The 144,179-nt window shown below is 43.6% G+C and overlaps 1 protein-coding gene and 10 non-coding genes across 11 annotated transcripts; 9 read left to right on the forward strand and 2 right to left on the reverse strand.

Annotated features, from left to right (window-relative positions):
* Positions 1-14,420: 14,420 nt before the first annotated feature.
* GUCY2D (guanylate cyclase 2D, retinal) lies at positions 14,421-80,416 on the reverse strand. Its single transcript, XM_073546816.1, has 18 exons — positions 79,734-80,416; positions 77,858-78,156; positions 77,404-77,755; positions 76,128-76,212; positions 74,099-74,192; positions 73,895-74,026; positions 69,098-69,178; positions 47,365-47,541; positions 24,112-24,268; positions 23,870-24,019; positions 23,632-23,780; positions 18,866-19,029; positions 18,562-18,754; positions 18,304-18,478; positions 17,222-17,320; positions 16,896-16,990; positions 16,726-16,811; positions 14,421-15,610 (listed from the first exon to the last, which is right to left on the reverse strand). The coding sequence occupies exons 1-18, from the start codon at positions 80,392-80,394 to the stop codon at positions 15,511-15,513; spliced, it is 3,249 nt and encodes a 1,082-aa protein (XP_073402917.1). The 5' UTR covers positions 80,395-80,416; the 3' UTR covers positions 14,421-15,510.
* Positions 80,417-87,311: 6,895 nt separating this feature from the next.
* Positions 87,312-87,393, forward strand: TRNAS-AGA (transfer RNA serine (anticodon AGA)). The gene has a single exon. It is a non-coding gene; the product is annotated as a tRNA-Ser (tRNA).
* A 7,453-nt stretch (positions 87,394-94,846) lies between these two features.
* TRNAI-AAU (transfer RNA isoleucine (anticodon AAU)) lies at positions 94,847-94,920 on the forward strand. Its single transcript has one exon. It is a non-coding gene; the product is annotated as a tRNA-Ile (tRNA).
* Positions 94,921-96,693: 1,773 nt separating this feature from the next.
* On the forward strand, positions 96,694-96,775 carry TRNAS-AGA (transfer RNA serine (anticodon AGA)). The gene has a single exon. It is a non-coding gene; the product is annotated as a tRNA-Ser (tRNA).
* Positions 96,776-113,044: 16,269 nt separating this feature from the next.
* On the reverse strand, positions 113,045-113,116 carry TRNAQ-CUG (transfer RNA glutamine (anticodon CUG)). Its single transcript has one exon. It is a non-coding gene; the product is annotated as a tRNA-Gln (tRNA).
* Positions 113,117-118,139: 5,023 nt separating this feature from the next.
* On the forward strand, positions 118,140-118,211 carry TRNAQ-CUG (transfer RNA glutamine (anticodon CUG)). The gene has a single exon. It is a non-coding gene; the product is annotated as a tRNA-Gln (tRNA).
* A 5,824-nt stretch (positions 118,212-124,035) lies between these two features.
* Positions 124,036-124,109, forward strand: TRNAI-AAU (transfer RNA isoleucine (anticodon AAU)). Its single transcript has one exon. It is a non-coding gene; the product is annotated as a tRNA-Ile (tRNA).
* Positions 124,110-126,631: 2,522 nt separating this feature from the next.
* TRNAS-AGA (transfer RNA serine (anticodon AGA)) lies at positions 126,632-126,713 on the forward strand. Its single transcript has one exon. It is a non-coding gene; the product is annotated as a tRNA-Ser (tRNA).
* A 3,459-nt stretch (positions 126,714-130,172) lies between these two features.
* Positions 130,173-130,244, forward strand: TRNAQ-UUG (transfer RNA glutamine (anticodon UUG)). Its single transcript has one exon. It is a non-coding gene; the product is annotated as a tRNA-Gln (tRNA).
* A 5,607-nt stretch (positions 130,245-135,851) lies between these two features.
* On the forward strand, positions 135,852-135,923 carry TRNAD-GUC (transfer RNA aspartic acid (anticodon GUC)). The gene has a single exon. It is a non-coding gene; the product is annotated as a tRNA-Asp (tRNA).
* A 431-nt stretch (positions 135,924-136,354) lies between these two features.
* TRNAD-GUC (transfer RNA aspartic acid (anticodon GUC)) lies at positions 136,355-136,426 on the forward strand. The gene has a single exon. It is a non-coding gene; the product is annotated as a tRNA-Asp (tRNA).
* The last annotated feature ends 7,753 nt before the right edge of the window (positions 136,427-144,179 follow it).

Here is a 144,179-nt window from a genome sequence, read left to right on the forward strand (position 1 = left end):
ACGCTGCTAGTAGAGGGAGCTGCAGAGCGTGGAATGGGCGCTTGATATAGCCTGAAGGGTCTGCGTTCTCTAACCGATTTCCGCGAGCGCTCCAAAAATCGGAGGTCTATGCGCGTAGCCAGGGCTATAAGGTCCTCCAGAGTGGTGGGGGTATCCCGACCGGCTAGCTCGTCTTTAATCTTGCTGGAAAGGCCTCTCCAGAAGGCACCCACAAGTGCCTCATTATTCCATCCGAGTTCTGACGACAACGTCCGAAAACGGATGGCGTACTGCCCCACAGTAAGCGACCCTTGGCGGAGATTAAAGAGAGCTTCTGTGGTAGAAGCCAAGCGGCCGGGTTCGTCAAACACCTTACGAAATGTTTCCAGGAAGTTCTGGATACTCGCTACGACGGGATCATCCCTCTCCCATAGAGGGTTCACCCAGGACAGGGCTTCTCCCTCGAGGTGGGATACTATGAACGCCACCTTGGCGCGATCCGTGGGATATTGTTGGGGCAACAGCTCGAAGTGCAGTCTGCACTGGTTTAAAAAGCCCCGACAAAGTTTAGGATCTCCACCATATCTGGGAGGCTTACCCAGGCGGGGGGGCGGGGAGGAGACGGCGTCCCTGGGAGGGTTAGAGACGACCGCAGCAGACTGCAAGGCAAGCAGTCGGTCATCGATGGACGCCATGTACCCCAAAATGTGGGACTGGGCATCGCGCTGCTGCGCGAGCTCCTGCTGCAGGCTGGCTAGGAGGGGAGCATGCCCGGGGTCAGAGGTCTGCATAGCGGACAAACGGGTGTCCATGGACTTCATGAAAGACATGATTCGGGCCTGATTTTCACGCAGGAACAACAGTTCCTTCTGCGTGGCAGCCGTGGCACCGGCGGGGTCCATGGCCTGAGAGTACTGTGACGTTTTTCAAAAATGGACGTCCGAGAGTGGACCCTCTGGGTCGCGGATCTGGAGCCCCGGGGGTCGAGCGCTCCAGATGAAGACCGACCCCTATACAGGGATCGTTTGGGGCAAAACTACCGAGGACAGAACCGCGACAGCCGGTACCAGGAGGGGTGGCTCAAGGACAAGAGGCGCCCGTAGGCAGGAGTACTGGACTGAGAGGTAGAGGACCTTAACAGGATTACAGGATGGGTAGACCGACAGGGAGCAGGTACTAGAGGGGAGAGGACCGGGAGGATGCACACAAGGAGGTACCAGGAGGGAGAACAGGGCAGTCATGCAGGGTGAGAGAACACTGGGAACAAGGAAGCAGAGCCGGGGGCTGGTAGCCACGGGGAAGACAGACAGGACACAGGCGGCACTATAGAAACCGGAAAGGGGCCAAAGCGCAGCGTGGCGAGCACACAGCAACTCTCAGGTGTCCTCTCAATAGAGAGCACGCCAGAAATACCCTAGGGTCCGGAAGCGGGCGGTACGTGCTGCCCCCGGTGCCACCCCCCGTAGGCAGAAGAGGGGACGCTGGTGCGCGCGCGCGCCCTAAGGAAGGAGCGCGGTGCCGTCACAGGAGGGGAGGCAGAGCGTGGGAGCGCGCCGCGGCGAGGACGCCGGTAGGAGGAGGTGGCGGCGGTTGCCGCTGGAGGAGGGGCGGGAGCGGGTGCAGCCGTGACCGCCGACATGACAGGTATTTCTCATAGTTGTGTTTTGTTAAACTGTAAAGCGCTGTGGAATATGTTGGCACTATATAAATAAAGATTATTATTATTATTATTACTACTATAGTGATCTTATTTAATTCCTGAAAATCGAGGCACAAGCGCAAATCACCATTTTTTTTCACTAAAAAGAATCCAGTTCCCACAGGGGAGACAGAGGGATGAATGTGGCCTTTGTGTAGGCTTTCAGAAATATACTCTGGGCCAGAGAGGTTCTACAGATGAGCCTTTAGCACCCGGCACCAGATTGATTACACAGTCAAAAGGGCGGTGTGGTGGTAAGACTTTGGCATCCTTTTCAGAAAAAACATCCTCAAAATCCTTCAGGTACTCTGGAATACCTTAAAGATTAATGGATGAGACAAGTGCAGTAGTAAGACAACCCTTAGCACAATTAAGACCCCACTTAACAATATCCCGAGATTCTCAGTCTATCGCAGGATTGTGTAACTGTAACTATGGGAACCCCAATACCAGTCTGGTAGGAAAATTGTCCAGAGCAAAACATGAAATACATTCCTGATGCAATGCCCCCAAATTGAAGAGAAACTCCTTTGAGAAAAATTTAATGACATTCTTAGCCAGTGGTGTTTTGTCAATGTGAACAGGAGTCTCCAGCCTAACTGTCCCTAACTTACACTTGGTCACCAAGTTAGAGTCAATAAAGTTCATGGATGACCCGCAATCCACGAAGGCAGAAATGAGCATGAAGCCACTCCCACAACAAAGTTCAACTTCTAACAAAATTTTAGAAAATGTGGAAAAAGGTACCTGAAAGTCTGGGTGATCTCTTCGGTAGTCACCCAGACTTGGCAGCTTATTAGACGAAGGGCTAGAGGGGCCGTTCACCTTCCAATTTCCCAGATCTCCGCAGCAGAAACACAGCTTTCCTTCACGTCGCCAACTCCTCTCTTTTTCCTTGAGGTTGGTGGCCCCTACTTTGATAGATTCAGACTGTGAAAAAACAACAGGAATAGCAGGGAGAAAATGAACCTCTCTCTGTGTAACACCTCTCTCCCTCAACCTCCGATCCATACGGATAGCCTGAGTCATGGCTTCCTCCAATGAGCTGGGTGGTGGATGGAGAGCCAGAGCATCCTTCACGTGATCTGACAGTCCTCTCCTGAACTGACATCTCAGTGCAGAGTTGTCAGTGGACCATCGCCGGAACTCAGAGCAATACCATTCGGCTGAGAGCTTACCCTGAAAGAGACTCATGATTGTTTCCTCTGCCACTCTGACCCGGTCAGGTTCATAAAAAATAAGTCCTAATGCTTCAAAGAACCTATCCACAGACACATGTTCAGGGGCAGAAGCAGGTAAAGAGAAAACCCACAATTGAGGTCCCTCCTGAAGTAAGGAAATGACTATCTTCACCCACTGACTGTCATTTCTAGAAGATTGGGGTCTAAGAGAAAACAATAGCTTGCAACTCTCCTTGAATGTATGGAACTTCTCCTTTTCCCCAGAGAAGGTATCTGGGAGCCTGACCGTAGGTTCAGGAGAGTGCAATTAAACATCTAGTGTCAGAGTGCTTACAGACAAAATGGGGAGAAGATTCCTGGAAAGATTTTACCATTTCTGAAAACTCCCTTTGCAGGTGGTTATGAGACACGGCCAAGGTCTTATGCTCCACAGACAGATCCTGCATCAGTTGTCTCAAAGTAGACATCTGATCCGCCATGGTACGAAGTGGATCTATAGAAAGCAGAGCAGAGAAAAAAAAACTGTACTTTGGGTCAGTTATAATATCATGCAGCTACAATGCAGGAATGTGCAGACTCCACTAGATGGCAATAGAGTGGAGGTAGGACTGCATACTCCCAGGGCAGGCCTGCAATGCAGCAGCGCAGGTTACCACTAGGAGGCAGCAGAATAGTCAGACAAGCCAAATCGGTAACAGACGAAGAGCACGGTACAAAATGAGAGGGGCAAAAGCGAATTCAGAGTCGATCGGGAGTGGGCAAGCCAAAGGCAAATGACAGAAGCAGGTCAGGTTACAAGCCAAGTCAAAACCAGGGAGTCAAACACACTTACAGGGAGAACACTGAGTCAGGATGGAAATAGGTGAAGCAGAGATACAGGTTCTGACTGTAAATGCAGCAGGACAAATCAGAGCAAACGGAGTCAGCTACAGCAGTCGTAGGCAAGACTATGTCTGACAAAGCCTTCTGGAAGTGGTGGCAATAAATAGCCAACCTGAACCCAGACAGAGGCTGAGAAAGGTTAACCCCTGACATGGCCAGACCGGGAAAAAGGAAAAACATGACTCAAAACCAAGTCTGGATCATGACAATACACTAAAAAAGCAAGTCCCCACTCAGGTCTGTCATCTGTTAACGGAAATATAGGGGCTTCCACGTTACTGGTTGCACAAAGGCTCTGAAAAATTAAAATGGCTCCTCGCCCCTCAAAAGAAATTCAGCAAATTTTGCGTTCCTAAATCCAAATATCTCAGTCCCTTCTGAACCCCAGTGTGTCTAAACCACATTTAGCGCCCACATGTTTGGCATTTCTGGAGTGATAAGAGCTCACTTAATTTGCGGGTGGGTGTCTCCAAAACATGAGCTGGGCACAACATACTGGTCACCACAACATACTGGTCACTACAGCGTATTGGTCATTGCAGCGGCAGTTTCCAATTTTCACTCAGCAACATCCACTACTGCTTGTTTCTGGGAAACACTCATGGAGTCAAAATTGTCACTACACCTGTAGATAAATTCCCAAAGGGGTATATCTTATGAATGGGCACCGAGGAGGATAGCAGGCCCAAGCTAAGCCACAGAAAACCAGAGAGGTTGGTAACTAAGAGGATGCAAACCCCTTATCCTGTCCACACAACTAGCAGTAGCCGTGGAGCGAGCTTACGATGATCCTAGATGCCTTGACACAGCCGGGGAGCTAATTAAGCCTAAAGCAAGAAAGGGGAAATCTAAACTGCCCCGGAGCAGACCCCAAAGGAATAGATAGCCCACAAACATATATTGTTGGTGAGACAAGATGAAAACACAAACGCAGGCAGAAAAATAGACTGAGCAAACAATGTGGCCCAAACTGACTAGACAGGACTGGAAAGGAAAGACACTGTCTGCAATCACGCAAAAAACCCTGCAAAAAGTCCAACACGTCTGATGCACAAAAAACACTGAAGTCGCATGACTTCACCCCCACTATATCAACACTCTGGTATATTCTGAAAGCAAAGCAAAAAGAGAGGAATATAACGGGACAAAACAAACTGGCTCCTGCAGTAACATATGGGCGGTGATTCAGCACTGCCCCAGATGGAGCTGGCTGACCCGCACAAAGCAGAGATAAACAAAACCATATCAAATGCAACAGAATAGCAAATGAACCACTTAGCTGAACCATGCAGGGAAAGAGCAGGAGACATCAGACCTCCGAAGGCTCAGGAAGAAAATCACCAGCAGGGATAGAGGGAGTCAGCTGTCTTAAATCCCAATCAGAAACCCCAGATCTCCAAGCGTCTTCCTCAGTATCAGGTGGCAAGCCTCTGTCAATCAGATCAGCTCCACTACCTCCAGTAACCAGGGAGACCAGAAAGAGAACTCGCAACCCCTCTGGCAATCTGACCAGCTCCACTACCTTCAGAAATCACCAGAGGGAAGCCAGAGAGAGAATTCACAATAGGTATAATTTCCAGTATGGGGTCGTTGAGGGGGGATACTGCTCTTCTAGCACTTATGGCCTATTCTAGGAAAATCTGCCCTCCAGGAGGAAAATAGTGCTCTGTCTCTCCATTTGGCTAAGCAGTTCTGTACATCCACATATGGGGTATCTCTACATTTAGCAAAAATTGTGGGACAAATTTTGGAGCCATTTTTACCCATTTCCCAATATGAAAATGTAAAATTTGAAGCTAACACACAATCGTGGTGGTAAAAATGTAAATTATTTTTTCTTCAGGGCCCAGTGGTATAAAAATCTGTGACACATCTGTGGTGTCAATAAAATCACTGCACCTGTCATGGGGTTACCGCAATGGAGCGGAGCCAGAAAACCGCAGTATCTGGTTTCTCCTACTATGCTGAGAAGCACTTCTCTAGTGTATTAAAAGTGTTTACTTCTTCCAGCAGAACAGGGATTAACCTTTTCACTATAAAATCTGGACTCGATTACCAATTCCTCGTCAGAGTTAAGGGCCCGTTACACATAGCGATTTCGCTAGCAATATCGCTGTAGCGTCACTGGTTTCATGACGTAGCAGCGATATTGCTAGCGATATCACTACATGTGATACTTACCTCCGACCGGCTCCCCCGCTGGCTATCGCTGATCGCGCGAGAACGTGCTGGACCATTTCTCGTCGGGCGCTTCCTGCTGGGCTTCCTGTGGCGCCGAAGAGCGATATGTGGACGCGGGCGGGAGGACGTCAGGATCGCTGCGTCTGACAGGTAAGTAGCGACCCCCGACCGCTGCTAGGTCACTGATGAGATCTGCCTGTGTGGCAGCTCACTAGCGACCACTTAGCGATGCACCAGCGATCCATATCGTTGTCGGGATCGCTGGTGCATCGCTTAGTGTATCGGTACCCTTAGCGTTTGGTGCATGATATTGGAGTGGGAGAAGTTGGTTTTCAGAAGAAGAGCTGGAGGAGTTTATTTGCAACTGTTGTCTGGTTTGCACACTTGTAAATTCCTTATCCTTCCCTGCTTTGCTTTCTTCCCCCTCCCTAAACACCTTGGTGAATACCTCTTGGTATACGTGAGTATATATTTTGTGTGTGTGGTTTACAGTTTAACATTGTCTATGTTACCCAACCTGTTGGCTTGGTGTACTGCGATGCACAGTAGTGCCTCTCTTCCCTGGGTGGGGGAAGGGGGCAGACGAAGGGTTGTTCTAAGAGATAGGGTAAGGGTGGAGGCCCTGGTGTCTTCGCCATCTGAAGTATCCTGGGGAACAGGGCGAGCTTGGGAGTCCCCTAGTGTTAGGGCCAGGAAAGGTGCCCCAGGTCACTCGACTGTCACAATTAATGTCCTGATTCAACTGGCCAGTGACCTGGGACCAGGGGCACAGGACCAGGAGCACTTTTCCTGGCCCTAACTCTAGGGGGACCCCCTAGCTGAATTTTTTAACAGCTGAGGAGGAGTTGAAAAAATAAAATTATACTTTTCTGTACTAGGCCCAGCCCTCAAATGTTCTACCACAGAAACTTCCCAGGTGATCCTCTGGTCCTCTTAACTTACTCCTCACTTGTTCTGTCACCGTAGCTCACTTCAGACTGATCTTTCCTTTGGTTTTCAGGTTGACTTTCTGTCCTGCTCTTCGATTGCTAACTAGGCATTTTTTCATCACATGGGACCTGACGCAAATCATTTTCATGCATCTTGTTTCACATGAGCAAGTGAAAAAATCCACACTGAAGACTGATCCAAAACACCAAAGAAAAGACAGATCCGAAGTGAGCTGCAGATGCTGGACAAGACCTAGGACTGGTAAGTATAATCGTTTAATATTTTTAACCCCTACCTGACCCACTGTTTATTTTTCTTTGGAGGCTGGAGAGACCGTAGAAGATATGACCAACCGGCTGAATCAAGCAAATCTTCCGGAAACAAGTTTGGGGAGATCCACTCCTCATTAGCTGTTAAGTTTAATCTTCGGACAGTTTATACTATTTAGGTTTAGTTATGGATTACATCTAGTGCCAGGGTTTGTTTTTTCTATAAAGTGATTCATTGTAGTTTGCCACTCGAGAAATTTAGTGGTTGTTATTTTATTAGAAAAAGAAGAAACTATATTATATAATACTAGCTTGGCCTGTGCGAAATTTTCGCACACTGGTCATCGGGGACGCAGGCAATTTCAGCAAAAGCAAGCTGGTCAAAACTAAATGTATTTCATGAGCTCATGAACACAGACAGGTACTGTATTTATATATGTAGATTGCTAATACAATAAATTGTTTTGATAATTAGAGGCCACAAAATGTTTTCTGGTTGAGTTGCCACCTGCAAGTCATTGTGTCTTTCTGCAGGTTTATGAAAATGAATGTTTAAACTGTATTTAGTGATAAAATCATGTATGTGTGGTTTGTTTGGCTGTTTTCTTGCTGAAGGGAGCAAGTTTACTTTTCAAATTGTGTATCATGTGTGTGGGGCGAAGTAATGAGCGAAAAAGCAGTGCATGTTTGTACCTGTGCTGGTTGTGTGCTTTGGAGTACTGTGGTGCCACCTACAGGACATTTTTCCTTACTGCTGGTTTATGAAAATTAATGTTTAAACTGTATTTTGTGATCAAATTGTGGATGTGTGGTTTGTTTGGCTCTTTTCTTGCTGAAGAGGTCAAGTTTAACTTTCAAAATGGTGCATCATTTGTGTGTGTGGGTGCAGTATGAATGGGGATACAAAGGAAATCACTGAAAAACAGTGTTTAGAAATAATAGAATAGATATTTGACCATAGAGAAATGTAGAATTTGGATCATAGAATCATAGAATCGTAGAGTTGGAAGGGACCTCCTGGGCCATCTGGTCCAACCCCCTGCTCAAAGCAGGATTCGCTAAATCATCCCAGTCAGATATCTGTCCAGCCTCTGTTTGAAGACTTCCATTGAAGGAGAACTCACCACTTCTCGTGGCAGCCTGTTCCACTCATTGATCACTCTGTCAAAAAGTTTTTTCTAATATCTAATCTGTGTCTCCTCCCATTCAGTTTCATCCCATTGCTTCTAGTCTTTCCTTGTGCAAATGAGAATAAAGTTGATCCTTCTACAATGTGACAGCCCTTTAGATATTTGTAGACAGCTATTAAGTCTCCTCTCAGTCTTCTCTTTTGCAAACTAAACATTCCCAAATCCTGCAACCTTTCCTCATAAGACAGGGTTTGCAGACCGGTCACCATTCTGGTCGCTCTTTTCTGAACTTGCTCCAGTTTGTTGATGTCTTTTTTAAAATGTGGTGCCCAAAACTGGACACAATATTCCAGATGAGGTCTGACCAAAGAGGAGTAGAGGGAAATAATGACTTCACGTGATCTAGACTGTATGCTTCTGTTAATACATCCTAGAATTGCATTTGCCTTTTTTGCTGCTGCATCACACTGTTGACTCATATTCAGTCTGTGATCTATTAGTATACCCAAGTCTTTTTCACATGTGCTGTCACTTAGCCCTATTCCTCCCATTCTATATATGCTTTTTTCATTTTTATTGCCCAGATGTAGTACTTTGCATTTCTCCCTGTTAAAAACCATTCTGTTAGTTGCTGCCCACTTCTCCAGTTTATTTAAATCTTTTTGAATCCTCTCTCTCTCTTCTCTAGTATTAGCTATCCCTCCTAGCTTTGTGTCATCAGCAAATTTAATCAGTTTACCCTCAATTCCTTCATCTAAATCATTGATAAAGATGTTGAACAATACAGGGCCCAGGACAGAGCCCTGTGGTACCCCTCTTGAGACATTCTTCCAACTGGATGTGCAGCCATTTACGACCACTCTTTGGGTCCTATCACTAAGCCAGTTATGAATCCACCTAACAGTTGCCTTGTCCATTCCATACTTAGTCATTTTTTCAATAAGGATTGTATGAGAGACTTTGTCAAATGCTTTGCTGAAGTCAAGATATACTATATCTACAGCATTTCCTTGATCCACCCAATCAGTGATACCGTCATAGAAGGAAATTAATTTAGTCTGACATGACTTATTAGTTACAAACCCATGCTGACTCTGTTTAATCACTTCATTCTTATCCAGGTATTGACATACATGTTGTTTAATAATTTGTTCAAAGATCTTTCCTGGTATAGAAGTCAGACTCACTGGCCTATAGTTGCCTGGGTCCACCTTCTTCCCCTTTTTGAAGATAGGAAAAACATTTGCTCTTCTCCAGTCTTCTGGCACTTCTCCTGTTCTCCAAGGATTTTCAAAGATTATGGAGAGGGGTTCAAAAATTTCTTCTGCTATCTCCTTCAGTACTCTGGGGTGTAATTCATCTGGACCTGGAGACTTGAATTCATTTAGGTTAGCTAAGTGTTTCCTCACTATCTTTCTGTTTATAGATATCCTGGATTCTTCTATTCCCTTAATAGGACAGTGAATAACAGTTGATGTTACATTTCCTTTCTGAGAGAAAACAGATGCAAAATAGGAATTTAAAAGTTCAGCCTTCTCAACATCCTGTCTTACCATTTCATCATTTTCATCCTGTAAAAATCCTATAGCATCTTTGACTTTTCTTTTACTTTTGACATATCCCCAAAATCCTTTATTATTGCTTTTGACATCTCTTGCAAGCCTCAATTCATTTTCAGCTTTAGCTAATCTGATTTGTGCCCTGCAGGTTCTGCAGACAGCATTATATTCTTCTTTAGATATGCCTCCCTCTTTCCATTTTATAAACATTTTTTTCTTCCTTTTTAGCATGTGCTTAAGTTCTGTGTTCATCCATCCTGGTTTCCTTAAATGCTTCCTTTTCTTCCCTCTTTTCGGAATTGTTAACAACTGTGCTTTGAGAATTTCATTTTTCAAGATTTCCCATCCTTCCTGGACATTTTTGTCTTTAAGGATATCCAGCCATTGGATCCCTCCAATTCTCTTTCTGAATCCCTTAAAATCTGCCTTTCTGAAATCTAACCTTGACGTCTGAGTCTTCACAGGTCTTCCGCCTCTAGTTATCCAAAATTCTAAAATAGCATGGTCGCTACCTCCTAGGGTCCCAGCCACTTTTACCTCCTCAACCATTTCCTCCCTGTTTATAAGGATTAGATCCAAGGTAGCAGTTCCCCTTGTTTTCTCCCCTACCTTTTGGACGATAAAGTTGTCAGCAAGAGAGGATAAGAATTTCCTTGACCTGTTAGTTTTGCCTGAGAGTGATTCCCAACAAATGTCTGGATAGTTGAAATCTCCCATGACAACTATGTCATATTTTTTGGAGAACTTGGCCATTTGATGCATAAAGAGTTCATCCATATCTTCAGCTTGCACAGGCGGCCTGTAGTAAATGCCTACAATGGTGTCCTTTCCATTGTTCTGTCCTTGTATTCTTACCCAAACAGTTTCCACAGAACTCCCAGTCTCTGAAGCTTCAATCTCTGTGCAGATATATGCGTTTCTAACATACAATGCGACACCCCCTCCTCGTTTATCAAGTCTGTTTCTTGCAAATAAGTTGTATCCTTCTAGTCTTGTATTCCAATCATGTGTATTGTCCCACCAAGTTTCAGTGATTCCAATGACATCATATTTCTTTTCCTGTGTTAGTAGTTCCAATTCTCCTTGTTTGTTGCCCATGCTTTGTGCATTAGTATAGAAACATTTTAGTTTGTGATTAGTTTCTCTTTCTCCAATATTTTTATTAATTAGATTCTTTCGTCTTTGTTCTTCCTTTCCACTTCTAATAGCAGAGTTCTCAATAGCATTTGTCAGGTGTCAGGCTTTTTCTGGTCTTTTGCTTCCCTTCCCATGTTGTTCTAGTTTAAAGCTCTCCTTACAAGTGTAGCAAGGCGACTTCCAAATACATGCTTTCCAGTCTTCGTAAGGTGCACCCCATCTCTAGCAAGTAGTCCATCATATAAGTAGTTCACTCCGTGATCCAGAAATCCAAATCGTTGCTGACGGCACCATCGACGTGGCCAGTTGTTCACCTGCAGAATCTTATTCCACCTCCTTGTTCCATGGCCATCCACTGGGAGGATGGAAGAGAAGACCACCTGCGCTCCCAGTTCTTTCACTTTCTTGCCTAAGTCTTCAAAGTCTCTGCAGATGGTTTCCAGTTCGTTTCTTGCGGTGTCATTTGTCCCCACATGTAGTAGCAGGAATGGGTAGTCATCTGTAGGTCTGAAGAGTCCTGATATCCTGTCAGACACATCTTTAATTTTTGCACCTGGAAGACAGCACATTTCTCTTGAAGTTATATCCGGTCTGCAGATAGCGGCCTCTGTTCCTCTCAACAGGGAATCCCCCATGACCACCACTCTCCGTTTCTTCTTCACAACATTTTTCTTTCTCCATCCAGGAGGACTCTGAAGGCGTACAAGGTTGCTGTTTGTTGGCAAAGTCTTATCCTGATGTATTTCTTCATCGTTTTCCTGCGTGAGAGCCTGGTACTGGTTTCTGAGCAGTATGGGTGCTGACTGCCTCCTGATCCTCCTGCTTCTCTGGGTCACATGTCTCCATTCCTCTGTTTCTTCAGGTGCACTTTGAATTTCTTCTCTTTCTGTAACATGAAGAGATAATTCTGCTCTGTCCAAGAACTTTTCACCTTCCTCAATGATCTTCAACGTAGCTAACCTCTCTTCGAGATTTTGCAACTTTTCCTCCAACAGGGACACAAGCTTGCATTTGTGGCATGTGAAGTTTGGCTTTTCCACTGGTAAATCTGTGAACATGTAGCAAGAAATGCAGCTCACCAAATGGCTCCTGGCCTCTTCCATCTTGAGATTTCTTAAAAACGATGAAAGATGAGGCAAAATTTTCCGATTTCCTCTTTTCAGCTGCAACGGCCAAAACCCAGTGATCGTTGAGCTTGCGGAGACTCTTCACTTATCCCAGAAGGCACTGGGAATATGCAAATGATCTCCTCAAGACTCTTCCCCTGGTTTTAGCAGTTAGTTACTGAAAACTTACTGCTAAAGAAAATAGTTTTGGGGTAGGTTAAAAATAAAAAAATAATAATAAAAATGGCGATGAAACAACCAAAAAATGTAATATACTGAATAAACTGTAGATATATATATTGTATGAATTTAGAGTTTTCAATCATTACCTGTGACAAAGAGTCAGATACTGAACATTATGCCCAACAAGGAATAGCACTGAAACAGTCCATGAACCAAGTTTTCCCATAGAACCTGAAGACACAATAGAGATGCTTACATTTTGAAAAATGTAACCCTTAAAAACAAAGAATGAAAACCACCTGATACTTATCATCTATCAGGGAAGAACCAGGAACCCCTCTATGCACCTGATGGTTGTCCAGTCAAATTTAGCAGGTGCAGATGACTTTAGTCTAAAGCGCAGTCTGATTGCTTTTCTTTCCGGTCCCCTATATATTTTATATTGGAATATTCCGATGTTATCTTTATTATACGATATGGTTTCCATCATTCTTTTAATTAAGGTGAAAAATTCTAATCACGTGATAGAAAATACAAATATGTTTGACCGTTCTACATTTCCTTCTACATACAGTGTGTATGGAAAGTATTCAGACCCCTTTAAATTTGTAACTCTTTGTTTCATTGCAGCCATTTGGTAGATTCAAAAAAGTTCATTTTTTTCTCATTAATGTACACTCTGCATCCCATCTTGACTGAGAAAAAAAACAGAAAGGCAGAATTTTTTTTGCAAATTTATTAAAAAAGAAAAACTGAAATATCACATGGTCATAAATATTCAGACCCTTTGCTCAGACACTCATATTTCAGTCACATGCTGTGATCCTTGTGATCCTTCTTGAGATGGTTCTACTCCTTCATTGGAGTCCAGCTGTGTGTAATTAAACTAATAGGACTGGATTTGTAAAGTCACACATCTGTCTATATAAGACCTCACAGCTCACAGTGCATGTCAGACCAAATGAGAATCATGAGGTCAAAGGAACTGGCCAAGGAGCTCAGAGACAGAATTGTGGCAAGGCACAGATCTGGCCAAGGTTAGAAAAGAATTTCTGCAGTACTCAATGTTCCCAAGAGCACAGTGGCCTCCATAATCCTTAAATGGAAGAAGTTTGGGACCACCAGAAGTCTTCTTAGACCTGGCCGTCCAGCCAAACTGAGCAATCGTGGGAGAAGAGCCTTGGTGAGAGAGGTAAAGAAGCACCCCAAGATCACTGTGGCTGAGCTCTACAGATGCAGTAGGGAGATGGAAGAAAGTTCCACAAAGTCAACTATCACTGCAGCCCTCCACCAGTTGAGCCTTTATGGCAGAGTGGCCTGACAGAAGCCTCTCCTCAGTGCAAAACATATGAAAGCCTGCACAGAGTTTGCTAAAAAAAGAAAACACATGAAGGACTCCCAGACTATGAGAAATAAGATTCTCTGGTCTTATGAGATGAAAGATAGAACTGTTTGGTGATAATTCTAAACGGTACGTGTGGAGAAAACCAGGCACTGCTCGTCACCTGCCCAATACAATCCCAATAGTAAAACACAGTGGTGGCAGCATCATGCTATGGGGTGTTTGTTAGCTGCAGGGACAGGGCAACTGGTTGCAATTGAAGGAAACATGAATGTGGTAAAATACAGAGATATCCTGGATGAAAACCTCTTCTGGAGTGCTCTGGACCTCAGACTTGGCAGAAGGTTCACCTTCCAACAAGACAATGACCCTAAGCACACAGCTAATGTAACAAAGTAGTGGCTTTGGAGCAACTCTGTGACCATTCTTGACCTAAACACAATTGTGAATCTCTGGAGAGACCTGAAAAAGGCTGTCCACCAACATTCACCATCCAGCCTGACAGAACTGGAGAGGATCTGCACGGAAGAATGGCACAGGATCCCCAAATCCAGGTGTGAAAAACTTGTTGCATAATTCCCAAGAAGACTTATAGCTGTACTAGCTCAAAAGGGTGCTTCTACTCAATACTGAGCAAAGGGTCTGAATACTTATGACCATGTGATATTTCAGTTCTTCTTTTTTAATACATTTACAAAAAATTCTACATTTCTGTTTTTTTTTCAGTCAAGATTAGTGTACATTAATGAGAAAAAAATTAACTTTTTTGAATTTACCAAATGGCTGCAATGAAACAAAGAGTGAAGAAATTAACGGAGTCTGAATACTTTCCATACCCACTGTAACTGCCGCTGGACAGGTTTATTTACAAAGTCACGTACAGAATAATCCGAGGACAACCTTTTAACAAACTTCCAGTTACATCCAAAAAGTCTCAAAATCTTAATAAAATACAATCACTTTGTGTCCTCCAGCTCACAATACTAATATAGTTATGTGCAAGTTACATAATACACCACTCATAGAAATATACGGGCCCGTAGTGTACGTCTAATATGGCTGTGATTTTTCTCTGGAGGCTGGGAACCATTTTATCTTTTTTAAGAAAGCAAAAATGAACCATGTTTCATCATACATCAACGTATTATGCAGATTTTGTCACCTAGAAGCTATGCTTCCGGAAGAGAATATCCCCTTAAATGTGTTGTCTCATCAAGGCAAGTACAGTCCATATGCCCAATTAAGACTTGAGATCCCCATTCCCCTCCTTGAGTCAAAACAGAGACTTCTGAAAAGGAGCAGTTCTTGTTGTGCTGGACCCAAGTCATGGATGGCCGTTCATCTCATGAATAAAGAAAATATGGTCATTGAAGTAATAGTGAACAATATTGAAGAAGTTTTCCACTTTGATTCAATTGCTATCTGTTTTATTAGATCCCCATGCATTATTTCAATGTACCCATTGTGGTCTCATAAACTCATCTTAAAAAGTCCTTCATTATTATGAAAGCTAAACTCAGTCCAGTGACTCCCCATACAGAATGCCGGGCGCTCAACGATCTTACAAAGAAATGTGCCTTAGATTATCTTCAAAGAGGAACATCTACATTGTTCTACTGAATGACTTCCATGTGGTGGGAAGGATGTCCTTCCTTTGAAGACATAGTCATTGGGCTTCTAAGAGCACCATCACATTTGATAGACAGTAGTGGAATGCAGTTCGGTAATCATGTTATCAGACAGGACTACTTGGGTCACATGTCTGGCAAAGTCAACTTTGGATTCATGACTTGTATTCGATCAAGTCAAAGCATATGAGAAGATGTCATTGTTATGGTTTCCATAAAAAAATAACTTTAACAAAGTCGCATTATGTTCATATGATTCTCCAAAGGCTTTTGTTGGTAGAGTCACGGACATAAGACAAGTCAATCACTTCATTTTTTGCTTGTTGACTATGTCTCTCTCCTTCTCAAGCTTCTTTCTCCTGTTCTCGGGAATTTCATCAAGGCTGATTCCATGATTACCCGCCCTGTGAGGGGTAGAAGTGAAAGAATAGCATCACTATGTATACAAGGAATTGACTTTATGAAAGCCATGAGACAAATATACCACTGGGCTTTTTAAATCTTTGCTTCAATGGAATAAATCAGGATGTTCTCAAGGCCATATACATAGTTAACATATAGCATCTAACATTTAAGCGCTCAAAGGTCTGATGGCTAAACTCGAGATTACAAAGTTTTTCCAAAATGTTGAAGACTAAGGTGCTGAGTACAAATGAGAGGATCAATTTGAAGAACTCCAATCCATCAACCAGGTCAGTAATTTGTGGCCACTGGAGGAGAAGCCTGCAAATCTACTTACCTCCTAGGATTCCTGGCTTCCCATCTGATTACCTGGGCTAGTGCAACATCATCATTGTGGTATGACACATAGACACAACATCGCGCCAACATGGCTAATCAAAAAGGGAGCTCTGAATGCTTAGACAGGAATGTAAGAAAATTTTCAGGCCTCCCAACCAGCAGTCAAAGATTATTGACCTAGTTGATGGATCGTAGTTCTGTGAAATTCCCTCTATAGTGCAGTGAGTTGGACTCGATATGGATGACCCATTTTAAGGAAAGTCCATCGAATGTTTGATCCTAGACTACTCCTATATGGTAAACTCACTTAAGGCCACTGTTTTACAGATCATATAGACTCGGCTGTGACTCATCAATTCTCACCTGTCACATTCTCCATACATTTTACTGAAGAGGTGAAGTATATGAGAGATACATATAGAGTCAAGCTTTGCTTTCTTAGCTCTTCCTGTACCTTTCACATCCCCTCGAATGAACGGAATTGGTTATTGAGGTTTAATAGATTATTAAAATTTGTGAGTATTCCTTAAGGGTGAGTTCACATATAGCATTTTTACTAAAACAGTATAAAATCACACATGTAAGAAATGACTAAAATGTCTAAAAAACGTCACCCAAGAGGCATCCTTTCAACAAATACTTGATATTCATTGAGTTTGCTTACAACCTCTCCCCACACCAATCCCCCAACAAGTCACAAAAAATTATATGAGAGGGAAACCTTACTCAGAAACCAGGTTGAGGAGGAAGACCAATACAACCATTGAGATATACTTACCCTGGCCCAACATCAGGAGGTTTGGGTATAGGTTTATCATATCCTTCTCTTCCTACTAGCCAAAACGTATCTTCTACACCTTTTCCCTACAAATCAAGCAAAGTTTAATGGTTAATCATATGAAAATAACATGTAAGGATTGAGCTACCTAGGGAAAAATAACCATTTACCTTGAGTTCAGTTTTACCCCGTGTTTCAAACTTGTATCCTTCTTTTAATGAATTCAAGATGTTGACAGTGCTGAGATTGACATGAATACGATATGCTAGAATGAATGGGACAGGAGTCAATATATTCTATCAAGTGCTCTACTGACATCACCTTTAACTTAAGATTTATTATTTGTTACATACTAAGGATTATAGACTGTTGTGAAGAATATAAGCATTTAATAAATTAGCTTGAATGCATAAATCTTTAATCCATTGATTGTCATAGCTGAAAAACAAAGGGTTAGAAAATCTTTATAGAAGAATATTTCAAGAGGAACACTCACGAAGCCCGGTAGATTCCATACGGGATGCAGTATTGACAGTATCACCAAAGAGGCAATATCTTGGCATTGTGAGCCCAACCACTCCAGCTACACATGGCCCTGTGAAAGAAACAATAATATTATTTCTATTATCGTTATTATTACTTTTTAGCGCCATCATACTCCACAGCCCTTTACAGACATTAATATCATTGTTCCCACAGGGTCTCACCATCTAAATTCTCTTTCAGTATGTCTTTTGAGATGGTGTAAGATTCAAAGTACGAGTTATAGACAACAGAAAGTCCCTATTTAAGCACTGAATTTATTCAAGTAAAATTGAATTCTACTCAAAAATCCGTATTCTCCAGAATTTGCTCCTTGCAAATTCAGTAAGAAGACAGCTGCTAGTTTGCTAAATCACAGAATGCCAGCAAAAGGTTAAAAGAAAAATAAAAAAAAACTAATTTTAACTTCACCACTGGCCGTCTGACTGCCTCCACTGCCTGCTGTCCCCCATATGTTTTTTGCCACCTATTCTTACTGGGCATTGAAACCACAGGCCTCTTTACGCTTGGTCAGAACTTAGGACTGCGACCAGGTCCGGGAAGTCTATTCATATGCGCATTGCAAAATCGCAGTGACATTGTTACATCAAAGCATCTGCCATGACTTTACGACAGACACATATTCTAGCTGAGGCTTCTGGCCAAAATTAGACTCAGGTTATGTCAGAGCATATGGAGGGACAATCCAGGCCTAATCAAGACCAGTAGTCCGAGCCTAGAATGAAGATGCTTAGGGTTTCAGTATGGAGTGATGGTAAAAAGAGATACTGAGGACCATAGGGTGGATAGTGAACAGTCGAGGTGAGCATTGAGGGATTGTTGTTTTTTTTATTTTGTTCTTATTTAAATCTTATATTTATTATAATGTGGGTTCCCTGTATCCCCATAATATGTTAAGGAACATTCAATTTGCAGAGAATACATTTGAGAGTATCAAATTTCCTGGTAAAATCTGGCAGTTTTAGCAAATTCAAATCTCGTCATATCCACATTTCTCTACTGCCCATGATTATAACATGTTGAATCTCTGCTCACCAGAATGGAGCCCGATGCGTATTTTGACTGGCACTTCAGGCATATGCCTCATTTTAAATGACCCTACAGAGCTTAGGATATCCAGAGACATGTTGGAAATTTCAGCTGCATGACGTGTCCCATTTCTTTTAGGCAATCCAGATGCCACCATGTAGGCATCGCCAATGGTCTCCACCTTTTACAAGAGGGAGACAGAAATGACAATCCTAGAAATGCCTCTTTACCATATAATAAAAAAAGCTGAATCTTCCACCCCACCTTGTAGACATCATGAGATCCAATGATGGCATCAAATAATGTGTATAGATCATTGAGAAGGTCCACAACTTCAATGGGATCACTCAAGGAGGAGATGGTTGTGAAACCTACAATGTCACTAAAGTAAATAGTGACTTGGTCAAAGTACTCTGGTTCTACAGGAGCACCTGTCTTCAGAGCTTCAGCTACAGATCTGAAAAAAGAAAAGTGCACCACAAAAGTAAAACACTGGATATTACATCAATAACATCATGTCAAATAGTTCATCTGTAATTGTTTTGCATATTACATCAGTAACACTTACGGGGGAAGCATCTGAGTGAGAAGTTTGTCTGTTTTCTGTTTTTCTACCTCCAGTTCTTCCGTTCTTTCTCGGATTAGGTCCTCCAAGTTACTCGAGTACTGCTCTAGCATTCGAAGCATTGAGTCAATGATGTTTGTTTTGCGTCCACGGTTTATCGTCTTAAACTAAACATGGTGACCCAAACAGGAAAGTTTGAGAATAAAAGAAAACAGAGCAAATAAGACATTTGCCTAAACAAAGGTTAATTCAATATTGGATAGAATGAGCTTATTTGAACATTTTAAGGGTTTCAATTCTAATTTGTTTTACTTAAATTTTGCACATATCACAAATAATAAAGAAAAAACAGGAATGTACCATAAATAGTGATGAGCAAATCTGGAATTAGGAGATTTGATTGTCATGAAACTTGTCAAACATGTCTTATTATGCTCTATGGTCTCTCCTGATCTTAGTGTGAGTTAACTGTAAGGAGAAAATAATAAAATAAATCAATACTCACCTCTTCCCAGCCATCACATTGGCTGCACAGCTTCCCACTTGGTCCTTGAGTGTTCAGTCTTCATTTACATCCAACTGTTCTTCTTCACCAGAGTTTGTGGCTTCATGCCATTGTGGCCAAATGAGTGTCATCATGTTAAGTGAAGCCTAGTCAGTCTAGGCCTTATGTGACATCATGGCTGATCTTCCTGCCATGGCTACCGCAGGTCTTCAACACCCAATAGATCTTTGTGACATCGTAGACCAACTCACATCAAGATGTGGCATGAAGCCTAGACTGACTTGGTCCATGAGACATTGTTGATATTTGTCAGGCAATAACATCATGATGTTAACCCCTTAACGACCAGGGGTATTTTTGGTTTTACATTTTCATTTTTCCCTCCCCTTCTTTCCAGAGCCATAACTTTTTTATTTTTCCGTTTATATGGCCATGTGAGGGCTAATTTTTTGTGGGACGAGTTGTACTTTTAAATTACATCATTGGTTTTACCATATTGTGTACTCGAAAATGGGAAAAAAATTCCAAGTGCGGTGAAATTGCAAAAAAAGTGCAATCCCACACTTGTTTTTTGCTTGGCTTTTTTGTTAGGTTCACTAGATGCTAAATCTGACCTGCCACTATGATTCTCCAGGTCATTACGAGTTCATAGACACCAAACATGTCTATGTCCTCTTTTATCTAAGTGGTGAAAAAAAATTCCAAAGTTTGCTAAAGAAAAAAAAAAAATTTGCGCAATTTTCCGAGACCCGTAGCGTCTCCATTTTTCATGATCTGGGGTCGGGTAAGGGCTTATTTTTTCCATGCCGGACTGACGTTTTTAATGATACCACTTCTGTGCAGATACGTTCTTTTGATCGCCCGTTATTGCATTTTAATGCAATGTCTTGGTGACCAAAAAAACGTAATTCTGGCGTTTTGAATTTTTTTCTCGCTACGCCGTTTAGCGATCGGGTTAATGCTTTTTTTTATTGATAGATCGGGCGATTCTGAACATGGCGATACCTAATATGTGTATGCGGGATTTTTTTTTTACTGTTTTATTTTGATTGGGGCGAAAGGGGGGTGATTTGAACTTTTAGGTTTTTTTAATTTTTTTTATTTTTAAACATTTTTTTTTTTTTACTTTTGGCATGCTTCAATAGCCTCCATAGGAGGCTAGAAGCTTGCACAACCCGATCGGCTCTGCTACATATGGGCGATGAGAAGATCGCCCATATGTAGCAGATTTACTGCTGTGCTTTCAGTGCCGACCACCGGGTGGCGCTGAAAGCCATATGCCTGGAACAACCATAGAGGTCTCATAGAGACCTCTGGTTGTCCAGGCAACATGACGCCGACCCCCGATCACGTGACGGGGGTTGGCGATGAGGTCATTTCCGGCCCGGCGGCCGGAAATGCTATTTAAATGCCCACTGTCAGCTTTGACAGCGGCATTTAACTAGTTAATAGGCGCGGGCGGACGGCGATTCCGCTCGCGCCTATTGCGGGCACATGTCAGCTGTTCAGCTGTCCGTCATTGGACATTAAGGGGTTAAAAGGCGTTGTGGGTGCTAGAAGCAACAAAGACTCAACAGGACCTTTGGCTCAACGAAAACCGGCAGCCTATGAATAAAGATTGAAGTGGAATGACCAAGTGGAGGACAGGTAAGGGCCGACGAAATATAATTATTATTTTTCATAACTCCTTCACAACTATCTTAAATTTAGCAAAATGGTTGCCAATTACTATTTTTATGGATGTAAGTGAATTGTAAAAAATAATTTGTTTCTGGTAATTCCAAATATTTGTTGAAATTGTATTATCTTTGACGTGATTTGCTCATCTCTATCCACAAACCTGAACCTACTGGTTGACAAACTGGTATTGAGGAGAAAGTATTCTGCCTGCGGAAACATATATTTTATGTTGAAAAAGTAAGTGTGGGTGAATGTTTTTCAACACAACAAGTTAATTGGAAAAATAGTTGATTTCTGGTTTCATTCAAGGGTTTAGATTGTTGTAGAGAGTCTCATTTGGACAATAAATTTCAGAACATGGAGGAAAAACCTGATTAAGTGAGGACCAGAGATTAAATATGAGGAGATATCAGAAGATTAGGGCAGAGATGTATGAAGAGTACAGGTTAGGGAGTGGAGACTGCACATGTGCTGACACTGGTTAAAAGGAAGGCTATATAAGGGGAATAGATTTGTCAACCAGAGAGTAGTAGGAAAGCATCAGAAGATTATCACAGAGATGAACAGAGGATGCAGGTTTTAGATAGTCTGCTTGGCATTCGGTAGCCTGTGAAGGAACTGGTAGAAAAGAGATGCAGAAGAGCAACAAAGGGAGAGCTTAAGTTGACTTGAGTGGGGTAAGAATGTTAGAAACAAGGCCACAAAATGGATGTTGTAGTGTGGATGGGAGATAATGATAGCAGATACAAGTATGTTTGATGACTCAAAGTAAATTAAAGATTTAAGAAAATGTTAGAAATGGATAAAGCAGGAAGGTTGAAGGTTTGTATGTGTTCTGAGCTACAGGCAGAATAAAGGTTATCCTGAAAAAGGAAACGTATGAAACAGAAGAAAGTGTGGAGTCATCTACAGTGCTAATTACTATATTTTTCAAAATTATAAGATGAACTTTATTTCCCCAAAATTTAGGGAGGAAATGGGGGTGCATCTTATAATCTAAATGTAGCTTACTGGCTGGGGGAGAGAGGAGTCCCAGGGTCGCTGCTTCAGGAAGCTTCTGCCAGCGGCGACAGGAGTGGGGTGATGCTGTGGGTCCCAGGCTGATAGGAGGGGTGGTCAGAAGGTCACAGGCAAAAGACATTTTGTGAAATCCTGATGCCCCTACAATTTCCATGACTTTCAATGCTGTGGACTCAAGAAAACAGGCCGCAGGAGGGGGCGCAAGTTCAGATTAAGATCTCGGCACCGAGATCTCATCTACTGAGATCTCAATTGCGCATGCATCGGCTCCAGCTGCCATTTTTCTGGGGGCTTTGGGCTTACACAAAATGTACACTGCCACCTAAAATTCTTGGGCCGGCAGCATTGCTCCACTCCTACTTTCACCGAATACCATCTCATACCAGCCTCCCGTAAAAGCAGATTATTAGACACACCTCCATTTTATTTTTTTTTAAAAATCCTATTTTCCTCCCAAAATTTAGGGGGCATCTTATAGTCGGCTGCATTTTATAATCTGCAAAATACAGTATTTCTAGTAGCGCGATATAATGACATGGGAAAGATAATGAATTCAGTTTATATAAGAAGAATACTGTTGGGCATTTTGCAGTCCTGGATTGTAGATAGGCGATATCAAGGCTTGAGACACAAAAATTGAAGAGTTTGACTCTAGTAAACAGTATAAATTAATTTGTTTTAATTCAAATTTGGCCAGAAAATTTAATTCGCATTGAATTTATCCAATGTGAATAAAATGAGACTTATAATTCTATGACATCATAATAATAGTAATTGAAAGAAATGTTTTCAAAATAATACTGACCTCTCTACCACTGCAGTCACTATCTAGTCCCTCTGCACAGCTCCCTCTGGCCTAGCTTCAAGTTTTGAGTGGACCTCTAAAGTCATGAGAGCGCCACATCTGTCAAACTGTAAAGTTGGTGTCCAAGGGTGAGCTCAAAGAGACCAGAAATCTCCCGTGGGTAAGAAAAGCTATAGCCTGTTTTGTGGGGTGACTTTCAATAGATCATATTTCTCTGACAAAACCTCAAGAAAGAAGCAGGCTGTCTATGTATGATTTAAACTTTGGGTTTTAAGCAAAACTTGATCCCTGAATTTGTCTTCTAACACTGGCATTGCTGATTGACATGGAAAATGAGGAACTCAAGTGCCGTGGAGATGTAAAGAAGGGGCTGAAGGAAGCTGCAAAAAGGACTGGGTTCAGGTGGTGAGTATAAATTTTTCTTTTTTTTCAACCTCTCTGCCCTCTAAAAGTCAGTGAAATGGTGGCAAGACATCTAGGTTCTCATGAAGTGAACCATAAAAAAAATTAGATTTGGAAGATTTGCGCTTCTTTAATAAACAACATTATATCATATGTATATATCATAAGTCTATACATCAAGTGGAGGGTCTGAGGCTGTAAACCAAATCTTGCAACTAATAAAAAATGTTTTCCAGAAACAAGTGTCCAGAGGTGCTAGAAGGCCCTCATCAGGTGTCATTGTCCACAGTGAGATGTTTGTAGGCAGTATATAATCCAGTGATCTCATGGGTGTTCACATTTCTATTCAATCCTCACCTGATCAAAAATCTGATCTATGTTCGGTCTTCTATCTGGATGCTCGCTCCAACACTGTTTCATTAAATGAATACATTCAGGAGGGGCTTGGTCTAGAGATACCGATGGACGGCAAAGTGGAGGAGGGCGGCGTACCTTACGTATTATATCTGCAAGGAATATCGGAAAAAAATCTGTAAAAATTTTTGGAAAAGATTGATTTAAGAGAAGAAGAAATGCAATATATTAGTGTTCTTACCCTCTGCAGTAAGTTCCAGCATACAATAAGGAGTCCCTCGTATAATAACTTCCTGCATTATAATGGCAAAGCCATACACATCTCCACGATATGAACCTTTATGACATGCAACTGGGTCGCGTAAGAGTTCTGGGGCTGTCCAAAAAAGATCTAAAATGGTAACAAACTTTATGAAGTGATGAAAATATAAAACACTTGGTGCATTAGAAAATATAGGACACATTTACATCTCAGAGAGTTACCTTCAGGTCTGGATTCATTTCCAGTTAGTCTTTGAGCTTCATACAGTTCATTAACACCGTGATCTGTCACTTTAAGGACAAATCTACCATCTACTACACAGTTTCTAGACTTCAGACGTCCATGAGCAACTTCCCGGTGGTGAAGGAACTTCAAACCCTTCAGTATAAAATAACAAAACATATAATCTAAATGATATGTCTATTAAAGCAGAAAAAAACTCAAAGTACAGCCAGGTATGTATCAAGGGGCCTACAGGGAAAAAAAATCCTTTTCAAAATAACTGTGAAGATCCAAAATAATGTATAAGTGGTAGGGCTCTTTTCCAAAATTTTCTATGTGGCCCAGTATTTTCTAATTAAAGGCGTTGTCCACTACTAGGACAACCCTTCTAGAACTAAATGTTTGGTCCTCATAAAATAAAAAAACAATACTCACCTCACGTGCCGGCACATAATCAGCATCTATCAGACTCTCCTCTGGGACCCCCATTTCTCTAAAAAATAGATCCTGTCTCATATGTCCCCTTAACTCAAATATACTTCAGTATAGATAGCCATGTGTATGTTGTGGCAGGGCTAAGGGTCGTGTAATCGATGGGAGATATGTGGCTCATAAATGGCTCGTCTCCATAATGTAAGGCATAACAAATATTGCTGTATTATTATTGTTTTGAAGGACCTGTGGTGAGGCAACAGTCATGTGACCAGTCAGCTTCTGGGTTCGTGGGTGTGGCTACACCCTTATAATGTGGCCTGCTCATGAACAAGGCAGCTGTATGAGAGGGGGGTATACACCTCCTGTGTGCCTGAGGCTCGCGGACTGAGCCTGAAGGAAAGGACATTCGATGTTACTTTGTCTCCTGAACTGATGGCTGTTTATTTTGGTGACTTGCTGTTTGGTTTATGACGTCATAAACCGCATGAACTTTAAGGGAAACTGCCTCCTGACTGTCTCCCGTCGCACCTAAGCGAGTAGTATCCCTACAATTGGTGTTAGACGTGCGGGCAGGGTTCCCAGCAGAGACTTGAGACCGTTGCTGCATGTCCTGGGTAAAGTTTTCAGCGAGGCAGCAAGCTCTACCCGTTATAATGGAGGACCTCCTGAAACACCTGGTCCAGGCCCAGTCACAGCAACAGGAGGCCTACAGCTGTTCTTACAGCAGCTCCAGCAGAGCCAGCAGGAGCAATGGCAGCAGAGCCAGCAGTAGCAACGGCAGCTGATGCAGCTTCTGGTAACCGCCATCCAGGAGGGCAGGACGAGCGCCCCAACCCCAGGTCCGGCTGATGCCACCCACGTCACGAAGGCGGTAAGGCGCGCATTGCCAAAAATGACCCCTGAGGATGATGTGGAGGCCTTCCTGACGGTGTTTGAGAGGGTGGCTGAGAGGGAAAAACTTCAGCCAGAGCGGTGGGCAGAGGTACTGGCCCCATACCTAATGGGGGAGCCCAGAAGGCGTACTTTGACCTGACTGTACAAGACGCCAGAGAGTATCCCAAATTAAAAGCGTAAATTCTCGCACGCTTGGGGGTAACAATGACTACCAGGGCACAGCGAGTTCATCGCTGGGCCTATCACCGGGACAAACCGCCGCGCTCCCAAATGTTCGACCTTTTGCACCTGGTCCAGAAATGGCTGCAGCCAGAGTCGTCTTCCCCGGCACAGATGGTAGAGCGACTGGTCATGGATCGGTTTGTGCGTTCTCTGCCGAGACCCCTGCAGACATGGGTTGCCCAGGGTGATCCCCAAAATGCAGATGAATTGGTTGGGCTGGTCGAGAGATACCAGGGGATGGAAGGTTCCTTGGGGAAGCAGCCCATTCCATATTGGGAGTCCCAGCAGGGGGCGGAGTCCCAAAAAGGGGGGGCGCGTCCAAGGTCAAAAGGGGCAGGGGAGGCTGTGCACAAGGTCCCCACGGGTGATATTATTTGCTGGAAGTGCCACCGGCCTGGACATATAGCTGCCCATTGTTCCCAGTCCCCCGAGCAGATGGACTGCAGCATGGGACGCCGTAGTTCATACTACGCATATTCTGCTTGCAGTGTGAATTCACCACCTAACGAGGGGCCACAAGCGTGTCCCATGAAGGTGAATGGGCGAGCAGCAATGGCGCTTCTAGACTCCGGGAGCCTGGTGACCCTTGTGAGGGCCAGTTTTCCTCTCAACATACTCCCGGGTAAAAAGATTGGCGTTCGGTGCATACATGGCGATGCAAAGGACTACCCTATGGCCAGGGTGAACATTGAAACGGCGCATGGCACCGAGTCGCATGAAGTTGGCGTTGTTTGAGATTTGTTGCATCCTATAATTATTGGCCGGGATTTCTGTCTGTTTTGGCATCTGTGGGGGAAGGGTTCTGAGTGTGCTAACAAGAGCAGGGAACCAATCCACCATAATGAGGTATCGCCACCACCAGAGGCAGACGGGTTTCCTTTATGTGTCCTTGTTGGGGATGAAGAGGAAGGGTCCCCTGTACCTGACATCCCGGAGTTAGGGGTGGCCGGGGAGAATTTTGGGACTGCCCAACATAGGGACCCCACGCTGAGGGAAGCCTTTAACAATGTCACTGTCATTAATGGGGTTGCACAAAAGCCGGGAGCAGACACAAGGTTTCCCTATTTTATGTTGCGTGGGGAATTGTTGTACCGGGTCACAAAAATAAGGGAGGAGGTGGTAGAGCAGTTACTAGTACCAGGCCCCTATAGACGGAAGTGTTGGACATGGCCCATTCACACATCATGGGGGGACACCTGGGGGTGGAAAAAATGCAGGAACGGATTGTACAGAGGTTCTGTTGGCCTGGGTGTCACTGGGAAATAGCAAACTATTGCAGGTCCTGCCCGACATGTCAGTTAACTGCCCCCACATCTCATTTTCGGAACCCTCTTGTGCCCCGGCCCATTATTGAGGTGCCATTTGAGAGAATTGCCATGGACTTGGTCGGTCCCTTAGTTAAATCAGCTCTGGGCCATCAGTATATATTAGTCATCCTGGACTATGCCACACGCTATCCTGAGGCCATTCCCCTGAGAAACTCCTCCGCGAAGAGTATAGCCAGCGAGCTCGTCCATGTGTTTTCCCGGACGGGTTTGCCGAAGGAGATCCTGACCAACCAGGGGACACCTTTTATGAGCAAGGTGATGAGGGAATTGTGCAGAGTCTTGCAAATCTCCCAGTTGAGGACGTCAGTGTACCATCCGCAGTCAGATGGCCTTGTTGAGAGGTTTAACAAGACACTGAAGAGCATGCTGAAAAAAGTCATAGATTAAGATGGTAGAGACTGGGATTGTCTCTTACCGTATTTACTGTTTTCTATCCGTGAAGTTCCCCAGGCCTCCACGGGGTTCTCGCCCTTTGAGCTTCTGTACAGCCAGCATCCGCGAGGTCTCCTAGATATAGCCAAGGAAACCTGGGAAGCCGAAGTCACGCCCCACAGAAGCATCATTGAGCATGTGGCACTGAGGCAGCAGAGGGTTGCGAAGGTGATGCCCATTGTTAAAGAACATCTCCGCCAGGCACAAGAGGCTCAGGCCAGGGTCTACAACCGATCAGTCAGAGTGAGGCAGTTCAATCCAGGAGACCGAGTTCTTGTGCTAATCCTGACGGTGGAGAGTAAGTTCTTGGCCAAGTTGCAAGGGCCATATGAGGTGGTGGAGAAGCTGGGTGACATAAACTACAAGATCCACCAAGACAGAAGCCATTCCAGGTTTACCATGTCAACCTCATCAAGCCGTGGCGAGATAGAGAGCCAGCGGTAACTCCATGCTTGCTGGGCAACCTAGAAGGGGAGGTTGGAGCGGTTACCATAGTGGAGACACTATCGAAGGCCCAGAAACAGCAGTGCCGAGATTTACTCCAGAAAAACAGGGACCTGTTCTCAGAGTTGCAGGGGTGCACGAAGGTGGTGGAGCTTGAAGTTCTGACCGAGCCACATGTGCAGGTGAACGTGAAACCATATCGTATTCCTGAGGCCCGGGGAGAGGTAATCTCCAAGGAGGTGCAGCGTATGTTGAAACTCGGGGTCATTGAGGAATCCAAGAGCGGCTGGTTGAGCCCGATTGTCCTGGTCCCAAACCTGATGATGAATGGACGTTCTGCAACGATTACCAGAAGCTGAATGAGGTCTCCAAGTTCGACGCTTATCCCATGCCACGCGTTGATGAGCTCATTGAGAGACTTGGACCTGCCAGGTATATAACCACTTTGGATCTGACAAAGGGATACTGGCAGATCCCCATGGCACAGGAAGCCAAAGAGAATATGGCATTCTCCACACCAGACGGGTGCTTCCAGTATGTCTGGATGCCGTTTGGCCTGCAGGTAGCTCCGGCAACCTTCCAGATGGCTATGGATAGAATCCTTGCACCTCATAAGCTATACGCTGCTGCGTACCTGGATGATGTCGTCATCTTTACCACGGACTGGGAGTCTCACCTGGAAAAGGTCCAAGCAGTGTTTGACGCTCTAAGGGAGGCAGGGTTTACACTAAACCCGAAAAAGTGTGCCTTGGGTAAGGAGGAAGCCAAGTACCTTGGATATGTAGTGGGGCGTGGCGAGATCAAACCCCAAATCAATAAAGTGGAGGCAATTCAAACATGGCCGAGACCTCTGTCAAAGAAGCAAGTCAAAGCCTTCCTGGGGATTGTGGGATATTACAGGAGGTTCATCCCAAACTTCGCCACAATGGCTGCACCTCTAACTCATCTGCTTAAGGGGACAAAGTCAGTGATGGTCAGATGGTCCGATGTAGCAGAGTCAGCCTTCCAAGAAATGAAGGGAGCTCTTTGTAAGCAACCCATTTTGGTGGCCCCAGACTTTAAACGTGAATTTGTCCTCCAGACAGATGCCTCAGATGTTGGGGTAGAAGCAGTCCTTTCCCAAGAGATATGTAGGAAGTTGACTTCTTGTGAGCAAAATTACTCAGTTGCAGAGAGGGAGTGTTTGGCCATAAAATGGGCAGTGGATACATTACGGTACTACCTAGTGGGACGGAAGTTTAGATTAATATCCGTCCATGGCCCACTCAGGTGGATGAGGGAAACAAAGGGTAAGAATGCTACAGTCACCAGCTGGTTCTTAGCCCTACAAGACTTCAGCTACCATGTAGAGCATAGGGCCAGGAAGCTACATGGGAATGCCAATGCCCTCTCCAGAATCCCTTGCCTAGTTGGTGAAAGTGCCAAGCCCCACGGTTTTAGGCAGAGGGGGAGGTATGTGGCAGGGCTAAGGGTCGTGTAATCGATGGGAGATATGTGGCTCATAAATGGCTTGTCTCCATAATGTAAGGCATAACAAATATTGCTGTATTATTATTGTTTTGAAGGACCTGTGGTGAGGTCACAGTCATGTGACCAGTCAGCTGCTGGGTTCGTGGGTGTGGCTACACTCTTATAATGTGGCTTGCTCTTGAACCAAGCAGCTGTATGTGAGGGAGTATACACCTCCTGTGTGTGCTGAGGCTCGCAGACTGAGCCTGAAGGAAAGGACATTCGATGTTACTTTGTCTCCTGAACTGAAGGCTGTTTATTTTGGTGATGTGCTGTTTGGTTTATGACGTAATAAACCGCATGAACTTTAAGGGAACCTGCCTCCTGACTGTCTACCATCGCACCTAAGCGAGTAGAATCCCTACAATGTCCAACCAACCAGCTCTGTTGTGTTTCTGAAGGGTGTCACGTGGCTTGAGATTTTGGCCGGGCCCCACATCAGACTTAATCTTGCCTCACACATGAAAATACATGGCACTGGAACCCTACATGCTTTACAAAAGTCTACATAATCCTGATGCTACATAGAAGTCTACATCCTAATATTGCACAGTAACGTCATGAAGGACGTGCTTTGTTAGGGCAGAGGGGCAAATGCCCCCAGGGTCGGTCTCCTAGTAAATGTTCAGGGTCACCCAGTGCCTCAATAGACCTGTACCTCGCATGAAATCATATGCAATCACACCACAATCTGTAAGATGCTACTGTGATATGACTGCAGGGGATTACATGCAAGGTACATCACTGCTGATACTGGGCGGCACTTGGAGGCACTGTGTGGAACTGCTGGTGCTGTAAAATTAAATACATCTCTTCCTGCTTGTCGAAGAGGAGCAAAGGAAGGAACTGAGGGAGGCTGTGTATGTATGCAGGGCCTGAGGAGAATGAACTGCACATGAAGGCTGTATACATGGGGTGATGAGAATGTACTGCACATGAAGGCTGTACACAAAGTCTGAGGAGTGATGTCCTGCAGATGGAATATGTATTGCAGATGGAGGCTGTAAACAGGGGGCGAGGAGTAATGTACTGCAGATGAACGCTGTATGTATGGTCCAAGGAGTGATGTACTGCAGATGGAGGCGGTATATAGAGTCTGAGGAGTGATGTCCTGCAGAAGGAGGCTACAAATATATAGGCTAAGGACTATGTATTGCAGATGGAGGCTGTAAACAGGGGGTGAGGAGTGATGTACTGCAGATGGAGGCTGTGTCTAGAGAAGCCGAGAAGCACTGTTCTGCAGGGTGGGATTTTATATAGAGAGGACTGAGAGGAGTAAATCTACAGCCGCACTACATCAGAGTGACTAAGATGCAGTCAAGACCCCTCTTCATGCTTCCTGCTGGAGCCCTGCACTCGTGGCTGGGGAGAGGGCATTGCCCATGGTTGTGACACCAGGTCAGGCTGATCAGTCATACATTAGTCTTCAGCTTGATGAGCGCTGCTGTCTGATGGCCCCTGCTCTATGTGCATCTGGTTGTGTCAAACTGGTGGCAGCACTGTTCTGGTTATGTATGGAATGCCGCAATGTGGAGCAGCCGTGATCTGGGTCTTTTAGGATGGAGGATGTGCTGATAGATTTTGATGAAATGTGCATAATTATGCAAAATGGGTGCATGTGGGGGATGTTATTATAATCTATGGTGGGGGAGTGTTTAAACTCTTTAAGGTGGTTTGCACTTTTGCACGTTAATGACCAGGCCAATTTTTAGAATTCTGACCACTGTCACAATATAAGGCCATAACTCTTGAACGCTTCAATGGATCCCAGTGATTCTGAGATTGTTTTTATTTCATTACATATTGTATTTCATGATAGTGCTAAAATTTCTTCAATATGACTTGCGTTTATTTGTGAAAAAAAAACAAATTTGGTGAAAGTTTTGCAATTTTCAAATTTTGATTTGTTATGCTCTTAAATCAAAGAGATGTGTCACACAAAATACAGTGGGGAAAAAAAGAATTTGGTCAGCCACCAATTGTGCAAGTTCTCCCACTTAAAAAGATTAGAGAGGCCTGTAATTGACATCATAGATAGACCACAACTATGAGAGTCAAAATGAGAAAACACATGCAGAAAATCACCTTGTATGATCTGGCAAGGTTTATTTTTCAAATTATGGAGGAAAATAAGTATTTGGTCATTAACAAAAGTTAATCTCAATATTTTGTTATATATCCTTTGTTGACAATGACGGAGGTCAAACATTTTCTGTAAGTCTTCACAAGGTTGGCCCACACTGTTGGTGGTATGTTGGCCCATTCCTTCATACACATCTCCTCTAAAGCAGTGATGTTTTGGGCCTGTTGCTGGGCAACACAGACTTTCAAATCCCTCCAAAGGTTTTCTATGGGGTTGAGATCTGGAGACTGGCTAAGCCACTCCGGGACCTTCATATGCTTCTTACGAAGCCACTCCTTTGTTGCCCTGGTGGCTTGCTTGAGATCATTATCATGCTGAAAGACCCATCCACGTTTCATCTTCAATGCCCTTGCTGATAGAAGGAGGTTTGCACTCAAAATCTCACGATACATGGCCCATTCATTCTTTCATGTAAACAGATCAGTTGTCCTGGTCCCTTTGCAGAAAAACAGCCCCAAAGCATGATGTTGCCACTTCCATGCTTTACAGTAGGTACGGTGTACTTTTGATGCAACTCAGCATTCTCTCTCCTCCAAACACGTCAAGTTTTGTTTCTACCAAACTATTCTACTTTGGTTTCATCAGACCATATGACATTCTCCCAATGATCTTCTGGATAATCCAAATGCTCTCTAGCAAACTTCAGACGGGCCCGGACATGTACTGGTTTAAGCAGGGGGACACGTCTCGCACTGCAGGATCTGAGTCCCTGGTGGCATAGTGTGTTACTCATGGTAGCTTTTGATATGGTGGTCCCAGCTCTATACAGGTCGTTCACTAGGTCCCTCCATGTGGTTGTGGGATTTTTGCGTACTGGTCTTGTGATCATTTTGACCCACAGGGTGAGATTTTGCATGGAGCCCCAGATCGAGGGAGATTATCAGTGGTCTTGTATGTCTTCTATTTTCTTATTATTGCTCCCACAGTTGATTTCATCACACCAAGCTGCTTGCATATTGAGATTCAGTCTTCCCAGCCTGATACAGGGATACAATTTTGTTTCTGGTGTACACCGACAGCTCTTTGGTCTTCACCATAGTGGAGTTTGGAGTGTGACTGTTCGAGGTTGTGGACAGGTGTCTTTTATACTGATAACAAGTTCAAACAGGTGCCATTACTACAGGTAATGAGTAGAGGACAGATGAGCCTCTTAAAGAAGAAGTTACAGGTCTGTGAGAGCCAGAAATCTTACATGTTTTTAGGTGACCAAATACTTATTTTCCACCATAATGTGAAAAATAAATCTTGCCAAATCAGGCAAGGTGATTTTCTCAATTTGTTTTTTCATTTTGACTCTCATAGTTGTGGTCAACCTATGACATCAATTACAGGCCTCTCTCATCTTTTAAAGTTGGAGAACGTGCACAATTGGTGGCTGACTAAATACTTTTTTTCCCCACTGTAGTTACTAAATAACTTTTTCCACATGTCTACTTTACGTTACCACAATTTTTGAAACAATTTTTTTTAGTTAGGAAGCTATAAGGGTTAAAAGTTGACCAGCAGTTTATCCATTTCCAACAAAATTTACAAAACCATTTTTTTAGCGACCACCTCACATTTGAAATGACTTTGAGAGGTCTATATGATAGAAAATACTCAAAACTTATACCATTCTAAAAACTGCACCCCTTAAGGTTCTCAAAACCACATTCAAGAAGTTTATTAACCATTCAGGAGTTTTTGGAATGTGGGAAAAAAATGAACATTTAATTTTTTTCATTAAAAAATTAACTTTCGACCTCAATTTTTTTATTTTCACACAGTTAACAAAACAAAAAATAAAGTTGAGAATAAAAAAAAATCACATTTTCCCAACAGAAATGTTATTTTAGCACCAAAACTTTGCATTTCCATAAGGGTAGTAGGAGACATGTCAGCATACAATTTGTTGTGCTATTTCTTTTGAGTACACTGGTATCTCATATGTGGGAGAAAACTACTGTTTGGGCGCATTGCAGGGCTTGAAATTGGAAAGAGCGTTATTTGACTTTAAGAATGCAAAATTTGCTGGAATCATTAGCGGACACCATGTCCCATTTGAAGAGCCCCTGATGTTCCTAAACAATGGAAACCCCCCACAAGTGACCCTATTTTGGAAAATATACACCTCAAGGAATGTATTTATATGTGTGGTGAGTACCTTGAACCCCAAGGTGCATCACAGAAGTTTATAACATTGAACCGTGACAATAAAAAAAATCACATTTTCTCCACAATAATGCTGTTTTAGCCTCAATTTTTTTATTTTCACAAGGGTAACAGGAGAAATTGCACCATACAATTTGAACAATTTCTCCTGAGTATGCCAATACCCCATATGTTGGATAAAACTTTTGAGGCACAGTGCAAAGCTCAAAAGCTGCCATATTGGAGTTAAGATTTTGCTCGACTGGTTTGAGGGGGTCGTGTCACATCGGCAGAACCCCTAGGTGCCAAAACAACAGAAATCCCCCTTATGTGAATTCATTTTACAAACTGAACTCCCCAATGAATTCGTCTAGGGGTGCGGTGATCATATTGACACCACATGTGCCTCACAGAATTTTATACCACTGAGCGGTGAAGAAAGAATAAATTACATTTTTACCATTAGCCACAACTTTTTGATGTTTCTAAGGGCTAATAGGAATTTTTTTTACAACAAACTGGGGTCCATTTTTCCTGAGTGTGCTAATACCCTACATGTAATTGGGAAATATTTTTCAGGCACAGTGCAAAGCTCAGAAGGGAAGAGGAGCGTCATAATATAGTGCAGATTTCACTGTTATGGTTTGTGGGTGCCATGACCCAGTGGGAGAGCCAGAACAGCAGAATCCCCCAAAAGTGGCCCCATTTTATAAACTACACCTCTCAATGAATTCATCTAGGGATTCAGTGATCATATTGGCACCACTGGTGTGTCACAGACTTTTACACCATTAGGCAGTGAAGAAAAAATAAGTACATTTTTATCACCAAAATTTTGTTTTAGCCCCAGATTTTAAATTTTCACACAAGAAGTGGGTAAAACTGGCACCGATAATTTGTCCCACAATTTATCCTGAATGTGGCACTATTTAATATGTGGCTGTAAAGTACTGCTTAGCTGTACGGAGAAACTCGGGAGGTTAGGAGCGCTATTTGCCTCCTGGAGAGCAGATTTTTCTAGAATAGTTTGCAGACTCCATATACAGTGCCTCTAATTGTTAGAAGAGTAGAATTCCCCCTCAAGTGACCCCATTTTGGAAATTATACCTCTTTAGGAATTTATCTACAGATGTAGTGACAATTTTGACTCCATGGGTGTTTTCCAGAAACAAGCTGCAATGAATGCTGCCGAGTGAAATTTGCAAACTGCCATTGTAGTGACCAATACGTTGCAGTCACCAGTACGTTATGCCCAACTCATCCTTCTGGAGACACGCACCTGTAAGTTAGGCGGGCTCTTATCACTTTAGAAATGCCAAATATGTGGACGCTATATGTCGTTTAGGTACACTGTGGAGCTCAGAAGGGATGAAGCATTTGGATTTGGGAGCTCAGAATTTGCTGAATTTCTTTTGGTGGGTGAGGAGCCATTTTGCTTTTCCAGAGTCATTGTATTACCAGTAACATGGAAGCCCCCTATATTTTCACCAACAGATGACTGACCTGAGTGGGGGCTTGCTTTTTTTGTGGATTGATTTGAAGCTTTTATTGGGAATATTTTAAATAACATTTATGATCACAATTATCTGGTGCTCTACGCTGAGCACTTACTTTGGGGTTTCAATGTAAATCTCCAAGTGATGTGATTCAGAAAAAACCCCCAAGGGATCCATTTACTATAATGAGGCAGCAGAGTTACTCTGGACTCCACCTGACCTCTGTTCAGCATTGTCTTTCTTTTCAGAAGTGCACAAAACTGCGGCTGACGGCACTTTTATGCAATCCTAAAAAGATGGACACCGCCAGATCACAGGTCCTATGGCGTCCACAGTGCCTTAATCTACCTCATTATAGGGATTCCATCGGGGGTTGCATCTGAATCATGTAATTCAGAGATTTACACAAAAACCACTGTGCAAGCACTCAGCGCAGAGCGCAAGATAAATGTGAGCTGAGTTTTACTGCTATCATTGGGAGTCAGAATAAACAAAACAGCAGGTATAGAATTGTTTTTATTTATTTTTATACAGTACCTCGTGCAGTTTAAGTGCTTAAATGACGTTATCCTTCGGGTCGGTGCAATTACAGCGATGCCAGATTTATATCGCGTTTTTATGTTTGCCTACTGTCACAAACTTAAAGACAATTTATTTCAAAAACTAGTTTTCTGCATCACCATATTTTGAGAGCTATAATTTCTCCATAATTTGGCCCACAGAGTCATGTGAGGGCTTGTTTTTTGCAGAACGAGTTGACAATTTTATTGGTACCATTATTTTGGTATTATTGGTATCACTAATTTGTGCTTTGGTGCTTTTACACAATAAAAACTATTATATAGAAAAATAAATATTTTTGCAACACTTTAATCTGAGAGCTATAACTTTTTTATTTTTCTGCTGATGGTTGTATGATAGCTTGCTTTTTGCAGGAAAATAAGTCGTTTTCAGCGTTACCATTTTTATTTATATTTGTTTGATAGCGTGTTAGTCCACTTTTTGTATGATGATAAAGCATTGCTTTTTGCCTTGTATTTTTATCTACTTTTTTACCATGTTCATTAAAGGGGTTATCTAGTTGGACAGTTCCATAGGTCAGGTTGTTCCAGACGTGGCCATACCAAATATGTGCATTTTTATTGTTTAATTTTTTTATAAAAATATGTATTTATGTAACTTTACTAGCTTTGGTGACCCAGCAGATGTCGTCTCATGACATCAGGTCACCGTGGCAATGATTGGGACCCAGCGATGATGTTGCAGCGTCTCCAATCCAAGGGCAAAGGGGCTGTGTTCCCTCTGCCTGCTTCCGAAATGCTACAATCTAGTTCGATTTATTCACAAATTTGCCCATAAATTCAATATCACCGTAACCAACCTGGTGTGTACCATAACCATTTGTAATTTATTCACTAGTTGGATACACAAAAAATTATTTTTGACTCCACAATATGGTAAACAATATATTAAAAATATATATTAAAATTATGTGTAACAAGAGAGGTGTACATCCAAAGACGAGGACCTTACAAAGGCCATAGGTTTATCCAAAACACTGTCATAATACAAAGTATTACTCACTTATTAATATATGCCAATAGATCAATCTTGTGCAAACAAAGCAATCAATAGATCTGTAACAATATGAAACGAAATTAGCTAACAACTGTTGTGCAAAATAATGCAATGCTCAGAAAGCTAATTGTTATGCCCCCTTGATAGCCACTTTTTGCACATAAAGGAGGAAACACACTGAAAATATTAGTGTGTATATAAAGCTGTCATTACGGCATGCCACAGATAATAGAAGTATACCAGCGTGCAAATACCCCTAATTAAGCACCAATCACTAGGCTCAGTGCATTAGCAAAGAGTAAATAATGAAGTAATCATACCTAATGATGGCGTGTGGAGTCCCCCGGGCGTCCCTCGCGCCTCCCAAAGAAGCGGTAGCGAAACGCGCGTCGGGGCAGAGGGACGCCCGGGGGACTCCACATGCCATCATTAGGTAATTAGGTGTATTTGCACGCTGGTATACTTCTATTATCTGTGGCATGCCGTAGTGGCAGCTTTCTTTACACACTAACATTTCCAGCGTGTTTCCTCCTTTATGTGCACAAAGTGGCTATCAAGGGGGCATAACAATTAGCTTTCTGAGCATTGCATTATTTTGAACAACAGTTGTTAGCTAATTTCGTTTCATATTGTTACAGATCTATTGATTGCTTTGTTTGCACAATGTTGATCTATTTGCATATATTAATAAGTGAGTGATACTTTTTATTATGACAGTGTTTTGGATAAACCTATGGCCTTTGTAAGTTCCTTGTCTTTGGATGTACACCTCTCTTGTTACACATAATTTTAATATATATTTTTAATATATTGTTTAATAAAAGATGTATTTTTTAATACCATATTGTGGAGTCAAAAATAATTTTTTGTGTATCCAACTAGTGAATAAATCTAGTTCAATTGCAGCCTTTAGGGGATTAAAGTGCCGGGAGCGGGGTAGGACCACTCTTGGCACTGAGTGGCGGGGTGTCAGTTGTCAGAATTAGTTGACACCAAGCGGCGATCGCGTTCGCACCGCCCGTATTCGCGTTCGCACATGTCCCATGTCAATAAGGCCACAGGGACATAGGGATACGTCTCAGGTGGAAAAGGGGTTAAATGGATATTTTAATATTCATAGTATGTGAGACATCTTTCTGATCGCAGAGGGTCTGCCTATTAAGACCCACAGTAATCCCGAATGTGATGCTCTCCAGCTCTGTCCTGAATGTAGTGAATTTGTGCATGCTTGGCCACAGCTTCATGCTCATTTCAACAATCCAATAGGCAATGTCTGTAGCAGAGGCTGCGTATATGCACCTGCAATCTATTGAAGATGGGGGTTCCAGAGCCCCACCATGGTTGGACCCCCAGTAATCGGTACGTTATCGTCTGTCCTATAGATATGCGATAACTTCATTTTTTGGGAATAACCATTTTATTATTAAATACTCATGGAGAAAGGAATGATTATTGCAGGGGGGTAGGTTACATTTATGGGGGTTGATTAATTATTATGCAACAGGGATGTGTGGCTAAATTCCATAGTGATTATTGCCGGGTGGGGGCTTGATATAACCTGGATGGGGTGATCATAGCTAGAGGTCTTGAAATTATAATGAAATGTATTATTATACTATGGTTATTATTGCATGGATCTAGTACAAATTGCTTATTGTTAGTAGCTGCATTATTTTGCTGAAATTAACAATAATAAAGCATTTGTGATTAAAAGGGTTGTCCACTACTAAAACAACCCCTTCTTAAAATAAATAAACATGCCCAGCCCCCAGTCAACACTGGCATCACTGTCTCCGCCTCCTGTCGAAATGAACATGAAGAGGAACTCTGAAATCATTTGTAGCCCGGCTTTCCGCTTCATGTTCTATTTGTCCGAAGGGAGAGACAGTGATGCCAGTGCTGATTGGGGGCTGGACATCTCATGTCATTTCACTGCATCATAGCCCCGGGACTGCGAGTGCTGACACCACTGAAACGGAGCCGGCATGGGAGATGAGTATAGGTTTATTTGTTTTATCAGGTCCGAACATTTAGTTTAAGAAGGGATTGTCCTATTAATGGACAACCCCTTTAATCTCTAACCAAGTACTACATGACATACAATCCTAAAGATGAGCCACTAATGTACTTTGGGCTTGCGCCGCAAGCAAAAAATTGCCATCTAGACTCTGAATGTCATGACATAGATCCTAACATCTCCAACATGAATATTGTAGACAAGAACAGTTGCTTGTTGGGTGGTAAGTAGAGTTGAGCGAAACGGGTCGAAAAAATTCAAAAGTCGCCGACTTTTGGCAAAGTCGGGTTTCATGAAACGAAACCCGACCCTAGGATGAGGTCGGCCACGAGGTCGGCGACTTACACGCCAAAGTCGCGTTTCAAAAGTTTGTTTTGCACTCTTTTTCAGCCAATCAGGATCCACGGACACTGTGGGCAACGTGATGACATAGGCACGGGTCACCACCATCTTTCAGAAGGGCATGCAAGTGATTGGCTTGCTTTGGTGGGCGTCACAGGGGGTATAAAAGGGCGTGCACGCCGACCGCCATCTTACTTCTGCCGATCTTAGTATAGGAAGAGGTTGCTGCTGATTCTGTAGGGAGAGCGTTAGGCAGGGAAGAAGACAAAAAAACTGCTTCTGCTGCTAGCGATTTGGCCTGCACAACACACCAGTCACTGTGTGTGCAGTGCAAGGGGAGGCTATATAGTGGTGTATCAGTGGTGTTGGTTGTTGGGCTGCCTTCTAAGGCTTCCTGACATTCCTGCATTGCTGTTTACCCACTGCTCCGCAAACTGCTTTTTTAAAAGCAATCCAATCTCCCTTATCCTCTAGTCACTTTTGTCACAGCTGTGCCATCGAGCCTGTCACATAGCGCTCAGATATTCATTGGGCCTCACACAATCCAAAAGTGTCCAGTGTCCAAAAGTGTGTGCAGAGATTCAAAATCTCCCTTATCCTCTAGTCACTTTGGTCACAGCTGTGCCATCGAGCCTGTCACATAGCGCTCAGATATCAGTGGGCCTCACACAATCCAAAAGTGTCCATCCAGTGTCCAAAAGTGTGTGCAGAGATTCAAAATCTCCCTTATCCTCTAGTCACTTTGGTCACAGCTGTGCCATCGAGCCTGTCACATAGCGCTCAGATATCAGTGGGCCTCACACAATCCAAAAGTGTCCATCCAGTGTCCAAAAGTGTGTGCAGAGATTCAAAATCTCCCTTATCCTCTAGTCACTTTGGTCACAGCTGTGCCATCGAGCCTGTCACATAGCGATCAGATATCAGTGGGCCTCACACAATCCAAAAGTGTCCATCCAGTGTCCAAAAGTGTGTGCAGAGATTCAAAATCTCCCTTATCCTCTAGTCACTTTGGTCACAGCTGTGCCATCGAGCCTGTCACATAGCGCTCAGATATCAGTGGGCCTCACACAATCCAAAAGTGTCCATCCAGTGTCCAAAAGTGTGTGCAGAGATTCAAAATCTCCCTTATCCTCTAGTCACTTTGGTCACAGCTGTGCCATCGAGCCTGTCACATAGCGCTCAGATATCAGTGGGCCTCACACAATCCAAAAGTATCCATCCAGTGTCCAAAAGTGTGTGCAGAGATTCAAAATCTCCCTTATCCTCTAGTCACTTTGGTCACAGCTGTGCCATCGAGCCTGTCACATAGCGCTCAGATATCAGTGGGCCTCACACAATCCAAAAGTGTCCATCCAGTGTCCAAAAGTGTGTGCAGAGATTCAAAATCTCCCTTATCCTCTAGTCACTTTGGTCACAGCTGTGCCATCGAGCCTGTCACATAGCGCTCAGATATCAGTGGGCCTCACACAATCCAAAAGTGTCCAGTGTCCAAAAGTGTGTGCAGAGATTCAAAATCTCCCTTATCCTCTAGTCACTTTGGTCACAGCTGTGCCATCGAGCCTGTCACATAGCGCTCAGATATCAGTGGGCCTCACACAATCCAAAAGTGTCCATCCAGTGTCCAAAAGTGTGTGCAGAGATTCAAAATCTCCCTTATCCTCTAGTCACTTTGGTCACAGCTGTGCCATCGAGCCTGTCACATAGCGCTCAGATATCAGTGGGCCTCACACAATCCAAAAGTGTCCAGTGTCCAAAAGTGTGTGCAGAGATTCAAAATCTCCCTTATCCTCTAGTCACTTTGGTCACAGCTGTGCCATCGAGCCTGTCACATAGCGCTTAGATATCAGTGGGCCTCACACAATCCAAAAGTGTCCATCCAGTGTCCAAAAGTGTGTGCAGAGATTCAAAATCTCCCTTATCCTCTAGTCACTTTGGTCACAGCTGTGCCATCGAGCCTGTCACATAGCGCTCAGATATCAGTGGGCCTCACACAATCCAAAAGTGTCCAGTGTCCAAAAGTGTGTGCAGAGATTCAAAATCTCCCTTATCCTCTAGTCACTTTGGTCACAGCTGTGCCATCGAGCCTGTCACATAGCGCTCAGATATCAGTGGGCCTCACACAATCCAAAAGTGTCCAGTGTCCACAAGTGTCTGCAGAAATTCAAAATCTCCCCTGTCCTATAGACACCTTGTACCTTGTTTTACATTACTATATAGTTTGTTGGATTTTGTCTACATTTCTACCAAAAATGAGGAAGGCTGGTGGAAGAGGCCGTGGAATTGGGCGGGGGTTGGCAGCTGGTAATGATGGTGTTGGTGGTGGATCTGATGGTAGTGGCAAGAGCAAAATAGGACCGAATGCAGGAGGTGCTGACCCTGCGTCATCGTCTGGCTACATAAGGCCTCGAACGCTTAGTTTTCTAGGAGTTGGCAAACCGCTTTTAAAGCCAGAGCATCAGGAAAAAGTTTTGTCTTACATTGCTGACTCAGCCTCCAGCTCTATCGCCTCCTCTTCTTCAGTTGTAAAAAGTAAAAGCACTGAGTCGTCATTGGAGGCTCATGTTCATGAACCACACCTTTCCTTGTGTCCTTCACCCCAACCAAGATTGAAGGATGACGCAGGCCATACTACTGATTACTCCATGGAGCTGTTTTCACATACCATGCCTGGATTATCAAGTGAAATGGTGAATTACCCAGGCCAAGATGAATCTGACATGGAGTGCACTGATGCACAGCCGCTGATGGATGATTCTGCTGGTACATTCACTCAGAGCACTACATTGTCCTCGCAGTGTACAGAGCCAGATTCTGACCCAGATGAGACTCAGGTGCCCCTTCCCGCACACTATACCACCATACACAGTGACACAGAGGAAGGTGCACATAACATAGAAGAGGAGGTGATGGATGACCCAGTTGTTGACCCAGATTGGCATCCATTGGGGGAAGAGGGTGCTGCTTCCAATAGCTCAGATGAGGAGCATCCACAGCAGACATCGACATCGCAACAGCTGTTATCTGGCAGGCCCGGAGCACTCCAAAGACAGGTTCCAAACATCAAAAGAGTTGCTGGACAGCTTGTCCAGAGGGTCAAAAGATCACAGCGTGCTAGGCCGCAAAATGTCTGCCAAAGTAGGAAGAGTGCAGTGTGGCACTTTTTTGACCAAAATCCTCATGATCAGGCCAAGGTTATCTGTAAGAAGTGCGCAAAGACCTTTAGCCGAGGGAAAAATCTGAAAAATTTGAATACCAGTTGCATGCTTAGACATTTAACCAGCATGCACTTGCAAGCGTGGACACAACACCAAACCTCAAGTGCCACATGTGCAACTGATCACAACGAAGGTAGTCAGCAACGCTACATTGTTTCCCCCACTGTAAGCCCACCGGTTAGCACAGCAGCAAATGTTGAGGTGTCGTTGCAAGACCACAGCAGTCAGGGAATCCCACTGTTATATCAACGAAAGACTGATTCTAGGCCATCTGAAAGAACACCAACTCCATCACCATCATCAACCCTCTCTCAGTCCGCCCTGTCCACCGCTACTTCCACCATATGCAGCTCTCAAGTCCAGCTCACCCTCCCAGACACTATGAGTAGGTCAAGAAAGTACTCAGTCGATCATCCGCGTACACTGGGTTTGAACGCCCACATTGCCAAACTAATCTCATTTGAGATGATGCCCTTTCGGTTGGTGGAAAGCACAGCTTTCCGCGAACTCATGGCCTATGCAGTACCACGCTATGACCTACCCAGTCGCCACTTCTTCTCTCGCAAAGCCATCCCAGCCCTCCACCATCATGTGAAAGACCGCATCGTCCATGCACTCAAGCAGTCAGTGAGCGGAAAGGTGCACCTCACAGCTGATGCATGGTCCAGTCGGCATGGCCAGGGCCGTTACGTGTCCATCACTGCGCACTGGGTTAATGTGGTGGATGCAGGGTCCACAGGGGACAGCGGTGGTGGGACAGTGCTGCCTAGCCCACGGTATAGGAAACAGTTGGCTGTAGGCGTTCGACCCTCCTCCTCCTCCAGAAGCGAAAGCTCGTCCACAGAGCGCAGTCGTACGAGCACTCCATCTGCAGCTGCCACTGTTGCACACGGTGTGTCCCCCTATCGAGCAGCTAGTGGAAAGCGTCAGCGGGCTGTGTTGCAGATGATGTGTTTGGGCGACAGACACACCGCCGAGGTGCTGGCCGAGTACTTGAAGCGACAAACTGAGTCATGGCTGGGCAGTGTACATCTAGAGGCAGGCAAGGTAGTTAGTGATAACGGCCGTAATTTTGTGGCAGCCATAGCCCTTTCAAAACTCAGCCACATACCTTGCTTGGCTCACACCTTGAACCTGGTGGTGCAGTGCTTCCTCAAAAATTATCCGGAGTTAACAGCCCTGCTCCAGAAGGTGCGAAGACTGTGCGCGCACATCCGCCGGTCGCCTGTACACTCCGTTCGTATGCAGAAGCTGCAGCGATTGCGCCACCTTCCCAACCACCGCCTCATTATCGACATTGCAACAAGGTGGAACTCCACCCTGCACATGGTGGAGCGGCTGTGCGAGCAGAGGCAGGCCATAATGCATTTGTGGGAGGATACACGGCCAGGCACTTTGAGAGCAGACATGGAGTTGACAGGTGTGCAGTGGTCGAAGCTGAAAGACCTTTGTAAAGTCCTTCAGTGTTTTGAGGAATGCACACGGCTGGTAAGCGCAGACGACGCCATCCTAAGCATGAGCATCCCACTTATGCGTCTGCTCATGCAAACTTTGACGCACCTTAAGGAGCAGGCGTCTGCAGCCAATGTTGATGAGGAGGAAGAGGAGGAGGGAATCCTTGATGACATTCAGCCATTGTCTGCTCAGGGACCTCTCCTGGACGAGGTGGAGGAAGAAGAGGAGGAGGAGGATGATGATGGTTATGATTACTTAGGGGAGGAGGATGCATCTCGTGGGGCAAGTGAAAATGTTGGCGTGGCAAGGTCTGGTACAGGGTTTGTGCGTGACTGGAGGGATGTGGATTTGCCAGAAAGTGCTCCTCCACCCAGCACTCGCAGTGCATCATTGACACCGGGAACATTGGCCCACATGTCAGATTATGCCTTGCGGATCCTAAAAAGGGACCCCCGCATTGTCAAAATGATGAACGATGACGACTACTGGTTGGCCAGCATCCTGGATCCACGCTATGAAGGCAAATTACAAAACATCATGCCACAGGAGAACCTTGACCTAATATTGGCTAATAAACAAGCAACTCTGGTAAATCGGTTGCTTGAGGCATTCCCAGCACACAGCAGCGGTGATGGTTCTCACACGAGCCGTACGGGCCGGGGGCAGCTTGGCAGAGGTGTTCGTGGTGCACACAGCAGAAGTGGCGTTGGAGACAGTGGTTTCATGACAATGTTATGGACTGATTTTTCAAATACCGCTCACACAACTGGTAATACTGCATCGATGGAAAGTGACAGGAGACAGCAGTTGTCAACTATGGTTACAAACTACTTTTCCTCCCATATCGATGTTCTCCCACACAGGTCATTCCCCTTTGACTATTGGGCCGCTAAACTGGACACCTGGCCTGAATTGGCCCAATATGCCTTACAGGAGCTCGCTTGCCCAGCTGCAAGTGTGCTATCGGAAAGAGTCTTCAGTGCAGCTGGATCAATCCTGACAGAAAAAAGGACCCGTCTGTCAACCCAAAATGTGGATGATCTAACCTTCATTAAAATGAACCACGCATGGGTTTCCAAGGATTTTGTCCCACCTTCCCCTGATGACACATAGGGTGACAGAAAAATGGCTTGCTTTGGTCCACCTCTTCCTGGTACTTCACCTATTTCGCCTTTTGCATCAGCTGAATGTCCAACATCAACATATGCCACTTTCTAAAACTCCCTAACTGTGCTGCCTCCCCCCCCATGGCCGGGGTCACCACCTAGCGCACGACACCGTGCGAGTGCCGTTGCCCTGGACAGGTGCGTAGGCCGAGTCTTGGGCGCGGGCACTGGCACAGGGTCCCTCATAGTGCAATCAAGTGTCTCTGACGGTGGTGGTGCACACCCGCCGTCAGACACACCGCTGTACTATGAGGGGCCCAGTGCCATTACCGACGCCCACGAGTGGGCCCCCCTTGCTTGGGCAGGGCCCCAGCATTTGCAATCTTTACCTCTCCCTGCTCCTCCGCTGTGTAATCTGGGCCGTCAAATCCATACTGTGCCTGACACCGTCCGAGCCTGCCTCCTGATGTATAGACATATATTTTGAATGTGTACGCTATCCATACATGTTATCCGGGGAAAAGGGACCCTTTCTAACCTTTGTGCAATCACGTGCAATCCATACTGGGCCTAACACCGTCTGAGCCTGCCTCTTGAGACATATATTTTGAATGTGTACGCTATCCATACATGTTATCTGGGGATACGGTACCCTTTCTAACCTTTGTGCAATCACGTGCAATCCATACTGGGCCTAACACCGTCTGAGCCTGCCTCCTGAGACATATATTTTGAATGTGTACGCTATCCATACATGTTATCTGGAGATACGGTACCCTTTCTAACCTTTGTGCAATCACGTGCAATCCATACTGGGCCTAACACCGTCTGAGCCTGCCTCCTGAGACATATATTTTGAATGTGTACGCTATCCATACATGTTATCTGGTGATACGGTACCCTTTCTAACCTTTGTGCAATCACGTGCAATCCATACTGGGCCTAACACCGTCTGAGCCTGCCTCCTGAGACATATATTTTGAATGTGTACGCTATCCATACATGTTATCCAGGGATACGGTACCCTTTCTTACCTTTGTGCAATCACATGCAATCCATACTGGGCCTAACACCATCTGAGCCTGCCTCCTGAGACATATATTTTGAATGTGTACGCTATCCATACATGTTATCTGGGGATACGGTACCCTTTCTAACCTTTGTGCAATCACGTGCAATCCATACTGGACCTAACACCGTCTGAGCCTGCCTCCTGAGACATATATTTTGAATGTGTACGCTATCCATACATGTTATCTGGGGATACGGTACCCTTTCTAACCTTTGTGCAATCACGTGCAATCCATACTGGGCCTAACACCGTCTGAGCCTGCCTCCTGAGACATATATTTTGAATGTGTACGCTATCCATACATGTTATCTGGGGATACGGTACCCTTTCTAACCTTTGTGCAATCACGTGCAATCCATACTGGGCCTAACACCGTCTGAGCCTGCCTCCTGAGACATATATTTTGAATGTGTACGCTATCCATACATGTTATCTGGGGATACGGTACCCTTTCTAACCTTTGTGCAATCACGTGCAATCCATACTGGACCTAACACCGTCTGAGCCTGCCTCCTGATGTATAGACATATATTTTGAATGTGTACACTATCCATACATGTTATCTGGGGATACGGTACCCTTTCTCACCTTTGTGCAATCACGTGCAATCCATACTGGGCCTAACACCGTCTGAGAATGATAGATGGGGCCCACCATACACTGGAACATTCCAAAGGTGGACATCAGACACTGGAGCAGCATTTAGAGGGCCCATTATACACTAGAGCATTAGAAATGGGGCCCATTATGTTTGGAGCATTATTTGGGCCCATAAGACAGTAGAGCTTCATCCATGGGGACCAACATATACTGTAGCATTATGTGGAGCTCATCATGTACTGTTTCAAACATTATATGGGACCAATGATTCTGTATGGAGAAATAGATGGGCCTCGTCATGAGATGTAAAAAGTGAGGTATTTTTCATTGTACTATACCGCTATTTCTCTGCCGTATCGGAGCATGATGAGTTGTGGTATGTGTTAAAGGGGCGCTCTTTCGCCCAGGGCACATGAAAACCTGGAGCCAGCCCTCCCCCCCACAGTCTGTAGCCAAATAACCCCCATTTTTCAGTGCGTAACTTGTATTATGAAGTTAATTAAGGTTGACAAGCTTAAGTAAGAAGAATTGATGCTTTTGGCATTCAAATGGGCACTGTTGCTGTGTTTCCTGTCCTCCTCTCACTGCCGACTTTTATTCCCCATTGACTTACATTGGGTTTCGTGTTTCGGGACGACCCCGACTTTTCCCTATAATCGGACGATCTTGCTCGACCCGACTTTTGGAAAAGTCAGGTTTCACGAAACGAAACGCGACCCTAAAAAACCAAAAGTCGCTCAACTCTAGTGGTAAGTCCAGTTGACGCTTTGCATACTGATGCTCTAAGATTATCTAGCTTGAACACTCACAATAATTTCTTTGCTATGTCCCCACCTTGATAAGATCGAGAAGAAGTGAAGATTTGAACATCCAGTCAAGTTTCATATCATGGTTCTGGATGAGATCCTCCAGGCTTCCTCGAGAGCAATGTTCTGCCACTACTCCAAGGACTCCCATGTCATTAAAGATACCCAAATAGAGATTCACATTTTCATGTCGTAGTTCACGAAGCTGAAAATATAGAGGAAAAATTATTCAAAGGAAAATTAAATTACAGTTTTATTGGGTTTACTAGAGATAAATGAAACAATTCCAAACTGCTTATATTCCTTAACAATTTCCCCAAAAATTAAGGCAAATCCAAATTTTGGGAAATTTGCATCACGTGAATCCAACAAAACAGTGTATGGCCCTCTCCTGCCCAAAGGCACAGGCCCTCTCAATTCTCCCATCTTTAGCCCCTTCATGCTAACTAGATCTCAAAGCATTATGATATCACCAAAGTGAGTGACATCTTTACATTTTGGACCCTAGTCATGGAGCAAGGTCATGACATTTTGAGGGTTACTCAACATGGAGAGATCAAAGATGTCGCAATGCGGTAGGAGTACACGACTTAAGACCGCAGCAAAGGACATATGTTTTTAATGCTCTCAGTTCTCAGAGTATAATAAATTTCAATTTGCAGCTAATAAAGTGAATGCAAAATAAATTTGTGACCAAATTTGAGCGGATTTGTTCACCTCTAAAATATAGAGAATAAGGCCCAATTTATGCAAATTTTGCTTTCCAATGATAGCTCCACATTGACATTCAAAAACCTAACGTTGATACCCACCATTTCTGTTACTTTCACTGCTACTGGGAATTTTTATACATCAGAGCAAAACATTCCATGTTTCACAATGATAATGCAGGCTGCCAATCACCGGACAAATTAGCAAAATGCTCATACTTCAGGTTAAATTAGTTTTTGTGCTGCACAAAACATCATACACTGCTCAAAAAAATAAAAGGAACACTTAAACAACAGAATATAACTCCAAGTAAATCAAACTTCTGTGAAATCAAACTGTCCACTTAGGAAGCAACACTGATTGACAATCAATTTCACATGCTGTTTTGCAAATGGAATAGACAACAGAATGGAAATTATTGGCAATTATCAAGACACACTCAATAAAGGAGTGGTTCTGCAGGTGGGGACCACAGACTACATCTTAGTACCAATGCTTTCTGGCTGATGTTTTGGTCACTTTTGAATGTTGGTTGTGTTTTCACACTCGTGGTAGCATGAGACAAACTCAACAACCCACACAAGTGGCTCAGGTAGTGCAGCTCACCCAGGATGGCACATCAATATGGGCTGTGGCAAGAAGGTTTACTGTGTCTGTCAGCATAGTGTCCAGAGACTGGAGGTGCTACCTGGAGACAGGCCAGTACACCAGGAGGTGTGGAGGGGGCCGTAGGAGGGCAACAACCCCGCAGCAGGACCGCTACCTCAGCCTTTGTGCAAGAAGGAACAAGAGGAGCACTGCCAGAGACCTGCAAAACACCTCCAGCAGACCACAAATGTGCATGTGTCTACACAAACGATTAGAAACTGACTCCATGAGGATGGTCTGCGGGCCCGACTTCCACAGATGGGGGTTGTGCATTTGCCACAGAACACCAGGATTGGCAAATTCGCCACTGGTGCCCTGTGCTCTTCACAGATGAAAGCAGGTTCACACTGAGCACATGTGACAGACGTGACAGAGTCTGGAGATGTCGTGGAGAGTGATATGCTGCCTGCAACCTCCTTCAGCATGACTGGTTTGGCAGTGGTTCAGTAATGGTGTGGGGTGGCATTTCTTTGGAGGGCCGCACGGGATTGCAGATATCAAGGTATCATCATTTTATTTAACTTTCTATGACCTGCATGGCCATATAGACGGCTTAGTAGGGTTTATCGTACTTAAAGATTCCCTTTAACACATTTTCACCCCAATACTACAGTATATAGTATATGTATACAAGAGAAAGCTGGAGTCATCAAATCATTTCCGCACCACTGTTAGAAGTTTTTTTGCTTATAGCTACTCATTACTTGGCACATTTTTACACTTTGATGTACACATATCTACAGTGGTTTGTGAAAGTATTCACTCCCTTGGCTTCTACCTATTTTGTTACATTACAACTTGTGTTTAGTTATTTCAGAAATCCGATTTGTGTGTGATGCATCAGCATTAAATAGTCTCAGTCAGTGAAGTGAGAAATATTTAGCCAATAATTAAATTTGTGTAGTCAAATAATTAAAAATTGGCATGTCTATATGTATTGACCCCTTTTGCTATGAAGCCCCTAAACATTTTTGGTGTAATCAATTCCCATCATAAGTCTCATGCTTAGTAACAGGACATCCACCTGTGTGCAATCTAAGTGTCACATGTCTGTCAGTATATACACTTTATCTATCTGAAAGGTCACAGAGACTGCAACACCATTAACAAGTTAGGGACAAAGTTGTTGAGAAGTATAAGTCAGGGTTGGATTATAAAAAAAAACACCATCTTTGATGTTCCCTCGGTGCACCATCAAATTCATTATCATCAAATGGAAAGAAGATGATACCACAACAAACCAGCCAAGAAAGGGCCACGCAAGAAAACTCTCAGCCCGGGCACGGCGGGAATTAATCCGAGAGGAAAGACAGAGATCAAGGGTAACCCTGAAGGAGCTGCAGAGTTTCCAAGCAGAGACTTGAGTATCTGTCGATAAGACCACAACCAGCTGTACATTCCAAATTGGTGGCCTTTATGGAAGAGGGAGCAGAAAAATTAATTTATTTACAAAAATTGTTAGGCTTGTTTTGAGTTTGCCAAAATGCATGTGGGCAACTCCCCAAATGTATGGAGGAAGGCACTGTGGTCAGATGAAACCAAAATTTAACTTTTTGGTGCCAAGGTAAACGCTATGTCTTGTGCCAAAAAGCACAGCTCATCATCCCAAGAACACCATTCCCACAGTGAAGCATGCTGGTGGCAGAATCATGCATATAGGCGGTTGCTACTACTTCTTTTCTGACTCTGCACCACACCCATCAGCCCAAAGGTGTTTATAATTAACTCTGTTTCCTACCACTTACTTAAATGTGCAGGTTTGTAACCCAGGAGAGGCATGGTTGCCCATTCACACTGTAGACTTATAGCACAAGACAGGCATGTTTTAGATGATAGGACTCATCAGAGAAGTGTCACCTTGCTGCGGTTGATGGGCTCATATGAATTGGTCAATTTTTTGCTAAGAACCTTCACTTTTTTAAGTAATTTTTTTAAAAATGTTTTGCTTACTTTTCTAGTTACACTACTGTGAATTAGACTAGAATTCCATGATGCACTTACCCATTCATCACTGCTGTATTATCTTCATCCTCACCACCACCTGCATCATCTAATCGAGTTGTTTTGCCTACCCACAGGTATGCTCACTCATCCATTCAACTTTCCTGCCTTGTCTGTCTATATGAATTGCATATAATCCTACCCTGGTATGCTCACTCATCCATTCAACTTTCCTGCTTTGTCTGTCTATATGAATTGCATGTAATCCTACCCTGGTATGCTCACTCATCCATTCAACTTTCCTGCCTTGTCTGTCTATATGAATTGCATATAATCCTACCCTTGTATTGCACTGCTTTTGTATCCATAATGTATTCATTCCTCTTGTGTCTTCCATGCATACCTGAGTAGTCAATCCCTCCCCCTCCCTTTATCACCTCTCTTTGAGTCAGAACATGTGGTCTGAGCAATCATGCCCACCACCTCCTCACAGCTGTCCCATCTCAACTGCACATATATTCTGGGCCATGACCAGACGTGTCTGACCATACATCTTTCAAAATCCATCTTTCAAATAACAGCTTTCTAATTACACTACTGTGAATTAGACTAGAATTGGACTGGAATTTGACTGAAAGGTAACAGAATAGATAACCACAACAATGTTTCGGTTTCTTATCACTTTCGCCTCCATACTTCTCTACCTTGTCCGATCTCCTGTTATCCCCCCACCTAGTAAGGAACTAGTCATTTCCCCCTCCATCCTCCCCAGCCACCTACCCTTCTCCTCAGAACTGTTCCTCCACATACAATCCTTTTTCTCCAGACACACACGGCCACATCATGTCCTATTCTGCTCCCACCTTCTAACTCTCTGTCTGCTACTCCACATTGCTGGCGACGAATCCCCAAATCCTGGCCCTCCTCAACACATCCCCACACTCATTTCTAACATCCTGCCACGATCCTCTACACATTTTTGCAACCTTGATAACCTCATATGTATTCATCCAGCCCCCACTCCCCCGGTCCTCTTACCAGGCGCCTTATGGAATGCACGCTCTGTCTGCAACAAGCTGTCGTTTATCCATGACCTCTTTATCACCAACAAACTCTCCTTCCTTGCCATCACTGAAACCTGGCTCATTCCTTCTAACACAGCCTCTCCAGCTGCGCTTTCCTATGGCAGATTCCATCTCTCTCACACCCCTCGCCCCAGCAACAAACGTGGTGGAGGAGTTGGCTTGCTCCTGTCTGATACCTGCTCCTTTACCCCAATTCAACTTCCACCCTCCGCTACTCTTCCCTCGTTGGAGGTGCACTCCGTCTGCATCTATTCCCCCTCCAACCTCCAACAGGCTGTCATCTACCACCCCCCCCGAACTAGCCATCTCCACCTTTCTCGACCACTTCACCACCTGGCTACTCCATTTCCTCTCTGCTGACATCCCCACCATCATCATGGGCGACTTCGACATCCCCATTGACACTTCCACCTCAGCTGCCTCTAAACTTTTATCACTGACTGCTTCCTTTGGCCTCACTCAATGGTCCTCTGCAGCCACTCACAAAGATGGTCACACGCTGGACTTTATCATAACCCGTCTCTGTTCCCTCACTAATCTCACTAAATCACCCCTCCCCCTGTACGACCACAACCTACTGACATTCTCTTCCCTCTCCTCTCCGACTGCGCAACCCCCACTTCACAAACTTGCTCATCCTCGCAGAAATCTCAAACATCTCAATTTACAATCACTCTCTGAGTCCCTTCTCCCTCTTGCAGACATAGCTTCCATTCATGACACAGATGCTGCTACCACCTTTTATAACCACAATTAGAGTTGAGCGAAACGGGTCGAAAAAATTCAAAAGTCGCCGACTTTTGGCAAAGTCGGGTTTCATGAAACCCGACCCTAGGATGAGGTCGGCCACGAGGTCGGCGACTTACGCGCCAAAGTCGCGTTTCAAAAGTTTGTTTTGCGCTCTTTTTCAGCCAATCAGGATCCACGGACACTGTGGGAAACGTGATGACCTAGGCACGGGTCACCACCATCTTTCAGAAGGGCATGCAAGTGATTGGCTTGCTTTGGTGGGCGTCACAGGGGGTATAAAAGGGCGTGCACGCCGACCACCATCTTACTTCTGCCGATCTTAGTATAGGGAGAGGTTGCTGCTGATTCTGTAGGGAGAGCGTTAGGCAGGGAAGAAGACAAAAAAACTGCTTCTGCTGCTAGCGATTTGGCCTGCACAACACACAAGTCACTGTGTGTGCAGTGCAAGGGGAGGCTATATAGTGGTGTATCAGTGGTGTTGGTTGTTGGGCTGCCTTTTAAGGCTTCCTGACACACTGGCATTGCTGTTTACCCACTGCTCCGCAAACTGCTTTTTTAAAAGCAATCCAATCTCCCTTATCCTCTAGTCACTTTTGTCACAGCTATGCCATCGAGCGTGTCACATAGCGCTCAGATATCAGTGGGCCTCACACAATCCACAAGTGTCCAGTGTCCAAAAGTGTGCGCAGAGATTCAAAATCTCCATCATCCTCTCGTCACTTTGGTCACAGGCAGCTGTGCCATCGAACGTGTCACATAGCGCTCAGATATCAGTGGGCCGCACACAATCCACAAGTGTCCAGTGTCCAAAAGTGTGCGCAGAGATTCAAAATCTCCATTATCCTCTCGTCACTTTGGTCACAGGCAGCTGTGCCATCGAGCCTGTCACATAGCGCTCAGATATCAGTGGGCCTCACACAATCCACAAGTGTCCAGTGTCCAAAAGTGTGCGCAGAGATTCAAAATCTCCATTATCCTCTCGTCACTTTGGTCACAGGCAGCTGTGCCATCGAGCCTGTCACATAGCGCTCAGATATCAGTGGGCCTCACACAATCCACAAGTGTCCAGTGTCCAAAAGTGTGCGCAGAGATTCAAAATCTCCATTATCCTCTCGTCACTTTGGTCACAGGCAGCTGTGCCATCGAGCGTGTCACATAGCGCTCAGATATCAGTGGGCCTCACACAATCCACAAGTGTCCAGTGTCCAAAAGTGTGCGCAGAGATTCAAAATCTCCATTATCCTCTCGTCACTTTGGTCACAGGCAGCTGTGCCATCGAGCGTGTCACATAGCGCTCAGATATCAGTGGGCCTCACACAATCCAAAAGTGTCCAGTGTCCACAAGTGTGTGCAGAAATTCTAAATCTCCCATGTCCTATAGACACCTTGTACCTTGTTTTACATTACTATATAGTTTGTTGGATTTTGTCTACATTTCTACCAAAAATGAGGAAGGCTGGTGGAAGAGGCCGTGGAATTGGGCGGGGGTTGGCAGCTGGTAATGATGGTGTTGGTGGTGGATCTGATGGTAGTGGCAAGAGCAAAATAGGACCGAATGCAGGAGGTGCTGACCCTGCGTCATCGTCTGTCTACATAAGGCCTCGAACGCTTAGTTTTCTAGGAGTTGGCAAACCGCTTTTAAAGGCAGAGCATCAGGAAAAAGTTTTGTCTTACATTGCTGACTCAGCCTCCAGCTCTATCGCCTCCTCTTCTTCAGTTGTAAAAAGTAAAAGCACTGAGTCGTCATTGGAGGCCCATGTTCATGAACCACACCTTTCCTTGTGTCCTTCACCCCAACCAAGATTGAAGGATGATGCAGGCCATACTACTGATTACTCCATGGAGCTGTTTTCACATACCATGCCTGGATTATCAAGTCAAATGGTGAATTACCCAGGCCAAGATGAATCTGACATGGAGTGCACTGATGCACAGCCGCTGATGGATGATTCTGCTGGTACATTCACTCAGAGCACTACATTGTCCTCGCAGTGTACAGAGCCAGATTTTGACCCTGATGAGACTCAGGTGCCCCTTCCCGCACACTATACCAGCATACACGGTGACACAGAGAAAGGTGCACATGACATAGAAGAGGAGGTGATGGATGACCCAGTTGTTGACCCAGATTGGCATCCATTGGGGGAAGAGGGTGCTGCTTCCAATAGCTCAGATGAGGAGCATCCACAGCAGACATCGACATCGCAACAGCTGTTATCTGGCAGGCCCGGAGCACTCCAAAGACAGGTTCCAAACATCAAAAGAGTTGCTGGACAGCTTGTCCAGAGGGTCAAAAGATCACAGCGTTCTAGGCCGCAAAATGTCTGCCAAAGTAGGAAGAGTGCAGTGTGGCACTTTTTTGAACAAAATCCTCATGATCAGGCCAAGGTTATCTGTAAGAAGTGCGCAAAGACCTTTAGCCGAGGGAAAAATCTGAAAAATTTGAATACCAGTTGCATGCTTAGACATTTAACCAGCATGCACTTGCAAGCGTGGACACAACACCAAACCTCAAGTGCCACATGTGCAACTGATCACAACGAAGGTAGTCAGCAACGCTACATTGTTTCCCCCATTGTAAGCCCACCGGTTAGCACAGCAGCAAATGTTGAGGTGTCGTTGCAAGGCCACAGCAGTCAGGGAATCCCACTGTTATATCAACGAAAGACTGATTCTAGGCCATCTGAAAGAACACCAACTCCATCACCATCATCAACCCTCTCTCAGTCCGCCCTGTCCACCGCTACTTCCACCATATGCAGCTCTCAAGTCCAGCTCACCCTCCCAGACACTATGAGTAGGTCAAGAAAGTACTCAGTCTCTCATCCGCGTACACTGGGTTTGAACGCCCACATTGCCAAAATAATCTCGTTTGAGATGATGCCCTTTCGGTTGGTGGAAAGCACAGCTTTCCGCGAACTCATGGCCTATGCAGTACCACGCTATGACCTACCCAGTCGCCACTTCTTCTCTCGCAAAGCCATCCCAGCCCTCCACCATCATGTGAAAGACCGCATTGTCCATGCACTCAAGCAGTCAGTGAGCGGAAAGGTGCACCTCACAACTGATGCATGGTCCAGTCGGCATGGCCAGGGCCGTTACGTGTCCATCACTGCGCACTGGGTTAATGTGGTGGATGCAGGGTCCACAGGGGACAGCGGTGGTGGGACAGTGCTGCCTAGCCCACGGTATAGGAAACAGTTGGCTGTAGGCGTTCGACCCTCCTCCTCCTCCTCCTCCAGAAGCGAAAGCTCGTCCACAGAGCGCAGTCGTACGAGCACTCCATCTGCAGCTGCCACTGTTACACACGATGTGTCCCCCTATCGAGCAGCTAGTGGAAAGCGTCAGCAGGCTGTGTTGCAGATGATGTGTTTGGGCGACAGACACACCGCCGAGGTGCTGACCAAGTACTTGAAGCGACAAACTGAGTCATGGCTGGGCAGTGTACATCTTGAGGCAGGCAAGGTAGTTAGTGATAACGGGCGTAATTTTGTGGCAGCCATAGCCCTTTCAAAACTCAGCCACATACCTTGCTTGGCTCACACCTTGAACCTGGTGGTGCAGTGCTTCCTCAAAAATTATCCGGAGTTAACAGCCCTGCTCCAGAAGGTGCGAAGACTGTGCGCGCACATCCGCCGGTCGCCTGTACACTCCGTTCGTATGCAGAAGCTGCAGCGATTGCTCCACCTTCCCAACCACCGCCTCATTATCGACATTGCAACAAGGTGGAACTCCACCCTGCACATGGTGGAGCGGCTGTGCGAGCAGAGGCAGGCCATAATGCATTTGTGGGAGGATACACGGCCAGGCACTTTGAGAGCAGACATGGAATTGACAGGCGTGCAGTGGTCGAAGCTGAAAGACCTTTGTAAAGTCCTTCAGTGTTTTGAGGAATGCACACGGCTGGTAAGCGCAGACGACGCCATCCTAAGCATGAGCATCCCACTTATGCGTCTGCTCATGCAAACTTTGACGCACCTTAAGGAGCAGGCGTCTGCAGCCAATGTTGATGAGGAGGAAGAGGAGGAGGGAATCCTTGATGACATTCAGCCATTGTCTGCTCAGGGACCTCTCCTGGACGAGGTGGAGGAAGAAGAGGAGGAGGAGGAGGATGATGGGGATGATTACTTAGGGGAGGAGGATGCATCTCGTGGGGCAAGTGAAAATGTTGGCGTGGCAAGGTCTGGTACAGGGTTTGTGCGTGACTGGAGGGATGTGGATTTGCCAGAAAGTGCTCCTCCACCCAGCACTCGCAGTGCATCATTGACACCGGGAACATTGGCCCACATGTCAGATTATGCCTTGCGGATCCTAAAAAGGGACCCCCGCATTGCCAAAATGATGAATGATGACGACTACTGGTTGGCCAGCATCCTGGATCCACGCTATAAAGGCAAATTACAAAACATCATGCCACAGGAGAACCTTGACCTAATATTGGCTAATAAACAAGCAACTCTGGTAAATCGGTTGCTTGAGGCATTCCCAGCACACAGCAGCGGTGATGGTTCTCACACGAGCCGTACGGGCCGGGGGCAGCTTGGCAGAGGTGTTCGTGGTGCACACAGCAGAAGTGGCGTTGGAGACAGGGGTTTCATGACAATGTTGTGGACTGATTTTTCAAATACCGCTCACACAACTGGTAATACTGCATCGATGGAAAGTGACAGGAGACAGCAGTTGTCAACTATGGTTACAAACTACTTTTCCTCCCATATCGATGTTCTCCCACACAGGTCATTCCCCTTTGACTATTGGGCCGTTAAACTGGACACCTGGCCTGAATTGGCCCAATATGCCTTACAGGAGCTCGCTTGCCCAGCTGCAAGTGTGCTATCGGAAAGAGTCTTCAGTGCAGCTGGAATAATCCTGACAGAAAAAAGGACCCGTCTGTCAACTCAAAATGTGGATGATCTAACCTTCATTAAAATGAACCACGCATGGGTTTCCAAGGATTTTGTCCCACCTTCCCCTGATGACACATAGGGTGACAGAAAAATGGCTTGCTTTGGTCCACCTCTTCCTGGTACTTCACCTATTTCGCCTTTTGCATCAGCTGAATGTCCAACATCAACATATGCCACTTTCTAAAACTCCCTAACTGTGCTGCCTCCCCCCCCATGGCCGGGGTCACCACCTAGCGCACGACACCGTGCGAGTGCCGTTGCCCTGGACAGGTGGGTAGGCCGACTCTTGGGCGCGGGCACTGGCACAGGGTCCCTCATAGTGCAATCAAGTGTCTCTGACGGTGGTGGTGCACACCCGCCGTCAGACACACCGCTGTACTATGAGGGGCCCAGTGCCAGTACCGAAGCCCACGAGTGGGCCCCCCTTGCTTGGGCAGGGCCCCAGCATTTGCAATCTTTACCTCTCCCTGCTCCTCCGCTGTGTAATCTGGGCCGTCAAATCCATACTGTGCCTGACACCGTCTGAGCCTGCCTCCTGAGACATATATTTTGAATGTGTACGCTATCCATACATGTTATCCGGGGATACGGTACCCTTTCTAACCTTTGTGCAATCACGTGCAATCCATACTGGGCCTAACACCATCTGAGCCTGCCTCCTGAGACATATATTTTGAATGTGTACGCTATCCATACATGTTATCCGGGGATACGGTATCCTTTCTAACCTTTGTGCAATCACGTGCAGTCCATACTGGGCCTAACACCGTCTGAGCCTGCCTCCTGAGACATATATTTTGAATGTGTACGCTATCCATACATGTTATCCGGGGATACGGTACCCTTTCTAACCTTTGTGCAATCACATGCAATCCATACTGGGCCTAACACCGTCTGAGCCTGCCTCCTGAGACATATATTTTGAATGTGTACGCTATCCATACATGTTATCCAGGGATACGGTACCCTTTCTAACCTTTGTGCAATCACGTGCAATCCATACTGGGCGTGAGAACGGCTGGCGAGCAGTTAAGCAAGCTACAGCACCTGTCCAGACAAGTACAGGGATTCCCTAGCGAGGAGACTTATTTGATTGTTTTCAATGTTGGGACAGCAATTTTTGGGGAGCACTATACTCTGGAGAATGATAGATGGGGCCCACCATACACTGGAACATTCCAAAGGTGGACATCAGACACTGGAGCAGCATTTACAGGGCCCATTATACACTAGAGCATTAGAAGTGGGGCCCATTATGTTTGGAGCATTATTTGGGCCCATAAGACAGTGGAGCTTCATCCATGGGGACCAACATATACTGTAGCATTATGTGGAGCTCATCATATACTGTTTCAAACATTATATGGGACCAATGATTCTGTATGGAGAAATAGATGGGCCTCGTCATGAGATGTAAAAAGTGAGGTATTTTTCATTGTACTATACCGCTATTTATCTGCCGTATCGGAGCATGATGAGTTGTGGTATGTGTTAAAGGGGCGCTCTTTCGCCCAGGGCACATGAAAACCTGCAGCCAGCCCTCCCCCCCCACAACTTTAGCCAAATAACCCCCATTTTTCAGTGCGTAACTTGTATTATGAAGTTAATTAAGGTTGACAAGCTTAAGTAAGAAGAATTGATGCTTTTGGCATTCAAATGGGCACTGTAGGTGTGTTTCCTGTCCTCCTCTCACTGCCGACTTTTATTCCCCATTGACTTACATTGGGTTTCGTGTTTCGGGACGACCCCGACTTTTCCCTATAATCGGACGATCTTGCTCGACCCGACTTTTGGAAAAGTCGGGTTTCACGAAACGAAACGCGACCCTAAAAAAACAAAAGTCGCTCAACTCTAACCACAATAACAGCAGCACTTGATTTGGCCGCCCCCTCATGCAGAGCAAAACTCGTACAATCAACAGGCAGCCCTGGCTGACCAGCCTGACCAAAGAACTGAGACGGGTTTCCAGGGCCGCTGAGCGGAGATGGAAGAGAACCCTTTCTACCGAGTACTTCAATGCATACAAGCAGTTCCTTGCCAGCTTCAAGTACACGCTCTGCCGCAAAACAAACTTACTTTGCGTCCCTCATATCCTCACTGTCTCACAACCCTAAACAGCTTTACAACCCTTTCAATTCTCTACTCCGTCCCACAGCACTTCCTCCATCTCCTCTCATTTCTGCTGAAGATTTTGCCTCCTTCTTTAAGCAGAAGATCGATAAGATCAGAGAAAGCTTTGGCCCGCAGCCCCCAATGCCACTCTTAGCTGCTCAGCCCTGTTCTTCCAAAACCAGTTTCTCCACCATGACAGAAGATCAGCTCTCCACCCTCCTGTCAAGATTACACCTCACAATTTTGTGCGCTTGACCCGCTCCCATCCCACCTCATCCCAACTCTAACACACCTCTTCAACCTTTCACTTACAAATGGTGTCTTTCCCTCATCCTTCAAACATGCCTCAATCACACCCATCCTCAAAAAGCCCTCCCTCGACCCATCCTCTGTGTCTAACTATCGCCCGATATCTCTTCTCCCTTACGCCTCAAAACTACTGGAACAGCATGTATATCTTGAACTGTCCTCCCACCTCTCCTCCTGTTCCCTCTTTGGCCGGTTACAATCTGGCTTCCGACCGCATCACTCAACTGAAACTGCCCTGACTAAAGTCACTAATGACCTACTAACCACCAAGAGCAAGCGACACTACTCTGTCCTCCTTCTCCTGGACCTGTCTTCTGCCTTCAACACCGTGGACCATTCCCTCCTGCTCCAGATTCTCTCATCTCTTGGCATCACAGGCTTGGCCCTATCCTGGATTTCATCATACCTAACAGACTGAACATTTAGTGTCTCCCTCTCACACACCACCTCCTCACCTCGCCCCCTGTCTGTCGGTGTTCCTCAAGGCTCAGTCCTCGGACCCCTATTCTTCCCCAGCTACACCTTCAGCCTGGGACAGCTCATAAAATCCTACGGCTTGCAGTACCACCTCTACACCGATGACATGCAGATCTACCTATCTTGACCTGACCTCACCTCCTTACTGACCAAAATCCCACAATGTCTGTCTGCTATTTCAGCCTTGTTTTCTGCTCGCTTTCTCAAACTGAACATGGACAAAACAGAATTCATCATCTTTCCCCCATCTCACTCTACCGCTCTGCCAGACCTATCCATCAATGTCAATGGCTGCTCTCTTTCCCCAGTCCCGCATGCTCAGTGCCTTGGGGTGATCCTCGACTCTGCCCTCTCTTTCAAACCACATATCCAAGCCATTGTCTCCTCCTACCACCTCAAACTCAAAAATATTTCCCAGATCCGTGCATTCCTCAAGCATGAAACCACAAAAACACTAGTGCACGCCCTTATCATCTCCCGCCTCGACTACTGCAACCTCCTACTCTCTTGCCTCCCCTCCAGCACTCTGGCACCACTCCAGTCTATCCTACACTCTGCTGCCTGACTAATCCACCTGTCTCCCCGCTATTCCCCAGTCTCCCCCCTATGACAGGCCCTTCACTGGCTTCCTATTGCCCAGAGGCTCCAGCTCAAAACCCTAACCATGACATACAAAGCCATCCACAACCTGTCTCCTCCATACATCTGTGACATGGTCTCCCAATACCTACCCGCATGCAACCTTCGATCCTCCCAGGATCTCCTTCTCTACTCCCCCCTCATCTCTTCTTCCCACAACCGCATACAAGACTTCTCCCATGCTTCCCCCATACTCTAGAACTCTCTGCCACAACACATCAGACTCTCACCAACAATGGAAACCTTCAAGAAGAACCTGAAGACCCACCTGTTCCGACAAGCCTACAGCCTGCAATGATCCTCGGTCTACTGAACCACTGCACAACCAGCTCTACTCTCTCCTAGTGTATCCTCACCTATTCCTGTGGACTGAGAGCCTTCTTGGGCAGGGTCCTCTCTCCTTCTGTACTTGTGTGTCCCTTGTCTTGCACATGTTTATTGTACTTGTCTATATTTCCCCTTTTCCCTGTAAAGCGCCATGGAATAAATGGCACTATATAAATGTACAATAATAATAAATACTTTTTATTACAGTTTACTAAGCAATTATGATAGATTTTGTGTTTGCATATATATTGGTATCTACAGAATGCTTCTGCTTTACTCCTTTTTGCAAGTTATGGTGGCAGAATCATGCTGTGGGGATGTTTTTCAGCAGCAGGGACAGGGCAAATGGTTCGAGTTGAGGGGATGACGGATGGTGCGAAATATAGGGATATTTTCAGTCTGTCAGTGATTTAAGGCTGACACAGAGATTGACCTTCCAACAAGACAATGATGCAAAGCATACTGCTAAAGCAACACTCAAGTAGTTAAAGGGAAAACGTGGAAATGTTTTGGAGTGGTCTAGTCAAAGCCCAGACCTTAATACAATGGAGAATCTGTGGTCAGACTTGAAGTGCAAAGTGTGTGATCTGGTTTGGCTGTGTGAGGGACGCCTGACCAATATCCAAGAAGTATTGCTTTTCCTTGCAGAGATTAACATGTGGAGCATGCCAACAGCCCAACCATATCTCACACTTTGCACTGACAAGGGGCAGTACCCCGAAACACACTGTCTGCAAATTGAGATTCTGGTTTGGCTTTTATCCTATGTCATGTGACAAGGCTCGCTAAAGGGTCAACCTTGACTTTTTGGATTGCTACTTCCAATAGGTGGCATTAGAGTTCTAGTCCTCTTCCTCTTTGAAGAGACAATTTGCATATTTCCCAGAGAAGCATTGTGGCTTTAAGTCTTCTCATCTTGGCATGCTCAGCATGTCAATCTCCGCAAGGAGAAATTATACTTCTTGGTTATTGGTCAGACACCTCTCATACAGCCAAACTAGATCTCACACTTTGTACTGAAGAGGGGTAGTACCCCAAAACACAGTGTCTGCAAATTTAGATTCTGGTTTGGCTTTTATCCTAAATCACGAGGCAAGGCTCGTTAAAGGGTCAACATTGACTTTTAGGATTGCTACTTCCAATAGGTGGCACTAGAGTTCTAGTCCTCTTCTTCTCTGAAGAGACAATTTGCATATTTCCCAGAGGAGCATTGCGGCTTTAAGTCTCCTCATCTTGGCATGCTCAGCATGTCAATTTCCACAAGGAGAAATGATACTTCTTGCAAATCATGGGCAGCATGAATCATAGCCTTGCTGCCCAAACCAAGGGCAGGGTGGATTAGAGACTGGCTGCCCAAACCATGGACATCATGGATCACAGCCTGGCTGCCCAGGCCATGGGCAGAATGGATCAGAGCCTGGTTGTCTAAGCAATGGACAGAATGGATCAGAGCCTGTCTACCCAGGGGAAGAGTCTTGAGGAGATCATTTGCATATTTCCAGTGCCTTCTGGGATAAGTGAAGAGTCTCCGCGAGCTCAACGATCACTGGGTATTGGCCGTTGCAGCTGAAAAGAGGAAATCGGAAAACCAGGGGAAGAGTCTTGAGGAGATCATTTGCATATTTCCAGTGCCTTCTGGGATAAGTGAAGAGTCTCCGCGAGCTCAACGATCACTGGGTTTTGGCCGTTGCAGCTGAAAAGAGGAAATCGGAAAACCAGGGGAAGAGTCTTGAGGAGATCATTTGCATATTTCCAGTGCCTTCTGGGATAAGTGAAGAGTCTCCGCGAGCTCAACGATCACTGGGTTTTGGCCGTTGCAGCTGAAAAGAGGAAATCGGAAAACCAGGGGAAGAGTCTTGAGGAGATCATTTGCATATTTCCAGTGCCTTCTGGGATAAGTGAAGAGTCTCCGCGAGCTCAACGATCACTGGGTTTTGGCCGTTGCAGCTGAAAAGAGGAAATCGGAAAACCAGGGGAAGAGTCTTGAGGAGATCATTTGCATATTTCCAGTGCCTTCTGGGATAAGTGAAGAGTCTCCGCGAGCTCAACGATCACTGGGTTTTGGCCGTTGCAGCTGAAAAGAGGAAATCGGAAAACCAGGGGAAGAGTCTTTTTTGGCTCATCTTTCATCGTTTTTAAGAAATCTCAAGATGGAAGAGGCCAGGAGCCATTTGGTGAGCTGCATTTCTTGCTACGTGTTCACAGATTTACCAGTGGAAAAGCCAAACTTCACATGCCACAAATGCAAGCTTGTGTCCCTGTTGGAGGAAAAGTTGCAAAATCTCGAAGAGAGGTTAGCTACATTGAAGATCATTAAGGAAGGTGAAGAGTTCTTGGACAGAGCAAAATTATCTCTTCATGTTACAGAAAGAGAAGAAATTCGAAGTGCACCTGAAGAAACAGAGGAATGGAGACATGTGACCCAGAGAAGCAGGAGGATCAGGAGGCAGTCAGCACCCATACTGCTCAGAAACCAGTACCAGGCTCTCACGCAGGAAAACAATGAAGAAATACATCAGGATAAGACTATGCCAACAAACAGCAACCTTGTACGCCTTCAGAGTCCTCCTGGATGGAGAAAGAAAAATGTTGTGAAGAAGAAACGGAGAGTGGTGGTCATGGGGGATTCACTGTTGAGAGGAACAGAGGCCGCTATCTGCAGACCGGATATAACTTCAAGAGAAATGTGCTGTCTTCCAGGTGCAAAAATTAAAGATGTGTCTGACAGGATATCAGGACTCTTCAGACCTACAGATGACTTCCCATTCCTGCTACTACATGTGGGGACAAATGACACCGCAAGAAACGACCTGGAAACCATCTGCAGAGACTTTGAAGACTTAGGCAAGAAAGTGAAAGAACTGGGAGCGCAGGTGGTCTTCTCTTCCATCCTCCCAGTGGATGGCCATGGAACAAGGAGGTGGAATAAGATTCTGCAAGTGAACAACTGGCTACGTCGATGGTGCCGTCAGCAACGATTTGGATTTCTGGATCACGGAGTGAACTACTTATACGATGGACTACTTGCTAGAGATGGGGTGCACCTTACGAAGACTGGAAAGCATGTATTTGGAAGTCGCCTTGCTACACTTGTAAGGAGAGCTTTAAACTAGAACAACATGGGAAGGGAAGCAAAAGACCAGAAAAAGCCATACACCTGACAAATGCTATTGAGAACTCTGCTATTAGAAGTGGAAAGGAAGAACAAAGACGAAAGAATCTAATTAAAAAAAATATTGGAGAAAGAGAAACCAATCACAAACTAAAATGTTTCTATACTAATGCACAAAGCATGGGCAACAAACAAGGAGAATTGGAACTACTAACACAGGAAAAGAAATATGATGTCATTGGAATCACTGAAACTTGGTGGGACAATACACATGATTGGAATACAAGACTAGAAGGATACAACTTATTTGCAAGAAACAGACTTGATAAACGAGGAGGGGGTGTTGCATTGTATGTTAGAAACGCGTATATCTGCACAGAGATTGAAGCTTCAGAGACTGGGAGTTCTGTGGAAACTGTTTGGGTAAGAATACAAGGACAGAACAATGGAAAGGACACCATTGTAGGCATTTACTACAGGCCGCCTGTGCAAGCTGAAGATATGGATGAACTCTTTATGCATCAAATGGCCAAGTTCTCCAAAAAATATGACATAGTTGTCATGGGAGATTTCAACTATCCAGACATTTGTTGGGAATCTCTCTCAGGCAAAACTAACAGGTCAAGGAAATTCTTATCCTCTCTTGCTGACAACTTTATCTTCCAAAAGGTAGGGGAGAAAACAAGGGGAACTGCTACCTTGGATCTAATCCTTATAAACAGGGAGGAAATGGTTGAGGAGGTAAAAGTGGCTGGAACCCTAGGAAGGAGCGACCATGCTATTTTAGAATTTTGGATAACTAGAGGAGGAAGACCTGTGAAGACTCAGACGTCAAGGTTAGATTTCAGAAAGGCAGATTTTAAGGGATTCAGAAAGATAATTGGAGGGATCCAATGGCTGGATATCCTTAAAGACAAAAATGTCCAGGAAGGATGGGAAATCTTGAAAAATGAAATTCTCAAAGCACAGTTGTTAACAATTCCGAAAAGAGGGAAAAATAGGAAGCATTTAAGGAAACCAGGATGGGTGAATACAGAACTTAAGCATGCTAAAAAGGAAGAAAAAAATGTTTATAAAATGGAAAGAGGGAGGCATATCTAAAGAAGAATATAATGCTGTCTGCAGAACCTGCAGGGCACAAATCAGATTATCTAAAGCTGACAATGAATTGAGGCTTGCAAGAGATGTCAAAAGCAATAATAAAGGATTTTGGGGATATGTCAAAAGTAAAAGAAAAGTCAAAGATGCTATAGGATTTTTACAGGATGAAAATGATGAAATGGTAAGACAGGATGTTGAGAAGGCTGAACTTTTAAATTCCTATTTTGCATCTGTTTTCTCTCAGAAAGGAAATGTAACACCAACTGTTATTCACTGTCCTATTAAGGGAATAGAAGAATCCAGGATATCTATAAACAGAAAGATAGTGAGGAAACACTTAGCTAACCTAAATGAATTCAAGTCTCCAGGTCCAGATGAATTACACCCCAGAGTACTGAAGGAGATAGCAGAAGAAATTTTTGAACCCCTCTCCATAATCTTTGAAAATTCTTGGAGAACAGGAGAAGTGCCAGAAGACTGGAGAAGAGCAAATGTTGTTCCTATCTTCAAAAAGGGGAAGAAGGTGAACCCAGGCAACTATAGGCCGGTGAGTCTGACTTCTATACCAGGAAAGATCTTTGAACAAATTATTAAACAACATGTATGTCAATACCTGGATAAGAATGAAGTGATTAAACAGAGTCAGCATGGGTTTGTAACTAATAAGTCATGTCAGACTAACTTAATTTCCTTCTATGACGGTATCACTGATTGGGTGGATCAAGGAAATGCTGTAGATATAGTATATCTTGACTTCAGCAAAGCATTTGACAAAGTCTCTCATACAATCCTTATTGAAAAAATGACTAAGTATGGAATGGACAAGGCAACTGTTAGGTGGATTCATAACTGGCTTAGTGATCGGACCCAAAGAGTGGTCGTAAATGGCTGCACATCCAGTTGGAAGAATGTTTCAAGTGGGGTACCACAGGGCTCTGTCCTGGGCCCTGTATTGTTCAACATCTTTATCAACGATTTAGATGAAGGAATTGAGGGTAAACTGATTAAATTTGCTGATGACACAAAGCTAGGAGGGATAGCTAATACTAGAGAAGAGAGAGAGAGGATTCAAAAAGATTTAAATAAACTGGAGAAGTGGGCAGCAACTAACAGAATGGTTTTTAACAGGGAGAAATGCAAAGTACTACATCTGGGCAATAAAAATGAAAAAAGCATATATAGAATGGGAGGAATAGGGCTAAGTGACAGCACATGTGAAAAAGACTTGGGTATACTAATAGATCACAGACTGAATATGAGTCAACAGTGTGATGCAGCAGCAAAAAAGGCAAATGCAATTCTAGGATGTATTAACAGAAGCATACAGTCTAGATCACGTGAAGTCATTATTTCCCTCTACTCCTCTTTGGTCAGACCTCATCTGGAATATTGTGTCCAGTTTTGGGCACCACATTTTAAAAAAGACATCAACAAACTGGAGCAAGTTCAGAAAAGAGCGACCAGAATGGTGACCGGTCTGCAAACCCTGTCTTATGAGGAAAGGTTGCAGGATTTGGGAATGTTTAGTTTGCAAAAGAGAAGACTGAGAGGAGACTTAATAGCTGTCTACAAATATCTAAAGGGCTGTCACATTGTAGAAGGATCAACTTTATTCTCATTTGCACAAGGAAAGACTAGAAGCAATGGGATTAAACTGAATGGGAGGAGACACAGATTAGATATTAGAAAAAACTTTTTGACAGTTAGAGTGATCAATGAGTGGAACAGGCTGCCACGAGAAGTTGTGAGTTCTCCTTCAATGGAAGTCTTCAAACAGAGGCTGGACAGACATCTGACTGGGATGATTTAGCGAATCCTGCTTTGAGCAGGGGGTTGGACCAGATGGCCCAGGAGGTCCCTTCCAACTCTACGATTCTATGATTCTATGATTCTATACCCAAACTATGGGCAGCATGGATTAGAGCCTAACTGCCCAAATTATGACAGCATGGATCAGAGGCTGACTGCTAAGCCATGAGCAGTGTGGATCAGAGACTGGCTGTCCAAACCACTGGCATCATAGATCACAGCCTGGATGCCCAAAATATGGGCTGAATGGATCAGAGCCTTTCTGCCCAAACTATGGGCAACATGGATCAGAGCCTCAGTCAAGAACATAAAAATGATAAAGCATCACCACTGTGTTAAGATTGTTGGCTTTCAATAAGCTGACCCCCCAGCTGCCATTGCTGAATATCTGGAGGATCTTTGCCATGAGTGAGCAGAATTTGAGGACTTATAATCCCATTGAAGATCCAGAATTTGTCAAAATGACTACAAATAAAAAATAAACAGAATGGAAATATGTGCTGCTTGTAAGTCATTTTATAGAAGCTAAGGGTGGCAGAAGTGCACAAAGTCACGTTGCTGCCCCTATTTTATTCATAGGTAGGCACATTAATTAGAAATTAATTAATCGTGTTTGCCTCTGCAAAAAAATTAATTGAATAAAAGGCAAATTTAAAAGTCAAATGTACCCCAAAATGGCCCTGAAAAAAGAACACAAATCCTCACACAGCTCCATCAATGAAAATATAAAAATACAGCATTACAAACTATTTTTTTTGGGGGGGGAGTATTTTTTTTAATTTTTTTAAATAGTTAAAAATTATACAATTTTGTAATCACTATAATCATGCATATGCAGTAAAATTTACAGTCGGGTAACAATGGCATGATTATGGTTTTAGAGATTTACTCTGCACATTTTTATTCTAATTTTTCAGCACATTTTATGATAAAATAAATGGTAAAAATCAACACAACCAGTGTCCCTACAAAAATCAAGCACTAGGTCAAAGGAAAAAGAAAACAAATCTGTCTCTTCCATTCTAGAGATATAGGCATTTTAATTTAGTGATAATTCATTTGACTTTACAAGGGGGCGGTGCTCACAGGGTAATTATGCATAACAGATAAAATACACACCCCCAGAAAATCCTGAGAACCCATAAAACTTTGCACTAAATATTAAGGCCCATATCTCTGGAACCGTGTGGTGGATTTTAAGAAGAAAAAAGCTAAATGCTCATGAGAGTAGCTGGAATAAAATAGGAACAAAACTTGCCCTGTTTTGATTTTGTGACAGAACCTCTTTAAATAACCATTACAACCAAAACACAGGTCAGTTTAGAAATGTATTAAATGCAATGACATAAAGTTTCAGCAGACAGATATTGTGAGAAATGTGGAAAGTTTTCATGAATTGTACATTTCTAGGAGGATCCTATGGATTAGAGATGACCTAAAAGGGGGTCAAACTAATTGTCTTATGTCATAAAGATAGAATATTCAAATGTTCTTCTACCTATGACCACCCAAATTGATAAACCATATCTACTACTCTACCATACGTAATTAAGATGCCTCAAGGTATTTTTGCTGTGTTTGAAGAGACTGGATGACAACAAGGCCTACTTAGCAGAAGAGCCTAGCACAGGATTTAATGCTCTCAACCTTTCCACTCTAATTACTTTGGACTTATCTTCTGTCTTAGTAAAAGTCCTCATTCTAGGGTTAAAAACTCATCACAATATAAAGCTGTTCTCTTGTGGATGTAACACGTATTGAACAATATGATGGTCTTAAGAAAATGATTTCAAAATCATTGAAATTAGAAGATGTAACAGACCACTCATTTACCTTACAGAAAACATTCCTTGTGGCTGGCCTGATGTCTCCTTGCTTCTCACCAGGAAATCTTTTCAGCCATACCCAATCCCCCTGGAGAACAGTAACATAAGCTGTCACTGGAAAAATTAGTCACAAAACATGCCCACAAACAAGAACATTGAGTTGCAAGTATTGAGATCGTGAATGATAAAAGGAAGGTTCTAGAGAGCATACCAATACAGGCATGGTATAAGCTTTGGGTTCCACATCAATTCATCATACAATTTAAGCTCCCCTACATAATAGATAGCTGTTAGCCGAACAATAGCTTGGTAGACATATCTTTCCTGATTCCTCAATAAACAGTTGAGTCCCCTAGCGGCAGCTTATGTCAGAGAGGAGCAGCTGATCAGAAGACCAAACTTATCAGAAGTCCGAAACCCTTCTCTCTGAAAACATCATTTGAAGAGTCAGGAATCCACTATACAAATAAGATTGTTGGTTCATCCTATCTATACAGTTGTGGCCAAAAGTATTGACACCCCTGCAATTCTGTCAGATAATATTCAGTTTCTTCCTGAAAATGATTGCAAACAAATTCTTTGGTATTATTATCTTCATTTAATTTGTCTTAAATGAAAAAACACAAAAGAGAATGAAGCAAAAAGCAAAACATTGATCACTTCACACAAAACTCCAAAAATGGGCCAGACAAAAGTATTGGCACCCTCAGCCTAATACTTCGTTGCACAAACTTTAGCCAAAATAACTGCGACCAACCGCTTCCGGTAACCATCAATGAGTTTCTTACAATGCTCTGCTGGAATTTTAGACCATTCTTCTTTGGCAAACTGCTTCAGGTCTCTGATATTAGAAGGGTGCCTTCTCGAAACTGCCATTTTTAGATCTCTCCACAGGTGTTCTATGGGATTCAGGTCTGGACTCATTGCTGGCCACCTTAGAAGTCTCCAGTGCTTTCTCTCAAACCATTTTCTAGTGCTTTTTGAAGTGTGTTTTGGGTCATTGTCCTGCTGGAAGACCCATGACCTCGGAGGGAGACCCAGCTTTCTCACACTGGGCCCTACATTATGCTGCAAAATTTGTTGGTAGTCTTCAGCCTTCATAATGCCATGCATACGGTCAAGCAGTCCAGTGCCAATGGCAGCAAAGCAACCCCAAAACATAAGGGAACCTCAGCCATGTTTGACTGTAGGGACCGTGTTCTTTTCTTTGAATGCCTCTTTTTTCTCCTGTAAACTCTGTGTTGATGCCTTTGCCCAAAAAGCTCTACTTTTGTCTCATCTGACCAGAGAACATTCTTCCAAAAGGTTTTAGGCTTTTTCAGGTAAGTTTTGGCATACTCCAGCCTGGCTTTTTTATGTCTCGGGGTAAGAAGTGGGGTCTTCCTGGGTCTCCTACCATACAGTCCCTTTTCATTCAGACGCCAACGAATAGTATGGGTTGACACTGTTGTACCCTCGGACTGCAGGGCAGCTTGAACTTGTTTGGATGTTAGTCGAGGTTCTTTATCCAACATCCGCACAATCTTGCGTTGAAATCTCTTGTCAAATTTTCTTTTCCGTCCACATCTAGGGAGGTTAGCCACGGTGCCATGGGCTTTAAACTTCTTGATGACACTGCGCAGGGTAGACACAGGAACATTCTGGTCTTTGGAGATGGACTTGTAGCCTTGAGACTGCTCATGCTTCCTCACAATTTGTTTTCTCAAGTCCTCAGACAGTTCTTTGGTCTTCTTTCTTTTCTCCATGCTCAATGTGGTACACACAAGGACACAGGACAGAGGCTGAGTCAACTTTAAACCATGTCAACTGGCTGCAAGTGTGATTTAGTTATTGCCAACACCTGTTAAGTGCCACAGGTAAGTTACAGGTGCTGTTAATTACACAAATTAGAGAAGCATAACATGATTTTTCTAACAGTGCCAATACTTTTGTCCACCCTCTTTTTATGTTTGGTGTGGAATTATATCCAGTTTGGCTTTAGGACAATTCTTTTTGTGTTTTTTCATTTAAGACAAATTAAATGAAGATAGTACCAAAGAATTTGTGTTTGCAATCATTTTCAGGAAGAAACTGAGTACTATCTGACAGAATTGCAGGGGTGTCAATACTTTTGGCCACAACTGTATAGAATCCTATTGATTTCGGAAAATTTGTCCAACGTTTGTCTAATATATATGGGACATTTACACTGAAGAGCTGTCCAGTCATGGTTATGGAAGATCTTACCATACTTAGTCAATACCACTGAGTAACCTCAGGTTTCCCAATGCATATAGCATATAACAGTTATTAACTATTCAGTTTAATAAAAATACATCGATGAAACTTCAATTTTACCATTTTCTTTAGCCATCACCAAAATAAACCATGCTCAACTCTTCAAACCCCGGATAGAAAAAGAAACACAAAATTGTAATGTAGCCAAAAAATCCCTCCTCATAGGGTGCTTTTACATTGTGTTTAAGGACACGTTTGGTGGGCCCATTGGGGCATACGTCCAAACACCACACAAAACTGGATTCGAATATATGTGTCAATGTGGTCATAGATTGGAACGGTGCTCGCCCCATTACAATCTATGACCTCATTGACATATATGACTGAATACCGTTTTGTGGTGTGTTAGGGCATATTTCCCGATGGAGCCACTGAGCATGCCCCTAAACGCAATGTGAAAGCACCCTTACCCTTCTTTTATCATCTATCTAGTTCTTATATTTTTGCTTTAGGTGTAGGTAACACCTAAAGCTAAGTCATCCAATGTAAGAACAGTTTAATTGGAGCCTTTCATGCAATTGGCATAGTCATGAAGAACACATTAGGTACAGTATGTTTCTACAACATTGAGAAACCTTAGGGATCCCAAAGATTTTCAGTAGAAATTACATTATAATTGGAAATAACATATTAGTAAGTAAAAGTAAACTACTACATGATTCCATTTTGCAATTTTTCTAATTTTTCTTTTTTTCCCATGTATTCGTTTATCTGTACCAAATTATTACATACAGTGGGTACAGAAAATATTCAGACCCCTTTAAATTTTCACTATTTGTTTCATTGCAGCCATTTGGTAAATTCAAAAAAGTTCACTTTTTTTGCATTAATATACACTCTGCACCGCATCTTGAATGAAAAAAACAGAAATGTAGAAATTTTTGCAAATTTACTACAAAAGAAAAACAGAAATATCACATGGTCATAAGTATTCAAACCTTTTGCTCAGTATTGAGTAGAAGCACCCATTTGAGCTATAACAGACATGAGTCTTCTTGGGAATTATGCAACAAGTTTTTCACACCTGGATTTGGGGATCCTCTGCCATTCTTCCTTGCAGATCTTCTCCAGCTTCACCAGGTTGGATGGTGAACGTTGGTGGACAGCCATTTTCAAGTCTCCCCAGAGATATTCAATTGGGTTTAGGTCAGGGCTCTGGCTGGGCCAGTCAAGAATGGTCACAGAGTTGTTCTGAAGCCACTCCTTTGTTACTTTAGCTGTGTGCTTAGGTTCATTATCATGTTGGAAGGTGAAGCTTTGGCCAAGTCTGAGGTCCAGAGCACTCTGGAAGAAGTGTTCATCTAGGATATCTCTGCACTTGGCCACAATCATGTTTCCTTCAATTGCAACCAGTCATCCTGTTCCTGTAGCTGAAAAACACCCCCATAGCAAGATTCTGACACCACCATGTTTCACTAGTGGGGTTGTATTGGGCAGGTGATGAGCAGTTCCTGGTTTTCTCCACACATACCGCTTAAAATTATCACCAAAAAGTTCTATCTTCATCTCATCAAACCAGTGAATCTTATTTCTCATAGTCTGGGAGTCCTTCATGTGTTTTTTAGCAAACTCTATGCGGGCTTTCATATGTCTGGCACTGAGGAGAGGCTTCCATCAGGCCACTCTGCCATAAAGGCCCGACTGCGGGAGGGCTGCAGTGATAGTTGCCTATATGGAACTTTCTCCCATCTCTCTACCGCATCTGTTTAGCTCAGGCACAATGATCTTGGGGTTCTTATCAAAACACCTCTACCACGATTGCTCAGTTTGGCTGGGCAGCCAGGTCTAGGAAGACTTCTGGTGGTACCAAACTTCTTCCATTTAAGTATTATGGAGGCCACTGTGCTCATAGGAACCTTGAGTACTGCAGAAATTCTTTTGTAACCTTGGCCAGGTCTGTGACTTGCCACAATACTGTCTTTGAGCTCCTTGGCCAGTTCCTTTGACCTCATGATTCTCATTTGGTCTGACATACACTGTGAGCTGTGAGGTCTTATATAGACAGGTGTGTTCTTTTACAAATCAAGTCCTATCAGTTTAATTAATCACATCTGTACTCGAGTGAAGGAGTAGAACCATCTCATGGAGGATCACAAGGAAATGGACAGCATGTGATTTAAATAAGAGTGTCAGAGCAAAGGGTCTGAATACTTGTGACCGTGTGATATTTCAGTTTTTCTTTGTTAATAAATTTGCAAAATTTTCTACATTTCTGTTTTTTTCAGTCAAGATGGGGTCCAGAATGTACATTCATGAGAAAAAAAAATTTTTTTTGAATTTACCAAATGGCTGCAATGAAACAAAGAGTGAAGAATTTAATGGGGGTCTTAATACTTTCCGTACCCACTGTATACAATTATCCAAATTCACCAACCTTTCTCTTGCCCTGCCATATTATGTAGAATTTGAGAACCACAAACTGAGGAATAATAGTTCAATAAGAAGTCTAAAAATCCAAATAGATCAATGAGACAAAATTATTACAGGGTGCTTTAATGTAGGTTGTTCCATGATGGCCAATGCTTACCTCATAGACTGCCACATTCGTTGTATAAGGAGTAGCTGCTGCCACACTTTTCCCAGATATGGAATGACGTGGGGTCCTTATTTCACTGACACTTTTTCCCAGTAAACTGGACCTGCTGTCATCCCCTAACTTCTGTGAAGAAATAGGAAGTCTAGATTAAGATGTACTTTCTTCTTCTTCCCACCCTGATTCACTAAGTTATACCTTTTTGCTCTGGGTGTAGATAAAAACCACATCATCCATGGTAAGAATAATTTTATTAGGACCTTTCATGAGCTTGGCATGCTGAATCCTTTTCCTGCATAGACAAAAAAATTTTTTGGGATCAGGGCTACACTGCAACATTTATCAAGACTCTACGGAAAAACCTTCAGGTTATCCCAACTCTGAAATTAGGCAACATTGAGGAGTGGTATCTCTATCTACTTAATGTCATTCCATCATGCACACAAATAGTGGTCGTCCACTTTTCAAAAGGTAAAAAGAGTGAATTTTACATTTGAATACTTGACACAACCATGCATGACATCTCCACCATATATATTTTTTACAGCTGATTCAGAAGACTTTTTTTATTACATCTAAGGGTACCGTTACACCTAGCGATGCACCAGCGATCCCGACTAGCGATATGACGCAGTCAGGATCGCTGGTGCATCGCTAGGTGGTTGCTAGTGAGCTGCCACTCAGGCAGATCTCACCAGCGACATCGCTGGGGACGGGGATCGCTACTTACCTGTCAGACGCGGCGATCCTGCGTCCTCCCGCCCGGCTCCATTCGTCACTCGTCGTCACAGCAGGAAGCGCCGCAGGAAGTGACTGACGAGGAATGGTCCAGCAGCTTCTCGCGCGATCAGCGATAACCAGCGGAGGAGCCGGTCGGAGGTAAGTATCACATGCAGCGATATCGCTAGCAATATCGCTGCAACGTCACAAAAATAGGTGACTTTACAGCGATATTGCTAGGGATATCGCAGTGTGTAACGGGGGCTTTAGTCTTTCCATTTAAGTTAAACTCAAGGGCGGAATCTAACCGATAGACCTCCCTCTATGATTTACTAATAGACTTTATGGTCAAGAGTTGTAACTATGATAAAACACCTGTAAATAGCCATTCAGTCCTAGTCATCCACAGTACTATATTAATAAGATATCTTATTAATATCTTTGCTGGTTCCTTAACCAGGTCAACATCAGGCCAATTCCTCCCATTCCTGACCAAGCATAGTTTGGATTTCTTCACACATTCTTATTTGGATATTGAAATGATTTTTGAACCTTTTTACTTGATACTAGAAACTTATTTTTTCTGTCACTGTCACTCTCTTTTTTGATTTTTGTTGTGGTTTTGAGGAGATAACAGTGGGAAAATAAAGAAAATAATTGTTTTTTACTTTATTCTTTTTTTTTTATTACCACTAAAATACATTTAAAAATGTCTTACAATTCCTATAACAAATATTTTTATATTTTCAGATACACCTCTTTTACAACAGGGTGGAGCCGGTATCGGTGATTTGGCAGAGGCTTTTTATTTATTTACTTTTCTGCTTTTTATTTCCTTCCTTCTTTATTTATTTTTAATTTATTTCACATATTGTGTCCCTCAAAAGGTCATAAAAGACCTTTTGGGGAGGGATTTCAATATGTAAATCTCTTTTTAACCTGATTTCTCCTGTAACTGGGGCTGGTATATTAGTCCCAGGGGTATCATAGAATGTTAGAGTTGGAAGGGACTTCCAGGGTCATTGTGTCCAACTGCCTGCTCAAGCCAGGGGGTTGGTAGTGTAAATGCAGCCTCCTAGCTACATAGGAGAACTGACTGGGATTCCTATAACCCAGCAGCAACTGCTTACTCCTCCCCATTTTAGAACATCACTGCAGGGTAGAATGAGGGCCAGATGGTTTAAAGTCCAAGGGCGGTCTGGAAGTTATTAATTTGGGGGCAATAACACTGATAAAGGTATTACCTCCTCTCACTGAATATTTTGAACATATAACATAAAATAAATACCCAGTTGGTCAAACTGCCAGTGAGTACAGGGGAAAAAGGCATCAAGTTGTATAATGAGACTTTGAAGCTTCTAATCCCAAAACATTACACAATCCTTCTACATCCCCAAGGTCTTTACCATGAACACAAGTCACATAAAATTAATTGACCCTGAAAATATTAAAGTTTGCTAATATTGCAAAACCAAAAAAATAAGCAGAGGTATGAAGGTATTCTTACCTAATATAGCAAGCAAGTGAAGCTCCTACAAGCACGAAACACGTGATAAGTAGGAACATCAGCAGAACAAATGTAGGATCCACACCTGTAAATAAAAGGACAAATGAACCCTAAGAGAACTATTCACTGAAGCAATATTGGGGTAACCCAATCTGTAGCGAAAAGGCAGAGGAAACCTCAGCTCATTATGTGAATAATCAGTTGAATCTTTTCCTTGTTTGTTGGTCAAAAGTCCTGCTTGACAAAAGTCATTTGAGAATTTATGATTTAATAAAAAGTAAATGTTGCACTGTATAGTCCTACAGGCCCACCACAGAACCAGAGTAATCATTTGGCCACTTTGTGTGGGCCCCAATCAAATGCGTGCAAAACTTTGTGTCTGACGCCTTAACTATATGTGAGCAGCCATACCGACAAGTTGGGGGAAACAGTTTAGAACCTACCAAATATTAATGGCTCATAGACTAAGAGAATGGGGTTTCATGATCCTTTTTGCACTCAAGTGTTGGCGTTCAGTGCCTGTGGATCTCTCTTGGGCAGCTTACGGGGGATGTGAAATGCTAGGCAGTAAGCATAAAATAATATCTATTTTATATGTGAATACCTGACCTTTTCCTCATGAAGATACATTCACACCATTTTTTAAGAGGAGCTGGAAGGGGACTTTACCAGAAATACAGAAAGAAGTTGCTTCCTTCTGATTTTAACAGTTAATGTTCAAAATAACGTGCACTGTGTGCACAATAGGAGCTCTTTCTTCTTTCAAATCATATTCAACTTATTTAAAGTCTATCTGAAACGACTTTTGATGTGGATTACGGAGCATAGTCGATTTCAAAATTCTTGCCTAAAAGGAGGTGGGAGTCCCGTAAGCAGAATTTCCATCTATCAGACATTTATTATGTTTTTTCAATATGCCAAAATCGTGGCTCTTATGATTGGTCCAGTATGACAATGCAGCTGTTGGATTTATAAAATGTTGTGCACCCCTGCTCCAAAATAGTACACAACTACCATAATTACATATATTCCAGCAGAAGTCCCATTTGGAGCTCACTTTGGAGATCCCATTAGAGCTAACTTTTGAGAACACCAGTTACCACTAGGATCTATTCCTTATTAATTATTATATATAACCTAGACGTGTAACTATAGGGAGTGTAGAGTTGGCAGTCTTACCAAGGCCCCGATGCCTAAGGACACCAAACTGATAAGAAGAAACTATTTTTATGAGCATAGAAGATAAACATAAATAAAATGTAACACAAGGTCATACCTCCAATGCAAATTGAGCTACGATCAAACCAACAATCAGAGTCAGTGCCTGGATGATGATTGTATGGAAATTTAATTTTCTTAATGAAATGTAGGTCTCCTGTGACTGGATTAATATTGTATACAGGAGAAAGTATTCTGCTCTCTCCATCTGTATCCAAAATGACATATGGTGTCTGTGAGTCCCCATCTTCATCCAAGTTTAGTGGGTAACCAAAACCTTCCACTTGTAAATTTCCAACATGCCTTTCAATGGATGATGCTGTCACTTTCTGTCCTGCTCGATAAGTTCTTTCAATTAATCTGGCCATAAGGTAAACAGAGTTGTAGATGGTTGCAAAAAGTGGTGACACCTGAAAGGTGGGCAAACAAAACATAAAGGTAAATTAAAATGGGATAGCAGGGTTAAATCAAAGAAACTACTATTGAATGAGTGAGAAGCAAATATTAATTACCTCCATGGGATCGATATCTTGTGGAATATCATCATTGGCCTTCGCATCTTGAAAAGTATTGTAAAAGTTGCCATTTTCAGAGGTAATGGTGACTGTGAGGACAGCATCATATGCACGTCGTAGATTAGAATTGTTGGTGAAGACAGGGAAAGGACGGTCATATGGAAGACTGTACAAAAGGGTGTCATAGGGAATAAAAACTGTTGAACCATCTGTCATGCGAAGTTCATTAGCTATTTCTAGAATATGACGTTGCTCTTCTCCACCAATCAAGACGGAGTGCATGCACATGACCACCACTACGGAAGATAAAAGAGATTATGCTACTATTTTTTATATATTGACTTGTATAATTTTTTTAAGGTTTCACAAGGGTATTCTCCAATTTTTTGCTGATCTTTTAAAGCAGCTGGACACTAACTATAATAAACCTAAACTATATAAAAAATGTGGCTTGGACTGGTGCGAATATATTAAAAGTGGTGTAGTAAATAAAAAAAGGATGGAGAAGCAAATAAAAAGGAGTATACATATGCATGTATGTTAATACAGTACAGACTACATGTTGAATATGAGCTTCTAGAAACAGATATTGTAAAAATGATTGAGGATTCAAAGGTGGTCAACTAAATTGGTAAATATGATGGAGAAGCAAGAAAAAATAAAATTAGGTTTTCTCAGCTTGGAAAAAAGATACCTTAGAGGTGTGGACAATACAAATAATTGGCACACATATAATTTGTTCCTACTAAAGACTTTACAATAGAATTGTGGGACATTCAATATGTATCAATATGTATAGAGGAAAGGAATTAAATAAATCTACCATATTTTTCAGATTATAAGATGCTCTGGATTATAAGACGCACCCTAAATTTTTGAGGAGAAAAATAGGAAAAAAAATTTTTGGAAATAAAATGGTGGTGCTTCATATAATCCATGGGTCTTATTGCTTACCAGGGTGGTGTCTCCAGTGAAGCGGGGTCCCAGGGTCGCTGCTGGAGGAGACAGGAGTGGGGTGATACTGTAGGCCACAGGCTGGGATGAGGAGGTGTACAATGTGCAGTGCGTGCTATTGGTGTCCAGTGCTGCAGGGGGGTGGCAGTGCTGCAGGGGTCTCCGGTGCTGCTGTGGGGGGCTCTGCTGACATTTTGTGAAAGGCCAGAGCCCCCCTTCAGCTCCGTGGTTTCCTGTGCTGTGGACTCTGGGAAAATGGCCGCCAGGGGCGGCGCATGCGCAGATGGAGATCTAGGCATCAAGATCTCAGGAGATGAGATTTCAGCATCCCAAGATCTTGATGCCGAGATCTCCATCTGCGCGTGCAACACCCCCCAGCAGACGTTTTCCCAGAGTCCACCGCACAGGAAACCACAGAACTGTGGGGGGCTCTGGCCTTTCACAAAATATTGGCAGAGCCCCCAGCAGCAATGCCGGACACCCCAGCAGCAACGCAGAACACCCCAGCAGCGCCAGACACCCCAGCAGCACTGCTGGGCACCCCCTCATCCCAGCCTGCAGCAATGGTACTGTTAAGCTACATATGCATTAAAAGACACGCCCCCATTTCCCCCAAATTTGGAGAAAAAAGAGTGCGTCTTTGTATCAATATGTATAGAGGAAAGGATTTAAATAAATCTATATAGGAGAGGGTTGTTTACTGTTCAAGAAGTCAAACTAAAGAATATCCTACCCCAAGAGGTAGTATTGAGAGATAATATGTTAGCATTCAAAAAAGGACTAAATTCTGGTCTCAAAACAAATGGTTTAAAGTGTTATAGTAAATCTAATGATGAACATTCTAAAGCTGGCAAAGAACGGTTAAACTTGAAGATTGCTTCTTTTTTCAACTTATTACATATATAAAACCACAACTCACCTTTTACTCTTTTCCGTCTTTTAATCCTCTTTAATGCTTCCCTTGCCCCAATTGCCCCCTCTTCCATGGTAACAACTGGTCCAACAGGAAGGCCCCAGTTGCGGAGAGCATCAGCTAATTCCCTACCAGCATCAATCCAATGTTCTTGTGGGGCCATCACCACAGCTACTCCAGCCCAGTGAAAAAAACTTAACACAGCATAAATTATGTGAACTGGATGTGGAAGGGGGCTCAGAACTCCAAGGCAAGACCAAGATAACATTGGTTTGTTCCAACCTTTTGCAAGGAGGCTCGCAGCAGAACAGTAGGCAGGGTTGGCTGGTCCAACAAAAGCAGCCACTGAATGTTCCATAAGAGCAAAGGCTGCTAATGCACGAGGTGCAGAACATCCTTGGGTCAATAACACATGGTCAAACCAAATACCAGACACAAGTCTATGGTCTGAGTGTAAGTCAGAGATTGCTAGACGAGCTGCAACATCAGGAAGAGCCTTTGCAATCAGTGGGTCACATGTCCAAGGACCCGCTAAACCAATTCGAAAGGTGGCTGCTAAAATTGGGTTTGGTAAGATGATCAAAATTAACAAATATAAGACAGTTGAAGAAGATAAGGTCCACCTTGGGTGGTTTGACAGGAAAAGTAGAGATCTTAGATGAGGCATGATGTCAGCACAATCTCAAAGATGATTGGGAGTCATCGTAAAAAGTTGACACGTAGATTCTTTACTATTGGATTCATGATTTGACAGACGAGAGATCAAAGAGGAAGAGTCAAGAAGAATCAAAGAAAAGAAATAAAAATAAGAAGTTTTAGTACATTATAGTAGAAATCTTCAAGGATTAGTAGTTATGGCCCTAGAGAAGACTGCATGATGCTTAGATCCTGGGATTTTCCTTACAAAGGCCATTGAGAGGTCAAACGGGATTTGGACAACCTTATCATTGTCACATCTGTTTTGTAACACAGCACGATTTATCTTGGCTTACTTTTATACATTTCTTGAATTTAAGAGTAATGAATATAGAATCCTTACTAGACACATAAGGACCAGTAAAAAAAAACAACCTTTTTATTACTACAAAATATTCTGGTAATATGAAATACAGTGATAACTCTCCAAAAATAGTCAACATTTTGTCCAGACAAGTTTAGATACTGGCTTTTTTTTACGAAGACAACTCTTCTCAAAGACCAAATTCCAGTGCAATTTTGGGTAGCAATCTCATAAAAGATTTCACTATACATAATCTTGATCTGTTAATTCCTTTTGTCATAAACAGTGGAATCATAGCTATTTATTAAGAATCTTTATACAAACAAACTTCAATTCTACCAAATATCTCCACAACATTTTCTAGATTCGGAATTGCAAATTTTAGAAATAAGCACTAACCTGGACATCCTGAATTTTGATTGAAAAATTTGGCGTCTTAATTGAGTAGTTTGAAAGCTTGATTCCTAGAGATTCACAGATCTGTGCAGCGACAAGAAGATGGAGAGAGCCAGAAAGACACCTAATCCTGATCTTTAATCTGCTTTTTTTCCCTTACCCTATCTTCTACTTATCGGACAGTTCTTTTTCTTCTCTCTCCTCCTCCTAATCTCTCCTCATTCTCTATCTGCTGTCACATTCTCTTGTAATTTTTCTCAGTTATTTGATTATTTGCCATCGTTTAGACTTTAATATGACCTCGTCATATTCTGACATCTTGCAGTGTGGCTTTCTGATATTGGTTCCGAATGTTAATCCAAAAATTGAGACATTTGTTGGTGCAAAAATTGCCTTTTCTCAATCATTCATGGATATTTTCCAACCAACTACTGGTCTAATATCGGAGAGACACATATTCTTCCTTTTTCTTCATAGTTGAATGTCAGGGCTCTTTCTCCACCTGTCACACTAACCCCCTCTGTAGCGATTCTCTCAGAACTCATTAAGCTGATTAGCCAAAGCACTGTGGAAGGGGGGTAAAGATTAGGTCACCTCTTACTGTGTGTTAGAATAGCATCCGCCCTCGGAGGTCTGTAGCTTTTTATTATACAGAGGAGGAGTGAGAGATAGTTGTGTACTTTATACAATAGGTCGATATATTTTAGAGAGGAGAGAAGCTTATACCACGAGAAGTTGAATGAGTGACAGTGTGACCATACAAATCTTTTATCCACATACAGCCCAATTGTTGGGTTTATTGCTTCTTATATAAGCATTGTAATAAGTAATCCATCCACAAGATCTTATATATCAACTGTCCATGTGTCATAGCTGTAGGCAGTGAGGAGATAGCGATCTCACCCTCCTCAAGGATGCCCGAGGTCTTCACTGCTGCATAAGGAGATACCAGAATCTATATATTTCACAAGATTGATAGAGTCACCATTACAGATTCTGCATCGGAGCTTCTGTAAGAGAGGCTGACACTGAGACATAGACGGAAGTTATTGGTAAAGGGCTGTAGTAAAAAGTGCAACTTAGTTTCCAACTTGGTACCCCCTAATATAAATAAACCAAGTTGTATAGGCAGAAAAACATGTATTATCCTCCAAACCCGGTTAATCTTTACATTTGTACCAGTGTGGTTAAGGTAATAGATTAGAAATTAATTTGTGTCCTCTTGCGTTGCTTAAAATTTTCAAAAACTTCCCATACTATATCACATTTATTAATAATCCATGATAGCTAGTTTGAATGCTTTTACTGTTCATTTCTCTACTTTCATCAGTTTTGTAAGAACTTTTCAAACTATGTTAGGTAAACAATTATTTAGGTACTGAATGTTTTGGCCTTTGAAGTCGAGTAATGTACGTATTGTTTTTACCTTTTTCAGATTTCAATTGTTTGAAAAAAAAACACTTAATAACCAGTTCATTCTTGAACATCTCATAGTTTTGAGATTTTTCATTACATATAAAGACATGGATGTGAAGGACCAAGAGAAGACCATAGACCAGTGTTTCTCAACTACAGTCCTCAAGACCCACCAACAGGTCATGTTTTCAGGATTTCCTTAGTATTGCATAGGTAATGGAATAAGTGCTTGAGTAGGTAATGAAATTATCACTTGTGCAATACTAAAGATATCCTGAAAACTTGACCTGTTGGTAACTCTTGAGGACTGAAGTTTAAAAACACTGCCATAGACAATTGTGGTGTGCAATCTCAAAAAAGTTCAGATTTTCTCATTTCAAGCAATCTCTTAGGGTACTGTCACACTTAGCGATGTACCAGCTATCCCAACCAGCGATATGACGTGGTCAGGATCGCTGGTACATCGCTAAGTGGTCGATAGTGAACTGCCACACAGGCAGATCTCACCAGCGACATCGCTGGGGATGGGGGTCGCTACTTACCTGTCACACTAGGCGATCCTGCGTCCTCCCGCCCGGCTCCACGCTCGTCGCTCGTCTCTCCACAGGAAGCGCTGCAGGAAGCTGACAACAAGAAACAGTCCAGCCTGTTCTCGCCAGATCAGCGATAACCAGCGGGGGAGCGGGTCATAGGTAAGTATCACACACAGCGATATCACTAGCAATATTGCTATAACGTCACAAGTTATAGCGATATTGCTAGCGATATCGCTTAGTGTGACAGGCCCTTTAGATTAGGTCAGTGTAGGATTCTAGTATAGGGTTGGTTACATGATTACTTGGAGACACTTCCAACAACATGAATAAATTATGACTGGAAATTCTGGAGATTCCTTCTAACAAGATTACTACCAGTTTTCTATAAAAGTTGCTAGTATTGTGGTTAGTATTCAAACCATTTTGTCATGAATAAGAGAGGGCTCCAATTCCCTGAGAAGGTATTAAATTGTCACGTCACTGGTGTGTTAGATGCAACAGACAGTCACTCTGCATCTGGCTGCCGAAGGTCTCTGTGTTTGGCATTGCAGATGGCCTCTTAATCCTTCTGACTTTTGGACCCAGTGGCAACCTCTCTCCAGCTCTAATTTACACACCTGGACCTGGGTATTTATAGACTCTCAGTCTGCTTCAGGGAGTCACCGGTGATATTCACATTTGTTAAGGCTTGGAGCTATAGCAGTCAGCTTACTTCCTCTCTGGTGCTCTTGGAGGATGTTTGATGTCACCTCTCTGAGTCTGCTCAAGTCAATTTTCTTCCCCCTTGTTTGTCTCCCTTTTTGCCTTTAGTATACAGTGGGGACTGACTAGTGCTCATCCTCCCCTTCCCTATTCAGGACCTAGCCCTAGGGGATATACTGGGCATAGGTTTCCTGCTAGGCAATTGGTGTGGAACCAATATAGGGATGGTAGAGTAGGCAGGATGCTATCAGATCTGCCTATGGCTCTCCACTACCCCATTCCCAAGCGTTTCAACTTCCTTCCCCTCATCCCTTCATGTTGCACTTTGTCTTCCCACACTGTGCGTGACATTATCACCAGCTGAGCATATGTAGAACAAAAAAAACTGACATGTGATTTTAATTGTCTGTTTCTTTTTCCCCTTGGGCATATTTTTTCTTTTCTCCCTTGGTTATGGATCCTGTTGCAAGGCTGGCAGAGCAGCTACACTATCTGTCTCTGGAGGTGAATGACCTCCGCTATGAGGTATGAGCAGCAACAGCGGCTGCAGGTCACTATGTTGGGATCTCTGCAGGTAGACTGTTCCAGCTGGAACCCAAGCTTGCCCTCCTGGACAGGTTTTAAGGAGGTATGGACAAGTTTTTTTGTGTTCAAGGATGCGTGCAAACTGTATTTTAAACTTTGTAATTACTCTTCCAGAAATGAGGAGCAAAGGAGTTGGAATTCTGATCTCTCTGCTGCAAGGAGATCCTCAATCCTGGGCTTTCCCTTTGCCGCAGGAATTGGTTTGTTTTCAGTCTGTGGAGGGATTTTTTGGGGCTCTAGCTTTTATCTATTATGACCCTGACCAAGTCTCCTTGGCAGAGTCCAGGTTGTGCTGGCTTAATCAAGGGAATCAGTGAGTGGAGATGTATAGTGCTGAATTCCGCAGATGAGCAACTGATACAAAATGGAATGACCCGGCTCTCAGAAGCCAATTTTTTCAGAGCCTTACTAAAAGGTTGAAAGATGCTTAGTCAGTTTACGAAACCCCTGATTCCTTGGAGGCTGCTATGTCGTAGGCTATACGTGTTGATAAACACCTTCGGGATAGGTGGGTAAGATCACCTTCTTCAGAACCTCCTTTTTGGGGTATTGTCCTTTTGCCAGGGGTGCAGTCTGGCAGGGAACCAGCTCAGGGGAGGATGCAAGAATCAATGCAGTTAGGAAGTGCCTCTGTAATGTACATTTCCCCAGAGATTTGCAAAAAGAAGGGAGTGTGTTTTTTGTGGGAAAAAAGGAACATTTTATTGGGGCCTGTCTTTTGATGACTAAGCAAAAGGAGACTCGTTTAACCCTTGGTAGTCTGGAGTTGAATAAGCAAGGGGTGCATTTATTATCAACCTGCAGTTCTTGGTTTGTCCTGACAGCAGAGGTGGTGCTGGAGAGCAAAACCAAGGAGATTTCTGTGTTTGTTGATAGTTGAGCTGGAGTTCATGCTCAGTTTGTAGAACCCATGGGCTTGCTTACTTTACTTTAGCTAAACCCATTCCGATCTTCGCCAGCAACTCCTGGACCGTCTTCTCTCCCCAATTGTATTGGTTCTTCCCTGATTGGCAAAACATAATCCATTGGTGACCAGGGAGATCATTGCGTGGGGACATTACTGTCATGAGAATTGTTTAAATATTTCTCTTTCTACGGTCTCTAAAGTAACCTTACCTGCATTTTTGTCAGGTTTTGAGGATGTTTTTTTCTGAGAGGGGATGACAGGATTTGCCTCTACATCATGCATATGACTGTCCCATTAACCTGACCCCAAGATCTAAACTTCCAAAGTCCAGACTGTATAATCTTTCTGGCCCTAAGAGACAAGCCACGAAGGATTGCATTGCGGAGAGTCTGGAAAAGGGACATATCCGACCCTTATCTTTGCCCGTGGTGGCAGGGTTCTTCTTTGTGAAGAAAAAAATGGCAGTCTACATTCCTGTTTAGATTTCCAGGGATTTAATCAGATAACCATCCGAGATCCATAACCTCTTCCTTTGATTCTTGATCTTTTTAGCCATGTTCTGAGAGCTAAGGTCTTTTCCAAGTTGGATTTAAGGGGGGCCTATAACCTGCTTAGAATCAGAGAAGCTTATGAATTGAAAATTGCGTTCAATACCCTTGAGGGTCATTTCGAGTCTGGTCATGCCTTTCAGTCTGACTAATGCATCTGCAGTACTCCAACATTTCATTAATTATATATTCCATCATTTGGTGGGCAGGTTTGTGGTTATATCTGGATGATATTGAGGTTTACTCACCAGATTTTGAGACACATCAAGAGCATGTTAAGCAGGTACTGCAAATATCAAGAGATTGCAAACTACTGTATATGCCAAACTAGAAAAATGTTTTTTTGCCATCCAGGAAATGCAGTTTTTGGGGTACCTGTTGTCATCCTTGGGTTTTTGGATGGATGCGGAGAAGGTCCGTGCTGTCCTTGATTGGGACAGTCCTGAGAACCTGAAGGCTCTACAGCGTTTTCTGGGCTTTGCTAATTGTTACCGAAAATTCATCCAAAATTATTCAGTAATTGTGCAATCCCTTACTGACATGACAAGGAAGGGGACTGATTTTTCGAAATGGTTGGATTCCACCCTGCAGGTTTTTTCCTCCACAAAGAGCTGTTTCACCATGGCTCCTATACTCAGTCAAACTGATGTTTCCTAACCCTTTGTTGTGTAGGTTGATGTGTCGGAGGTGCGTGTTGGGGCCGTGTTGTCTCAGGGTCCGTCCCCTGGTAAATGGCGTCCATGCGCTTTCTTTTCTAAGAAATTGTCTTCAGTTGAAATTATTACATGGGTAATAGGGAACTTTTGGCGATTAAATTGGCATTTTAAGAATGGCGACATTGGTTGGAGAGGCTTTTCATCCCATTACTGTTACTACTGAGCATAAGAACCTCTCATATTTTCAATCGGCTAAATGTCTTAACCCTAGGCAAGCTAGATGGTCCCTGTTTTTTACTAGGTTCAAATTTGTTGTCACTTTCCCTCCAGGGGTCAAAAATGTCAAGGCTGAGGCTTTCTCCTGGAGCTTCCCTGCACACTGGTGGCTCAACAGGTAGGGGAAAATTTGGTACACAAAATTTGCTTGTTTTCTTTTTTGGGAGGAGAGCTTTGTCAGTTTTCCAAAGCCTCTGTGCTACCAGTAATGTTGAAACCACTTTGTTTGATGTGATTGATATAATTGAGATCTTTTCTTGAGGGTTGAATTGAAGCTTTTGTTGGTACTATTTTGGGGTACATAACATTTTGGATCACTTTTAAGGCTAAGTTCACATCTATTCTTTGCTCTTTGCATTAATTAAAACTAATATACCTAGTCTTAAAACTTCCAAAAAAATCATTAAACTATAACTATGTTTTGAGACATAAACATAAGAGAAACAGTTGGTTATAGCTTAGAATAGATGGTATAAAACCTTCCTCTACCAAAGCGTCATAGAAAACTAGTGGTTTATGTCATTATGGGTTATATAACTGCCACAGCACAATTCACAAACATGTAGTCGTGGCCGAGTGGTTAAGGCGATGGACTAGAAATCCATTGGGGTCTCCCCGCGCAGGTTCGAATCCTGCCGACTACGCTCTTAAAAGTCTTCTTTTAAATCAGCTCACAGTTTAGTTTTTACATATCTTATACAATATCATTGAAAATGTTTAAAAAATTTACATTTAAGCTTTTCTTTCGGCATCTAAGTCTAGCCTATATTATGAACATAGGAAAAAAGTGTAAAATACCTGAAGTTCTAGAATACAACATGCCCCCTGACAAGAATTTATGAGGGTTTTGGGTTATGTCCCTATGGAGGATAATAGTACAATTACCCTGAGAAGATCAACCTTAGGCTAAGTACACACAAAAAAAACAAAAATCCAAAGGTATAAGCTGCGATATATATTGGTGTGCATGCAGCATGTAACTGCATGTTCACACTGACCATTGAACAGAAAAAAACAAGGTCAGGAACCTAATGATTGAATACCCTGCAGTAGATAAATATATACTAAATAATATACAGTACTTAGTTAACATGCTTTTTGATAAAAAAAAAATGTGAAAGCCATCCCGCCTTGTCACGGTGACCGTAATTGGGAAAGTCACAATTATGGTCGCCGTGATGAGGTGAGATGGCTTTTGCATTTTTGTGTCTAGACAGATTTTTGTCTCAAGATTTCAGTAAGAAAACCATAAAAAATGGATACCATAGGGCCAAATTTACAGCTCGGTCCAAACTGCTCACAAACACTGAAAAAAATGCTGGATGATTACACAGTAAGGCCGGTGACACATTAACCGACGCAAAATACGGTATGTAGTTTACATGCGTAATACGGATGAATGACCCCTAAATAGTGCTACGTAGGTCATCCGTAAGCAAGGTGTGGTCGCGTATTTTGCGCATGTGAGCATCCGTATGTAATCCGTATGGCATCCGTATGCAATCCATATGGCGAGATTTTCTCGTAGCCTTGCAAAATGGACATTTAACGGTTTTGAGGCCTGCAAACTATTTAAATCATTAGCCTGCACCCTATTTATTGCCTCAGGAACAGGTGGCAGCCTCCATTCTATCCATTTGTGACCTTGCCTTGACTAGGTGTGTTGCTGTTGTATGTGCAACATGGCAGACAGTCTGAGTTTCAACACAACTGAGCAGGTTCTCTTCAACTGGCTTTTGTCACGCCGCTTTGGCCAACCATACCCAGTGATAGTGGATCCGCAGAGGAGGAGACGCATGTGGGTCCATCCACTTTTGAGGCAACGACTCACAAGAGGTCATTTTCACCGCCTCTATTCTTCTATGCGGGAGCATCCTGTAAAATTCTACCAATACTGTTGCATGAGCCTTGCAACATTTGATCGACTCTTGGAGACAGTGCGCCCTGGGATAACTTTTCAGGACACAAGGATGCACAAAGCGATATCTGCAGAGGAGCGACTTCTACTCACATTACGGTATGTACTACACAACCACATTCTCTATGCTCATAATGTGTTGCCCAAAGTATGCATTTTTGGCTTATTGGACTAAGTTTAATGCCCTCATCTTATTCCAGATATGTTTCAACTTACAGACCAGAATGTTATGTGTAATATGTACTGAATATCACTTAGTAATTGTGCAACCAAATATGTATGTGTTAGTCGCTCTGAATTCCTAACAAGTTTTGTATGTATGTACCTGCTTTTTTTGGAATTTGTGCATTCTAAAATCTTCCTTTTCTGTTGTTCTTCAGCTTCCTGTCCACTGGCCTGTCTTATGCCTCCCTCCACCATGAGTTTCTCATTGGAAGATCTACCATTTCTGGCATAGTCAGGTCGACATGTAGTGAAATATGGTCAAGACTACATCAAGTCGTCATGCCCGCGCCCAGGATGGAAGACTGGTTGAGGATATCAAGGGACTTTGAGGAGGAAAGCCAGTTTCCAAATTGTATTGGGGCCCTTGATGGCAAACATATCCGGGTGTGTAAGCTGCCGAACTCTGGCTCCCAATTCTTCAATTATAAACAATACTTTTCTGTTGTATTGTTGGCTCTGGCCGACCCTTAATACAAGCTTATAATTGTTGACATTGGGGCCTATGGAAGGACGGGAGACTCTCGAGTCTTCAATACTTCCATTATGGGTCGGCGGCTACGCACCAACCAGTTGAATCTACCACCACCACGCCAGCTACCAGGCTCCACTCAAGAATCTGTCCCTTATGTCCTTGTGGCAGATGAGGCGTTTCAGTTAACACGCAATGTCATGAGGCCATATCCCCGGCGCAACCTTGACCACAGGCACAGAATTTTTAACTTGCGCCTATCACGTGCTCGGCGACTGGTGGAGTGTTCCTTTGGCATTCTTTGTGCCAAATGGCGGGTACTCCAGTCTGCCATTCAGCTGAGTGAACAAAATGTTAATGAAGTAGTAAAAGCCTGAGTGGTTCTTCAAAACTTCACCAGGATACATGATTGTTCCTCCTCTGCTGGTGTTGTGCGTAGGCCGGACAATGTGCGTAGGGTGAGACCACCTATCAACCCTCAATGTAGACCACTCTCTGGCCTCAAAGTGCGTGATATTTTCACTAATTACTTTATGTCACCTGAGGGGGAAACTTCTTGGCAAGAGCATGCTGTATCTATGTTATAATTTTTGGTTTTATGTGTGTCTAAATATATATATATTTCTACCCCTTCTGATTCTATGACTGTTTAATTGCATTGGAAAGCGTATGTTAGTATGCTGACACGGTTTTTGAGAATTGAGACAGAGACGTAAACTGGAGTAGACAAATTTTTACTTTTGCCTTTTTTTGTTTTGCTTTTTTAAAGGCAAACATATTATTGCCATATGATAACTGGGGCAATGGGCCAAATTGGCCTTTTTGCAGATGTGAACATTTTAGAAAAATACAATTTTCACACATATCCAAACAAAACAGAATGTAAGAACAAAATTGCTACATTAGACATTTTGAATCCAAAGGAAAAAAGAGGTGGTCTCCATCATCAAAATTATATAAAAAAGATAAAACTCACATTTATTGTGAAGGTTTGCAAATCATATTAATAAGCCACCATGACAGGCAAGGCTACCTTACGGGTTTCTGACACATATTACATGTCTATAAAAAAGACAATATTTCACCGCGCTATACTGGGAAAGTCAAAGGATCAAAATAGACTACTCACTTGACACTGCATAGAAAAGGCGTGCTGCCCTTATTCAATTAGTCACTTTTTTGGCAGCTAACTATATTCCCAAATCAAAGCGAACAGACTCAAGAACATCCCGCTCTCTCTATGTATTATCAAGTGAGTAGTCTAATTTGATCCTTTGACTTTCCCAGTATAGCGCGGTGAATTTTTTTATTTTTTTTTACAGACATGATATATTTGTCAGAAACACGTAAGGTAGCCTTGCCTGTCATGGTGGCTTATTAATATGATTTGCAAACCTTCCTAATAAATGTGAGTTTTATCTTTTTTATATAATTTTGATGATGGAGACCACCTCTTTTTTCCTTTGGATTGGGATTTAGAGCACCAGTTGAACCACACTGGACATCTCCTGGCATCAGACCACTTATGGACACCGATATACGGTATGCGTAAAGAATTTGCATGTTTTTATGCTCTTATAAATTGTGGAAAGTTGGGGAAGGAGAAGGCGGAAGAGCAGCCTGTGGTTGCTGCTGGCTACTTTGCCCAACATCGCCCTGTGTTGTGGGGGCATACTGTTGCCCATGATGTGGGTAGTGTCCTTCCTCCTGGGATTGATGGGGGTACTGGCCAGAGTAATAATGAAGAGGGGAATATTGTTGGCTCGGGTATATAGCCATGTCATCCCCAACCAGGTTGTGACCAGCCTCCAACACTGGGTGGGAAAATGTGGCCATATTGTTGGGGTTCGCTAGAGGCAGACATATGTTGCTGGTGTTGTAAAGGTTGGGTAGGGGGAGGAAGGGGGTGAGGTGTAGGCCCACGTATTTGAGGATCCTCAGAATCTGCTTGAGCAAGCATCTGTGTGGGTGGTCTCATGCGCATTCGATGTTGGGGGGAAAGCTGCCACCTCTCCAGATATTCAAACAGCTCATATGGGGTATTGGGGGGTGTGATTGCATCAAGCAGGATCTGAAAACATCCTCGAATACGGAGCCTCACCTCACAGGAAAGGGCACGTAGATAAAGGGCCAGGCTACGTGAGTATGCCTCCTCCCCATCATCTGTATTCACTCTAGCCAGATAGTTGAGGACCCCTGTGTCCACACTGGTCCGGGTATCTTGGGCAGGGATCTGGCGCCTTCTTCGTCCTCGCCGGGATGTTACAGCAGGCTGTGGGGAGCCCCGGATCTGGGCAGTTGGGCTGCTGCTCATGTTACCCTGCTCCTCCAGTATGGCTGATGGTGCAGTGGCAGATGGTCCTGGTGGTGGGGTTTGTGGCGCAGGCAATGGGTTCTCCTGAGAGGATTCTTCACCCATGCTTATTGTAGGGGGAGAAGATGGGCCAGCCACCTCATCCCCTACAGGATCAATGATGGGCTCTGTATCTGAGCCCGTTCCTCTATCCGTAAGGTTGGACTGAGTTCTGTTATGAAATAGAACAGAGCCAAAAATACATTAACATTTTTGGCCCTGTAAAGTATCGGTGTAATGGGGTGTGAGGTTTCTACTTACAGTCTCAGATCCAGAATAGGGGCGAGGAAGGAGAGGCGGTCATAATAGATGTATTTTCGTTTGACGTAGCCTGCATCACCACTCCTGGACCGCTGCTGACGTTCCCGCCTGTACTGATTGCGGATGCTGCGCCAACGTTTCATCACATCTTCCACTGCAATGTGACAGGAAATATTCTCAATTTAACATATTTGATCGGTCAAATTTGCTACCAGTAGTCTAGGCATGTGGCCTTTTGGGGTGTGCTTTCTACAAAGGGTGGCATATCTAATTGGGGCATCCAGGCCAGATACACAGGGTCAGAATAGTTCATGTATGAAGTAACTACACTTAATAACTTGGTTGGCTAAGAGGATGAGGAGCTTGTGGCCTGGGCTAAATTATGGCAGTGTCAAACCATGTGTCACATCAAAATCTACCCGCCTCATGAGGAAAGGAAGGGGGGGCTGATTCTATATGCATTTTTTGATGTGAGGTAATTTTAATAATTTTTAGGCTTGTACTTACTCAGTTTCTGCTGCTCCTCACGTGGCTGATCACCAAAATCATGGAACATCTGGCGACATATGCGCCTCCATGATGCCTCCTTTCTTGCCGTGTTCACATAATGGGCATCACGTTGGTCCCAGAGGTCTGGCCACTCCTGCACCAGTACAATGTGCATCTCCACATTGTGGAAATATATTGTCATGATGCTGCTGTACTCCGTGGAGGCGTACTTCCTGGATGTCTGGAGCGCTTTTTGAGCTCATTTGCATGTCTAGGCTTCCTGATGATGAATTGGCCCATTTCCTATCACCAGCCAAAAGATCTACGTATTTCTCGCAAGTCACACGTGTGGTCCATGTGTAATCTGTATTTTTTGCGCACCCATAAGCTTGCATTAGCGTACTACGGGCGTAGTATGCTGACAATTGGCACGGACTGTAGAATACGGCTGAGAAATATAGGGCTATTGGGAGCTGCCCCATAGAGAATCATTGGTCCGTGTGTAATCCGTGCTTTTATCGCCTCTCACTCGTCCGTATTCCTCTCTAGTGTGACCCCGGCCAAAGATTTAATCCCACATATTATTTATAATGGGAAAGTATTCAACATTTCCTAAATAAAAATTGGGGTGTTCTCAAGATGGACTCCACATTAGCCGTGACCCTACCAGACAAACCTACTAACAGCAAGACAGAATAAGAACATGAAGGATTTATTTGTCAGAAGCCGTTTTGTGGCACGTTATTTAATGCCAAAAGACCAAGATGGGAATTTTTCCCTGTGGAGATTGTATGGTATGTAAAAATAAGGAAAGGGCATTTACACAGTGATAAAGAATTTCATATTACTAATTATATTTCATACAGCTCCACACATGTTGTATACTATGCCAGCTGTTCATATAATCTGATGTACAAAGGAACTGGGAATAAGGACAGGGGAACATATCAGGGACATTGTGGCAACAAGAGAAGTAGACGATTCGACAATGCTCAAAATGATTACGAAGCATTTCATGTCCTCTCATGGCAGTAATCCTTATACAGCGCCATTAATTCCTCAACGCTTTACAGACATTATCGCATATATAGCTTAATTAAATAAGTTGGAGGCATATATTCTCTCACACCACCAGTAAACCACCATATATGACCATAAAAACTACGGGTGTATTCACACAAAGCATTCCTCTGTCTCCTGAATTATATTAGTTATTATTGTTGGCGGATCCGTTTTTTTACCCATTGACTTGCATTAACGGCCGATCTTGATGGATGGTTATCCGTTGGATCCGTTTTTGTACAGATCCGCCAAAATTTTAGCATCCGCTGACATGGCAGGACGGACACTGCAACGTTTTTTTGGTTGCCGGATCCGTATTTCTACTCTGCGCATGCCCGGAATTGGCTTTCCGGGAAGAAAGTTAACCCTAAATGCCAATCCTGGCAGGTGAAAAAATTCTCTCTCTCTCTCTCCTCACACATTAGACTCACACATTATTGCGCTGTTGCACTCCCATGTTCGAATTCTCCCGCTGCTGACATCACCCGATATTGAGGGACATGGCCGACTCTCGCGCTGCTGGATTCCCCCGACATCGCCGATATCGCGGGACATGGCCAACTCTCGCGCTGTTGGAATACCCGACATCGCCGTTATCGCAGGAGATTGCCGAATCACGCGATATCACGGTGATGCTTGGTAACCCCCAAGATCGCTATGTGGCCGCGGTCCCTTTAAATGAAGACGCGTTCCACCGTGAACGGATCTGTGGTCCGCTGTCATCCATTCTGCTCTCTACGTCGGCGGATCAGTTTTTTTCCACTATGGCGGATTTCGGCTGACCGCCGTCAGCGGACATGTGAAAGAGGCCTAACAAAAAACAAGTACAATAATTGTAAATAACACGAGTCACCAAGTGGTAAAGGAGAGAGGACCCTGCCTGTGAGGATCAAGTCTACAGAGGATCGTTTCAGCGATCTTGCTAACGATCTCGCTATGTGAGACGGGGCCTTAAGTGAAAGCAGAGCAGTATGGTGGAACAAGGGTTACTGTAGGTTGTAGGCTTGTCAGAAAAAATAGTTCCTTTTGAAGTTTTCCACAGTAGGTGAAAGTCTGATATGTTGGGGTAGAGAGTTTCAAAGCAGGAGGGATGCACAGGAAAAATCTTGTATGCAGTTGAGAAACAGGAATAGAGAAGGAGATATCTGTCAACCCAAAGAACACAAAGTCAATGTATAGCAGTTCCTCGTTATTATAGTAGTATCCTTGCCTTTCACGCAGGAGACTGGGGTTTGATTCCCCGATGGGGTGGCTGAAACTTTTATTGCTTACAAGTGTGCTGCAGACCAACATCTATCTTCACAACCTAAAAACACAAGTGGCCGGTTAGCTCAGTTGGTTAGAGCGTGGTGCTAATAACGCCAAGGTCGCGGGTTCAATCCCCGTACGGGCCAGAATCTTTTTGTACGATCCTGCCTTTTCATGAGAGTAAGACCATATTCTGACAGTTGTAATGTGGGCGTATTTTTATATCCATATAACACATACATGTTTTGACGCGATTCTGAGAATAATTCATAAGTAGCAACATCATAGAACCTTGCCTTACTATGAAAATCCATTTACAATAGATGATTCTATGTGTTAAACGTCAGCCGATCAGTAAATATTTACTCATCGGTGATCATTTAATAGCCAGTTTCCACAAGCAGACCGATCTGCAAATGTGCTCTGGTTTACCTGTAATTGACTGGACAGTGCACATAGGCTACCATTGTTCTTCGCAGCACTGCTGAGAGCGATTTTTCGTGCAAATGAAAAGATCATTTCACCTGACGAATGATCACTTAGCTCGTTTAGCAGGTGATCAGCAGCCAGTCTAGACTTAAACCTTTCGTGAAAGCTAGGAACACTCATTTGCAATAATTGAGCAGTGAAAATGGACCTTAAAATCAGGACAAAAAGCCTATAGTAAGATCTCTACATACGGCATTAATAGACATGTTTTTTAAACAGACACCTGCAAAATCTTGTGGAAATGCTTCCCAGAAGATATATCTGAAAGGCTATGTTCACATTAGGAGTTTTTTCAATGTGCATTTTTTTGTAATTTTCAGCTTTGCTTTACAGTACCAGCAGAGCCTATAAGATTTCAGAAATTTTTTTTTGTCATTAGAATTTTTCGCTTTGCATGCTTTCTTTGCACAATAGAGTAAAGCCCCGTCACACATAACGATGTCCCAGCGATCCCACCAATGATCTGACATGGATGGGATCACTGGGATATCGTTAGGCTGATCGCTGGTAAGCTGTCACATAGACAGCTCCAGCAATCAGGACCAGCGGCGCTGGTTTCCAAGGTAAACATTGGGTATCTAAGAGCCGCGGCTCCTGGATACCCAACGTTTACATTAGAAACCAGCGTCAAGCGTTGCTGATCGCTGGTCTCTCGCTGCCACATGCAGCGATGCGTGCTGGGCAGCGGGAGATCAGTGATGGAAAAACAGCCCAAGCCGCTCAAGCACAATCAGCGATAACCAGCAGGGGGCTGATCGCTGATCCCCATCACACACAGCGATCTCGGAAGGGGACTGATTTTTCGAAATGGTTGGATGCCACCCTGCTGGCTTTTTCCTCCATAAAGAGCTGTTTCACCATGGCTCTTATACTCAGTCAACCAGATGTTTCCCAACCCTTTGTTGTGGAGGTTGATGTGTCGGAGGTGGGTGTTGAGGCTGTGTTGTCTCAGGGTCCGTCCCCTGGTAAATGGCGTCCATGCGCTTTCTTTTCTAAGAAATTGTCAACGGTTGAAATTATGACATGGGTAATAGGGAACTTTTGGCGATTAAATTGGCATTTTAAGAATGGTGACATTGGTTGGAGAGGCTTTCCATCCCATTACTGTTATTACTGAGCATAAAAACCGCTCATATTTTCAATCGGCTAAACGTCTCAACCCTAGGCAAGCTAGATGGTCCCTGTTTTTTACTAGGTTCAAATTTGTTGTCACAAATTTGTTGTCAAATTTGTTGTCCAGGGGTCAAAAATGTCAAGGCTGATGCTTTCTCCTGGAGCTTCCCTGCACACTGGTGGCTCAACAGGTAGGGGAAAGTTTGGTACACAAAATTTGCATGATTTCTTTTTTGGGAGGAGAGCTTTGTCAGTTTTCCAAAGCCTCTGTGCTACCAGTAATGTTATATAACTGCCACAGCACTAGTCACAACCATGTAGTCGTGGCCGAGTGGTTAAGGCGATGGACTAGAAATCCATTGGGGTCTCCCCGCGCAGGTTCAAATCCTGCCGACTACGCTCCTGAAAATTTTCTTTTAAATTAACTCAAAGTTTTAAGTTTTTACATATCTTATACAATATCATTGAAAATGTTTAAAAAATTTACATTTAAGCTTTTCTTTCCGCATCTAACTCTAGCCTATATTATGAACATAGGAAAAAAGTGTAAAATAGCTGAAGTTCTAGAATACAATATGCCCCCTGACAAGAATTTATGAGGGTCTTGGGTTATGTCCCTATGGAGGATAATAGTACAATTACCCTGAGAAGATCAACCTTAGGCTAAGTACACACAAAAAAACAAAAACCCAAAGGTATGAGCTGCGATATATATTGGTGTGCTTGCAGCATGTAACTGCATGTTCACACTGACCAGTGAACAGAAAAAATCAAGGCAGAAACCTAATGATTGAATACCCTGCAGTAGATAAATATATACTAAATAATATACAGTATTTAATTAACATGCTTTTTGATAAAAAAAAATGCGAAAGCCATCCCGCCTTGTCATGGTGACCGTAATTGGGAAAGTCACAATTACGGTCGCCGTGATGAGGTGAGATGGCTATTGCATTTTTGTGTCTAGACAGACTTTTATCTCAAGATTTCAGTAAGAAAACCATAAAAATGAATACCATAGGGCCAAATTTACAGCTCGGTCCAAACTGCTCACAAACACTGAAAAAAATGCATAATGATTACACAGTAAGATTAAGGCTGGGTTCAAACGTAGTGGAACTCTCGCGGAAATTACCGCGAGAATTCCGGAATTTCATTCCACGGGAAAATCGCATTTTAAATTCCCGCGATTTTCCCGCGTATTAAGCTTGCAGAATTGCTAGCGTTTTCGAAGCGATCTGTTGCATCGCTTGGAGAACTGATTGACAGGTTGGTCACACTCGTCAAACATAGTGTTTGACGAGTGTGACCAACTTTTACTTTTAGTAAAAGACAGAATGTAAAAAATGATAATAAAAAAAGGATTACTGGGATCGGGAGCGTGAAGAGAGGCGGGAAGGCTGCGCGGGACGTCGGAAGGTGAGAATAACAATATTTTTTATTTTAAATTCTATTTTTTACAGGGATATGGTACCCAGAGCCCGGAGGACAGTCTCCTCTCCTCCGGACCGTGGGTACCATCCGCAAATGTTCTGCTTACTTTTCGCATGGTGGGCACAGCCACATGCGGAATGTAAGCAGAACAATGCATTCCTATGGGTGCGGGATCACCACGATTCCACAAAGTTATTGAGCATGCTGCGTTTTTTACCGCAAAGCGATTCCGCCGCGGTAAAAACCGCAGCATTAGCACAGCATTGTGGAATCCCATAGGAATGCATGGCATGCATATTTTTCACGTTTTCGTGGCAAAAACAGGCGGAAAATACCACCATGGAAATGCGAAAAAAAACGGTACGTGTGAACGAGGCCTTATTACCACATATTTTTTACAATGGGAAAGTATTCAACATTTCCTAAATAAAAATTAGGGTGTTTTCAAGATGGACTCCACATTAGCCGTGACCCTACCAGACAAACCTACTAACAGCAAGACAGAATAAGAACATGAAGGATTTTTTTTGTCAGAAGCCATTTTGTGGCAAAAACAGCCACGTTATTTAATGCCAAAAGACCAAGATGGGAATTTTTCCCTGTGGAGATTGTATGGTATGTAAAAATAAGGAAAGGGCATTTACACAGTGAAAAAGAATTTCATATTACTAATTATATTTCATACAGCTCCACACATGTTGTATACTATGCCAGCTGTTCATATAATCTGATGTACAAAGGAACTGGGAATAAGGACAGGGGAACATATCAGGGACATTGTGGCAACAAGAGAAGTAGACGATTCGACAATGCTTGAAATGATTACGAAGCATTTCATGTCCTCTCATGGCAGTAATCCTTATACAGCGCCATTAATTCCTCAACGCTTTACAGACATTATCCCATATATAGCTTAATTAAATAAGTTGGAGGCATATATTCTCTCACACCACCAGTAAACCACCATATATGACCATAAAAACTACGGGTGTATTCACCCAAAGCATTCCTCTGTCTCCTGAATTATATTAGTTATTATTGTTGGCGGATCCGTTTTTTTACCCATTGACTTGCATTAACGGCCGATCTTGATGGATGGTTATCCATTGGATCCATTTTTGTACAGATCCGCCAAAATTTTAGCATCCGCTGACATGGCAGGACGGACACTGCAACGTTTTTTTGGTTGCCGGATCCGTATTTCTACACTGCGCATGGCCGGAATTGGCTTTCCGAGAAGAAAGGGATGATTTAGCGAATCCTGCTTTGAGCAGGGGGTTGGACCAGATGGCCCAGGAGGTCCCTTCCAACTCTACGATTCTATGATTCTATGATTCTATGAAAGTTAATCCTAAATGCCAATCCTGGCAGGTGAAAAAATTCTCTCTCTCCTCACACATTAGACTCACACATTATTGCGATGTTGCACTCCCATGTTCGAATTCTTCCGCTGCTGACATCACCCGATATCGAGGGACATGGCCGACTCTTGCTCTGTTGGAATCCCCGACATCACCGTTATCACAGGAGATTGCCGAATCACGCGATATCGCGGCGATGCTTGGTAACCCCCTAGATCGCTATGTGGCCGCGGTCCCTTTAAATGAAGACGCGTTCCACCTTGAACGGATCCGTGGTCCGCTGTCATCCGTTCTTCTCTCTACGTCGGCGGATCAGTTTTTTTCCACTTTGGCGGATTTCTGCTGACCGCCGTCTGCGGTCATGTGAAAGAGGCCTAACAAAAAACAAGTACAATAATTGTAAACACGAGTTACCAAGTGTTAAAGGAGTAGAGAGAGAACGCTGCCTGTGAGGTTCAAGTCTACAGAGGATCGCTTCAGCGATCTTGCTAACGATCTCGCTATGTGAGACGGGGCCTTAAGTGAAGGCAGAGCAGTATGGTGGAACAAGGGTTACTGTAGGCTGTAGGCTTGTCAGAAAAAATAGTTCCTTATGAAGTTTTCCACAGTAGGTGAAAGTCTGATATGTTGGGGTAGAGAGTTTCAAAGTAGGAGGGATGCACAGGAAAAATCTTGTATGCAGGTCCTCGTTGGTATAGTAAGTATCCCGGGTGGCCCGTTTATATGAATACACCTAAATAAAATGGGAATGGTAGGTGACCCAGATCTGTGTCTCATCAGTATAGAGGTGATACTGAAGGAAGCAAACATTTTTTTTATGGCCAAACTGTCTTTCTGACTCTTAAGGAATAAGGCACAAAGCTCTTTCCTCATTCGTATAGTGGTAAGTATCCCCTCAGTAGGTTCCATGGTTCAAATCTTGGTGGGACCGTTATTAATTTTTTTTATCCATGAAATAATGGAAATAAAAACAATTCTGCACAACACACCTCAAAAATATTAAAGTTTAAATATATACTCCCATATAGTAACATTACAACATTATTCTGACAGTTGTAATGTGGGCAGATTTTTATATCCATATAACACATACATGTTTTGACGCGATTCTGAGCCTAATTCATATAAGTAGCAACATCATAGAACCTTGCCTTACTATGAAAATCCATTTACATTAGATGATTCTATGTGTTAAACGTCAGCCGATCAGTAAATATTTAATCATCGGTGATCATTTAATAGCCAGTTTCCACAAGCAGACCGATCTTCAAATGTGCTCTGGTTTTCCTGTAATTGACTGAACAGTACACATAGGCTACCATTGTTCTTCGCAGCACTGCCGAGAGTGATTTTTCGTGCAAATGAAAAGATCATTTCACCTGAGGAACGATCACTTAGCTCGTTTAGCAGGTGATCAGCAGCCTGTCTAGACTAAGGCTAAGTGCACACGTACCGGAACTCTCGCGGAAATTCCCGCGAGAGTTCCGGAATTCCATTCCGCTGGAAAATCGCATTTTAAATTCCCGCGATTTTCCCGCGGAAAAACTAGCATTTTGCAAGCGTATTTAGCTTGCAAAATGCTAGCGTTCTCCAAGCGATCTGTAGCATCGCTTGGAGAACTGATTGACAGGTTTGTCACACTCGTCAAACATAGTGTTTGACGAGTGTGACCAACTTTTTACTACTGAGGCCGTCTATGCGGCATCAGTAGTAAAAGATAGAATGTAAAAAAAATAAAAAATGGTGTTATTCTTACCTTCCGACGTCCCGCGCAGGCGTTCCCAGTAATCCTTTGCGAAAATGCCCGCGATGACGTCCGTTCTCGCGGGATCACGAATGTCTCGCGGTAATTCGCGATGACGTCGCGCGAATGACCACGAGACTTTGCGATCCCGCGAGAACGGATGCCATCGCGGGCATTTTCGCAAAGGATTACTGGGAACGGGAGCGTGGAGAGAGGCGGGAATGCTGCGCGGGACGCCGGAAGGTAAGAATAACAATATTTTTTATTTTAAAATTCTATTTTTTACAGGGATATGGTACCCAAAGCCCGGAGGACAGTCTCCTCTCCTCCGGACCGTGGGTACCATCCGCAATTGTTCTGCTTACTTTCCGCATGGTGTGCACAGCCACATGCGGAAAGTAAGCGGAACAATGCATTCCTATGGGTGCGGGATCGCCGTGATTCCGCAAATTAATGAGCATGCTGCGTTTTTTACCGCAAAGCGATTCCGCCGCGGTAAAAACCGCATTAGCACAACATTGCGGAATCCCATAGGAATGCATGGGATGCTTATTTTTCACGTTTTCGCTGCAAAATCGCGCGGTTAAAACCGCAGCGGAAACGTGAAAAAGATGCCACGTGTGAACTCAGCCTTAAACCTTTCGTGAAACCTAGGAACACTCATTTGCAATAATTGAGCAGTGAAAATGGACCTTAAAATCAGGACAGAAAGCCTATAGTAAGATCTGTACATACGGCATTAATAGACATGTTTTTTAAACAGACACCTCCAAAATCTTGTGGAAATGCTTCCCAGAAGATATATCTGAAAGGCTATGTTCACTTTAAGAGTTTTATCAATGTGCATTTTTATGTAATTTTCAGCTTTGCTTTACAGTACCAGCAAAGCCTATAAGATTTCAGTATTTTTTTTGGTCATTAGTATTTTTCGTTTTGCATGCTTTTTTTATACAATAGAGTAAAGCCCCGTCACACATAATGATGTCCCAGAGATCCCACCAACGATCCGACATGGATGGGATCGCTGGGACATCGTTAGGCTGATCGCTGGTGAGCTGTCACATAGCCCCAGCGATCATGACCAGCGACGCTGGTTTCCAAGGTAAACATCGGGTATCTAAGAGCCGTGCGACTCAAGGATACCCACTGTTTACCTTGGAAACCGGTTGCTGATCGCTGGTCTCTCGCTGCCACATGCAGCGATGCGTGCTGGGCAGTGGGAGACCAGCGATGGAAAAACAGCCCAGGCCGCTCAAGCACGATCAGCGATAACCGGCAGGGGGGCCGATCGCTGATCCCCATCACACACAGCGATCTCGCTGGCGAGATCGCTGTGTGTCATAAAATCAGCGAGATCACTGTGTGTGACGGGACCCTAAGTCACTTCTTTCAGCATGGCTCACCCACTGAAAGCAATGGGTGGTGAAAATAACACTGCTAAAATGCAGGTATCCAGTTTTGAGCATTTTTAATGAAAAAAAGCAAGTACGGCAGCACGTGAAACTCATTTATTTGTGTGATTTTCCCAGGTTTACCATCTTGTCTTGGTCACCTAAGATGGCAGTTGGGATTAGTATAGTTTAAAATAGTGTCTTATACAAAGTAAACATTGGCCAACCAAGGTAGGAAAGGGAACAAATGCCTAAAGGCCCCTTGACATTTAGCGATGCACCAGCGATCCCGACCACGATACGACCCGGTCAGGATCGTTGGTGCATCGCTAAATGGTTGCTAGTGAGCTGCCAAACAGTCAGATCTCACAGCGATGTAGCGATGCTCGGCGGTCGTACTTATATTTCAATGTGAAAAAAAGAGGAAGAATGAACTCACGGAGATCAACATCCAACACAGTGGAGACACCATCACATGTTTCTCAACGCAGTGATTTTAGAGCAATGCCGCCATCCCTTATGGGAAATATGTAAAACATACACAAGCCATGGAGACACCATCACATGTTTCTCAAAGCAAGCAATGACTAGCCAGGTCTTTCCCCGGGAAGGAACAACCACGGGAAGGGCAGTCTCCAATGAAGGAAACCACCTATGCCAAAACATGGTATCCATCCAGATTTTGAGACACATTAAGAGCATGTTAAGCAGGTACTGCAAATATCAAGAGATTACAAACTACTATGTATGCCAAACTAGGAAAATGTTTTTTTTGCCATCCAGGAGATGCAGTTTTTGGGGTACCTGTTGTCATCTTTGGGTTTTCGGATGGATACTGAGATGGTCCGTGCTGTCCTTGATTGGGACAGTCCTGAGAACCTGAAGGCTCTACAGCGTTTTCTGGGCTTTGCTAATTGTTACCGAAAATTCATCCAAAATTATTCAGTAATTGTGCAATCCCTTACTGACATGACAAGGAAGGGGACTGATTTTTCAAAATGGTTGGATGCCACCCTGCAGGCTTTTTCCTCCATAAAGAGCTGTTTCACCATGGCTCCTATACTCAGTCAACCTGATGTTTCCCAACCCTTTGTTGTGGAGGTTGATGTGTCAGAGGTGGGTGCTGGGGCTGTGTTGTCTCAGGGTCCGTCCCCTGGTAAATGGCATCCATGCGCATTCTTTTCTAAGAAATTGTCTACGGTTGAAATTATGACATGGGTAATAGGGAACTTTTGGCGATTAAATTGGCATTTTAAGAATGGTGACATTGGTTGGAGAGGCTTTCCATCCCATTAATGTTATTACTGAGCATAAGAACTTCTCATATTTTCAATCGGCTAAACGTCTCAACCCTAGGCAAGCTAGATGGTCCCTGTTTTTTACTAGGTTCAAATTTGTTGTCACTTTTCATCCAGGGGTCAAAAATGTCAAGGCTGATGCTTTCTCCTTGAGCTTACCTGCACACTGGTGGCTCAACAGGTAGGGGAAAGTTTGGTACACAAAATTTGCTTGATTTCTTTTTTGGGAGGAGAGCTTTGTCAGTTTTACAAAGCCTCTGTGCTACCAGTAATGTTGAAACCGCTTTGTTTGATGTGATTGATATAATTGGGATCTTTTCTTGAGGGTTGAATTGAAGCTTTTATTGGTACTATTTTGGGCTACATAACATTTTGGATCACTTTTAAGGCTAAGTTCACATCTATTCTTTGCTCTTTGCATTAATTAAAACTAATATACCTAGTCTTAATACTTCCAAAAAAATCATTAAACTCTAACTATGTTTTGAGACATAAAAATAAGAGAAACAGTTGGTTATAGCTTAGAATAGAGGGTATAAAGCCTTCCTCTACCAAAGCGTCATAGAAAACTAGTGGTTTCCGTCATTGTGGGTTATATAACTGCCACAGCACTGGCAACAATCATGTCGTTGTGGCCGAGTGGTTAAGGCGATAGACTAGAAATCTTTTGGGGTCTCCCTGCGCTGGTTTGAATCCTGCCGACTACGCTCTTGAAAATCTTCTTTTAAATCAACTCAAAGCTTAAAGTTTTGACATATCTTATACAATATCATTGAAAATGTTTAAAAAATTTACATTTAAGCTTTTCTTTCGGCATCTAAGGCCTCTTTCACACATCAGGTTTTCGCCGTCAGGCGCGATCCGGCGCTTTTGACAGAAACCGGATCCGGCGAAATGCAATGCCGGATCCGGTTTCCCCCCCATTGACTTGCATTTGCGCCGGATCGCGCCGGATGGCCATGCGTTTCATCCGGTTTTCGCCGGATCCGGCAATGTGTCGCGATCCGGCGTCTGGAAAAAACGGCTACTGTAACGTTTTTTGTCTCCGGCGTAAAAGCCGGACACGCCGGATCCAGTGCGTCCGGCTTTTTCACACAATGAAAGCCTATGAGCGCCGCAATGCGCCGGATCCGGTGGCTGGATCCGTTTTTTTGGATCTGAGCATGCTCAGTAGCTCTGCCCACAAGACATATATAAAAGCAAGACAGTGGGACCCACAGCCACACCCAACATGCCACCCAAGAAAGCAACCAAGCGCAGCAGGAGAAGGCAGGAGACCACTGCAGCACCATCAGCACCACCACCACCACCCCAAATGGAGCAGCGAATGGAACATGCTGAGGAGGGGAGTCCAGCAGCAGATGAGAGACGGTAATTATCAAATCCCCCATTCCTCCAAACTAGGGCTATTGAATATCAAGATATTCATTGGCCCTTTGTTTCTCTTTATTCAACAGCCGCCCAATAGATGCAGCAGCAGCAGCAGCAATGGCAGCAGCTGGAACACCACCCACAGGCATGGAGTGTGGCCACCAGGAAGACAGCACATCTTCTTCTGGGAGCCCTCCCTCGCATCGTCAGCATTTGACGGTAAGTTTTTATTTCCAAAATCCATCATCTCTGCAATATATGTCTATTCATTGCCTTTTATTTCAAAACAGGATTCACAAGATGAAGAGGAGCTCCCAGAAGAAGAAGGAAGGGGTGGACAGACACTTGGAGTGGGCTCACAATTGGTAAGTTTTTTGCATCAAACGCAGAAACACAACATCACACTACACACAACACATAGAAAACAATGTTCTGCAGACCACACACAGCAAACAAATGCCTACATCCAAAGACATAACATTTTTTGTTTTCTTCTCTAGTCTTCCCAATCTGGTGCTCGGCCAAGAGGTCCTCGCAGTGCCTCCCAGGGTCGTCGGCGACAGCAACGCGGCGGTCACCAGCGTGTAAGTATAAATATTTTTGCTTTGTTTTTTTGCACTTTTTATTTCATTTCTTTTGTGGAGGCTAATTATGTTATTTTTGTCTTTTTCTTTAACAGCCTTCACAGCGTGCTCCCGACTCTGACGGTGAGGATGGAGGACTCGATGTGGACCACCTCATCGATCTCGTCAGAGAAAGGGAGCCGCTCTGGAATATGGCTGACCGCCGCCACGCTGACCTTATCGTTACCCGACGACTCTGGGAGGAAATCTGTTCGCTCCTTGTGGGCCGCTGGGAGGACCTCGATGTTCGGGCCCAGATTAAAGAGCGTAAGTATATACAGTACCGGTTGCTTGATGTAAACCAGTGTTTCCCGAACTCCAGTCCTCGTGGTCCCCACGGATCATGTGTTCAGGATTTCTATTTACTATGGAAATCCTGAAAACATGACCCCTGGGGACCATGAGGACTGGAGTTTGGGAAACACTGATGTTGTATACTAACCACTTTGTCCTTTCTCGTTTCAGGGAACAGAATTGTGAATCGGTGGCGGTCTGTGAGGGATCGTTTCAAGAAGGAGTTCAATAAAGAGATGCGGGCCCCGAGTGGATCTGGAGGACGCAGGAGCAAGTACAAGTACGCAGAAGCCCTGTCGTTCCTCCGGGAAACAATGGTCACTAGAAGGTAAATATTACACACCACATGTGAAAAAAAATGTTAGATGTAAATTTTTTTTTTCAGCCAGGGCCATACCATGTCAGTATTTTAATTGTTTTTTTTTCTCTTTATTCCACAGCACGGTGAGCAGCACTCGGGAGCCTGCACGATTGGACCCTTCTGAGGCGATCCCTGAGGAGACCGGCACCGAGGGACACTTCGACCGCCCCGGTACATCTGCACCTTCCCAGCCTTCCCACACATTCGACCCATCTGTCCCATCCACCAGCACAGGAGTATCGTGGCCGCCTACATTACATGAAGCTGCTGGTGAGGAGATCGCTTTCCCTTTACCCCACCCTTCTGCCCCTGCCACCTCTAGTACACCTGCGGGTACTGGGCGGCAGCGGCAGAGGGGTCAGGAAAAGACTTATGCGCCAGAGTTCTTGCATCTGAATGCATCTTTCCAGAACTGTCTAAAAGTCTTGTCAGAGCAAATCTCCGCAGGCTATCAGCAGATCAACTCCAGCATTCTGGAGGTGAAGACACTTCTGCAAACCATGCATTCAGAAGCAAGATCTTCGCCAAACCACACCTTTTTCAGGTCTGTTGTGGAGCGCATGGAAACGCTCTCTCCTGCCCAGCAGATGCATGTAATGCATTCATGCCACGCTGCTCTCCAGCAAGTTACCTCCCAACCTCCTCCTCCCACCACAGTAGTTCCTCCACCTGCACCCCCTCCAGCCACTTTCCATCCTCCCCCTCCTATTACATCTACACCCCCTCCAGCCACTTTCCATCCTCCCCCTCCTATTACATCTACACCCCCTCCAGCCACTTTCCATCCTCCCCCTCCTATTACATACCATCCACCTCCCCAGCACCATCCACCTCCCCAGCACCAGCAACCTCCCCAGTACCAGCAACCTCCCCAGTACCAGCAACCTCCCCAGTACCAGCAACCTCCCCAGTACCAGCAACCTCCCCAGTACCAGACATCTCCCCACTTCCAGCAACCTGCCCCGTACCAGACATCTCCCCACTTCCAGCAACCTGCCCCGTACCAGACATCTCCCCACTTCCAGCAACCTGCCCCGTACCAAACTCCTTCCCCATACAACTTGCCATCAACATCATCTGCTCCTACAGTCCCTGCCCAACCCTCCACTCCACCACCCACCACCTCTTCTGCTTCCCACATGTCCACCCATTCTGTAGTTTTTTCCACACCTTCACCTCTAACTGTTCCTTCCCCACCACGATCCCAGTCCTCTCTCCACACTCCCAGTGTCGAAGTGTCCCGCAGCCCCTCCAGCAGTATTTCCACCACACACTACACAGATTTATAATGTGTGTATTTAAATAAAAATGACCAGTTTTATGGTTTCAAAGCTTTATTAAACAAGTTTATTAAAATTTTAAAAAAGTTTACTAAAAAAAACATTTTTCAATAAAAGTTAAATTATTTTACACTGGTTGTCTGTCATTTCTTTCTGCGGCGAAAAAGGTTAAATACAGGGTATTTAAAAGGTGAAATGGTATTCAAAACTAGGTATATAACTGTGGGTAAATTTTAGCTTTTTGCCACAGTTGTGTTCCTGGTTGTGTTTGAAGCAAAGTATTTCACCTAAAAAGTTGTGTTTATTGTTGGTGATTTCCTAACAATGTACACAACTTTTGTTAAAAGGTGAAATACTTTGCATAAAACACAACCAGGTACACACCTGTGGCCTAAAGCTAAAAATAGTAAGACCATGACAATAGCCAACTTTGGTTGGCAAAGATATATACTGTTGGTACAGAAGGTACACAAGTTTGGTTGGGCACAAATCTTTCACACTCTGTCATCCTGCCAGTGTACTCTGCCTTGAGGTGACATAAAGTATATTGCAAAATTGTCCCTCATTACTGAAACCGTCACAGAACTTCTAGTGGTAATGTCATGGTAATCTTGCAAGGTGGTTTCTTCAGAGGTGTCCTCAATGGAAATGGGTTCCTTGCAGATAACAAAATTGTGGAGTACCACGCACGCTTTGATCACCTCGTCCACAGTTTCTGTCTTGAGGTTGATCGCAGTCAATAGGACCCGCCATTTGGCTGTCAGAATACCAAAGGTACATTCAACCATTCTTCTTGCTCTTGTGAGGCGGTAATTAAAAATGCATTTTGGTCTTGTCAATCCTCTGCTAGAGTACGGTTTCAAAAGGTGTTCTGACAGCTGGAAGGCTTCATCCCCTACACAGACAAATGGCATAGGTGGACCAGATGTTTGCGGCAGCGGTCTAGGTGGTGGGAACTGGAAGGTGTTTCCATACAGTTTACGCCCCATGGCAGACAGTTTGAAAACTTGAGAGTCATTGGAGCGGCCATAGGCCCCAATATCAACCGCAATAAATTTGTATTCCGCGTCAGCGATGGCCATGAGGACAATTGAAAAATATTTCTTGTAATTGAAATATTCCGATCCCGATCCAGCTGGCTTTACAATGCGGATATGTTTCCCGTCCACAGCGCCCAAGCAGTTTGGAAACTGACATATCTGTTGAAACTTGTCAGCAATTTCAATCCACCTCTCTGTTGTGGGCTCTGGTAAAAACTCTTCAGCTAAGGAGTCCCACAGTGCACGGCATGTGTACTTCACAATTCCAGATATGGTGGAAATCCCGAGTCTGTACTGGAAATGCAGTGACGAAAGGGATTCTCCAGTTGCAAGAAATCTGTGGGGAATTAAAAAACAATAAATTAGTTTTAAATCACAGCATTACATACCAAAACTGACCTATAACACTTGGAGATACAAACTACCACCAACAAGATTGCAGTGAAAGTGTGCTCTGATGCGAGCATATCCAATAAATGTGGCTTACCTTAAAGTCACCATCAGACGCTCTGCGGGTGAAACAGAGAAGCGGCAATAGGTGTCCGCTTTTCTTATGAGGTGTGCAATGCGCTCCACCAAGTAATCAAAATTCTCCATTTTCATCCTAACATATCCAAAAAATGTATCCGGGTTTCGTCGAAGGTCCATGCAGAGTGTAGAATAGACCCCACGCGTCATTCTCTTGGCTGTGATGGGGTGGATCCACAAACGTCGTCTACGATGCCTGATGCGCTGCTGTCTCGCTCTCTCCTTCTCCAGAACAATCACCCTCAAACGATTCGCCTCCGCTATAAAATCCGCCAAATTCTTCAAAATATTTCCAATGACAACATCCATCTTCGCCAGTAACTTGCTCTTCTCTCCAACCTGCACTTTCTCCTCTACAACCTGTCAAAGAAGGGCTGTAGGAACATGCTATATATAGTTTTCCAGTAGCCAATCCCGTTCGGAAGGCCACAAGGGTCAATTTTAAAAACCGGATCCGGCGTAATCCGTCAAAAAACGGATAGAAAAACGGATGAACCGGATGAGACGGATCCGGTTTTGTCTGTCAAGAAAAAGACGGATCTGGCAGAAAACCGGATCCGTCACATCCGGTTTTACGAAACATTTGCCGGATCCGGCGTTCCGGCACGACGCTGGATCGCGCCTGATGCCGAAAACCTGATGTGTGAAAGTAGCCTAAGTCTAGCCTATATTATGAACATAGGAAAAAAGTGTAAAATAGCTGAAGTTCTAGAATACAACATGCCCCCTGACAAGAATTTATGAGGGTCTTGGGTTATGTCCCTATGGAGGATAATAGTACAATTACCCTGATCAGATCAACCTTAGGCTAAGTACACACAAAAAAAACAAAAATCCAAAGGTATAAGCTGCGATATACTGTATATTGGTGTGCTTGCAGCATGTAACTGCATGTTCACACTGACCAATGAACAGAAAAAAACAATGGCAGAAACCTAATGATTGAATACCCTGCAGTAGATAAATATATACTAAATAATATACAGTATTTAATTAACATGCTTTTGATAAAAAAAAATGCGAAAGCCATCCCGCCTTGTCACGGTGACCGTAATTGGGAAAGTCACAATTACGGTCGCCGTGATGAGGTGAGATGGCTTTTGCATTTTTGTGTCTAGACAGATTTTTATCTCAAGATTTCAGTAAGAAAACCATAAAAAATGGATACCATAGGGCCAAATTTACAGCTCGGTCCAAACTGCTCACAAACACTGAAAAAAATGCATAATGATTACACAGTAAGATTAAGGCTGGGTTCAAACGTAGTGGAACTCTCGCGGAAATTACCGCGAGAGTTCTGGAATTCCATTCCGTGGGAAAATCGCATTTTAAATTTCCGCGATTTTCCCGCGGAAAAACTAGCATATTGCAAGCGTATTAAGCTTGCAGAATTGCTAGCGTCTTCCAAGCGATCTGTAGCATTGCTTGGAGAACTGATTGACAGGTTGGTCACACTCGTCAAGCATAGTGTTTGACGAGTGTGACCAACTTTTTACTATTGAGGCCGCTTATGCGGCATCAGTAGTAAAAGATAGAATGTAAAAAATAATGAAAAAAAATATATTGTTATTCTCACCTTCCGACGTCTCGCGCAGCCTTCCCGCCTCTCTCCACGCTCCCGGTCCCAGTAATCCTTTGCGAAAATTACCGTGATGACGTCCGTTTTCGCAGGGTCGCAACGTCTCGCAGTCATTTGCGATGACATCGCGAGAATGACCACGAGACTTCGCGATCCCGCGAGAACGGACGTCATCGCTCGCAAAGGCTTACTGGGACTGAAGAAGCTACGGCGTAATGCGCGTAGGGGCGACAGGCAGTGGCAGCATTCTGGGCACCTAAAGTAAGTGAGTCTCAGCACCTTCATGCAGTGAAAAGTGTCCATGATATTTACGTTTTTTTGTATACTATACAACAGTTAGCTAGCCCTTGCTCTGTTGGTAACAATAGCAGGATTATCCCTGCTGGTAGCTGTTTGGACAATCTTTACCCTTAGATCAATAGCAGAGGGCTAATACCTGCTACTATGTGCATTATCTACCTATGCAAATGTGGCTAGCAGAGCACCAGGTAAATTAATCCAATTAACGGGGCGACAGGGAGCGGCAGCACTTTTGTCACTCCTTGTAAGAGAATCTCAGCACCTTTGGATTACTCAAGGTTGCTGGATTTCTTCATATAGTGAGAACTGTTTATGACATTTATGAATACTATATAATAATGGGCTGACCCTTGCTCTGATGGTTGCAGTGGCGGGCTAATCACTGCTGGTAGCTGCTGATATAATTGTCACTTTTAGATTAATAGCAGTGGGTCAATTCCTGCTACTATTTGTACCATCTAAAGTATTACTAAGCACTATGTGTGACTAAAATTCCTCAATATTGACGGTATACATTGAGTTATTTATTTGGGTGTCAGTTTGTGTCTATTATGCTTATCACTGCCTGCATTAGCAACGATGCTCTGTTTTTAATTTTTGTGTAATAAAATTTACTAATTTTGCTAAAACTCTTTGGATCCTTAATTCTTGCTTAATTGTTCAGACAGGGAAATCTATTGATATATATTGTGTTTTGAGTTGTGCTATTACGTGTTTCCCATTAGTAGGGGATATTCTTTCATTTAATGTTGTATACTATGCCAGCTGTTCATATAATCTGATGTACATAGGTCTAACCTCAAGGGAACTGGGAATAAGGACAGGGGAGCATGTCAGGGACATTGTGGCAACAAGAGAAGTAGACGATTCGACAATGCTCAAAACGATTACGAAGCATTTCATGTCCTCTCATGGGTGTGATCCTTATACAGCGCCATTAATTCCTCAACGCTTTACAGATATTATCCCATATATAGCTTAATTAAATAAGTTGGAGGCATATATTCTCTCACACCACCAGTAAACCACCATATATGACCATAAAAACTACGGGTGTATTCACCCAAAGCATTCCTCTGTCTCCTGAATTATATTAGTTATTATTGTTGGCGGATCCGTTTTTTTAACCATTGACTTGAATTAACGGCGGATCTTGACGGATGGTTATCCGTTGGATCCATTTTTGTACAGATCCGCCAAAATTTTAGCATCCGCTGACATGGCAGGACGGACACTGCCGGATCCGTATTTCTACACTGCGCATGCCCGGAATTGGCTTTCCGGGAAGAAAGTTAACCCTAAATGCCAATCCTGGCGGGTAAAAAAATTCTCTGTCTCTCTCCTCACACATTAGACACACATTATTGCGCTGTTGCACTCCCTTGCTCGTATTCTCCCGCTGCTGACATCACCCGATATCGAGGGACATGGCCGACTCTCGCGCTGCTGGATTCCCCTGACATCGCCGATATCGGGGGACATGGCCGACTCTCGCGCTGTTGGAATCCCTGACATCGCCGTTATCGCGGGAGATTGCTGAATCAAGCAATATCGCGACGATGCTTGGTAACCCCCGAGATCGCTTTGTGGCCGCGGTCCCTTTAAATGAAGACGCGTTCCACCTTGAACGGATCCGTGGTCCGCTGTCATCCATTCTTCTCTCTACGTCGGCAGATCAGTTTTTTTCCACTTTGGCGGATTTCGGCTGACCGCCGTCAGCGGACATGTGAAAGAGACCTAACAAAAAACAAGTACAATAATTGTAAACAACACGAGTCACCAAGTGGTAAAGGAGGAGAGAGAACGCTGCCTGTGAGGATCAAGTCTACAGAGGATCATTTCAGTGATCTTGCTAATGATCTCGCTATATGAGACGGGGCCTTAAGTGAAGGCAGAGCAGTATGGTGGAACAAGGGTTACTGTAGGTTGTAGGCTTGTCAGAAAAAATAGTTCCTTATGAAGTTTTCCACAGTAGGTGAAAGTCTGATATGTTGGGGTAGAGAGTTTCAAAGTAGGAGGGATGCACAGTAGGTGTGTTTGAGGTGTGCTGTGCAAAATTACTAAATGTCCCACCGAGATTTGATCTCGGATCGCTGGATTCAGAGTCCAGAGTGCTAACCATTACACCATGGAACCTACTGCTTCAATTCTGGTCATAGGGCAATTTATTGCTGCCGCAAGTACTAATGTTTGTGGTTTTAACCCCTTCCTGACATCCGGCGTACTATCCCATCCATGGGACCCGGGCCCCTATGCCCATGGACGGGATAGTACGTCTACCACGATCAGCGGCGCCCACGTGGTGAGTGCCGCTGATCGCGGCCGGGTGTCAGCTGATTATCACAGCTGACACCCGGCACAATGTGTCAGGGGCGGTCACGGACCGCCCCCGACACGTTAACCCCTTGCACACCGCGATCAAACATGATCGCGGTGTACCAGGAGTTAAAGGGAAGCATCGGCAGGGTGGGGGCTCCCTCCATGCTTCCCTGAGCCCCCCACGGCAGAGCAATATGCAGCGCTGCTGCGGGGGGCTCCTTTCCTCCAGGCCTCCGAATCCAAGATGGCGACGGGGGCCTTCGGGGGCCTGGAGGAAGCTGGCTTCCTCAGTGCCTGCAAAGCGCAGGCAAGAGGAAGTCTTCTTCAATGCCTGTGACAGATTGCTGATCTGTCACAGTGATCTGTGATGTGACAGATCAGCGATCTGTCACATGACAGTGATGTCCCACCTGGGACTATGTAATAAAGTTAAAAAAAAATTAAAAAAAAAAGTGAAAAAATAATTTTAAAAAAATCGCCAAATAAATTAAAAAAAAAAAAAATATTCCCCAATAAATTCATTTTTTGAAAATAAAAAAAACCCAAAACAATAAAAGTACACATATTAGGTATCGCCGCGTCCGTAACGACCCGCCCTATAAAACTGTCCCATTAGTTAACCCCTTTAGCGAACCCCTTAAAAAATAAAAATAAAAAACGAAGCAAAAAATAATGATTTATTATCATACCGCCAAACAAAAAGTGTAATAACGCGCGATCAAAAAGACGCATATAAATATCCATGGTACCGCTAAAAACGACATCTTGTCCCGCAAAAAATGAGCCACCACACAGCATCATCAGCAAAAAAATAAAAAAGTTATAGCTCGCAGAATAAAGCAATGCAAAAATAATTATTTTTTATATAAAATAGTTTTCATTGCAAAAAAACGACTAAACATAAAAAACGACCTAAATGAGGTATCGCTGTAACCGTACTGACCCGAAGAATAAAACCGCTTTATCAATTTTACCGCATGCGGAACGGTGTAAACGCACTCCCCCAAAAGAAATTCATGAAACGCTGGTTTTTGTTCATTCTGCGTCCAAAAAATCGGAATAAAAAGCGATCAAAAAATGTCATGTGCCCGAAAATGGTACCAATAAAAACGTCAACTCGTCATGCAAAAAATAAGACCTCACATGACTTGGTGGGTCAAAATACGGAAAAATTATAGCTCTCAATATGTGGTGATGCAAAAACTATTTTTGCAATAAAAAGCGTCTTTTAGCGTGCGACAGCTGCCAAAAATAAAAACCGCCATAAATAGTAAATCAAACCCCCCGTTATCACCCCCTTAGTTAGGGAAAAATAATAAAATTTAAAAAATGTATTTATTTCCATTTTTCCATTAGGGTTAGGGTTAGGGCTAGGGTTAGGGTTAGGGCTGAGATTAGGGTTAGGGGTGTGTTGGGGTTCAGGTTGGAGTTAGAATTGGGGGTTTCCACTGTTTGGGCACATCAGGGGATCTCCAAATGCAACATTGCGTCTGATCTCAATTCCAGCCAATTCTGAGTTGAAAAAGTCATATGATGCTCCTTCCCTTCCAAGCTCTGCCATGCACCCAAACAGTGTTTTACCCCCACATGTAGGGTATCAGCCTACTCATGACAAATTGCAAAACAATTTTTGGGGTCCAATTTCTCCTGTTACCCTTAGGAAAATAAAAAATTGGGGGCAAAAATATCATTTTTGTGGAAAAAATACAATTTTTTATTTTCATGCCCGGGCATTATAAACTTCTGTGAAGCCCTTGGGGGTTCAAAGTGCTCACCACACATCTAGATAAGTTCCTTAGGGGTTCTCGTTTCCAAAATGGGGTCATTTGTGGGTGTTTCCACTGTTTAGGTACATTAGGGGCACTCCAAAGGCAACATGACACCCGCAGACCATTCCATCAAAGTCTGCATTCCAAAACGTCACTACTTCCCTTCCGAGCCCTGACGTGTGTCCATACAGTAGTTTTCTCCCACATATGGGGTGTCAGCGTACTCAGGACAAATTGGACAACAACTTTTGGGGTTCAATTTCTCCTGTTACCCTTGGGAAAATAAAAAAAATGGGGACTAATTGATCATGTTTGTGGAAAAAATACGATTTTTTTATTTTCATGCCCTGGCATTATAAACTTCTGTGAAGCCCTTGGGGGTTCAAAGTGCTCACCTCACATCTAGATAAGTTCCTTAGGGGGTCTAGTTTTCAAAATGGGGTCATTTGTGGGGGGTTTCCACTGTTTAGGTACATTAGGGGCTCTACAAAGGCAACATGACACCCACAGACAATTCCATCAATGTCTGCATTCCAAAACGTCACTACTTCCCTTCCGATCCCCGACGTGTGTCCATACAGTAGTTTTCTCCCACATATGGGGTATCAGCATACTCAGGACAAATTGGACAACTTTTGGGGTCCAATTTCTCCTGTTACCCTTGGGAAAATAAAAAAAATGGTGACTAAAAGATCATGTTTGTGGAAAAAATACAAATTTTTTATTTTCACGCCCGGGCGTTATAAACTTCTTTGAAGCACTGGGGGGTTCAAAGTGCTCACCACACATCTAGATAAGTTACTTGGGGGGTCTAGTTTACAAAATGGTGTCATTTGTGGGGGGTTTCCACTGTTTAGGTACATCAGGGGTTTTCCAATCGCGACGTGGTGTCCGATCTCAATTCCAGCCAAAAACGTCAAATGGCGCTGCTTCCCTTCCGAGCTCTGCCATGCGCCCAAATAGTGGTTTACCCCCACATGTGGGGTATCAGCGTACTCAGGACAAATTGCACAATAACTTTTAGGGTGCTGTTACCCTTGGAAAAATAAGAATTGAGGGTGAAAAGATCATTTTTGTGGAAAAAATATGATTTTTTAATTGTACGGCTTTATGTTATAAACTTCTGTGAAGCACTGGGGGGTTCAAAGTTCTCACCACACATCTAGATAAGTTCCTTAGGGGGTCTAGTTTCCAAAATGGTGTCATTTGTGGGGGGTTTCTACTGTTTAGGTACATCAGGGGTTTTCCAATCGCGACATGGTGTCCGATCTCAATTCCAGCCAAAAATGTCAAATGGCGCTGCTTCCCTTCCGAGCTCTGCCATGCGCCCAAATAGTGGTTTACCCCCACATGTGGGGTATCAGCATACTCAGGACAAAATGCACAATAACTTTTAGGGTGCTGTTACCCTTGGAAAAATAAGAATTGAGGGTGAAAAGATCATTTTTGTGGAAAAAATATGATTTTTTAATTGTACGGCTTTATGTTATAAACTTCTGTGAAGCCCTTGGGGGTTCAAAGTTCTCACCACACATCTAGACAAGTTCCTTAGGGGGTCTAGTTTCCAAAATGGTGTCATTTGTGGGGGGTTTCCACTGTTTAAGTACATCAGGGGTTTTCCAATCGCGACATGATGTCCGATCTCAATTCCAGCCAAAAACGTCAAATGGCGCTGCTTCCCTTCCGAGCTCTGCCATGCGCCCAAATAGTGGCTTACCCCCACATGTGGGGTACCAGCGTACTCAGGACAAATTGCACAATAACTTTTAGGGTGCTGTTACCCTTGGAAAAATAAGAATTGAGGGTGAAAAGATCATTTTTGTGGAAAAAATATGATTTTTTAATTGTACGGCTTTATGTTATAAACTTCTGTGAAGCACTGGGGGGTTCAAAGTTCTCACCACACATCTAGATAAGTTCCTTAGGGGGTCTAGTTTCCAAAATGGTGTCATTTGTGGGGGGTTTCCACTGTTTAGGTACATCAGGGGTTTTCCAATCGCGACATGGTGTCCGATCTCAATTCCAGCCAAAAACATCAAATGGCGCTGCTTCCCTTCCGAGCTCTGCCATGCGCCCAAATAGTGGTTTACCCCCACATGTGGGGTATCAGCATACTCAGGACAAATTGCACAATAACTTTTAGGGTGCTGTTACCCTTGGAAAAATAAGAATTGAGGGTGAAAAGATCATTTTTGTGGAAAAAATATGATTTTTTAATTGTACGACTTTATGTTATAAACTTCTGTGAAGCCCTTGGGGGTTCAAAGTTCTCACCACACATCTAGACAAGTTCCTTAGGGGGTCTAGTTTCCAAAATGGTGTCATTTGTGGGGGGTTTCCACTGTTTAGGTACATCAGGGGTTTTCCAATCGCGACATGATGTCCGATCTCAATTCCAGCCAAAAACGTCAAATGGCGCTGCTTCCCTTCCGAGCTTTGCCATGCGCCCAAATAGTGGTTTACCCCCACATGTGGGGTATCAGCATACTCAGGACAAATTGAACAATAACTTTTAGGGTCCTGTTACCCTTGGGAAAATAAAAATTGGGGTGAAAAGATCATTTTTGTGGAAAAAATATGATTTTTTAATTGTACTGCTGTACGTTATAAACTTCTGTAAAGCCCTTGTGGGTTCAAAGTTCTCACCACATATCTAGATAAGTTCCTTGGGGGGTCTAGTTTCCAAAATGGGGTCACTTGTAGGGGGTTTCCACTGTTTAGGTACATCAGGGACTCTCCAAACGTGACATGGCGTCCGATCTGAATTCCAGCCAATTTTGCATTGAAAAAGTCAAACTGCGCTCCTTCCATTCTGAGCTCTGCCATGCGCCGAAACAGTCGTTCCCCCCCACAAATCAGGTATCAGGTGTGGGAAAAAATGTGCAAAATAAGAAAACGTATCCCTGATGCCTGGAAAGTCTTGCAGCATGCAAAGTATACACCAGAAGAAATGTAAACGTATCTAGCAAAGTGTCCCATAAAATTGTTCTTTATTTAAAGTCCATTAAAAGCCACAAACATTGGTACTTGCAGAAGCAATAAATTGCCCTATGACCAGAATTAAAGCAGTAGGTTCCATGGTGTAATGGTTAGCACTCTGGACTCTGAATCCAGCGATCCAAGTTCAAATCTCGGTGGGACCTTAATTTTTTTTATCAATGAGATATTGAACTTAAAAAACAATTCTGCACAACACAATGCAAAAGTATTACAGTTTAAATATATATTGCCTGTGTTATGTTACCAGCTACTTACCATTTAAAGAGGTGTTTTCTGTAAAAATACGTAAAAGTTTTCAGAACATACAGGAAAGTTTGTATGTATCATCTCAAACAATTCAAACAATGTATACACACTCACTTGCAAAAGTTTTGGGCAGGTGTGGAAAAAATGTGAAAAATAAAAAAACTTTAAGAAATATTAGTGTTACTAGTTTCCTTGTATCAATTAACAAAATACAAAGGGAACCTACAAAAGAGAACACTGGGGAGTGAAAAATTAAAGATTATGCTTTTTCCACAAAAATGCAGAGCCCACGAGATGCCAAAACAGCAGAAACCCAAGAGACCCTATTAAGGACACCACACCTCCTCTCAAGGAATTAATGTACGGGTGTGGTGAGCATATTGAATCACTGTTGCTTCACAGAAATTTATAACATTGGGCTGTGAAAATTAAACACATTTTTTTCCATGAGAATGTTGCACGATCTACCAGATTATTCATTTTTAAAAGGTGTAACCTCACAGTATCTATAATAATAAATGCCCTAAGCAGCTTCCGGTTGTAACAACTTCCGTCCAGTTGTAACCGGTGACGTCACCGCACACCTCTTTCCATGTTAACCCTCAACACACACACTCCTCTCACCTTTCACCATCTCCACTCAGTCTTTCACTCCACATACGACCCTTTCTCTCACTCCGTCTCTCATACTCACGCCGTAATCGCCGCTGATCGATGTTCCCCGACATCTTCTTGCGCCGGCGCCATCCTGGATCCAGACGTCCTCCACGCCGGCGACATGTTCTTGCGGCGATGCCATTTTGGATTGGCGAAATCCCGCGATAGTCAAGATGGCGTCGCCGCAAGGACATGTCGCCGGCGAGGACGACGTCGGGATCCAAAATGGCGTCGGCGAAAACTTGCGAGATTTCGCCGACGCCATTTTGGATCCCGACGTCCTCCACGCCAGCGACATGTTCTTGCGGTGACGCCATCTTGACTATCGCGGGATTTCACGATACTCAAGATGGCGTCGCCGCAAGAACATGTCGCCGGCGTGGACAACGTCTGGATCCAGGATGGCGCCGGTGGAAGATGTCGGGGATCGTGGAGCAGCGGCGATGACGGCGTGAGTATGAGAGACGAAGTGAGAGAAAGGGTCGTATGTGGAGTGAAAGAGTGAGTGGAGATGGTGAAAGGTGAGAGGAGTGTGTGTGTGTTGAGGGTTAACATGGCAAGAGGTGTGATGCTATCGCATCCTCCCAATGCGATAGCATCGGGCCATAATCTAGTTTTATCATAATTAACCAGACTTCTATTTTCAGCAAGCCAAAAGGAAAAGACTGTTACCTATATGTAGACGTTTAAATTTATGTATTTTTTCTGATTGGTCAAGAAAACAGACTTTTGTTAGTATAAACCTGTAATATTGAACTGTAAGCTGAAATTTGTTGTAACATATTGTGCTGTTATCCAGGTTGATAGAGATGCAGGTTAATAGAACAAGGACACTTGCTGATATGTTGCTTACACATTGTCAAGGCCAGGCAGTTTGTTGACTTGCAAAACAGAGGAGAAAAAATATGATAATTCATTAAAAATTCAAACAATGTGAGTCAACCTCATCACATCTTCAATCTTCATCTTGACCTTTGGACAGTTGTTAGCAATAAAAAATATGTCCCTGTAACATATACGAATACACATCCAAGTCATCCAAAGAACCAGAGAATCTTTACAAGACAGCAGCCAAGACATCATGGCTCCATCACTAGGGACACAGATTTGACATTCTACACAATGTCAGCTTAGGGAACAACAGCTCTGGCAGAAGGAATTCAGATCTGTTCCATTTACCATCACTGAACCATGGATAGGTTTGGGGTAGTCAAGATTTGGACCCATCGGTCACCTGAGCCCCATGGATACGCTTGGACAAAGCCAGGTTTGGGATCCACTGGTCACCTGGCTTCATGGATGTTTGGAAAGCCTGGTTGTAACCCTCTGGTCACCTGACCTTGTGCCTCTATAGACTGTCATCTTCCTAAGCTTGTTACCTCCTCTCTGTGCTTACCACAAGTGGGGTAATCAGCCCCGGAAAATCTGAAGTTACAGCTGTTCTTATACCAGCAGGTCAGCGAAAGGGTGCGACTCTGGAATTTTACACAATCTTGAGTATTGTGCTGGGTCTTCCCCACTTGTTATTCGCCTATTTTGTGGTTCAATAAAGTATTGTCACGCTGTTTTACCTTCACCCTGTGTTGTGGGAGTGGTATTATGCCCACAGTAAAAGGAAAGCAGGTGTTCAGTGGTCCATGCACTTTAAGCTAGCGGACTAGGGCACCTGCTGACAACCCAAGGGTTGCATGGGAATGTGTAGTGCAATTTATCTTTAGTGTGCCGATACCCCCAAAAGTGGTCAAAAACTATTGTTTGGTCACAAGGGAAAGATCTCTATTTGACTTTTTGGTGGTTTTTTTTTAAATAGATTGTGGAGGCTCTGATATGCCAAAACGGCACAAAATAAGTATTTTGGAAACTATACCTCTCGAGTAATTTATCCAGGGTTTAATGAGAATTTTAAACTCACAGGTCATTCACAGAATTGTATAACATTGGCCAGTGGAAATGAATCTTGATGAGCGAGCGTTCATGGGTTGCGACTGCTGAACAGCAGTGAGACATGCAGTCACAGTGACCCAAGCATAGTTTTTAAGGTCGCCAAAGATACTCTACTAGCACTAGAGTGTGCTCAGATAACACCTTATTTGAGCACATGCTCTCATCACTAGAAATCAACAATTACCTATTTTTCCAGTAAAACACTGATTTAATGTTCTGAAGGGTTAAAAGGACAGAATGGACCATATGATTTGTTATGCATTTTTTCCTGAATGCTCCAATACCCCATATGTGACAAGAAACTACATTTCAGACACAGTGCAAAGCTAAGGGAAGGAGCACCATATCGCACAACAGATTTTGCTGGAATGATTTCATTGGCAGACCTCATTTTTCAAACTGTACCTCTCAATGAATTAATCTAGGGGTGCAGTAAGCATATTGAAACCTCAGGTGTGTCACCGACATTTACACTATGTGAAGAAAAAAATTAATGCATTTTAATCACTAAAATTATGTTATAGCCCCAGAATTTACATTTTCACAAGTGGAAATATGTAAAACTAACCTCTTATTTTGGTACACTAATTCTCCTGAACATGGTGATCAGCACGCTGTGTGGTCGCAGAGAACTGTTTGGGCATATAGCAGGGTTATAGAGGAGCACAATTTACATTTAGACTTGTATTAGTGACGGATGGCCCCAAGTTTCATCCGTCATTCGCCAGATCAGTCGGAAATTCTCTGCCCGGCGGCTGGAGACGACGCACAAAGGAACGTTTTTTGTCTCCGTCGAAAAGTTGGACGGATCCATCGCCGTTCGTCATCTGCTAGAATGGGCGCCTATGGTCGATGGATCCGTCGTAGTCCGTCACATGACGGAATCCGGTGACGGATTCTATTTTTAAAAATGAGCATGCTCAGTTTACCTTTGGTCACTGGTGTCAGCTGATGGAACTGATCCCATCATCTGACACCTACTACTACGAATTACAGTGAAAGCAGGAGCAGCGGATGGGAGTATCCATCTGCAGCTCCTGCGCTGAATATAAATAGAAAAAATGGCGTGAGTCTCCCCCTATTTTTGAAAACCAGTCAGACAAAACTCACAGCTGGGGGCTGCAACCCTCAGCTGTCAGCTTCAGCAAGGCCGGTTATCAAGAATAGAGGGGTTCCCACACTTTTTAAAAAAAATATTTAAAAAAATAATCAAAAAACTAGGGTCCACCCCATTTTTGACAACCAGCCTTGCTAAAGCAGACAGCTGGGGGATGATATTCTCAGGCTGCTAAGGGGCAATTGATCTTGGCCCCCACAGCCTAAAAATAGCCGCCCGCAGCTGGCAAGAAAAGGTGCATCTATTAGATCTGTCTAAAACGGATCCGTCGCATCAGTTTTTTACAATCTGTGATGGATCCGTCGAGCCGACGAATTGTGAATGTCAAAAAAACTGAAGTGTGAAAGAGGCCTTATAGTAATTACACCTCCCTGGGAATTCATTTACAGGTATAGTGACAATTTTGACTATCAGTGTCTTTCAGAAATATTCACGCAATGGATGTTAGGCCGGAGTCACACTGGCGAATAAAACGGATGAATGCAAGGCGATAAAAAACTCATTATTCTATGGGGCAGCTCACATCATGCGATTTTTTATCGCATCCGATCCTCTGCATGCTGCGATTGTCACCGATTTTCGGATCGGATTCGACAATGCAAGTCTATGGGGCGAGAAAAAATGGGATTGCAAACGGACCCGATGTGTGAGTTGCGCTAAAATCGCACCAAAAGCCGGCAATTTTTTTTTCTAAATACAGTAAAATCACAGTGTCCGGTTAAATAAAGAAACAAATTACTAGATCTAGACACATTAAATAAATATATTTATATATATATTATAGATGTTATAGAAACACATTTATATATATATTTCTAATTCATACAGTTCTTAATTGCAGAATAGCCGCTGAAACATTAGCCGACTTTTGTATAATTATTCTCCTGCCCGACATGAAATGACACATGGTTTACATATAGTTAACCATTTCATTTCATGTTTTTTTTTATGTCTATCACTATTAATTATATGAGGGCTTGTGGGTAAAATTTTGGGCTTGTAGGGGTTCATTTAAGGGGTTAATTCGTTGTATTAAATTGCGGGGACTCCCGCTGACGTCACTGAGGCTGCAGGGAGTCCCCGTAATTTAATACAACGAATTAACCCGTTAAATGAACCCCTACAAGTCCAAAATTTTACCCACAAGCCCTCATATAATTAATAGTGATAGAAATTTTAAAGAAAACATGAAATGAAATGGTTAACTATATGTAAACCATGTGTCATTTCATGTCGGGCAGGAGAATGTTATACAAAAGCCGGCTAATGTTTCAGTGGCTATTCTGCAATTAAGAACTGTATGAATTAGAAATATATATATAAATGTGTCTCTATGACATGTATAAAATATATATATATATATATACATAATGTGTCTAGATCTATTAATTCGTTTGTGTGGGGAAACCTGTCATTGGACTCCATTATATATCCATTTAGCTATCCTGCGAGAAAATCTCGCCAGACGGATGTCAAAAGGATCCTTACATGCGATTAAAATCGCATCAATGAAGAAAAATCGCATAAAAAATGCATCACTGGTTAAGATACCTTTGTGCGATTTCGGACCGTTAAAATGGGACCGATTTTTTATTCGTTGTGTGACTCCAGCCTTAGAGTGAAAATCGCAAATTTTCCATTGTAGTGCCCAATAAATTATGCCCAGCTTGTGATTCTGTCAAAATGCACTATGAAAACTATGTGGAATCTCATTGTTACAGTAATGCCAAAATGTACTGGGGGGTACGATAACATGTTGGGTCACTTTTAAGGCTAAGTTCACATTTATTCTGTGATATATGTATTGATTAAAAGTAATATACAGAGTCTTTATGGATTCCAAATAAGTCGTTAAAATATAACAAAATTATGAGGCATAAACATAAAATGGCCGGTTGGATAAAGTTTAGTATAGAGGGCATAAAACTTTATTAAAACATTGTGGAAATTCAGTGGTGACTTTACTCGTGAGTCATCTATCTTCACAATCTTAAAACATAAGTGGCCGGCTAGCTCAGTTGGTTAGAGCGTGGTGCTAATAACGCCAAGGTCGCGGGTTCGATCCCCGTACGGGCCAGAGTCTTTTTGTACGATACTGCCTTTTCATGAGAATAAGACCTTATTCTGACAGTTGTAATGTGGGCAGATTTTTATATCCATATAACACATACATGTTTTGATTCATATAAGTAGCAACATCACAAAACCTTGCCTTACTATGAAAATCCATTTACATTAGATGATTCTGTGTTAAACGTCAGCCGATCAGTTAATATTTACCGTATTTTTCGGACTATAAGACGCACCGGACTATAAGACGCACCGGACCATAAGACGCACCCCAATTTTCAGAAGGAAAATAGGGGAAAAAAAATAATGTCTCAAATGGGGGTCCGTCTTACAGTCCGAATTCAGCTTACCTGGGAAGGGATCCGGCACAGGTGGAGGAGTAGTCACAGGGGTCATTCAGTGGTCCAGGCTCGTGCGGTGGCGGTTCTGTGCTGGGGCAGGTTGGCTGTGCTGGGGCAGCGGCACTGGGGCAGCTGTCCTGAGGCTGGGGCAGCTGTGCTGGGGCAGGGGCAGCTGTGCTGGGGCAGCTGTCCTGAGGCTGGCGAGATCGCTGTGTGTCATAAAATCAGCGAGATCGCTGTGTGTGACGGGACCCTAAGTCACTTCTTTCAGCTTTTCTCACCCACTGAAAGCAATGGGTGGTGAAAATAACACCGCTAAAATGCAGGTATCCAGTTTTGAGCATTTTTAATGAAAAAAAGCAAGTACGGCAGCACGTGAAAATCATTTATTTGTGTGATTTTCCCAGGTTTACCATCTTGTCTTGGTCACCTAAGATGGCACTTGGGATTAGTATAGTTTAAAATAGTGTCTTATACAAAGTAAACATTGGCCAACCAAGGTAGGAAAGGGAACAAATGCCTAAAGGCCCCTTTACATTTAGCTATGCACCAGCGATCCCGACCACGATACGACCCGGTCAGAATCACTGGTGCATCGCTAAATGGTCACTAGTGAGTTGCCACACAGTCAGATCTCACAGCGATGTAGCGATGCTCGGCGGTCGTACTTACCTTTCAATGTGAAAAAAGAGGAAGAATGAACTCATGGAGATCAACATCCAGCACTGTGGAGACACCATCACAAGTTTCTCAACGCAGTGATTCTAGAGCAATGCCCCCATCCCTTATGGGAAATATGTAAAACATACACAAGCCGCTGAGACACCATCACATGTTTCTCAACGCAAGCAATGACTAGCCAGGTCTTTCCCCGGGAAGGAACAACCACGGGAAGGGCAGTCTCCAATGAAGGAAACCACCTATGCCAAAACATGGTATTTATCCAGATTTTGAGACATATCAAGAGCATGTTAAGCAGGTACTGCAAATATCAAGAGATTACAAACTACTTTATATGCCAAACTAGGAAAATGTTTTTTTTGCCATCCAGGAGATGCAGTTTTTGGGGTACTTGTTGTCATCTTTGGGTTTTCGGATGGATACGGAGGTCCATGCTGTCCTTGATTGGGACAGTCCTGAGAACCTGAAGGCTCTACAGCGTTTTCTGGGCTTTGCTAATTGTTACCGAAAATTCATCCAAAATTATTCAGTAATTGTGCAATCCCTTACTGACATGACAAGGAAGGGGACTGATTTTTTTAAATGGTTGGATGCCACCCTGCTGGCTTTTTCCTCCATAAAGAGCTGTTTCACCATGGCTCCTATACTCGGTCAACCTGATGTTTCCCAACCCTTTGTTGTGGAGGTTGATGTGTCAGAGGTGGGTGTTGGGTCTGTGTTGTCTCAGGGTCCATCCCCTGGTAAATGGCATCCATGCGCATTCTTTTCTAAGAAATTGTCTTCAGTTGAAATTATGACATGGGTAATAGGGAACTTTTGGCAATTAAATTGGCATTTTAAGAATGGCGACATTGGTTGGAGAGGCTTTCCATCCCATTACTGTTATTACTGAGCATAAGAACCTCTCATATTTTCAATCAGCTAAACGTCTCAACCCTAGGCAAGCTAGATGGTCCCTGTTTTTTACTAGGTTCAAATTTGTTGTCACTTTCCGTCCAGGGGTCAAAAATGTCAAGGTTGATGCTTTTTCCCAGAGCTTCCCTGCACACTGGTGGCTCAACAGGTAGGGGAAAATTTGGTACACAAAACTTGCTTGATTTCCTTTTTGGGAGGAGAGCTTTGTCAGTTTTCCAAAGCCTCTGTGCCACCAGTAATGTTGAAACCACTTTGTTTGATGTGATTGATATAATTGGGATCTTTTCTGGAGGGTTGAATTGAAGCTTTCATTGGTACTATTTTGGGGTACATAACATTTTGGATCACTTTTAAGGCTAAGTTCACATCTACTCTTTGCTCTTTGCATTAATTAAAACTAATATACCTAGTCTTAATACTTCCAAAAAAATCATTAAACTATAACTATGTTTTGAGACATAAACATAAGAGAAACAGTTGGTTATAGCTTAGAATAGAGGGTATATAACTTTCCTCTACCAAAGCATCATAAAAAACTAGCGGTTTACACCATTGTGGGTTATATAACTGCCACAGCACAAGTCACAAACATGTAGTCGTGGCCGAGTGGTTAAGGCGATGGACTAGAAATCCATTGGGGTCTCCCCGCGCAGGTTCAAATCCTGCCGACTACGCTCTTGAAAATCATTTTTTAATAAATCAACTCAGTTTTAAGTTTTTACATATCTTACACAATATCATTGAAAATGTTTAAATAATTTACATTTAAGCTTTTCTTTCAGCATCTAAGTCTAGTCTATATTATGATCATACGAAAAAAGGGGTATGCATAACAAAAACAAGTACAATAACTGTAAACAACACGAGTCACCAAGTGGTAAAGGAGAGAGGACCCTGCCTGTGACGTTCAAGTCTACAGAGGATCGTTTCAGTGATCTTGTTAACGATCTCGCTATGTGAGACGGGGCCTTAAGTGAAGGCAGAGCAGTATGGTGGAACAAGGGTTACTGTTGGCTTGTCAGAAAAAATAGTTCCTTTTGAAGTTTTCCACAGTAGGTGAAAGTCTGATATGTTGGGGTAGAGAGCTTTAAAGTAGGAGGGATGCACAGGAAAAATGTTGTATGCAATTGTGAAAAAGGAACAGAGAATTAGATATCTGCCGACCCAAAGAACACAAAGTCAATGTATAGCAGTTCCTCGTTAGTATAGTGGTAAGTATCTCCGACTGTCATGCGGGAGCCCAGGGTTCGATTCCCCGACAGGGAGCCTAAAATTTTTATTACACTTCAAATAATAATCTTTATTTTTATATAACGCTAACATTCCGCAGCGCTTTACAGTTTGCACACATTATCAAGATTATAAAGATTCTAAATTAGTAAACAAATATTTCCTAGAACTACTCTAACCAAGTTCATTTACTCACGCTATTTTTTTAAAAGAAAAGAGAACATATCCAGGTGAAGGGTCACTGCTGATAAATTTGTGCTGTTGATAAATTTAATAAACAAATATTTTTCTTGAAAACTTTAGTTTACCAGGTTTACAGAGTCCAATAAAGTTTTTAAGGAAAACCCATCACCCATGGACAAAGGGATCCCTGATGCCTGGAAAGTCTTGTAGCATGCAAAGTATACACCAGAAGAAATGTAAACGTATTTAGCAAAGGGTCCCATAAAATTGTTCTTTAAGTCTAAAAGTGCCGCCAGTGGAAATAAAGTATGTGCTTCTAGAGAAAAGAGCACAAATAGGGTCTTATCCAAGACACAAATGGTTTGATACAATGAACTGTACTCACCAGATGGAGCTATAATTGAGCTTATAGGAATATTCACTGCAGCAGATCCACAGGTCCACAAAGTGGCCAACCGTAGGGAAAAAAAATGGGATACACGTGGATTTATTCTACGCTGCTGAATAACTGAAGATCCGAGCGAATGAAAATGAAATGTGGTTTTATTCAACGTGTTTCAAAGTACTGAGACTTCTTCATCGGGAAATGCTACAAATGTACAGATGAAGACACTTCAAAGCTTTAAATAGACAAACAATTCATTCATAGACTGCTGTATATAAGCCCTGAAAGGCAGTGGCCATATCTTATATCGGTCAAAACTGCTGACATGCTCTTTTTAAGCCCACTGCGCTTTACAGACATTATCAGCATATACAGTTCTATTCAAGAAGTTGGAGTATATAAACCTTACTTTCATATAATTTCCCACACCACCAGTAAACCGCCATATATAACCATAAAAACTAAGGGTATATGCACACAAAGCAGTCCTCCCGAGTCCTGAACTTTTCCCGATCCCATCCTATTAGCCAGCCATACATTTTTAAACTACCTGGTTCAGTCTGGACGGTGCCCCCTGACGAAGGACCAGTTCCCAATAGTGTCTTATACAAAGTAAACATTGGCCAACCAAGGTAGGAAACAGAACAAATGCCTAAAGGCCCCTTTACATTTAGCGATGCACCAGCGATCCCGACCACGAAACGACCAGGTCAGGATCGCTGATGCATCACTAAATGGTCGCTAGTGAGCTGCCACACAGGCAGATCTCACAGCGATGTAGCGATGCTCGCTGGTCGCTACTTACCTTTCAGACAAAGTGATGACCGCCATCTTCCGCCCGCGTCCATAGCTCGCTCATTGGCGCCAGCAGGAAGCTGACGACGAGAAATGGACGTGGACGATCTCGTGCGATCAGCGATAACCAGCAGGGGAGCCGGTCGGAGGCGAGTATCACATGTAGCGATATCGTTGCTGTGTCACAAAATCGGTGACGCGCTAGCAGTTTTGCTGCAGTTTTGAAACCGCAGAAAGAATTGACATGTCAATTCTTTCTGCGGATTCCGCTGCGGTTTGCCATCTCCTCCATTGTGGAGATGAAAAACCGCATGGCAAAACCGTAGGTCTTTTGACCTGCAGATTTACCTGCGGATTTTACAAAATCCGCATGGCCAAATCCGCACCCCAATCCGCAGCATGTGCACGTAGCCTTAAGAGGGAGAATTCCATATTAATGCCTTTGGACTTGAGATGCGATAAAAGCTCCTGTACCCAGAATGTACAAAATAACAATACTGTGGTCCATATAGTGTAATTACAATTTATATGTTCACATCTGCAGAGGTGTAACAGATGCAATCGCAGTCATATAGTCGTAAGTAAAGTGAACCTATCAGCAGGATTTTGTGGCGGTCTCCCCTATGTAGGTTTAAATCCTGCCGATTGTGCTTTCTGAAAAGAACCTTTTACATCAACTCAAATTTAAGTTTTTACATAACTTAATGTACAGTATAATTGAAAATATTTTAAAAAGTCAAATGTAACTTTTTTTTCCAGTATCTAAGCCTAGCCTGAAATAAAACATGAATTCATGATGGGGGTCTTGGGTATAGTCCCTCGGGAGGATAATTCTACAATTAGCCTGAGGTCAACCTTAGGCTAAGTACACACAAGTATTATATATATAAAAATCTCTTATTCAGAAAAAAATGGATTATGTTTCTTCTGAATTGTGATCTATATTGAGCCCTCATGCCTGCATTTTGCATAAATATGGCAACCATGTTTTTATCAGGAGTTATTCAAATTTACAAGATCAATTAGTTTCCTACTAATAATTGCATTGTATCCATTAAAATCTAATGCAATAAAGATGACTTGCATGGGTTAAAATTTCCTTTCTGCATCCATAGACTTGCTTGAATAGGATTCTGTAACTAGTAACTAGACAGGACAAGGTTTTTGCTTAGGGTACGTGCACACGCCGCGGATTGGGGTGCGGATTTGGCCGCGCGGATTTTGTAAAATCCGCAGGTCAAAAGACTTGCGGTTTTTCATCTCCACAATGGAGATGGCAAACCACAGCGGAATTCGCAGAAAGAATTGACATGTCAATTCTTTCTGTGGATTGGAAACCACGGAAAATCCGCACCGTCTGTACTGCGGTTTTTAATATCTATAGGTTATTATGGTACTATACACCGCAGCAAAAACTGCTGCGGATACGCAGCGGCCGAATCCATTGCGGAACCGCAGCAGAATCTGCAGCATGTGCACACACCCTTAATGGCAAGGGCTTTACTCCAGTAAACTGTATACATAAACAACCATCACAGCAGGTTCCATGGTGTAATGGTTAGCACTCTGGACTTTGAATCCAGCAATCTGAGTTCGAATCTCGGTGGAACCTCATCCGATTTCTCTTTTTAAGCCCTGAAAAGTTGCCTTGCCCATGTGGAGTCTCTTATTTCCTAGTATACCAGATAGTCACAAACCAACTTCTTGTTAGTTATAGTGGTATCACTGCCTCTCACAAAGGGAACCAGAGTTCAATTTACAACAGAGAGGTAAACTTACAAATATGATGAATGAATGCGCTATGAAAAAAATTTAAACAGAGTTAAAGCTGATGTGGTGCACACTTTTAATCAAGCAATTTCTGTTTTTTGTTGTTTTTTCTTACACACCTTGAAGTTTCGTTGTAAGGCTATGTGCACACGTAGTTTTTGTTGCTGCGGATTTGGAAAATTCCGCAGGTAAATTCTCAGGTCAAAAGACCTGCAGATTAGCCTGCGGTTTAGCCCTTCAGTTTCACACCTCTACAATGGAGCATGTGTAACCGCAGCGGATTCCGCACAAAGAATTAACATGCTGCGGATTGTAACCTGTGGAAAAATCCACAGCATGTGCAGCGTTTTTCAGTTTACCATTGAAAACAATGGTACTGTAGAACGCACCTAAATCTGCTGCAGACCCGCAGAGCCTGAAACGCTGCAGATCCGCAGCAGAATCCGCAACGTGTGCACATGGCCTAAAGGTCTGGTTAACCATTTATCATACAGCTCCAATTTAGATTTCTGAAAATATGGACATTTCTTCCTATATTTTCCTTTCAAGATCCATGAAAAGCTACCGTAAAATTTATATTGGACTTGCAAATGGAAGTGGTATATGAGTTATCCAGCACTGCAATTTCTTTTAAGCATGAATACTATAATAATAATAATGAAAGGACGCAAACTCAATCTTCAGTGACATCATCTTCTAGTCACCTGACCACTGCAGTTTATAGATTGCAGCGGCTCTCTGAAATCGCGATCCACCTGTGGCTGTTAACCTGTTAAATGCCGTTGTCAATCACTGACTTCAGCATTTAGGCCGGGATCACACACAGCGAGATACGGCTGAGTCTCGCAGGTTAAAGCCAAGCTCTGGCACCGGCACTCCAGAGCAGAGCATGCAGCCGCACAGCAATACATGGAGCTGCATGCTCCGCTCCAGAGTGCCGGTGCCAGAGCTTGGTTTTAACCTGCGAGACTCGGCCGTATTTCGCTGTGTGTGACTCCGGCCTTAATGTGATTGTGGAAGCGTGTCACTAATCACTCATCAGCGCCTGTGTCACATGACCGATGCAGACCACTGTGGTTGTCATTGCCAGATTGCTATGACCACCGCCCAGCGGTTGACGCTCATAGTAAGTAGTGATGAGCGAGTATACTCGTTTCTCGGGTTTTCCCCAAGCATGCTCGGGTGTCCTCCGAGTATTTTGGCGTACTCGGAGATTTAGGTTTCCTTGTCTCATCTGCATGATTTGTGACATGTAGACAGGCTGAATACATGTGGGAATTCCCGAACAGGCATTCCTCACATGTATTCAGTCTGGCTAGCAGTCGCAAATCATGCAGATGACGCAATGAAAACTAAATCTCCAAGCACGCCAAAATACTCGGAGGACACCCGAGCAACGAGTATACTCGCTCATCACTAATAGCAAGTAAGCATTTCTGCTACACATAGGTGATCTGATCGTCGCCTATTTGTAGCAGATTCAATCAGATTATTGCAGCTTCTGGCCTCCCATGGAGACTAATGAAGCAAGTGAAAAGTAAAAAAAGTTTTAAAAATATAAAAAATAATTTAAAAAATATAAAAGTTCAAATCACCCCCCATTCGCAATGCTCAAAATAAAAAAAACACATATTTGGTATCGCAGCGTTCAGAATCGCCCAATCTATCAAGATGTAAAAAGAATTAATCCAATTGGTAAACGGGATAGCGAAAAAAGTCAAAATGACGAAATTATATTTTTTGGTCACCGCAACATTGCATTAAAATGCAATAAAGAGCAATCAAAAGATAGAATCCACACAAAAATTGTATCAATAAAAACATCAGCTAGGCACGCAAAAAAAGCCCTCACCCAGCCCCAGATCATGAAAAACGTAGATGCTGACGAAATTTTTTTTAATAAACTTTGGATTTTGCTTTCACTACTTAAATAAAAAAGAACCTATACATATCTGCTATCTACAAATTTGTAATGACTTGGAGAATCATAATGGCAGGTCAGTTTTAGCATTTGGTGAACATAAAAAAAAACAGTTGTGGAATTGCACTTTTTTTTTTTTTTGCAATTTCACACTTGGAATTTTTTTCCCCATTTTCCAGTACACAATATTATAAATCCTATGGTGTTGTTCAAAAGTACAACTCATCCTGCAAAAAACAAGCCCTCACATGGCCATATTGACGGAAAAATAAAAGTTATGGCTCAGGGAAGGAGAGTGAAAAACAGAGACGCAAAAACAAAAAAGTGCTACAGCATGAAGGAGTTAAGGAGTGATGTCTCCAGCACATGCATATGTCCACATTTGTGATTATACATTATTAAGCTAATTCATTTTGGTATATTTCAACTATTCTAGATCTTCTACTTGTATTACTTTTCCTATAATTCATTTTATATGGGCAATCTCTTGTGCTATCAGCACTTATAACCAATAGTGAGTGTTCCTTATGTTGCCATTTTTACCTGTATTACCCCTGATTCACACACAGCGAGATCGCTGATTTTGTCACGCAACAGCGATCTCGCCATGTGACACGCATCAGCGACCGCCCCCCCCCCGCCGGGTACCGCTGATCGTGCAGCAATGTCCTGGGCCATTTTTCATCGTTGGTCTCCCACTGGCTAGCACGCATCGCTGCGTTTGGCAGCGGGAGACCAACAATCAGCGAGCTCAAAGCGATGTAAGCAGATGCTGGGAGCTGGTATCCAAGGTAAATATTGGGTAACTAAGCGCGCACATCACTTAGTTACCCGCTGTATACCTTAAATACCTGCGTGCCCGCACTGGGAGCTGGTATCCAGGGTACACAGCGGGTAACTAAGTGACGCATGCACTTAGTTACCCGATATTTACCTGGGATACCAGCTCCCAGCGCGAGCATGCGGGTAGCCAAGGTACACAGCGGGTAACTAAGCGACGTGCTCGCTTAGTTACCCGATATTTACCTTGGATACCAGTGTCCTCACTGGTGAGATCTGCCTGTTTGATAGCTCACCAGCAATCATGTAGAGAGGCACCAGTGATCCTGACAAGGTCGCATCGTTGTCGGGATCGCTGGTGCATCGTTTAGTGTGACGGGACCCTTAACTATATATTTTATCATGTGTATGTATTATATGAAAGTGTGGGCACTCTTTCAGTAGTGCCACTATTCACCATCTGTTCTAATAAAGGCGTTTTAGAATATTTTTGGCCACACGTTCGGTGTTCCCTTTAATTCGAATGATCTGACATTTACTTTCCTTAGTACACATATATTACTATTTTTACTACATCCTCAATTAGTTTTTAGTTGATACATATGAACTGCTCTCATTCAACAGGTAGTCTCCTGAATTATATTAGTAACTATTATAGCAACATTTATTCCATGGCGCTGTGTGCTCCTTCGCGGCATGCTCACGAGACGATCTCCCATTGGAGTTTGGGAGTCATGTGCCCGGGTCCTGTTCCAGATCTCATTGGTCCATCTTGGAGATCTGGAAGGTCCCGCACGGCTATAAAAAGTGCGCATGGCCGGTCTGCCATGCGCTAGTATAGACTATACTTGCTGTGTGAATGGTGACGGATGAATGATTCTGGTGACTGACTCATTTGAAACCCCTTCCCTCTGATATTACGCATGTGGATAGGGAATTAGTTTAGCAGTCAGCGCAAGTCAGTGGCAAGCCTTAAGTGACTATGCTCACCGCACCGCTAGCGTCCGACATTGCGCTTGATTTCTGGCTTTGTCGTCGAGCGGCAGTGTCCTACGCCGTGCTGCAGCACTCCTTGGCGTCCGCAGAAGCGACGCCGCACACATGGTAGGTCTAGAGGGACGCAGCTCCTGTCTTGGGTCCTGCTCCTGTGACCAGATACCATGTGTGCATCTACCTGAAGCCTGTGAAACTAACAGGTTCAGTGTTTTGTATGTTTTGTTGCAGCACCTCTGTGTGAGAACAGAGCCCGCTCTGCACACTCCGGGTGAAGTTTAACCCGTGTGCATTATACCGCCATATTGCTTGTCTGCCACCACTTAGCAGCAGCTAGACCACCTACTGCACGGTGGACCCTGAGCAGCGAAAGCACTTTATTATTTTATTTAGTGTGTTCCGCCGTTCCTAACACTAGGTCACAGATGTTTGGAGGAGACAAGTTGTGGATGGTTTTGTGTGCCAAGCAGGGCGGCCATCAGGTCATTACTGATCTTACCGATATATAGGGCCTTGTGAGCAGGAGAAAGGGGGGTCCGGCACCCCGTCTTACGCTTCGAGTCACTTGGCCTCAGGGTGCAATAAAGTGCTGTGTGCAGTGCACACCTCGGTGCTGGGAACTTTTCTGGAGCTCCACTGCCATCTAACTTGAACGGCTGTGTAGCTCTAGCTCACTCCGTGTTTTTTTTCTTTATAACATAAATGGTTAAGGGGACTGCAGATGGAGGAAGGCAAATCATGAAGTGAGGGAGGGGGGACTGCAAATGATGGAGGGGGAGGAGGACTGCATATGATGAAGTAGGGGGTGATTGCAAATGATAAAGTGGTAGGGGAGAGGTACTCCAGATGAAGTGAGGTTGGAGGTGACGAGAGCAAATAATGATGGGGGGCAGCAAATAATGATGAATTTTGAGGGTGGGGGTAAATGATATTTTGAGATTGTGCAGTGGGGACAGTAAATGATGAATTGAGGGTGGAGGACAGTAAATGATGATGAATTGGGGGTGAAGCAATTCATAAATTGAGGGTGGGGGAGAGTAAATGATGTATTGAATGTGGGGGGAGAGCAGTTGATACCGAATTGAGGGTGGGGATAGAAAGAAGAAATGACAATGAATTTGGGGCAAAAGGGGCATGTAAATATAATGAAGCGGGGAACAGGAAATATATTGGGGGCATTAAGGATGCAGTGACTGGTATTAAATTAGGGGAGAGTAGAGGTGCTAATTCATTTATATATTTATTAGATGGGGAAAGTGGTTACGAATAATTGGTAGGGGCACAGTGGTGGATTACAATTTATATTTGGAATGGTGGGTTCCAAAATAACTAATTACGTATTAATGGTAGGTGCACGTCTGTATTCAGCTGTGTAATGTAGAAGAAAAGAAAAAAGTGGCAAAACTTGCTCTGGAAGCCGGGCTCTAGGTAACTATGCTGTTTTATGCAGAGACAAGTCCTGGCTGGAAGTGATGGTGGTCTGCTCTGTATAAAAAAAGAAACTAGAAACATCACTGGTGAGTCAGTGTATTACCTGTACACCCAGCACTATATACAAAGCTCTTGTGTAGGTCACTGGTGATCACTGTATTACCTGTATACTGACACTATATTCAGAGTTCCTGTGTATAATGTCATTGGTGATCACTGTTTTACCTGTATACTGGCAGTATATAGAGATCCTGTGTATAATGGCACTTACTGAAAGTTATCATTTTTTTTAGTGTACCCACCCTGTCCAACTCATGTAGCACATCCTCGTTAGTATAGTGGTAAGTATCCCCGCCTGTCACGCGGGAGACCGGGGTTCGATTCCCCGACGGGGAGGCTAAAACTTTTATTACACGTTATCATTAAAAGAGAAGAGCACTTCAAATAATAATAATCTTTATTTTTATATAGCGCTAACATTTCGCAGCGCTTTACAGTTTGCACACATTATCAAGATTCTAAATTATTAAACAAATATTTCCTAGAACTACTCAAAGTTGATTTACTCACTTATACAGCACCATTAAGTCCACAGAGCTTTACAGACATCATCAGCATATATAGCTCGCTTCACTAAGGTGCAGGTGTATATAAACTTTACTGTCATACAACCTCTCACACCACCAGTACACAGCTATATCTAAACAAAAACTAAGGGTATATGCAAGCAAAGCGGTCTGGTGCCTTCTGAATAAAACAGACATCACTTTCGTAGCCAATCTGTCTTGTCCTACTCCTTCAGAAAAAAAAACATGTCTCATAGCAAATCCTCGTTAGTATAGTGGTAAGTATCCCCGCCTGTCACGCGGGAGACCGGGGTTCGATTCCCCGACGGGGAGGCTAAATCTTTTATTACACTTTATCATTAAAAGTGACGAGCACTTCAAATAATAATAATCTTTATTTTTAAGAAGGGTAGACAAAGGAGGCGCTGTGGTCTTCCTGGACTCATGTCTTTATGAAAAGTTGAATCAGAACATGCTACAAAATGAGGACATATACAAACCTCTGAACAACAATCCTACACAAGTCTTCCAAAATAAATTAAAAACTCTCTTGTTGGAAGGAGTAGCATTGGGAGCAATCAGCCCGAAATTATCAGAAGATTTGTTGAATGCCTTATTATTCCAATCCTACACTCCCTTCCCAAAATTCATAAGGAAGTTTTTCCTCCTCCTTTGAGGCCAATTGTGGCTGGGATAGGGAGTGTAGGAGAGAAATTAAGTGCCTGGCTAGATATGTACCTGCAGCCTCTAGTACTACAAATCCCAGGATACATAAGAGACTCTAAACATCTTATTTCATCACTTGATGGTTTCAAACTGTCTGAAAATTGTATGTTTATTGCTTGTGACATTGAGGCCCTGTGTCCTTCGCTGCTCCATGACCTGTCTTTAAGGATTCTATCCAATCACTTGAATAAATTTAATAACTATAAAAAAATCAATTCAGAAGTTTATAGTGATGGGGGTTGAGTTCCTACTTAAGGCTGGAGTCACACACAAAGTAGAAAAATACGGACCGTATTTTACGTCCGTAATACGCCTAAATGGTCCCTAAATAGTGCTCCGTATATCATCAGTTGTCAGGGTGTGGCCACGTATTTTTTTCATGTAACCATCCGTATGTGATCCGTATAGCGTTTTTTTCTCGCAACCTTGCAAAATGGACATTTAACGGTTTTGAAGCCTGCACATAATTTAAATCATCAGCACCAACCCTATTTATTGCCTCAACATCAGGTGGCAGCCTCCAATCTGCCCATTTTGGTGCTGTGCTTGTGTTGGTGTCTTGGTGATTGTTAGCAAAGATGTCTGACACACTTCAGTTCACCCTAACTGACCGTGTTCTGTTCAACTGGGTTTTGTGCCGGTGCTTTGGCTAGTCATACCCAGTGATTGTGGATCCGAGAAGGAGACGAATGTGTGTGCATCCGCATTTGAGACAATGCTTCAATAAAGGCCATTTTCACAGGCTTTATGCAGCTCTGAGGACACATCCTGACAAGTCTTTCCTCTATTGTCGGATGACCGTTTCTACCTTTGATGTTTTGTTGGAGACAGTGCGCCCAGGGATCACCTTCCAGGACACCCGAATGCGCAAATGTATCCCTGCGGAGGAGCGCCTTCTCCTTATGTTACGGTATGTATTTCTCAGCTACAGCATGTATGTAGATGATTATTTTCTCAACTAATTCTTACTCAGTAACCCTTTTTTGGCCAAGAAACATTAGGTATTGGTACCAAATATATGCTCTCAAAGTTAGAACACTTTGATGTGTTATTCCACATCACATAGCCGTGGGACATGTGTATATGTATTGTTCGCCTAGCTTCTTACTTACACTGTCATGGTGATCTATATGTAATGTGTGCATCCCTGAGCATGTATTTTAATGTATATATTTTCTACATTTGTTTAATTGTAGGTTCCTCTCAACTGGCCTTTCTTATGCAGCACTCCATCTGGAGTTTTTGATTAGACGATCGACAATATCTGGCATCGTTCGTGCTACATGTTCAGAAATCTGGTCCAGAGTTCATCATCTGGTCATGCCAGAGCCCAAGATGGGAGACTGGTTGAGGATTGCCAGGGGGTTTGAGTTGCACTGCCAATTCCCCAATTATATTGGAGCTCTGGATGTGAAGCACATCCGTGTGCGTAAGCCGCCAAACTCAGGGTCCCAATTCTATAATTATAAACAATATTTTTGTAGTTTTGTTGGCTCTGGTTGACAGCAACTACAGGTTTATAATTGTAGACATTGGGGCTTATGGAAGAACTGGAGACTCTAGAGTCTTCAGTTCTTCCATTATGGGTCGGCGGCTGCGCAACCTGTTGGACCTACCACCGCCATGCAGCTGCCAGGCTCAAATCAAGAAGCTGTGCCTTTTGTCCTAGTGGGAGATGTAGCCTTCCAATTGACCAGGCATGTCATGAGGCCATACCCATGCAGAAACCTTGACCACCGGCGCAGGATTTTTAATGTGTGCCTTTCACGTGCCCAAAGACTGGTTGAGTGCGCCTTCGGTCCTCCAGTCTGCCATTCAGCTGAGTGAAGCCAACGTCAATGAGGTCATCAAAGCTTGTGTGGTCCTCCATAACTTCACTACACTGCATGATTGCTCCTCACCTGATGTGACTGAAGGTGTGGTGGACAATGGGGCTAGGCCTATGCCACATGTGCTCCCTTTACGGCGTCATCTCTCAGGACTCAAAGTACGTGATGTGTTCACCCAGTATTTTGCTTCACCTCATGGTTCTACTACCTGGCAAGATCAGGCTGTATCCATGTTGTGATGTTCTTATGTGTGTGTACATAAATTTTTTTTTTGGTCTTCTCTGATTTGTGTTGTCTGTTTATACGTGATAAAGTTGACTTACTTATTCGAATGCCTAAAATAATTCAGGAAGAAGGCCAAAGATGCATTTTCAAATGTTTTATAAATGCAAAAAAAGCTTACAATACGGTGTACCATATTTTTGTCATATGGCAGATATTGCCCAGGCCATTTTGCCTTTTCTGTATATAACATTGTCATTTTTTGACACAAAGAGGTAAAAAGAAATTTATAAATACCAACAAAAAAAATTTACAAAACAATTAGCTATTTTATAACTGCTGGTAGCTTGGCGGAGGTGATGGCGGGAGGCCTTCATCTCTTTGTTGGGGGTTGGGGTGCCCAGCTTGACCATCACCCTGTTGGGGTGGATGATCTTGGCCCTGTGGAAAGATGTGGCCATGTTCCTGCAGCTGCGCACCAAAGAGACCATAAGGATACTGTCGATTATAATTATGTGGCTGATTGTAACCACGTCCATCACACCCCCCAATATGACCACGTCATCCAAACCCAGGTTGGGGCCAGCCTCCAACACCAGGTCTGTACAAGTGGCCATATTGGGCAGGTTGGTTATAAGCTGCCATTTGGCCCTGTTGTGGCCAAGGTTGGTTTGGGGGGGGATGGGTGGAGGTGTAGGCACATGTGTAGGCGGACACTCAGATCCTAATTGAGCATGCACAGCTGGTTGTCGGACAAGGCGGAGAAGGTTACAGGTTGAGAGCTGCCACCTCTCAAGATACTCAAACAACTCCTATGGGTCATTGGGGTGTGCATGCATCAATTAGGATCTGAATGGATCCACGCACACGTAGCCTCACCTCACAGGGTAGGGGATGGAGGTACCGGGCCAGGCTTCGGGAATATGCCTCTTCACCCTCATCCTGGGCAACCCTGGACAGGTAATTTAGGACACCTGTGTCTACATGCCTCCGGGTATCAGAGGCAGTGTTGTCCCTTCTCCGTCTCCCACGGCGGCAGGCTGAGGGGACCCCTCAACACAGCCAGTAGGGCTGCTGCTGTTGCCAGGGTCTTCTAACTTGCTGGCTGCTGGTGGCTCTGCTGGGTCTGGACCAGGTGCAGAACCTGATGCTGGGCCTGATGCTGGTGGAGCTTGGGGGTTGCAAAAGCTCTGGTCAGAAGATGGGCCAGCCACCTCCTCACATCCCCCATCCAGGTCTATAATGGGCTCAGTATCTGACCCTGTCTCCCTCTCTGTGAGGTTGGACTGAGTTCTGTTAGGAAATGTACAAAAAAACAAATGTAGCCCTGACCCTAAAAAGCATGCCCTGCGCCCAAGAATGCTAGTGTGAAACTAGCCTTACTGTAGCTATAGGTCACTATACTGATACTGTAAAATAATCAGTACACTTGGCTTTACACATCATTACATGTAGGGGTACATGTAAAAAAACACTTTCTAAAATGAATTAACAAAGGGCTCCTAAACCTGATTTTTTTCTGAGTACCTGTATTTGCTACTTACAACCTCTTGTAAATAGATCTGCAGCACAGAAATAAAAATAATACATCTGTTCCCATGATGTTGGTGCTGTGTCCTCCAGCAATCATGTGACATTGTTATGTCACGTGACCACTACTACCCGTCAGCGTCTGTTGTTTGGCTACAGCCTTTTAAAGCGACATAATCACTGGTAGACACCGCTGACATTGCAGGAACAGTGCTGGCTTTTGAAGTAGATTCAAGGGGCTGGAGTAGCATTTCTTGCATACCAACATAGGTCCTATGGCACTCACAATGCCTCTACATGCCTGATAGGGAATCTTTCAAAGGGGGTTGTCGGAATCACATATTTCAGAGATTGACACAAACCCTGGTGTAAGCGCTCAGCGCAGAATGTGCGCCAAGCCTTACTGAAATCTTTGGGAGGCAGAATGTAAAGAATTGGCTTTATTTTTTATGCCATTCCTCGTGCGGTGTGATTAGGCGACTTTATTCTTTGGGTCGGTGCGATTACTGCGATACCAAGTTTATATCAGGTTTTTGTTTGGCTGCTGTCACACACTAAAAGCCGGACTACTTACAGGTAATGCCCTTTTAATGAGTCCACGACAGCACCCACTTGAGAGAGGGATCCGCCCATAGGAACAGGAAACCTACAAAAATAAAAAGAGGTCCTCCTCTCTTCAGTTGGATTTCAGAGTACCAGAACTGCCAAATATTAGGCAAAACACCATCCTTTTAAGTTCGAAAAAACCTACTTTACTATATGTCTAAAGGCCCTTTTACATTTAGCGATGCACCAGATATCCAACCAGCGATCCGACCCGGTCAGGATCGCTGGTGCATCGCTAAATGATCGCTAGTGAGCTTTCATACAGAAAGATCTCACAGCGATGCAGCAGCGACGCAGCGCACGATACTTACCATTCACACACAGCGATCCTGCGTCCTCCCGCCCGCCTCCAGCGTCGCTCGTCGTCACAGCAGGAAGTCTCAGCAGGAAGCGCCCGACGAGAAATGGAGCCGGACATTCTCGCGCGATCAGCGATGGACAGCGGGGGAGCCGGTCGCTGGTAAGTATCACACATAGCGATATCGCTAGCAATATCGCTATAACGTCACAAAACCAGTGACGTTTTAGCGATATTGCTAGCGATATCGCTTAGTGTAAAACCCCCTTTAGTATAGTTTAATCGATCAATGCGTGCTCTATTTATCTTTAGGGAGGGAAGTGAGTGGGTGCTGCCGTGGACTCATTAAAAGAGCATTACCGCTAAGTAATCCGTCTTTTTACCCTTTGCCATGACAGCACTTGAGAGACTTTCAGAGACCTTCACCTGGGAGGGAACCCTGAGCTGAGGACAGCTTTGCCAAAGGCTAGGTCAGAAGATGAAAGATCGAGTCTGCAGTGATTATAGAAGGTGGGCAGAGCAGACCAAGTTGCAGCCTTACATATGGATTCGATCAGGACGTCTCCTCTTTCCACCCAGGAGGATGCCACAGCCGTAGCGGAATGCGTCCTTATACCCTTCGGAGGATTTTCACTTCTCGCGGACTATGCCAAATAGATTGCGTCCCTGACCCATCGGGACAAGGTGCCCCTCGTGACTCCGTACCCCTTTCTGCGGCCCTGAAAGGATATAAACAGAGCCCTACATTGCCTCCAACTCCTAGACCTTTCGATGTATTTTAAAACTATTCTCCTCACATCTAGAGTGTGGAATTTTTCTTCTGGGGTGGAGGGGTCGCTAAAGAAGGAGGGGAGAAGGATCTCTTGTGATCTGTGAAATCTTCCTGCTACTTTTGGAAGATACGAGGGATCTGGCTTCAATATCAACCTATCCTGGAATGTCAATAGGAAGGGTGGCTCTATAGACAGCGTTTGGATGTCGCTGACTATCCTAATGTCAGTGCCACTAAAAGGGCTGTTTTTAGTGACACTGAATCTAATGGTTCAAAGGGAGGCCCTGTCAGGGCATCCGGGACCAGGTTTAAGTCCCATGGGGAACCCTAGATATGTGAACAGGGTTAATACATTCACAGGCCGTGATGAATCGGGATATCCATCTGTCTCCTGCTACATTATAGCCATAAAGGGCCCCTGGAGAAGATATCTGGACCTTTAGCGTATTGACAGATAAGCTCAAATCCCTTCCCCTTTGTAGGAATTCTAGGATGGGTGCAATCGAAACTTCCCTAGAGTCAGAGTTCGTATGGAACTCCAGGAATTTCTTCCATATTTTGGTGTAAATCTTTGTGGTAGATTGTTTTCTGCTCTGTAGGAATGAATTAACTAACCCCTCCAAAAATCCCCTTGATCTCAGTAACTGCCTCTCAAGTTACAAGCCAAGTGGAGGCTCTCCACTTGAGGATGGAAGAATGGACCCTGAGAGCAGATTGGGGGCTGAAGGGAGGACCCAAGGGTCTGATGTTGACATGGTCTGCAGCCATGTGAACCATGGCCTTTTGGGCCAAAATGGTGAGATTAATATTATCCTCGCCTTCACTTCCCTGATTTTCCGGATGACCTGTGGCAACAGTATTATTAGAGGAAAGGCGTACACCAGCTCGAACTGCCATGGAGTTTGAAGGGCATCCACTATCTCCGGGTGGTCTGCCATACTCAAGGAGACGAATCTTCGCACCTGTACGTTTTACCTTGTGGCATAAAGGTCTATCTGAGGAAGACTCCATAATGACATGATCTTTCTAAATATCTGGGGATTCAGACACCATTCTCCTTGCCGTAACGTATATGGGCTCAGGAAATCCGCTTCTAAATTGTCCTTCCCTCTGATGTGAACAGCAGAAAGGGATAGGTGTTTCTAAGCCAGATCGATATTTTTTTCTTGCGGAAGACATTAGACCTTCCGATCGAGTTCCGCGTTGTTTGTTCAGATATGCCACAGCTGTGGTGTCTGATAAGATTCTCACGTGTATTCCTTGAAGCTGTGGAAGAAAATGGTGTAATGCATAACTAACTGCATCCAACTGCTTTAAGTTTGATGAATCCTGTAGTTCTTCTCTATTCCACTGACCTTTAGAGAAGCTATCCCCCATATGAGCATCCCATCCCCTAGGGCTAGCATCGGTAGTGACTATACAGGATGATCTAATCACACACGGAACACCTCCGGATAGGCGATTGTCGTCTAGCCTCCATGCTAGGGAGGTTAAGACTTTTGGAGACAAGGTTATTTTCTTTTCAAGATGACCCTGCAGAAGTGTCTCCTCTAGGAGAATCTGATGTTGCAATGTCTGGGTATGGTACTGGGCCCACTGGACCGCGGGATACAAGAGGTAAGGGACCCTAGAAGGAACATGGCTTCTCTCAAAGACAGGCATGGTCTGTCCATTGCTGCTCTAACCTTCACTTTTATAAGTGATATCTTTACCTGTGGAAGCAGACACCTAACTTGTGGAGTCTAGATGAAGACCTAAAAATGACTGAATATTTTGTGGAACAAGCCCGGACTTCTTGAAACTGATGATCCACACCCTAGTGCCTGTAAATATGAAACTGTGTCAGCTAGACGATTACTACACATTGGATGGTCGAGTTTCCTACTAATAGAAAGTCATCAAGGTATGGTATAATTTAAGTGTCCTTCTGATGTAGGAAGGCCATCACCTCCAACATCACCTTTGTGAAAACTCGGGTTGCCATAGAGAGACCGAAGGACATTGCCGTAAACTGGAAGTGGTGGATCTCGCCTGTGAAAGACACCACCACTCTGAGGTATCTCTGATATTCGCCATGGATGGGAAGATGGTAATACTCAACAT

This window comes from Dendrobates tinctorius, unplaced genomic scaffold, assembly GCF_039654945.1.
Source record: "Dendrobates tinctorius isolate UK_male_01 unplaced genomic scaffold, ASM3965494v1 ptg000151l, whole genome shotgun sequence".
Classification (NCBI taxonomy): domain Eukaryota; kingdom Metazoa; phylum Chordata; class Amphibia; order Anura; family Dendrobatidae; genus Dendrobates; species Dendrobates tinctorius.

Coding starts and splice junctions, on each gene's coding strand:
- GUCY2D (XM_073546816.1), bottom strand. CDS start 80,394: ATGCCTCATCTAAGATCTCTACTTTTCCTGTCAAACCACCCAAGGTGG. Junction 77,756..77,857: donor AAGATATCGATCCCATGGAG/GTAATTAATATT, acceptor CCCACCTTTCAG/GTGTCACCACTTTTTGCAAC. Junction 15,611..16,725: donor CCTCCTGATGTTGGGCCAGG/GTAAGTATATCT, acceptor TACCCCTCACAG/GGCGGGTAATCATGGAATCA.